The sequence below is a fragment of the Alosa sapidissima genome, chromosome 15 (assembly GCF_018492685.1).
Source record: "Alosa sapidissima isolate fAloSap1 chromosome 15, fAloSap1.pri, whole genome shotgun sequence".
Classification (NCBI taxonomy): Eukaryota; Metazoa; Chordata; class Actinopteri; order Clupeiformes; family Clupeidae; genus Alosa; species Alosa sapidissima.
Genome location: NC_055971.1, coordinates 6,297,792 through 6,440,944, shown reverse-complemented (window position 1 = coordinate 6,440,944; position 143,153 = coordinate 6,297,792). Strand labels below are relative to the sequence as shown.

Genomic DNA, 143,153 nt, shown 5'->3' with positions numbered 1-143,153 from the left:
TTTGTCTGGATTTCTTGCAGCAACTTGACCAGAGGTTTATGGTAGGCTTTTATCAGGTGATCTTTGGGATTTTAATCAGAAATGTTAAGCAAAAAAGATTATATAACCTATCCATCTCACATGCCACACATTGAGTAACATATAGTGCCATTGGAGAAAAGGTTTAGAATATGCATTATATAAATTATATGCAATTATTACATCTTAGTTATTAATTATTATAAATAGTCAAAAGGTTGGACATGTCTATTTTTTATATCTTTTACATTTCTTTTTTTAGTTTTGAAGGCCAAAATCATGAAATGACACACATGGGATTACGTAGTAAGCAAATAGTAAGCAAAAAGGTGAAAAAGCAATATGTGTAATATTAGGCCCATGAAATGGTTTTCCAACTGTCCTGAAGAAGTTCCCATACATGTTTAGCACTTGTTGGCTGCTTTTCTTTCCCTCATGTTAATTAAAAAGAATACTAGGTGACTCTCTAGCTTGTGAGGTCAAGGTTACATGGGGTCCTACAAGTACTGATTATGGTACGTGGGGTCAATAATCAAGGTCACATGGAGTCTTCTATGAAATACAGGGTTTGCGCAATATTGGCTGAATGGTTTGCCATATGTTCATCAAATCTTACATAGTTACTCCCTACAAAGTCTAAATGCATTGATTACACACTCAAGGTTGTGGGGTCAAAGGTCAATGTTATGTCATCAGATGTCAAGATTTAGTTTGCTGCAGTAAAGCAGGCGGCAGAGGCATACTCAAAAGTAACTAAAATACTTTGCTTTGAATTTGCTATGATTTAACATAAAGTTTTCTTTTATAATGTTTTCTAGAATGTTTACTGTACATTTTGATTTCTATGTGGTTTGATGTCCATGCTCTTTGCTGTCTTACCCTGTCTTTTGTGTAATTTGTGGATGCCTGTAATAAATCTCCCGCATTGTGGGACAATAAGATGAATACTGAATCTTAAATATTTTGCTGAGACACGTTCATATGGCTACTCTTCATTTACACAGTGAAAATTGAACTGTCAAATCTTCATCTCATGAGTGTGTGTGTGTGTGTGTGTGTGTGTGTGTGTGTGTGTGTGGTCATGTTGCCAGCATTACCTCAGCTCCTTCCAGCACTATCTTTTTACATTGAGTTTTCTATCACTTCACTTGAGCACTTACCACTTAATTAAGTGTGAAAAAGTCATGCCGAAACTGTAGATGTGACATTCCTTGAGCTGTTAATGCATGTTAATGCTCTGACCTGTTAACATGAATACTGAAATGAAAATGGACAGGCAATGCAGGTACCCTATATGTTAAGTAAGTATAAGTAAGTATATATACTCTTTTGATCCCGTGAGGGAAATTTGGCCTCTGAATTTATCCCAATCCGTGAATTAGTGAAACACACACAGCGAGGTGAAGCACACACTAATCCCGGGGCAGTGAGCTGCCCGCATCAACAGCGGCGCTCGGGGAGCAGTGAGGGGTTAGGTGCCTTGCTCAAGGGCATTTCAGCCGTGCCTACTGGTCGGGGTTCGAACCGGCAACCCTCCGGTTACAGGTCCGAAGTATTAACCAGTAGGCCACGGCTGCCCAAACTGTTGAAAACTGACAAAAAGGGGAATTCCTACATTGTTACTTTAAGCATTGAGCTATCCTATTGTTGTAAACTATATATGATACATATAAAGATTGAGATTAATTCAGCATCATTCCATTTTAACTCAGCAAAAAATAAACATTTTCCCCATTAACTGAGGAATTGCAGGGTAAGATCTAGACCTAGATCTACAGTTTGATATGTCCATTTCTTTAGTACCTGTGTCAAGCTGTGGACATGGACTATGAAAAGGATAATACATCTAATATAATGAAATCAAATGTTATTGAATTGAGTGTCCGCAAGCTATTCCACTTTGACACTAATACCATCACATTGTAATGACATCTAAAGCCCACTAGTGGGCAGGATTGTATTATCCAACTAGTATGGATCTCTAAGCGAGGAAAGCATCCGGTATCAAAAACTGAATATTTTTTTTGTAGATTACTGATGTACACATTTTGTGGGATGCAATATCAGTTTTGCTTGGCTAAAACAAAATACACTCTGTGCACCATAGGTTGTGTAACAAATAGTTAACTGGAAATCACGCCAAGCACATTAGGGCTTGGGAGGAGCGTGACCGACAAGCCCACTGCCTTATGACTGCATGTTAGCAAAAATCACATTAGCCGATTCTTCACGTTACACATGAATGACATTTCAAGGCCACTGGTCAGGGAGTTCAAGCAGAGCTGTGTAGAATGCTGGCCAGTGAAGGCAAACGACCAGGCCAATGTGTTCCCTCCTGGCTGTCCAGTCATAGGATGGCATATGCAAATAAATGTTAAAATAAAAACAATTTGAATTTGACTTTCAACAGAACTTCTTTATTAAAGCTTGGTTTTCATTATACAAATTTCAGTTTTAAAACTGCATGCGGTGGCTTGGTTTGAGGCACAATACTAAATAAAGGGGGAAAAAAGCATTGTTCATTAAAAAATAAATCCAAAACAAGGAATTGCATAAATTAAACTGAAATATTATTCCATATTGCAGTTCAACCCAACTACGTAACTGTCTATTCATTTTGTGTTTCTGTTTAAACATATTCTCTGTAAAATATACATGTAAAAAGGCGACACCAGATAACATTAAGAACAACTGTTTGCGATTTAAGACAATGGATAAAACTGATCTTGCATGGTTCTTTGCAATCATGAACGAAAAAGTTCGGATAAAAACTGAAAACATATAGACAATAAATACCTAGCATGTTATTTATATCACCACCACACTGCAACATGGATCTACAGCAGAGTTTCAGGTGCGGGGGGGTGGGGGTCTGTGGATCTATGACTGTCCATTAGCCGGCCAGTGCTACGGTCATGGTGGGAACATCTGTAGGGTACAAAGACTCCTACAGTCCCCCTCAAGAGTCCGAGCTGACCATAACTTAGAAATATTTCATTCACCCGTTCTGACCACAAGATGAAGGGAAATGTTCTGCTTCACAGAGGACAGCAGACACCATCTCTTTCAGTCTCCATGTCATCCGTTACTGGGTAATTGAAAACGCTATTTTTCTAAATGCAAAAAAAAGCACAAAGGCTCATGGGTACACAGATGATGCCATTAAAATGTGCAAAACGTTGCCAAGGCAGTGAAACCATTGGCTATGATTATGTTTAATGAAGACACACCAAAGAGTCCTTCGCTACTCTCCCATACTCAATATCTACACAGCTTTCTTCTCATCTTTTTTAAAAAAAAAACGCAGCATGAAAAATGTTAGTCCACTGGGGATGGCTTTAGTCCCCAAATGAATAAAGGAAAACAAAGAGGAAAAAAAAAGAGGAAAGAGGCACAATTTCTAGACGACCCTCATCAGAGCTGGGGGCTTCCGTCACTCATGTACACACACACACACACACTTCTGCTGTTCACAAGGTCAGAGTTGCCCTCTTAAGGACGAGCGTCCTCTGCCCCAGATGCAACAATGTCAACAAAATTTGGCAAAACAGTTAAATGAAGCTTATCAGCTTTTTTCTTTTAAAAAAGAAAAGTATAGTAAAAGTTGATTGGTCACGTCACCATGCCGGGACTCAGCTGTCTATAAGGGGTGTTATGGGTAACAAGGCCGGCTCAGGCCAGGCACGCAGAGCCATGAGAAGTGAGGGCCAAAGCGCCAAGAGCCTCTGAGTGACCGGACAATCATCTCATCTCACTGCCGTTTGGCCACAACTTCATGAAACAAGGCTTTTGTTAGGCGCCTAATGCTGCTAAGCTCCATGGTATGTAACGCTAAAACGACCCGGTGACATTCCGGGGCTGCTCTATCTGATGCACCAGTAGGAGACACATGACAATATAGGAGGCAATCAACCTTTCTGCATCTCAGCTCTCCCATCCACCAATATACACCAACATCACTTGCAGAACTCAAAAGGTAAAATGATAATGCATCGTTACATATGGAAAACTTAACAAAAATAAAAAAGTTATTATCATTATCGACAATAACAATAATAGCAATAATAACAATAAACCTTTTTATTCAACATTTCAACCGCCCCCCCTCAAAAAAAAAGGAGGAGGTGCATAAAGGTAGCGGTTTCTGGTGTGCGCTGATCACAGTACAGCCTGCCATCGTGGGAATGTTCCGATCGCTGCGGGTCACTGTCAGGACGGGGTGGGTCAGGGAGGGTGCGGGACAGGGAGGAGGTGCAGGAGGAGGAGAGGCGGAGGAAGGAGGGGTGGAGATGGACCTCTGGTCTACTCCCACTCAGTGGTTCCTGGGGGCTTGGAGGTCAGGTCAAACATTACCCTCGAGATGCCAGGGATCTTCTTGATCTCGTTGACCATCTTCATAACAACCTAAGGGAGAGACCAGATTGGTGGGAGTTAGTCAACGTCTAGACTTCTATTAGGTTCTTAAAAACTCAAAAGGAGCATGGTGCAGGAGGGTGTACCGAAACACATAAACCTAAAGCATGTATGTGGAATTTCACATGGGAATGTTAAAATGCCTCAAAGACCCCAGTGTTCATGTAACCCAAAATCCTGAGGGCAACATGGTAGCTTGAAATGGTTCTGAACATGGCAACTTAAAATCATAAGTCTCTTTCGGACCAAGTAGTTATAGGAACTTATTCCACCGCTTGGTTGAATTTCCCATTGTCCTACGTAATTTAGAACGACCATTAACCGTATGTTATTTGCACACCTATGAAGTAGATCCATTTTTTGGGCCGTATCACACTTGTATATTAATTCCCCCAAACTCCTTGTGAAGTTTAAATGAACCGTCACGTTGCATCCAAGCTGTAAAATGCAGACGTTCAGAACATGGCAACATTGTAGCATATGACGGAGGTGGCTTTTAGCTAGATGGATGACAGCAGGCTAAGTAAAATAGCGATGTTTCAAAGCTAAAGTTCATCAGAATCTTGGGATACGCCCGCTTGACAACGGGAGAGATAGAACTAACGACTGGCCTTTGGCCGTAGCAACCATCCATTTAGAACTAGTAACGGCAGTTTGTCCTGCAAGTTGAGAAATTAGTTGATATGTGTTGGAAGAAATTAGTTCTACAAACAAGACAGTTTTAGCGATTAAAACGTTAAAATTGTATCAGGAAATGAACACAACGCAAGAGTCAACAGTGGAATAAGCGGGATAATGGACTCCACGGTGGTCTGTTCACTCCGCTTCGGGGCCGTTTTACAACCTCGACCGTGCATTAACTTCTGTGAACAGACCACCGTGTCGTCCATTATCCCTTACTTAGTTATAGGAACAGTCCCTCTGCCCCAAGACCCGTTTTTCATTTGCATTCGCACTAGCAATACGATCCGGTACAAAGTCAAAAGTGACGTAAGTACGGCAAAGTTGTTTATAGCGTCGTCACTTGGTATGGGGTTTAAAATAGGCACCCACTCGCCTCGCCAAATGCGAGTAAAGTAGCGTACAATTTGCAAATATTTGAATGACCCTCACTGTCTACTGTCACTTCAAACAAATCCTGATGCTACAAATGTTTTGCTTGTTTTGCTGTGGAAATTAGCATGCTAGTTAAAAGTAACAGATTAACATAATGCCGTTTGGCAAAAAGGATTTATTCCTTAGAGCTCATCGATGTTTGATTTCATTGTCACCAAAATAATAAATAAACATCTGGTATTTAAGTGAAATTGATGCTGTGTTATACTAAGTTAAAGCTGCAGTTGGCAAGTCTGACAGATTGAGGGGACTAGGCCAATGGGGACCAAAAATTACAACTCATGCCCTTCCCCCACTACCACGACCACCCTCTCATCGAGTTTGAGCTCGTCAATGCGCACCAGACTGTGATTGACAGTCAGATCTCACACAGCCCTGCTCTGATTGGACCAGAAGAACCGGAAGCTGTGGATTTTAGGACGTTATGATTTGTATTGGCTACTTCAGTCAGCAGTAAGCGAGTGGAGGAAAAAAATACTGCACGTAAGAAACGAGACTAACTTAGAGTAGGGGAGAGCCGGGGCAGGTCAAACACTTTTTATTTTTTTATTTTTTTAAATCAAGCCTAATTAAAAAAAAAGATTGTACCACACTGAAAGCTAATATTTTAATCACTAGCAACCTACACCTGTCCTCTGCCAGCCGTCTCTGAACAAAACCGTTCACAAATTATTTTAGCAAAAAGTAGGACGTGCGTAAAGTTTCATTCATCCCGACCGCTGACTCTTGGTCGGGAAGAATGAAACGTACAACTTAAGCCATATAAACTTCCCACACTTTACAACATACAAGGGCGTAGGTTTGGTCTGAGCTTTGGTGGGGACACTACCCACTTATTTTTCTCACAAACTGTTTATCACAGCAAACAGTGGCTAGCTAGCACCGTTTAAAAGCTGAGAAAAGGCTCTTTCATGTGATACATGTGTGATGAGTAGCCTACTTCTCGAGGAGTTCAACAGAGAAGAATGGGTGAATTTGGACGCACTTCATGCTTGTAGTGAAGTAAAGCTGAAGCGCTGCATGCTGCAGCTCACTGGTGGTTATTATAGGTAACTTCAAATCAGCGCGATTTACCCTTATAGGCTACTGCACATTACAAGATCTGTATGAGATGATCCGCAGCACTGAAGTGAGAAATGATTTAACTCTGTGTAGAGCATGCGAGCGCTTCCCCCCCCCCCCCCCATTTCAACCTGAATATTGGTGGGGACATTTCAGTCGTAATTTGACATTGGTGTGAACACGTCCTTCGGTCCTCACGCAAATCTACGCCCCTGACAACATATCATGAATGGTAATTCCATTGTATTTTAAATAGACTGGTGCTGGGCTATGTCCTAGTGAATGTCCGATAACAACTCTTTACCATTAGCTCCAGACTAACTTTTTGCACTGGTGCGCCTAACTTTTTTTTCTTAGGTGCACCAGCAAAAAAGTTAGGTGCACCCAAATGTTCAACCACATCGCATTTAACACCGCAGCAGGTTCACTTTTTTTCCTTAATTACTGTCCTATATAGGTTGTCCTATGACTTACAATTCTACAAGAAAAGTAACTTAATGAATTGTTGGTGCTTTAAGTGCTTTACTGAGCTGAAATTTAAACTTAAAACATCTGAAGATGAATTAAATAAAAATAACTAATAAGTGAGTAAATTAACAGTGCACGTCTTTAAGGGCTTCAAACTGCACATCTCATGGCTCAATGTCTTACATACTATCCTTCATGATCTTTAGGCCTTGGCTAAACCAGCTCACCATGCTAGCATCTTCCATAGAAATGTATTTGAGCACAATTTAAAGAGATGTTCCAAGTAGCATGGGGGATTTTTATGTGATTTTGCAATGATTATTGTAATAATGACTTGACAGCCCCACAATGCAATTTACTTTTTAATGTTAGTATTTTTTAATGTTCAATAAGAACATCACTATGGTTAATGCAGTAACAAAATGGTAGGCCTATTATTATAGGCTATTGCAATGACTTGCCATGCTCGATCTAAATGTGTCCATGTAATTCACCGTACACAATGACCACAGTTATACATGCAGGGAATATTCAGGCTTTAAATGTAGCAGCGATATTCGGTTTGCGCCAAATACCAGATTAAATCGATTGATGCCATCAGAATGAGTTTACACAACTCGAATGCAAAACGAATATTGCTGTTGAAAACCGGGTTACTCCCTGTATGTAACTGCGGTCAATGACGCACTCCTTTTCGGCGATATCTGTATCTCTGTCGTTGGGGAAGGCCTTGTATGCATTGTTCGCGATTTTAAGACGTCTTTTCATCTGCAATGACTCCTATAAATTTGGCGCAAGTGGCATTCCTGTACGTCGGGTTTACGTTCAAACTATTTTTCTGATGAATAATTATTTCGGACTGAACTTGGTGAAGGGAAGTTTCACAAGGCCTATCGTAGGCAACGATAAACTTGATTATCATCTCGGGCTCGTCTGATCGGTTTGCTGCTGCCAGCCGCCGAAAGGCAGTGGGGAGAGGGGACATTTATCTCCGCCTATGTGACCACACTGTAATGCAACTACATCCACTCTGTTTATCTGATGGGGGGGGGGGGGGGGGTCTCTCTCTCTCTCAAATTTACACACAGGCACTGGGCCACGGCCAATTAGAGGGGAGGTCCCGCCCTTCACTATCTGTGATTTGTTTAAACCATGATATTGGCCAAATATGTGTCTGTTATTGAACCAAAGGTCGAGTTTCAATGCGGATTCCTCTCTCGAATGGCTGCTTTTTTTTTTATTGTAAGGATGCCATTTAGGGGCGTAAATCACAAGTTTCATCACGATTCGATACAATATCGATTCTTTAAGCCGATGCGTCACTAGGGTCTGTTGTCCATAGGAAATTATAGATTTTGGTTAATTTTCATGAATTCAAAAATGCCAAATCTTATAGGCTTAATTAAAAGGCCAAATCTTATAGGCTTAATTAGGCCAAATACTGAACATAGACTGTGGAATCAGGTAGGTTACACAGTTTGTTCTCTTTTCCTCCCCTAAAACCTCCTGTCACTAGCTAGATGCTTTTCAATTTAACATGGTTTAAACTCATATGTTGCAGTAGAAGTAGAAGTGAAAGGAAACTAGCCTATTTGGAATATTCTGTAGGCCTGCTGTTCCTTTTATGAGAACAATTTAATTGACTGAACAAGTTCTCATTAGGCTATTGAATGGTTTAAGGCGAGACACGGCAGGTGAAAACATTGTTTTTTCATGCACTGGTCAATTTCGAGATTTTGAGCTAGTATGTTACTTTAGCATGTATTCTATCACACTACTACAACAAAAAAAAGTCTGATTTACACATTTAGGTGTTTATTTCATTATATTGTGTCTACTCGCGCCTGTATATTTCTCCTAAATTCAGCAAAAGTTAGCATTCTAACCTTGCATGGACTCCTGCGACCGTGGTCCAAAACATATCATGTGTACTACCGTTGGAAAGCTCTGTTTTTCCTGTATCACGCTATGTGATCCATATATGGACACTTCCTTTGTATCAGCAACTAATCGCGAAAGTTCAAAGGCGAGTCTAGGCTGAGAACGGAATCTCATTGGCTGTCTTTCAAGGCTGTTTTCTCAAAATTAGTTTCCTCTCACACTCTGAGCTCAAAAACTCCACTTCAGAAGCACGTACATACACCAAACTTTCTAGACTTATGCCTAACTATATGTCGAAGATTTCTACAGAGGGGTTTGTTGATATATTATTCCTAGCCTGACTAACATGGCATTTTATGCCTAAAAACATGGAAAAAATCGATTTTTTAGGGCTAGTGACATCATTTTCTGATTTACAGGATAACAAAAGTAGATATTCATAAATCCCTCTGTAAATGTTTCCCCATCTAATTTCATTGAACACAATGAAAACATAATTTTGAACCTGGCTGTATCCAATGCTCAGGTTTCGTGCCTTAAAATGTATGCAAATTAGCGCATATTTAATTAGATAATGCCTAATTTGCATATGTAAACATTAAATTACAGCAAACTTGTAATACATTTTTTTCTCATATTAATGTAAGTAATCAACTGGGGAAGTTTCATAGTGATATCTGCTTGTTAAAAAAATTACCCTATTCACCTGTAGTGTCTCGCCTTAAATGTGAATGCTATATACTTAATTAACCATTAGCTACATTAGAGTGGTTCTATACACAGTTGTCATCTTAATGCAGTGTTTTGTAGGATATTCAAAGCATTTCCTGTTCATCACTCGTGGTGTAGGCCTATGTCTTGAGTGATCGCTGTCCATTTAAATGTATGGGACTTTAAATTACGTTTCAACTCCGTGCTGTTTTTGTTGATGGACGGCGCCGCCTTTGATTCAGTTTTCCTACCGTTTTAATTACGACACACGCAATTGCGTGGTTAAAGTAAGGAATCGTTTTCTTGCAATTCCCACATAATATTATATACTAGGCCTAGGTTACATTACATTTTTTGTCGGTTCTTGTCTAGTTCGAACTTCGTTACTGACAGGCGGAATAATTTTATTATTGTACGGTTCTGGATGATCAGTCAGATGGTGGCGCCAGCGTCAGCTGAACGAAAGCTTACACACTAGCTTACACACTGATCCATCACAGCCTCACCTCTTCAGGGATGTGGTTGTCAGGTGTGGCCGGGATGCCGGTCATAAAGTCACTGGTGATGAAGGTCCTGATGACCACGGAACGCCGGCATGAGGGCTGCTTCTGCAGGGGGTCCCGGTCAAAGTGCAGCGGCGTCAAGATCACAGGCATCTGACTGATCTTACGAGAGTAACCTGTATGGATATACAAGAGGAGGTCATGGACCTTGACCTAAGATTGCTTACTCACTATTCCTAGGGTGAAATCAGCTTGCCAAGCATATCAAACACAGTGCTCTCAATGGGGGAACAAGGCACCTAATGACACTTATTAGCACTACAACAAGGCACGCGTGAGCTAATTGAGTGAGTGATAATTATTTCAGCAGCACAGCAATGAACTCTCCTGTGACCTCCACTGAGAAGAATACCTAACAGGAGCTCATTTGTGAGATCTGAACATCAAAGCCACTCACTGACACCTAAGTGCTTTTGAGTGGAATTGATATGAATTGAGATGAATTTGTGTGCCTACAAAATGAATATAAAAGTTTGAATTAAATAACAACCACAACTCAGACATTCTGCTTTAAGTTCTTACCAGACTCCCTCAGGATGGAGTGGGCCACATAATCCGCCTGTCTGAGTGTGCTCAGTACGCCTGTGGTCAGGAAGGTGGGGGTGATGTCGGTGGGTGGCTCCTTCACTGGCGTCCCAAACACATACACCACTCTGGTATCGGCAAAAGGAAAAGAAAAACGATGCATCACTGTGAAGAGATGAAATCCTGTGGAATACTCAGAAGAAAATGCCACCTGTCTTGGTAGTGGAGAGACCGTGTGGCATTACCTGTTGATGGTGTGGCAGATGCGTGGGATGAGCCTGGACAGGAACATCAGAGACTCCCAGTGAGGGGGATCTTTACTGCACACACCACACACATAGCTATAAGACCGCGAGTCACCCTGCACACACAAATGAGAGAAAAAGGGAGAGACAGAGAAAGAGAGGGAAGGAGGGAAAGAGAGAGAGGGAGAGGGAGAGGGAGAGGGAGAGAGAGAGAGAGAGAGAGAGAGAGAGAGGAAAGGAGGGAGAGGGAGACGAGGGGAAGAGAAAGCACAAAGGTCCAGTCAGGCTTTCTGTTTAATGTGTCATACAGTCTAAACCTCAAATGACACTCGAGTCACGAGTGCTATTTTTACTTAACAACTTTCCAGACATATTTAACAACACTGCAGAGACCAGGCAATAACATTTCCAAGCTAGTTTTCCAGGCAAGTTCCAACTCCAAATACGTTGATTACTGAAGTGAGAGATTCACAGTCTCAGTAAAGAGGGGAGAGGAAGAGGCCCTTAACACTCTGCTGACCTGCCTGTATTAGCAGCAGCGGTCCTGCCAGAGTATATTTAGCCTTGTGGGGTGACTGAGCAGTGTGTCTGGCTCGGCTCAGAGAGCCAGTGCTGCATCAGTGCACTCCCCACACCGTGGTTGGTGTTTTCATACTGGGTGTGTATCCCCTCCCACTCACTGGTCAGCCACAACTCACTAACACAGGCCTCTAGACACAAACATCCTGAAGTCTCTCTTTCTCACACACACACACCTCTATGATGCACTCTTCAACATACGACCATTCTACAGCAGACTAATCTTTCACTGTCAACATGTTTACCTCTCCAACATTAGAAGTATATTTAAACCCCAAGACGCTCGAAGCTTACCAGGTCAAAAGAGGAAGAACATATAGAATAAAGCAGCCATTTTCAGAAAGCGCCAACTCATTCATTTATTACATGGACAAGGCTACAGCTATGATGATGTGTAGCTGACACAAAGCACAACGGTCTTAAAAAGACAGAAAATGGCAAGAATAGGGAATTAACGTTGTCCATAACCCCCACCACCCCACAAAAAAATAAACTTTTCCGTCCAAGTAAAGTTAACCACAGGGTGAGGCAACATGGCACAATCACAGAAACAGCGGTTCCAAAAATACTTAAGGCTCGAGACAACAACTAGAAAGACCACTTGTGTTCAGAATGCCTGGGCAATTACAAACTTAAACTAAATAATTAGGCATAGGCAAGTCTGTTCAGAGAAGTCTATTTTCTACAAGCAGTCCCCCCCCCTTCCACAATGCAGACATTGTCTGAACCCTCTATGGAAACAGCCATTTTCCCTTGGAGGAGAAGACTGTTCTACTTCCCTGGCTATACAGCAGCACAGCCTGAGTGATTTAGCACAGTTGGCTGAGCAAGTGAGATGGCAGTTACTACTGTTTACTCTGAGAAACCTGTACGATTAACATATTAACAGTAATAGCACACTAGTCTGTTCTATCCATCCTGTCTCAGATGTACCAAAGTGAGCACTTTGAGTGCGGAAGTGCAGCAAGGGGGCACATTTAATGGCAGTCCTAATATGTACACTTCAACAGATTTGTGCAATGGACTTTCCAGTGTCACGTTCACTTACATGAAAATATGGCCAGATTTTTTATTTATATATGGTACTAGCCCATTTACCATTTATATTGGGGACTGCATTTTTTAGGGCAAAATACAAACAAACAAAAAAGACTATCAAGAGCAATTTGCTTTTCAAAAGAGTGTGTATTTTAACCTTTGATATTTTTTGTACATTGCACACTTTTTGGTGCATTTCTTACTATGAAAAAAACCTCCAGACTTTTGAAATGATAAGTAATTTTTTTTTCAGCTTGAAATTACTTTGATTTCTGTGAGCATGGAAACCATATCCCCAGAATGTGGTTTACTCACACACACACACACACACACACACACTCTCACCTGGACGCCCACTGTTTTGATGGGCAAAAGGAAGGCATTGAGTGAATGAAGGCTGGTGATCTGCATCAGCTTCTCCTCCTCTTCATCTGATATGCATGACTTTACCCTCTGGAGGAGTGTATGAGGCTGCATAAAAGACAGGTACAATTGTATAAATCATCTGTAACAATCAGTTTGCTAGCTGTAGCTGTTAAAGGACCACTATAATAGTTTTCCTCCAGAAGTCCAGAGGCCAATACCTTTTTGACACTGGCAGAGAAGTCTGTGATGATTTTAAGGATGTTGTTGGTCTCGGCAAAGTCTTTGCAGACGTAAGGCTCATCTGCACATATAACTCGGATGGCCAAGCCAGGACCTGTTGGACAGAGGTATGTTAAAGTAAAAGTTTGATGACCCATATTGATAAAGACAGCATATCAGAACATGCAAGTGGACCACACTCACCAGGGAAAGGATGTCTGCAAACAATCTCCTCTGGGAGCCCAAGCTCCCTGCCTAGGGCTCGAACCTCATCTTTGTGGAAGTCCTTCAATGGTTCTATTACTTTTCCCTGAAAAAAAAGTGACAATCCATAGGAAACAAAGTTTGTTGTCAACTGTTCGAACTTGCTAAACAATCAATACCCTCCATTATTTACAATGGCTGAATTGAAACTACAGGGTCACACTGCCCAGTAGCCATGTTGTTGGAAGGTTCATACCTCATCCCGGAGCTTGCGGATGAGCTCGGTGTCATTGTGGTGTGTTTTGATGACCTCAGCCTTGCCGCTGGCAATGATGGAGGCACTCTCAATCAAGTCAGGCCTCAATGTGCCCTGGGCAAGGAACACCTCCTCAGGCTTCAGGTTCATCTCCCCGATCACCTCATTGGCTACCTGTAGAGATAGAACCATCAAAATGCACATTACTACTCACGCTGCAATAAAAGTACTGCTCAACACAAAGAGACAAGACTATTTAGGCATCCACATGCCCACGCGCACACACAGTTTTAACAGAAGGAATATCGACCAACACTAAGCACCTCATGATCAAACATCAAAGAGCCAATTTCTAACAATGTCATTTCATCAATAGCGGCTTTGGTTAAAAACAAAAACCCATGGATTTTCCTGAGAAAAAAAGGCCCCATTATAGGCCATGAGCATGCAGCGATGCTGATACACAAATGAGAGTTAGTGGCATACCTTGACAAATGTGTCTCCGATAATCTTTCTCTTTTCCTCGGGATTTGTGGTCATATTCAGTGTTTTGCTAATGCGTTTCCTGGGGGTCCGATCTTCCTCAGAGATTGGCAGGGTTGTTGTGCCGTTATAGAAAGTATGTGCTGCGTTCACCACTAGATGGAACATGGTATGGCAAATTAATTATTATTTTGTAATCAAAATTACCCATGACAAATGGCAATAATGAAAAAAAATTACTTCAACTAGTCCATCAAATCATTCAATCTTGGTGTACAGTTACACTTACTACTACACAGTAAATAGAAAACTACTGAGTGGGAATTACTATACAAATGGCTTATGGGTGTAATAGTGACAGTATGGGTGTGATTAGAGGAACGGCGCTACACTCTGTGGGCATGTCCGTGATCTATGTGAAAACTCGTGGATTTCTCCTTTAACATATGGGAACATACGGGGTCCTATGCAGGCCATGTGTTGACGGTGGTTGGTAAATCAGGGATCTTACCTTTTAAATTGATGCCCAACTTTGTCAGCGCCTCCTCCACACTCTGGCTTTCCCGTTTCCTCATGAATCCATTGTCAATGTGCACAGCGATCACTTGGTCTTGGTTCAATGCCTTGTTAAGAAGAGCAGTGCACACTGTAGAGTCGACACCCCCACTGAGAAGCACCTGAAAGAACACCACAGCATAGTCCCATTTGATTTCAACCAAACAACCATAACCATTCAACCTGTCAACATTGAGGGTCAAGTTTTACATGTCAAACTTAAGTGTCAGTTTGTGGCAAATCAGGTCAATCCATGAGAAGGGTCATTAATCATACAGGGACACTCATCCCAATGGGACTTTTTTTCTAGTACAAACTCTGAAAACGACAGTCATACATATAAAGAAAGACATAATCAATTGAATTCAATGAATCCCATGTGCCTAACAATTTCATTCTGAATTGTGACTCTGTGAATTGTGTTCTTAGACAGCCTTTCTTAATGAGTCAGCCTGTTCTGTTTGGCAAAGACCACGGGTTAATTAGAGAGTTTTTGGTGGAATCAGCTAAACACACAATTATCTCGATAATCACCAATCCGCAGCACTGGGCAGACACTGCTGGACTGAAGTGCATTGGATTCGCTCTACAGCGCAGACTATGCCAAGTGGGAGGGACTGAGTGAGGTTGAGTACATGATTTTCCAATCTAACCCATTTCATGTCCTCGGAGAGCAAGCCCACTTCACGGGAGCTCAGGGGAGCCAGGCAGTCACCTTCCTCCAGGAGAGAACGCAGATTAATAGGAACTCTTAATTACTTGGCACCAAATCCTGACCCCCCCCCCCCCCAGCACCCATATTCATGATCCAATCTGTAAAGTCTGAACACACATTACATCACAGTGTGTTGCTGCCACTGTGCCATCCAATGTGCCATCATGATTAAGTGGCTGAATGTTGTTTGAATAATCATTAAATCATTTCCTGGCGGTGATGGGGACCGAGAACACCACATTCCATCCCAGGCATTCAAACAGACTAAAGATAACCCGCCCCAGGTCAGTAGTAGTAAGAGAAACATCACAATGAGATGTGACACTTGAACTAAAGCTCCCGTCTCACCAGGACTTTGGACTTGTCCACCTTCTCCTGGATCTCCTGAATGCAGCCCAGCTGGCGGTTCTGCACTGTGAAGTTGCTGCTGCAGCCAGCGATCTCAAACAGGAAGTTCTTCAGCATATCCATGCCATTTTCTGTCAAGTCCACTTCGGGGTGAAACTGTGTTCCGTACAGTTTCTTCTGTTCATTGGCAATGCCTAGCAATGGAACACAAGGAGACCGTCACTTAGAGGCACACTGCACAGGCTTGCAATCAAGTTCCAGGGTGTGGTAGCATAGATGCACTGTCATACACTTCAAATCATGCATAAACACTGGCACCCCCATTCTGGTTGAGGAGCTTCCTTTTCCAATCCGTACCTGCAACAATGTTCCCAGACTGGGCGACCACTTTGAAGCCATCGGCGACTTTGTCAACACTGTCTCCATGAGTAAGCAGAACCAGTTCTTCCTTTTGAAGACCCCTACAGCGGAAAGAAATGTCTGTTTAAACCAAGTGGGTAAATCGGAGCTAGTCACAGAGAGTTCTCAAGCAATGTGTATGCGATAAGACTTCAGGCTTACCGGAAGAGAGAGCAGGAATTGTCAACGCCAATGCGAAACACACCATCCTCCCTGACACTCTTTCTGTGCACTGTGCCTCCAAAAACTTTATTCATCATCTATTAGGGGTAAACAGACATTAGAAATACATAGCTCAAGAGTGGCAAATAAATGAGTGTCGATTCCTAATTTAACAATATCCCTCAATGAATACTGGGATAAAAGACAATGTAAACACAATTATATGACTGTGGTTATTCTGAACCATCATCTCACCTGCATGCCATAGCAGATTCCCAAGACAGGCTTGCCAATCTTGAATATAGCTGAATCAAACCATGGAGCATCCTCAGCATAAACCGAGTTTGGACCACCAGATATAATAATAGCCCTGAAGACAACCACAAATTCAGTTAGAGCTAGCAGGTCAAATTTCAAGAAAATCAATACTCATGTACACACTACACCCTAGGCATCATTGGCAATCTAAAGCAAAGGGTCCAACAGCGTGTCCTAACAGGATCCGAGCGAGTGAGCGACTGTCGAGTGAGCGACTTGTAGCATTCAATGTTATCTGTCTACACTGAATCCGTTAAGTATGCCCTTCTTTGCATCACATGTCTCATTCAAAATAGCAGAGCAACGCGAGCAACAGAAAGAAAATAGAAACGAGGCTTCCAACAAAAGCTCTCGCTAAAAGTTTGCATCACGCTGCACAGCACTGCTTCGCGTTGTGCACCGTTAGGACATTCCAATTGATGTAATTATGTAATGTAATTAAACGGATTTATTCGCTTGCATCGGATCCTGTTAGGACACGCTGTAAAGTTGTTCCTTACTGGTCTTCATTTTTAATCATATACAACCTTACTACAGTACACATAGACAATATCAAACAAACTTTTGTCATGCTACCTCACCATTGCACCATTTTATAACGATGGTGTACAAGGAAATGACAAAATGATCAAGACAGAGAACACTCTGAGGAGTCATCACAGAAAGTCCTCTAACTATGATGTGATATTTCCAGAAAGGCCCAGGGAGGCTGGTATTCTCTCACTATAATTACTCTGGAAGTAGTCACATAACAACAACCTCAGGAGTGTGAAAGACGAAGGCAGCCTGCATTCTCTAGATCCACAGACATTTTAGAGGCTAAAAATGGAGCTGGTGGTTTCAGTACTGAGCAAGCAGGAGACTAAGGAGACTGCAGTGAAGAGCCCACTGGTAAAAGCGGGATGGGATGGCTGGATTGGAGTAGGTCTTATCCTAACCACGAAGAAAACATAGCACCTCACAGATGCTAGACAGATGAACATGCTTAGAACATAAAGGACTACCATTCCAAAGACAAACACATTTGACTTCACTCCTAATCTCTGAACTTTTGTCCTTTCAAGGTGGTTAATCCTATGGAACCTCTAGTTCCTTCCTAACACATCTCCACTGAACATCTATGTTAACACACAACAGCACAAGGGGTAATGTCAGCTGAAATACAGGGGGCTCATTTGGAAAAACATTGATATCTGTTGTTCTACTGAAAACTGAGGCTCATTTTTTAGTCAACTGAAACCACAAGATCAACATTGTATGTGCCTTTAGAGTACTCATGTAGCCATGTTAACTTTAGCAACATGGCTGCATATTCAAAAACTGATGACAGATGCTTTTTTAAAAAAAATAACAGGATACTATGGGATAGGCCCAAGGGTTGGGATGACGGGCAACGTGCTTTACTCCTACAAGCAGACAACTACTACAAAATAACTAAGGACTAATAATAGTCAACTATCTTCCTATTGCCTTTTCTGAAGCACTCATGCACCCAAGAGTTCAGCAATGACCTTAAATTTAAAGTTTAGCTGTGACTGCCCTGGTTTAGCCCTTAACCCACAGATCACTCATTAACATGATTAGTTGAGAGATAAGAAAACAGACAATGACAGACAAATAACTGGGACATTTCGAACCAAAAAATTACTACAAAACTCATAATGCTGAATCTAGCCATGTCCATAGTACCATATATAGAAAGCAAAAACAATTAGTTAGACATGGATATTTCAAGCTCAGGAGTTGGAAGAACATTATGGCATAGTTTTACTAATCAGTTAAGGTCATCAAAAAGAAATGTCAAATCATATTTTAGTGTTTTTTATATTGTGTATATCAAAGGTGCCTTAAGTATGGATATGTGTGTTAACTTTACAAGGTCTTACCGAAAGCCCTGCTCTTCGATGGCGAATGCTGGAGTCTCCAGGGGCAGGATCTCTGACTGCACGAAAAGCTCTCGCACACGTCGATCAATCACCTTTCCATACTGTGCTCCAGCATCTAGGATTACCACTGCACCATCGTACTGACACGAGCTGACTTTGGTCTCTCCACTGATGTCCAGCTGCAAATACATTTTTGAATTCCCATTACAAACAAAAAAAAAAAAAAGTTTACTTTTGACATGCCCCCCTCCAATTTCAGGATCAAAGTTAAATGGCAGCCATTATTTTCTTGTTTCTTGACGTAATTATGTAACATGTGAATGCATGAGAAGTCGAAACTGCGTGGATGGTATTAGTAGCACACAGATGCCTTCACAGATTCATGTGGACAGTCACATGAATCTCAGAAGTAGGTGCAACATGCCCCATCTCTATATGGATACAATCCAGTTACATAAGACCAGCTACTGCTGCCTACATGCAGGGGCTATTCCTGAGCTGAGGAATCATCACGTGTGTGGTATAACTATGGCTTTTAAACATCCTCTGGTTTTATACCATGACCATGATTAAATGCAGGCGTTTAGTTTTCACTGGTGCAAAATACATAGGGAATCCAGTGTTTCCCACAGAATTGAATTCCATTTGTGGTGGTTGGTTTGCAGAATTAACTTGAATACAACAGTTTTTAACAAATTATCAAAGTGTGGTTATGATGCTAACCAGATTTAAGCACAATTTAGTACAACCTGGAAAATCATTGTGTGGTGGTCAATGTTGATATTGTGGTGGGCCGCCACAAATAAGTCAATGTATGGGGAACACAGAATCACTAGTTATGGCTGGCATGCAACTGACCATCATAAAAATGCTAACGAATAAATTTTTCACACGAATGAGGAACAGCAAGTTGTGGAGGACACAATAACATGACAAAGAACATGATCACGTTCTTTGTCAGGGATCTTGCACACCAGCCTGCTGAAGAAAGAAGTACAGTGGAACTTTGACGTCATGAGAAGAGTAAGAATGTATCAGTTGTGATGACCAAAACCTGGAGAGAGGTACAGCTGGCCACTGTATTTCAATTTCAGTATGATTTCCTATGACAATTTACCGACGCCCTGAAACTGATCAGTTAGTGAGTAACTGATTATAAAACTTCCCTCGGGATGAATAAAGTATCTATCTTTTTATCTTATAGCCTATGTCTGACAGGTGAGATTTAACTTATGCTGCTTACTCAAATCGGCCAAGAGTAACAAAGCATAGTGAAAACACCACTATAGTCACGTTATCTGCCCTAATTAAGGACCACTCCCCCGTTAATTGCTTGCATTTATCAATCTACTAACTTCATCTAAGACTATCCAATGCATACATAATAGCTAGGGTTATCACTCATTACTGTGCTTCTCTTTGAAAACGATGGGTAGTAAACGCGTGGTAGTTCCCACGTGGTTTCTGCGACTCTTCCGTCAATGCAAAAACAACAAAAAAAGAAAAAAAACTTGCAGATGGTGGTACAATAAACACTAAAATACTATCATCTCTGCATCAAGGCTATCGACGTTGAAGTATTAGTGCAGGCGTGTGAAGTCATCAGTGTCGGCAATCCAGAAGTGGAATGAGAGAATCGAAAATTGGTGGCCTATCAAATATCAACACACTACCGCTAGCTAGCTAATAAGTAGACTAACATTAGCTATAGCTAGCTGGTTAGCAAGGTGAGACATTCAAAACAAGCTAGAAGTCGATGTCATTTTGAACCCAGCGTTGATGTAGGAAACACTACACTCCCAACAAAAGCACAACACACAAGTTAATGAATAGATTCATAAAAAGTTACTGGAGTAACATAAAGCATATTCTACAGTCCGCTTAAGGCTATAGTGGCTAGCACTGTAAGAGTTCAGTGGGCTTGCTGCTAGCTAGCTGGTTCATTCCACGCGGTTCAATAACAGGGTGCAGAGGGGGTAACGTTAACGCACTCTTCGCCGAACAACTCACTTTCAGGTAGAGCTGCATTGAGAATATATGATCGGTAGCACATGTGCTAATAGAACGTTTTTGAGCATATGTTTTTTTCATGAACCAAACCCATATGAGATCGCAACAGGCATATCGCCCTGTAGAAGCAAGCTGCAAGTTTCACCGAAACGACACAGGCCATAACCGGGGACTATCCCAAGGACCAAACCCCGCTCTAAAGGCATCCAGAATACCGCTGGGGGACTCCGGGCTCTCAACGCGAAAGAGACAGTGTTCATCCATCGGTTACAAGCAGTAGATGTGCCAGCCAGCATACTGACCTTGGATTCCCCGTTACACACAGCCATGAATGCCTGGAGTGTGGAAACAGAATCTCTCTTCCTGGCCCTTCGTTAATGTGTTTTAACCGAGGGACTCAGCACGGGTTTTTCTTTCGCGCCGACTACTGCCACTGATTACAGCCTGCTCAGCGTTTCCCACAATGCCGCGTCCGAGCGTGTGATCTTCCACTACCTCCGTCTGGCAGGACCCGACTGACTAGCCTACTAGACTAGAGTTATGTCAGAGTTAAACTCGGCGACTCTCAAAGGAGGAGTTTCAGTGAGTTTCACGTGAATGGGAGATTGAGGGCAGTTTGTTGTATTCAATGGAGAAAATGTTAGGGCCACGAGTCTACATGTGAATGCAATTTAAACCATGCAACTTTAATTTGATCCCCGTTTCGCGGGTTTGATTTTTTTGTGAAATCATAATTATTTTACTGTCACCACCTTTCTCAACTTTTTATATTTCTGTATCAGAAAGGAGCATTATTTATGTACTATAAGGCAGAGTATACATTAGGGCTGTCAAAATAACTGATTAATTTCGATTAATTAATCTGAGAAAAAATAACTGATTAATCACAGATTACGCAGATTAATCGATTCCGTATGACCTTTGACTCTGAAGTCAGTAACCATGTAAAATGAAGGAGAGAGAAGAAAATGTGCTGACTAGATCATTGATTGGAACATTTACTTTTAAACAACGGCCTGATGGTGTTGATAAAAATAAATTGTTGATTAAAATAAAGTCCTCTGCAATGTCTGCAGCAAGGAATTTGCATATCACCGGAGTTCATCAACTCTAAAGTCACACATCAATGCAAAGAAATAGTGTTGACATTGAGGGAAGTGTTAATTTATTTTCATTGTGTCCCCTAGGTTATATCTGTGGCCTATAATACCTTGTATGTGAAAAACAACTTCTTCCCGAAGCACTTTTGAATTTATTTCCTCAGCATATTAGGTCATATCATAGATTATTATGGCCATTATTAAAATAATAATAAAAGAGTTTTGTTTGTGAACTTTAATGTCACTAATGCTGATTATTCAATGATTTATTTGAATTTAAAAATTTAAAATACTTTCACAGCAAAAATTATATATGCGATTAATTTAGATTAATTAATCACAGAGTATGTAATTAATTAGATTATTTTTTAAATCGATTGACAGAATAAAAAATAATCAGTTATTTTTTTCTCAAATTAATTAATCGAAATTAATCAGTTATTTTGACAGCCCTATAGATATATTGTTTGACACAGTGATTTTGACACAGTGTAGACCTAATATTTACACTGTGACTCAGCAAAAATTTAACACCAACAGTAGATATTCTGAAAGTGGGCAATAGTTGCATGATAACTATTTGTGCAAGTCCAGCACAAATTATATATCTACAATTAAAACCTTTTTATGGTTGTTCAGAAGTATAGGCTACAATAGACAGTACTTTTTTTCCGACCTATTACCTTTAAAGACACAAAGAGTTGACCGACAGTGGGTAACAAGAGTGTCTCTCATGGCTAGTCTAGTCACATGCCATTGACCCATTACCAAGTTCACATGTCCTTGATTTCTCACTAGCAGTGCAACATACAGTCACTCATTACTGGAACAGAAAAGGAAATTGAACCTCCTGATTGAGAAGATGCCTTCAGTCATGCTCTAGTCAAAGTCAAAGTCTGCTTTATTGTCAATTTCTTCGCATGCCCAGACATACAAACAGATCGAAATAACTCTAACTAGGCGACTGTATCCCATTAATCTTGTCTGATTATGAAGTCAGGAATAGTGGATATTTAGTTGTTGATTTTGATGAGGCCTACCTGAAAAAAAAAAAACTCAGTGTTAAATGTAATTAGGTGTCAGAATGTTAAATTGTATCAATCCAATCAATTATGAAATATGTTAGAGCTGTGGCCATCAGCCTTTCTCCAATACATTTCTTTACACCAATTGTGTACTTTAAAAGACACCCTCTACTGTAATGAGTTGTTGTAAAGCTGAAAGCCAAAGAGAGTGTTACATGTTACCACCTATGTGATAGAACCCCCCCCCCCCCCCCCTTTTTTTTTTTTACAAATGTCACACCTCGTGCATAATACAACTCAGAGCAGGGAGTGCAGGTTTACTATTCAACTGCACCAGGTAAAATATATGTATAAATATTTTACATTTGTGTCAAGGCATGTTTAAATGCATCACAAGTTCAGCAATTGGTTCATGATTCACAGAGCTGACTGAAGTTCAGAACCAATGTACCTCCCAAGATGAAAGTAATAATGCAAGTGGTTGTTTTTACTCCTCACTGTGTTAAATTATGTGTAGCAACACAAAGTAGTAGCCTAGTAGTAAGGACTGAAATATGAATGATCAAAAAATACTTTAGTGTATGTAAATAATTGCTCAAGTAATTGAAAATAAATGTATCTAAACAGTGTGGTCATAAACAATTACAATTATTTTCTGCATTACATTTATTTATGTCTTTAATTAAAAAAGACTTCCTAACCTCCTAGTCACCTCTTGTAGATTTGCCAATGGTGTCAAACTTGAGGCAGCCATTGCATTATAATACATTTCATAGTGTATTTGGGGAATTATTTATTCACATAGGCCTACACACTAAAATAATTTTGAAATCAATTATTTTAAAAAATCAGTTGAATAACCGCAGCCTTTGAACAGCCATGGTTGGTTTGAATTTGCTTTGCTATTGCCACTATTCAACAATATCGCTAAACTCATGAAACACAATGCCTACAATGACACAATGATTAAGAACAATGTTATCATACAAATATATGCACATGTGCTGCGGGTGCGAACTGTATTAGGCCATTTTAGAGTAGAGCACCGGCGGAACAAAAATGTCGTGCTTAGTGACACGTCAGCTGAAGTATACGGAAGTGTTTGAGAGACGCACCACTTCCTCAGTCTGCCTCATAGCATCATTCAACGCCGGGTACTGATTTTCCTGAAATGCTGACTATTTCACCCAATTTATCTTTGCTTGAGAGATGCTGGACATTCACGGGTTATAATACAAATATATGATTGGTGTTTTCTGACGTTAATTCATCCTTTTAATTGCTCTCTCTTAAGTGGCATGTGTTTCATCGTTTCAGGTAGGCTACTGCGCGTCACAGCTGGCACGAGATCGTTTGTTTTCGTGTTATGTTTGTGGCAAGCATTGTATGTTTTTCCCTATTATATGTTGTCTATTCGTATGTATTTATATCATTCACTGGCATTGTACTTTTCTCTCTTTGTGGTCTGTCTCTGTTGTTTTGTCCTACCTGGAAACCTGATCCAAGCCAGATTAGCCAGGGCCTGTCATTCAAACAGCAGGCTATCAGGTGTTCATGACCGTGTTGTGTTTTGTTTTTACTTTCATAGCATACTTCAAATAATCAAACAGCTACACTTGAACTTAAGTTCGTCCTAGACTTACCTCTTGCTATGCTTTTCAGAGCTATTTCTCCTCTCCATTGGTGTTCAGTGTAGAATCTCAACTAAAGTCAATTGTCCTATTCCGTAGATCTTCCGTGGGCACAGCTGGATTGATGCCCCTCAAGTTACCATGGAGTTGCATGAATCAGTCACACACAAGAACGGGAGGCAGAGGAAGCCCGTTCTTCCTGCAGACAACATGAGACATCAGGAGGATAAGTCCTCAGACATGGACACTGAAGAGGAAGAGACATTGCTGTGGACTGAGGAAAACCACTCCAAGGTCCGCAAGGGCATCAAAGAGGAGCTGGGAAGCGTCTTGCTGCTCCTTTTCCTTTATGTCCTCCAGGGCATCCCGTTAGGCTTAGCAGGCAGCATCCCGCTCATCATGCAAAGCAAGAATGTCAGCTACAAGGATCAAGCTTATTTCAGCTTTGTCTTCTGGCCCTTTAGTCTTAAGCTGCTATGGGCTCCACTGGTTGATGCTATTTACTTCCAGCAGTTTGGACGTAGGAAGTCATGGATGGTTCCCACACAGTATCTGCTAGGCATCTTTATGCTGTACCTGTCTGTCACAGTGGACTCCTTACTTGAGAGTGATGAACACAAAGGACCTGATGTGATCACTCTCACTGCAGTCTTCTTCATGCTGGCCTTCTTAGCTGCCACCCAGGACATAGCAGTGGATGGCTGGGCACTAACTATGCTGTCACGGGAGAATGTGGGTTATGCATCCACCTGCAACTCAGTCGGCCAAACTGCGGGCTACTTCCTGGGTAATGTGCTCTTCCTGGCCCTGGAGTCTGCTGACTTCTGCAACAAGTACCTGAGGTTTGAGCCTCAGGAGAAGGGCATCGTAACTCTCTCAGGTGGGCATGTCAAACACAGTGCTAGTTGAAATGTTGAAACAAGTCAAAAGATTGACCAAAATTGCTTGCACTGGCTGGATTCCTACTTATTATCAGTGTTTCAGATTGTGTCAATGTGTCAGTTAGCATCTTTGTTGTTGTTGATGTTTTCTGATTTATCATAGTTTGTATTATTTATTTTGCAAAATGAGGTGTGGCAAATCTCCACTAATTAGTTTCTTGCAATATTGTTTTGCTCCCACCACTTGCTCACTTGTTTACTGTCTGTCAGTGCTTTTTTATCTCCTCAATGAATGGCATGGCATGCAGGCTACAGTAACGCAATACTGTGGGTATAATGGCACTGTTGTAACTTTCTTTGTATCTGTTTACAGACTTCCTGTTTTTCTGGGGGATTGTGTTTCTTGTGTCAACCACCCTTGTTGCCATCCTAAAGAAGGAGAATAACCAAAAGGACCTTAAGAAAAAAAAGAGGGAGGAAACACAGGGTGTCATGGAAACGTACAAACTGCTGTTCTCCATTGTGAAGATGCCCACGGTGTTCACCTTCTGTGGTCTACTATTGACTGCCAAGGTGTTGTATGAAGCTAAAACTACTAAAATTCACACATCCAACTGTAATGTAATACTTAATCAAGCCATTTGTAAATTCATGTTAATTCATGTATGTAGCTTGTAACCGTTGCTTATATATATCTCTCTCTGTGTGTGTGTGTGTGTGTGTGTGTGTGTGTGTGTGTGTGTGTGTGTGCACCATTGACTTGTGTGTTCCAGATTGGCTTTTCTGCAGCAGACGCAGTGACAGGGCTGAAGCTGGTGGAAGCAGGTGTTCCAAAAGCTCAGCTGGCCCTGCTGGCGGTACCAATGGTGCCCCTGCAAATTCTGTTGCCCCTCATCATCAGCAAGTACACAGCTGGTCCCAAGCCTCTCGACATCTTCTACAAGGCCTTCCCATTCAGGTACTCTCACAGCTTCACTTGAAATGTTTGGACTTGCAAGAATACAAACAATTCCTGTCTGTCCAGGTTTTGGATTTCAAAGAGGTTAATGTCCATAGGTCAGAGATTAATGACAGAATGCAGGGTGCATGTTTTAAGAGTTACTTTTCCATTTGTCTTAGGCTGCTGATTGGTTTAGGGTATGCACTGCTTGTATGGTGGACCCCGAGTGTGAAACAGGAGGAGGGATATCCTGTTTACTATTACGCTGTGGTGTTGCTAAGCTATGCTTTTCATCAGGTAAACTCTCCATGTACTTTGGCATCCTTATGGGTGTAGCCACAGTGGTTTTCCACTTTAATCCATTATCGTAAAAGTACCAATTTCTGCCCCTTCCGTTCGAAAATCTGAAAACAAAGATTTTTAATACCTAAAGGTTTTTAATACTTAAATAATATTTGACTGATAATAATAATAAGTATACTCTTTTGATCTCATGATAAGCCTTTGGAACCTGATGGAACCTTTTTTCAGTAGCCAAGTGTATAGATTTGTACAAAATCTTGTTTGGTTCTTAACGGGAGCTTTTACTGCCTAAAATATCCAATTTTGTTTACCGTGCTCAAACTTTGGTGCTGGGCTGGTGAGTGCCCAATTTCCGCCCACTCACTCGGCACAAAATCAAAATTCCACTGGAGCTCCACGTGGTTTTGTACACATAGCCTTACAACGCTGTTTACAGCTCTTCAAGTCACTGTACAATGTCATTTTTGGTACAGAGATAATTTAGATACCCTTATAGGAGGTGGGTGCTTGCATTTCTTTTTGGAATCCACTGTTTTGGTTCGAATAGAAATGAATATCAAGTGACACATAGATGTAAAAGGGCGAAAATAGGGAACAGGCGGAAATAAGTAACTTTTCGATGAACGTGTGTTGACAAGCGTAATGAATGTGTTTGTTTTTGCACGGTCATCCTGAGTAATCCTGTCCCGATGATATGGTCATCTGTTTCTATCTTTTCCAACAGGTGGCACTGTATAGCATGTATGTGGCCACCATGGCCTTCCACGCCAAGGTCAGTGATCCTGTAATTGGTGGCACTTACATGACCCTACTGAACACTGTGACTAATCTGGGGGGTAACTGGCCCTCCACCCTGGCCCTCTGGCTGGTGGACCCACTGACCTCAAAGGAGTGCCAGGGAGCAGCCAGCCAGACCTGTGGCTCTCCAGAGGAGGCAGGAGTGAGTGCAACACCCAGTGATGGGTCATCTAATATTTATTTTGCTATTTGTGGTAGAGATATAAGATTATGGCTTAATAAAGAAAGTAAAGAAACAAGAATAAACAAGTCCTGTGTAATTGAAGATTATAGTGTTTGATGAGGCTTGAAGCAGCCTTGGTAACCTGCTAATTTCCAAAATCTATTCTCACAATGTGGTGTTAATTGGCTAAGATTGTTGTACATTGCCTTAATCTCTCTCTCTCTCTCGCTCTCTCTCTCTCTCTCTCTCTCTAGCTTTGTGTGAAGGAGGGTGGGACATGTGTGACTGTACTAGACGGATACTATGTGGAGTCAGTGGTGTGTGTTGTGATTGGCCTCACCTGGTGGTTGTTATTGGGCAAGAGGCTGAGACGGTTACAAGAGGAAAGCCCACAGGCCTGGCACTGTAAATCATCCAAATGAAAAGCCACAGCAACACCCTGCATTATCCCAACGCTCTTAAGGGACTCACTCTCTTTACGCTCAGAGACCTCACAATGCCTTTTCTTTTATTTTAATTCACCCAACGCACACATCTGGCTACTGTTGAAATGTGGACCTTAAGAAGAAAAGTTCCCGTAATTAATCTACATGTCATGATTACTTCCCAAGACATAACATGAAGACTTGTTTAAAGATATATGACAGAGATATATGAAGATATATAAATAGAGATCTGCTCCACCGGTGACATTTTCTGAATTTTGAAAATGTTATTAATGTACTTTGTCACTTCAGTGTATGTGCCTTTTTCATTTTGAGGTTCATGTCAAGAAATTTCTGTGGGATTCCCCCACATGACACTCATCCGTAGTTAAACAGCATGGATTTGTTTAGGTTCAGAGCAGCTAACCTTCAATTGTCAATGTTTCCTGATGCTACTATCATACAGAGAAAAAGAACAGAATAAATGTGTGCAGTAAACTACAGTTGCTGCACATTGGATTCCTCACACACACATTGTATTACATTGCATCACATGTAACCAACGGAACAACCTATAGTTTTGTGCTGGAGTAATAATACAATGTGATCATGCAGAGCATTGTTTAGGTGCATATAAAATCATCTGCTAAATGGTGTACTAATCTCACAAGACTATTTGAATACTATGAAAGTGCTCACATGCACAATACACTCAGGCTGTCAAAGAAACATCAGCTTTATTTGACAGTAGTATACCCTTAAGACCAGCATTTTAAAAAGGAATCGGTTAGGTTTCAGTTACTTTGTCTTCATGATTGGCTTTCTTTTCTATTTGTTTGTTGGCTTTTTAAAATACTACTGTTCATATATTTATGCATTTTCTTTAATATTTTCTTTAAAGCGATAGCCAAAGCTTATACATGCCAGTGTATTTCAAGCTATTCCAAACTGAATGAGAAACACTTGACCTGTTGTCAGCTAAATCATATTTATGTGATTTACCAAATATGTCAAATCATGAGTAGTAGCCACATACTGTAATTTTAGTAGTCTGCAATTGTAAGACTTTGTGTTTGTTTTAGAAATGGTCATTCCTTCCACTGGTATTTTGATTTTATATCACTTCTCATCTTTCTATGGTCAGTGATGATTTTATTTGTAGAATCTTTGGCGGTTTATAGGGTCAGTGAGATTAATCAGGGCATGTGCATTAAAGTTAATGCATATCTGTGAGCAGTTTATAGTAAGTAACCAGAAGAATTTCAGTCATGCCTTACGCACACTAAAGTTGCCCTTCATTTACTTTATGTTTCTGTTCTTGACATAATGTTTTTGTTTCAGCCTATACACCATGCATGTCTGGTCAATATCCATGTAAACTACTCTTCCATGAGCTATGGAAAATTAATCACAAGAGACGACTATGTTTTGTGGCATTGTCCATCAATGCGGAAGAATTTTATACCAGCATTTTTTAAATGTAATGCAAAACAACTGATGTATATAATACATGTGCTGCAACACATTACTGTGCTACTGTTTTGTCTTCGTGAGCACCCGCGCGTTTTTAAAAATTGTGGCTCATTCGACGTGCCGTACTGCGTAGAGGGATCTCTGTTGTAGTACAGTGACAAATAAACAACATGCCGGATGAGCGACCTGACATTCTGAATGTACCAGATAAAGCAAAGACTAACCTTAACATTATAGCAATAGTATCAAAGGTTGCTGACGATAATTTGACGATTGTGCGGGTATGAAGGAAAATATCAGCATAAGATACCGGTCATGCTTATCCTCTGTGCAGTGTAGTCGCTTACAGGGGCAACTACGAAACTGCACACCACATCATAGGGTGTACATTAACTATGGAATGCTGTTTGTTTCCTGCAGAGTGTGAGCACTGGATTAGCTATCGTGGGCATTGTCATTTTAGGAAGGAGCATCAAACTGGTAAAGATGGTTTTAAGAGTTGTATTTGTCAGTCTGTGAAACCTGTAGCCTATGTGAAGCTAAAGTCCTGTGAATGCACGCCACCAACCAGCAATGGCACCCACCCACTATGTTAAATTGTTTGGCATCAACCAAAATTACTGTGAAATTACACAATGAAAATAGGGATTTGTATTTCTCCTTTAGAGTCCCCCAGAAATAAAGGTCGAGATCGACTGTTTTGGGGCATAAACTGTTTGTGGTCTATGCTTTGGAGAGACCTCTTTGAAATCACTAGGCCAATCTGTTGTGTCGTTTAAGCTATTCCTCATAGACTTGTTCGGATGCCTTTGTTTGCAGCTCACAAAGTTCAATGCTGCTTCAGAAATTCCCTCAAGGTTCATTAAGCGGAACGTTGGTCTTCGAGGGAGAGTATGCAGCATTACTGACAAGGGACTGGAAGTGGAGCACATCCCAATTTATGTCCCTGTCCTTTCCCCCCTGCTGATGAAATGTGAGTGCACTCACAAACACGTTTACCTCCAGCAGAACACAAAATCCTATCTGTTGTCTGCACTCTGCACATTCACAACAGCTGTTAGCTAGACAACCCAGTAGTCCTACACCAGACAGCTGTCACTAATTAGATTTTAATTAGTGATTGTGTGTCTGCTTAGTAAAAAAAAGTGTTTTTTTTAATGCATGCAAGCTAGTGGTATTTAGATTGTTATCCTTATTTGACCTGAAAAGTGCAGTTGGTTTATGTCATACATTGACCAGTATGATTATTCTTCTCTCAGTGTTCACATTGACCACACTCATCCAGTTACAACAGGCTTACGCCCTGACCTGCTGAATTAAAGATTAACCAAAACCTAAAACTGAACTGTTGTAAATTGTGTGCTTTGCTCTGTTCTCTCGTTATTGTTGACAAGAGTAGAAATTTGAACTTAGCGTAAATTAAGCTGTTTCATTTGGGAAAATGTACCCTTATTTAATTTAGCCTATTTTGATGGAATTACTTTTCCCATCAAGACCTTGTATTGAGACACTTTCAAATGTTTAATGGAACTTGTTGTAAAGCTCAATTCCTGTGGTGGTGCAGATCAGGCTGGGGCTCCTCTGCAGGTTCGTCTGGCCGGAGTGGAGTTGACCCCGGAGGGCTGGGACTGGCTGAGACGGCAGCTGAGACCTGCGGAGACGGTGTGGCTGAAGCTAATTAGGAAAGAGGGCGACAGCCTGGACTGCTTTGTCTCAAGAGGCCAGGTGAGGGGACACCTTTAAAATCATGGCTTATCTCTGGCATGCTTCACTAACAAACTTTAACTGCTTTAACATCGGTGGGACAAAAGGATAAAGATCTGATCTGAACAAAATGTCAACTCTTTTTGTCCATATTCTTTATTGAAAGCATTGCCACATCAGTTATGCTAACATGTTGGGTGTTTACTCAATGACCGTATAGCCGGCTCTTTAAGTATGACCTGTGCCCTTCCTCCTGTTTACTTGTTCTCTGTGTCCCTCAGGGCTTCCTCTTGGGCACTAGTCTAAATGAGCAGGTCTTGCAACAGGGCCTGGCCAGGTCCACACCGATCCTGGGATTGGACCACCACTCACAGGTGTACTGGAGACTCCACAAGAGACTGCTGAAGGCAGAGCTCAAGGCTGAGAGAAAGGGCCGAGGGCTGTGGAGGGAGGACGACCTCAGGGAGAGAGTCTCTGCGGTCGTCAGAGAGAACATTGTGGTCAAAGGCGTGAAAAGGCTTCTCTCACTTATTTCCGGGACCAAAGAACAGTGAGCACACATCCACACATTAATAATCATCAGTGCAAATATGTTGCTGAATTATTTGTGCATTTTGATTGATCAACTCCCACTCCATTTACCTAAATGTAGTAAATTGATATTTATTAACACCCTTTCTGACCCCAGACAAACACACATGGATACAGCTGTTACAATGTTACAACTAACATTTGGTAAAATTATGTATATTTTGTATTGCACATGTAAAATAATGTAAATAAAGCTTGAATACTCAAATTTACTGAACCTTACAACCGAAAGGGGCATGATAGAGGTTTTTTTCCTGAAACTAACATTGCAACTAGTATTACACTTGCCTAGCTTTGCTTTACTCAGACAGTATTTGTGGTTTCTTTGTCACATGTTTGAATTGCTAAACAGATTAATCAATTGTTATTTAGCGCTAGCTGCTGTAGGACCACATGGGTCAGCATAATCTGCTTTTTTCCCGTTCACTCTCATCTTAATTTCCAGCTCAGTCCCCCTGCTTCTTGTGCTTAGGATGAGCAGGTTGGGCATTGTGCTTAGCAGCAATCCATGGGGGTCTGCCTGATTACCCCACCCAGACAAAAGCAAAAGTACTGTTGCCATGGATTCAGCAAATCTGAAAGACAAAGAGTGTCAAAAGGTGATGAGCTCTTAGTGGCCCCAAACTGAGGGAACAGAAAGGGTGACTGTATCGGAGCAACGTGTCTTGACGTTTAAAACTTTCCAAAGAATCTAAAATGCATAAGTGTAAACTATTTAAGTCTCAGAATATTATCCAAAAGTACAGTTGAGACTAAAGGCAAAATCCCCCTATATATACACACACACACACACACACACTCAACAGCCTGTAGTGAAAGCAGCATGCTGGGGGTACACCAGGGCTAGGGTTTAGGGAGGGGACAGCAGCTTGCAGCTCACCCCCTCAATCTTTGTTGTGCAAATGTAACAAGCGGTGACTCCAGACTTCCCATTGGCTGTGCAGTTTGAACTGAAGGGGTAATGGAGAGCTGATTGCAGGCACTGAAAGACTTTGAGCTGGCACAGCACTCCCTGGGTAGAATGAGGGAGGGAGGGAAAAGAAGGAGAAAAGGGTCCGTGTTGCACGGACTGTTTGAGATATGTCAACAAGGCATATTTGGGTCAAATTTTCAGTTAGGCTTTTAAAATGATATCAGATTAGTAAACAGAATGTGCCTTTGCAACATTGGATGAATGGTTACTTATAATGGGCAATGTAGATATTGCATTAAAGATCAGCCATTTCTTTCTACAACAGTCGAGAATCCTTTTGCAATAATATAAGCACAAAATGTAATCTGAAAACTGCTGCCATGATTAAAAACAATGCAAATGTTCTCAGCTGGTATGCTGTCTATAATGGAGTGGAATGGAAATGTGTGTCTCCAAACTTTTGACTGGTAGTGTGTGTGTGTGTGTGTGTCTGTGTGTGTGTGTGTACACACGTCTATATATATATATAATGGAAATGTGTGTCTCCAAACTTTTGACTGGTAGTGTGTGTGTGTGTGTGTGTGTGCGCACACACACACACACACACTACCAGTCAAAAGTTTGGAGACACACATTTCCATTATATATATATATATAATAGCCATTTCAGCTTTATGGTGGTTGTGCACACAGGATTAATACTACCATATTTCATATGATTGTTCTTTAGCGTAACGTGGCTATACAGACTTACAATAGAGGATGCATGACATTCCTATATGAGGACATGCTTTGAGTTATTGGTTCCGCTCCGTGAATCCACTCCGGTTGTTCCCGTAGGCCTCTCCTCAAGTCAGTCACCCACCGGCCGTATCGTTTGAATGGGAGGTATGACATTGTGGCGGCAGCGTCTTACCCAAAGCTTGTGTGTGGGACAGTTGAACGGTAAACACTGTGTGTGAACTTAACTCTGGATAGACGGCTAAAGTATTGAATGCGTTTTTCGCTGGGGTAGACCACCTGAAAGGAATGCCTTACTGTCGAGGAGAATTACTTATGCCAAACCATCTTGTTTCAGAGGAATAAAGACACATCTGAAGTAAGTGATGATTAACGCTATTTGTTAACAAAGCAGGTGCCTCAAAACAAAATAGCTTTCCTGAAATAGGCTATATTAATGTATGAACACGTCTATATTTGGTCAAGTGATAGGACAGGAGTAGGCTAATCTAGTTTATAATAGGGAAAGTTAACGCGACATGTTGCCTAATTCAAAAGGGGGAAAAAATACAACCGGTCACCTATTATGACCCAATATGAGCACCCTATATTATTTCACCAATTCAATCACGAGCTTGCCATTCATGCAGCCTTTGTAATGAGATAGGCCTATATTTTAATGACCTGTCAAAAGCGTTATCTTCAAATAGCAGCTATACGTGATGTTAACCGCATTATAACAAACATTGCTTTAGAAAAAGGGGTGAATCACGGTTATTATGAACATTCTGTGAACTTTTGTTGTGGTACCCTATTCCCCTAGGCTACCAGCCTATTAAGAGTCTCAGAAGTTGGGTGATAATTTAAAAGGTCCAGTTCATTATATATTTTTGGCATAACAAAAAGGTTATATCAAACACAGCCGGTGGCAATCGAATAAAGAAGGGGACAGGTACCTCCCACTCTGCAGACTGCATCCTCTGGGATTTAAGAGTGGGTGGGGATATCGTGATTGATGGCAATTCCCAGACAAAGACACGAGGTGGTCCTCCTCTCTTGTCCATCCAATGTTATGGGGCCTCACTCACTTATCACTGCAAGCGAACTTTTTGTCTCATGGTGGGATTTTAATGATATGTGTAAATGAGTAGCTTATGTACTGTTGTTCTCTCTAAACATACAAGTTTTTTTCCCCCATATAGGCCTAGGCATAGTCAGAGTTTAACATCGCAGCGTATAGCTGTTGCACTTGTTCAAAAGATAAGATAGATAAAAGACAGCAATGTTGTGGCACTTTCATCTACTTTCCCTTTTCAGCATTAGACTTACTCACAACAAGTAGCCACAAAGTAAAATGATTCAGGACAGCTGTTAAAGTTAATAAGATCAAGCTGATTATTTAAGCTGTTTATCCTCTAAAGACACAGTAGAAGGAGATTGAGGCAAGGCAATGGTTTAGCTTAAGTATTCTCCCATTGCTTAAGAAGAGTTTTATACTGTCAAATGTCACCCTTTGGATCCATAAAAATTAACATCACCTATGTTATCCGGCTGGGTGAGGCAGGGAAAGAGAATAATCTCATGGCTGATGGCTTTCTAACAAACAAGCACTTGCTCTGCCACTGAGGGAATGACCCCACCCTTACAGGAATGTGAAACAATCTCATCCATGTCATGGTGATACCCACGCCATGCGTATATGGAACGTGAACAGGTAAAATGAGTCCAGTGTTTTTAAAGTCCTGGCCGTGTTAGTGTATCAGCTTGCTGGCCTGCTCAGGTAGGGTTGGAAACATGCCTCATTGTTACAGTGGAGCAATGAATTATTTAACCCCCATCCTCTGTGGGACAGAGGAATGGATGTTGTGGGGCGTGCTGAATTGAACCCTTTGTGGTCAGAACACAGAGCAGACTCTGAGGAGGTTCAGTGGGACTTGGAAAAAAGAGAAAAAATGAGTCAGAGCTTGTGAGGAATCTTACACTGTCCATAGAAGTTTATGGTAACAGTAGACCCACTTCTACCATGAGCTGAGGTCTATAGATTCGTTTTAATGTCGGTATAAGAGACCGCATCAAGTTTACCATGTATTGGTACAATGTATTGCATCTGATGTTGTTATTCCCAGTACTAAGAGTAAAAGTGTGTTTTATCAAATAAGTTGTTCTGTTCATGAAGCGGATCACAGTAAAGAAATCTGTTTCAATTGGGCCCTGTTATCCCCATGTTATCCCCTACTTGTAATGTCTGCAGATAGAATCAACAACAGCCCACACTTTTTATGAGCCAGTTATAAAAATAGGATGTGATGTTCAACCCTTTATGGACTGCTGTATTATTCATTGAGTAATATAGGAACATGGTCTGTTACCCTTTTACCCATTGATTTGAGTACAATATTATGGGTTCAGTATTATCAACCTTGTTGCAAATTCTGAAATTATGGTTCAGATGGACTCTGGTGTAGCCTCTGGACCAGAAAAGGACTTGAACTAGTTGAGGACCAGTGACAGTCATTGTTCATTGTTTAGAATGACTTGACCAAACAGATTTGGTAACTTGCACCCACCTTTCTATTGTCCTACTGCTTTCAGAGTGCATTGAAACAATCTTTACAAAGTTACAGTGTTACAGGGGGTTTCCCTGCTCCTATCACTTAGAAGCAAACCACCACCAGGAAACCTGTTTTCTCCACCTGCACTGCAACCAAGAATGCTATTTTCCCCACTACACATGAACGTGTTATTTTATGGCTTTTTCAGATAATCTCATTAACAGTCCCAGACCTACAGCAGGGACTGGGAGACAGTGATGGTTTTAGATATCTGACAGCAGCTGGTGTTTGATGTGAGCGAGTGTCTTTTTGCATTTGCCTGGTGTCTGTATCGTGGCCCCAAGGTCATGAGAGCTATCTATCTGAAAGCGAGAGATTATCTGGTGTGAGAGCCATGATTTTATTAGCTTCTGTGACTGGATGCGTTTGTGTGTGTGTGTGTGTTTGTGTGCGCTGTGTGTGTGTGTGTGTGTGTGTGTGTGTGTTGGGGCGGGGGGCTGCTGCATTGTACTCATCCCCATGTCTACTACATTTCTGTGATCATAACACCTATTTCAGCGCAAACACATTGCAGTTAGGTGTTTACTGTGTCACAGTTTGAGTGACAGTTTGGTGTTAAATGTTTCCAAAACCTCAGACGTGTCAAGCACCTGGGTGAATTCCACAAACAGATCCATTTGTGGGAAATGATTGAAATGATGATGTTGCGCTGTGCTGGCGTGAGGTAGATGCTCTCTTTGTGTTGGTTCACCAGACCAATTTAATTTGGAAGGTGAGGATTTGAGGCTGAAAAAATGCAATCGATCACCTTTGACTTATTGAATTATATCCGCAAATCCTATTGCTGGTGATGCAGTTAGTGCGGCAGCCAGCTGCGTCCCGTTATGTGTGTGTGTGCGTGTGTGCGTGTGTTTGGGTGAGTGAAGGAGACAGGGATGGTGTAATAACTTAAGGTATTATATTGTTTTAAATTTCATGGTGCACTTTTTGGCACCAGATCTTTTTTTGAGATCCCTTGGGTGAGAGACATCCATGCTTACCTCACTCTTGCCTGGCTGTATTTAAAGGAATAGTTTGCCTCAAAATGAAACTTGTTCCATTATCTATTTATATGTTCCTCTTGTCAGTGCAACGCAAGCCAAGTCACCCAGCAAAATTATGAACTGCTTTACCACTCAGGTCAAACAGTCACACAGCATATTTTTAAGTCATTTAGATCCCATCTCATGTTTACAGTAAGTGTTTTACAGCATGTTTGGCTGATGTCTGATTCAGCCTTAGCAGTCTCACACGATTCCTCCTCACCTCTCCTCACCTCTCTCCACACACATGTTGAACAGTCACTTATCTTCAGGCAAGCTCCAACGGAGTGTGCAAGAACATCCATTTTTCTTCCCAGACAAGAAGGGCTCTAGTCTGGTGGTGAGAGGTACATCAATGTCAAATGAAATTCTCACATTACCATGCTGTTCCAGTGTAATGGCCCCTGTAATAACTCTCATTCCCCCTCTCATCCATTAGATGAATGTGTGATCTCAAGAGGCCTGTCTCCTTTAGAGTGGAAAGGTCCTCCTTCAGGTCCAGTAGGCTTTCCTCTGACTCACCGTTTTACATTGAACTCACATGACACATGGCTCGATTTAACATTTGACTCGATTCGAACATTTATTGTTTCTTTTATTAGATCTTGGGTTTGAGGTGTCTCCTCGTTTATAGGCCTTATGAAATATTTTTAGCATGTCTGTCGTCTACAGGCGTATTAAGCCTATAAGCCTTTAAACTTAAATGATCCTTGCACTGAATAAAAATGTTGTAAGGGAGTCTCTCTGCCAGCTGGTAGTTCTGTTTAATCTGGAATCTGTTATTCTCCAGTCTTTGTGCTGTTCTTACTCCATTTACTCACTCTTTTACTGCGGAGTGTTGCCTCCCACGGTGAACCTTCCCTCCCTGTAGCCTATTATTACTTCTTTCCTTGTCTTCTCACCTTTGTCCATCTTGCTGGCTTCTTATTGCCTGTTAACCCCTTTGTTTTTGATCACCTCCTGCCTCTGGCTTCCTTTTCCCACATTTCACTCTCACTTCCCTGGGAATGTCAGCTCCCTTACGGCAGCACCTGTTGCTTGTCTCTCTCTCTGGGTGATCTATAGAGCAACTGTCAGAGAGAGTTCCGGAAGAGCAGGAGACAGCCCGGCGTCAGGCCTTAGTGTCTGGTTTCAGCCCACCTGAGGGGAAATGTCCAGTGGGAGGTGATGGGGTCAGACTCACAGTCACAGAGGATGGAATGTCACCCATTGAAGTCATGCACTTTGACTTTATTCACTGCCTTTCAGGGATGTGAGACGGGTTTGCTTATTTCACTGCTCTAGAAGTTCAGCTTTTAAATTGTAAACAAAACAAAGCATATTTGTATTTTTCATCAAACATCCACAGGTGTCGTCTCTCTGAGCCTCTGTTATGTTATGCACTGTCATGATTATTTTAATTAATCAACCAATCAAAAGGATACACATGAATTATGAATGAATAGTCCACTATTTGTAATATGTTTTAAAAAGGTCACAGTACTACAACAATTATGCCAACCTCTAATTATTCATGATTACAAATCATAAGAGAAAATGCAGTTTGTCAGCAATCAGCAGCAATTCCACTCCCACATCCATGATGGAAAAACAGGGATTTTGCATTTTTGACATTTTGGCCCTGTTAGTGCAGGGCGATATGTAGCCAAAAAAGGTGTTTGGAACATTTCATATCGATTTTTGCAAATTATGTTTTTTTACTTCTTCAGACCCTTTAGTTTGCAAAACTACCCGTTTCCAATTTTTTCCCGGACTGCACAGATCCAAAATCCAAGATGGCAGATATATCACCAAAAATTGCAAATAATCGCCTTTTTAACATTTTAAATGGATATATGTTAGGTATTATCATTATATACATACATTTTCTAATAAAATGTTATGACTTAGGTAAAAAATATGACCATGGGTGTAACCACCATTATGCTATTTATTGGCATACCCGGAAAAACACATTATTAAAAGTTTCCTTCACATAACCTAATAATCATTTGAATTAAAGTAATGTTCTGCACTCACCACAATAGATTAGATTAGATTAGATTAGATTAGATTAAACTTTATTGTCATTGCAGAGTACAAGTACGAAGACAACGAAATGTGGTTTGTGTCTAACCAGAAGTGCAAAAAAGGAGAAAAGTGCAATGTGATATACAAAGTATAGACAGGTTGTGCATAGACAGGTCAAGAAATATAGTGCCGTGTAGACAATAGTATACAGTTGATTTATATTAGGTAGAGAGGATTAGAGTATGTGCAGTGTATTAGCAGTTACCTTATAAGAGCAAAATAAATATGGCAATGTAATGTGAACAATGTATGAACAAAATACATTGGGGGGGGGGGGGGGGGGGTGTCTGCCTCCTTGTTGTCCCTGTCAAGGTTGCCATGATCGTGGGCACCTCAGGCATTGGGCGGGGGGGGGGGGGGGGGGGGGGGGCTTAGTTGGTTGTCACCAGGATGCAGAGCTAGAGTTCAGCTGCAGGAAAGAAGTTTCCTCTGAACCTGCTACCTTATGATGCAAGCATCGCTTGCCCTGGATGGCCTCAATGCAGGGGAGTGAGGAACCGATGATGCGTTGGGCAGTTTTCACCACCCTCTGCAGTGCTTTTCGGTCATGGGCAAAGCAGTTGCCATACCAAACTGTGACACAGTTGGTAAGGATACGCTTGATGGTGCAGGGGTAGAAGTTCACCAGGATCTGAGGAGGCGGTGGACCTTCTTTAGCCTCCTCAGATAGAAGAGATGCTGGTAAGCCTTCTTGATCAGGGTAGAGAAATCTGAAGCTGTTGATACACTCCACTTCAGTCCCATTGATGAGAATGGGGGTGTGTGTGCTAGCTTTAGACTTCCTGAAGTCCACAATGAGCTCTTTGGTCTTCAATAATTCTGTAACAGAACTTGCAGGAAATTGTTGGAACATATGTATTATTATTATTATTATTATATGTATGATTATATGCAAGCCTAATGCTGCCCACTACAGCTAAGCCTGCCTTCATCCATGAATTGTGACTGATTTCAGAAACAGCATCCTCTGAACAATCTACAGAGAGTAGCTCAGTGCTATTAACACACACATTGGATAGCATCTTAATAGATGGCATGGCTGTTGTGCAGGAGATGGTTGTCAGGAAAAGTGACATAAACTGTTGCCAAGATCTGGCAGAATGCTTCTTTGAAAATGTTGAAAGTAAGGCACGAGGCTACAATGACATATACTTATTAGCTATTTAACAATTATACCATCACAAACTCCATGAAAGACAGGACGAGACAGGTCCATACGATGGGAAAAGCACATGATAAGAGATACAAAATACAATACTCTACACCAATCAAAGACTTTAAAGCTTTCCTGGGATCGAAGGAAACCAAAGCCAACCTTGTCCTCTACCTTCCTCATAAAGCTGTTGAACTATGTAAACTGCCAGTCACAGTTCACACACACAAAGGTGGCAGTAGCAGTAAGTCATTTTGGCAAAACCCCACATATCTACACGTCACACAGATGTCTTGGTGCTTGCCCTTCACAGGGTACCAGACATCAACAAAGACAGTATCATTATTATGGGCACTGGAGATCGTCAACAAAAGATACATATCCGCCTTGAAATCTTGACGCACCCTAGCGGCAGCAAATGTCATTTGCAGCCTGGGTAGTCTAGCAACTCTCCTTTGGCTCGCGAGGTGGAATAACCAAACTTAGGTCAGGCCAATCACATCGTGTATAGAGTCGGTGGACCTATCGGGTATCCTATCGTATCCTATCCTATTAGGAAATTGAAAGACAACCATTTGTCCCGCCATTTACCGTTTATCCCGTGGGAAAGGAAAGGTTTCTGTTTCAAGTAAATCAAGTCATGATGATGTCATTAACACACTTTGTAGGCTTGTAGCAGGTCCTCATCCATCTCCAGACGTGTTAGCTGGATGTGAGAAATTTGTGTGTCAGCTACTCAAACCATGGTTTTCAAACTAGGGAAGTCCCATCCCTATGACTGCCCTACCACCGCCTATTGCTGTCCCCATGCTCGGATTCCTGCCCCCGCAGCCTAGCGACCCACTACTTGCCCGATGACAACTCCTAATCCCTATGGACAATTCATCCCCTACACTGGACTATTTGAACTTTCTGACACTAAATAGGATTCATGCATTATCATACTGGTTATGTAATCATCCAACCACTTTGTAACATATACCTCAGGTGGCTCTAAATACCATGTTCTATTCTCTGTATATAGACCTTACTGTCCTGTAACTGACCCCAGGCAAATGGGTCAGGCCCTTGAGTCGTGGATCTGCTTGAGGTTTCATCCTATATGTTTCTCCAATTCTAGGGAGTTTTTCCTCGCCCCTGTTACTCATGGGCTCTGTCTGAATGTTTAAGACTCTGTAAAGCGCCATGAGACATGGGTAATGTTTTGACGCTCTATAAGTGAAATTAAATTGAAATTGAAATTCTGAGAGCACACAGGCAAGCAAATGTTTGGGCATAAGATAGTGTCTGCTCCAAAGATTCTTGACTCACTGGGGAAAATGATTGATGGGCAATGGGCTCCTGTTCTGTCAAAACTTTCACCAGCACCAGAGGCTGTTGTGGAGCTTGTGAAGTGCTGTTGTCTTGCCAGCCAATGCAGTAGAAGGTGTTCTTACAACTTACCATTCACACAACTTTGCAGGTGTGAAGGCTCTGAGGAGATGTGCACCAATATTAAAAAGACAGTGACAGTGGTGAGGATAAATACTTGAGTGACAATGACAATGTTTTGTTGAACTCCTCAATAATGAAACAAGATGCAGATTTTATTTTATTTTTTTCATTTTTTCCAAATGTTCTCCAAATTTCTTGGCAAATGATGCAACACATTATTTTTCTGCATATATTGTCCGCCATCTTGAATTTTGGCACTGAAAATAAAGAAAAAAATTGGAAACAGGTTGTTTTGTATTCAATGGGGTCCTAGCAAGTAAAAAATCACCAGTTGCAAAAATCTATATGAACCGTTCCTAAAATTACATGATTCCCCTCACTATGTTATTATCATTCAGAGGAAATGTCACACAGTGTTACATCAGGCTTCCATCTGCTGTAAAAATACCCTTAGGTGCTTTCAGACTGAATGAATTACAGTGCCATTATACAATTTAATGCAGGATGTCCATTTGGCATCGCGCCAGGGGTTTGTGGTGGACATTGCTGTAGTATGTTACTTAGCTGAGCGTTAACAAAAAATCCTTTAATGTTTGCTCACTAGGATATGTGATGACATATTACGTGTGATTCACATTTAAGCTGTTTTTAAGCCATTTATCTGAAGTTTACATGGCTGTGACACAGCTAGGCTTTCTATGTCCTGCCCCTAATAGACTCCATTTTCTCTTCTCGCATACCATATCATGATTCATGCTGCACCGATGAGCTTTTAAGATTCCCTATTGATTAGAATCTTGTCATCACAATCAATGATTCATTAGTTGGCTTACACAAGTCTCATTCAGTGCTCTGCATTTCAGACTGACAAATGGAATGGTTTTGTCAAACTCATTTTGATCTACTGTTACAAATACCAGCTCAGTATGAGGCAAGACAGTCACAGATCATGGCATTGCAGCCCTTGGCTTCCTTGTATTTGTGCTTTCATGGAGAGCCCTGGGACCAGTGAAGGAATGACTGGGCTTTCTGGTAGTCTCCTAAAGGCTGTGGGACATCTGACATGGGAGCACAGGTCAGTGGTGCTGGGTTTGCTTTCCTCGTAGCCCTGAGGCTGAGATCAGTGTTGGATAACTAAAGGGATCACATGGTCTACTGGGCCCCCATCAGAGGCTAGCTTCTCAGGTGTCCAGTCAGGATCGTGTGTGTCTGTCTGCACTGAAGCCCTTGCTGCAATAGTTGGTGGGTGTGAGTTAATGTTCCATTGGCTTGGTGCTGGGAGACAAGGTTTAGACCAGTTGTTGTGACTCGGTTGACAGAGCTTGGTGCGACAGTGATTTGTGTGATGCCATTTCTATACTGCTTGAGTCTTTAAATGATTGAATGTGAATTCATATCCTGGAGATATAGTGACTGATCACCACTTTCTTTCTCCCTCTCTTCCATGTCCTTCATAGACAGCACACCCTCCCTTGATCCCTCACTTCAGCAGGCTGCCATAATGAGCTCCTGGGGGACTGAGAGCCAGGGTAGTCCCCGGTACTGCCGACACTTCCTCACTGACAACAGCATCTTCCATGGTGGGTACCCAGCTCTGTCATCATCATGTGCCTTTACTTTTACTTGTCAGAATGGCATAGACTGAAAGAGGTAGATTTCTAGACTTCGCAAGGACAATTGACGAAGCTAAAGATGTCCTTCAGAACTGAGGTTAGACATAGCTTAAATAAACTCTTTAGTTTGACTTGATTTTAGAGGACATAGCCTATTTTCTGCCTAATGCAAGTACTTTTTGGCCTTCTTGATTTCACATGCAGTTCAGCTTTAGTGCTTTTTATAAACACTTAAAGATATTGGTATTTATAATAATGCAAGTGGTAGAAGTAGTGAATTTTGATGGCTATGAGGTTTGTTATGCAATGTTACTTTAAATGCTGTATTTGTGTCAATGCTTTCCTATTAACAAAGAACCAGCAGGGGGCGATGTCATCCTCTCACCTCTTATGATGCATAACAGCATATCAGAGTAAAACTCCCAAGTGGATAGTTGCAAATTTCCATCATTAAAGCAACTGTGTAATTTCATTCATTCAAATGATAATATTGAGGCAGGTGAGGCAGCTCTCCTGGGAATCTTATTGTAATTGTTGTGACATCTCCCGACAGCTAGTGAGACAGTTGTGTATTCCTACTACGGTTTTACAATTGAAATGCAATTTAAAAAAGGCCACAGATGGTCATCAAGATGAAACAATAGTTAATATACTGTGATGTGAGTTTTTTTTTAATACAAACGCTTGCAGTTATTGGCCATGTTCTGTGATGGCCACTGGATTAAACACGATGAAATAATATAAATAAATAATTCACAAGAATATTAAAACCTCTTTATCTATATCACTGCCTTTAGGCGGTCTCTGATGACTGCTAGCTACCAGCTGTGATGGAGCCACTCTCTTTCTCTCCCTCTCTCTCTCTCTCTCTTCTATCTCTCTCTCTCACACACACACTCACACACACACTAGATCTTCAAAAATCAATTGGACCTCAAACCAAACAAACAAAGGATACTATCTTCATATATGAAGCACAATCAAGATGTATTAATCAGTTAGATAGCTATTGAATCCACTGAAAATTCAGAAGACAACGTTGCATTAAATTATCTTCTGAGGCTTCTGTTTTTTAATGTGGGGAGATACGTGACTGCTGCTAGTCCGTGGGTGGGTGGTTGGGTGGGTATGCTTGCCTGATAGTTAGTGTGATGCTCTGCCCTGCTCTCACTGCTGACTCTGCTGAGTGGAGCTGTTGTTTAGTCCCACACACCTTCACCACCCGGCGAGATCGGCCGGTGATAGATCAACCTCTTTGTGGTTAGAGAGACAGATGGAAGTGTGATGATCAAACATGGTGGAACCTGACGTGTTCTCCTTGTTCTTCTCCATGTCCTCTGACTCCCCCCTGTGCTCTCCCTGGAGCCCCCTCTTCCCCTTGATTGTGGCTGACAGAGCTGGTGACACTTTGGTTCCACCAGGAGGAAAGAAATCTTGACGATTACAGGCGTGGAAAATAGGGACCAAGCTAATCTGTCAGAGGTGTGGTGTCTAAATTAAAACTGCCAGTGTGTGGAGATTGTACTTTGTGTGTGTGTAGGGAACCTTAGAGAACACACACAAACACACACACACACACACACACACATACAGATAGAGAGAGAGAGAGAGAAAGACAGAAGGAATGTGAAGTCATTTGGGATCCTTTTTTGCTTATCAATTCAAAAAGAAGTATTGATTGTCTCACCTTTCACCCTAAATTGTGGGCAAGTCATCAAAAAGTACTTGTTTGATCAGACCTTTCTCCAGGAACCCATGAACTACTTAATCTAATGAATGCATTAGGGACACCACTAGGGTGGCAAAATTCCGGGAATTTTGGAAACTTTCCATGGGAATTAACAGGAATATATGGGAATTAACAGGAATAAACGGGAATTAATGGGAATAAACTGGGAATTTTAATATGGCAAGTTAGTCTATAACAGGGAACTTAAATGTAGTGGACAAAACCCCATCTTGCAGTCTAATATTAGTTAAAACAACCTGATTGAATACAATTTCAGTCGAATTTGTACCCTGCACATATGTCAATCACATGCACACAGCAATCGGCATAGGCTGCTAGACATATAGGGAAACCTATGGTGCGTTCATATGCATGGGGAAAAAATGTTCTAACCAATCGGATTTTGTTGTTGAGTGGTGTGGTGTATCTTGGGCAGTTCAGTGTTGCTAGTTTAGCACACTAGTAAACCATAGGCAAAGAATGGGATTCCCGCTAGCATGCTAGCTAGCTTTGTATGCTAAGCTAAGCGAAAATACCAACATACAATTCATATTGCTTATTACGAAACAAAATGTTAATGTTTGTATACGAAACAGTTTGTATGAATTACTCAAAATTCCAAGTTAATTCCCGTAAATTCCCATTAATTCCCATAATTTCCTTTAATTCCATGAAAGTTTCCAATTTGGAATATTTCCAAAATTCCCCAACTTAACTTCCCATGGTAAGTTTCCGGAAATTTACCGGAAATGTTCCGCCCCTTTGCAACCCTAGACAACACACTCTTGCTGTGACAGTTTTCTAGTGAGGTTTATAGATAATAAAGGGAGGAAACAGCTTCAACTTGCAGCGGGGATGTCAGCGAGGTAGAAAATACAATCCAGGGGGATTTGAATCTCACACACACACACACACACACACACACACACACACACACACTCTCTCTCTCTCTCTTACACACACACACACACACACACACACACACACACATACACACACACACACACACATATACACACACACACAGATAGAGAGAGAGAGAGAGAGAGAGAGAAAGACAGAAGGAATGTGAAGTCATTTGGGATCCTTTTTTGCTTATCAATTCAAAAAGTAGTATTGATTGTCTCACCTTTCACCCTAAATTGTTGGCAAGTCATCAAAAAGTACTTGTTTGATCAGACCTTTCTTCAGGAACCCATGAACTACTTAATCTAATGAATGCATTAGGGACACCACTAGGGTTGCAAAATTCTGGGAATTTTCAAAGTTGGAAACTTTCCATGGGAATTAACAGGAATATATGGGAATTAACAGGAATAAACGGGAATAAACTGGGAATTTTAATATGGCAAGTTAGTCTATAACAGGGAACTTAAATGTAGTGGACAAAACCCCATCTTGCAGTCTAATATTAGTTAAAACAACCTGATTGAATACAATTTCAGTCGAATTTGTACCCTGCACATATGTCAATCACATGCACACAGCAATCGGCATAGGCTGCTAGACATATAGGGAAACCTATGGTGCGTTCATATGCATGGGGAAAAAATGTTCCAACCAATCGGATTTTGTTGTTGAGTGGTGTGGTGTATCTTGGGCAGTTCAGTGTTGCTAGTTTAGCACGCTAGTAAACCATAGGAAAAGAATGGGATTCCCGCTAGCATGCTAGCTAGCTTTGTATGCTAAGCTAAGCGAAAATACCAACATACAATTCATATTGCTTATTACGAAACAAAATGTTAATGTTTGTATACGAAACCGTTTGTATGAATTACCCAAAATTCCCAGTTAATTCCCGTAAATTCCCATTCATTCCCATAATTTTCTTTAATTCCATGAAAGTTTCCAATTTGGAATATTTCTAAAATTCCCCAACTTAACTTCACACCACACTCTTGCTGTGACAGTTTTCTAGTGAGGTTTATAGATAATAAAGGGAGGAAACAGCTTCAACTTGCAGCGGGGACGTCAGCGAGGTAGAAAAGACAATCCAGGGGGATTTGAATCTTTCACATACACACACACACACACACACACACAGACACACACACACTCTCTCTCTTACACACATACACACACACGCAGAAGAAAATGTTATTTTTGTGATTTATGTGTGGAGAGTGTCTGTGGGGATGTCGGGGAAGACTCTCTCTCATATATCCAGGCTTTATTCCCTTTAAAGTCACTGAGCAGTTGATGGATACGCGTCTCACTCCACTTCACTGAGACTGCTGTCTAATCTGTCAGGGGGGGAACAACAGAGGAATCACTCAGAGGCAGCGCTGTAAACTGGATTTGCACTATAGGGGGAGACCCAGCAGGATGATGGAGCCATCAGATTAAGAGCTTGCATAGTAGCCAGCCCACAAGCCCCTGTTCAGCCTTGCATTCCGTTGGGAATTAGGCTGTTCGGTCCACTCAGTCAGTCCACTCTGGATTTTGGAGATATAATTTACCTCATTGCAAGCTGCATTATAGTGCAAAAGTGCCTTCACCTCCATTTTAAATGAGCTCAGCCGAGTCATGTCTGTTAAATCACAGTGCCCAATGCACTCCAGCTGCTAATGTGTGCTGGACAGAGGAGGAGGAGGGGGGGTGTCATGATGGAGACTCAGTGGGAGCCAGTGAAATACTGAAACAAAACAGCACACCGAGAAAGAAACGGGAGGATTCTGGCTGATTGTTGCAAGGGGAGTTGTATGGTTGATCTGTAGAGCTGATCATCGATTCCCATATGCCACGGCTGGGGATGTTATTGTCTTCAGGGGCACTGAGGTGTAATGACCCATGATCTGGCTAACTCCTCTGGGCCATACATTGCTGCAATTTTCCAGCTCATTACATAATCAATGTGCCCAATGACATCTGCTTTGTTCACAGTTTCCATGGGATGACATGAAAAATGGCAAATCTCTCAGATGAATACAGATTTCCTTGCAACATTGTTTAGGTGTGTTTGAAGTGGGTTTAGGCCAAATCTACCTGGCTTCTTCCCAGAGAGGCCCTGTGGCATGTGTGAAAACACAATAGGCTTAAGTATAAGGCCTATATGAAATGTTCACAATCCTACAAATGTCTTTAAGGATAATGTCCAGATAAGAACACTGTCTGCTTGTTGTGCGTTTTAGGCCTAATACTTTTTCACACGCTCTCGGCCTACTTTTTCACACACTCTTCTTTAGTAGGCTACATTTGGTGTGAAGGTTTCAATCCACAATTTCTCTCAAAACATTTATTTGATTAAAATGAAGAATTTACCTTGGACTGCTTCACTAAGGTGACGTGAATGCTGTTTTGTAGGCCTTTTTTGTTTGTATATCCACTCACAACCTATCAAACGTTTTAGCTGCCTTAGTGGATCTTTATATCGTCTTATTCCGAACTCAGGTGCGAGATTGTTAAGCAATCTTTTAGTAAATAAAACAGTTTTACCCAGCGTGCATTTCAACACAATGATTGCCTGTTTGCTGCTCAACAGCTGAACTTAATACACGTGTCGATTCTCACAGTCTGGCTCATTGTAAGAGACAGCCATTACGAGGGAACCCGTTTATTAGAAGCGGGGAAATTGGATGGGATTGATTTCACGGTGTTTGCACTGGCGAACAGTTTTGTCAAATGTGGAAACCTGTTTTGCATACTAAAACATATTTTGTTTGTTGGTTGAAAACGCGCACCGGCTCCATTCTTCGCCCTCTATTTACAGTCATGCCCCAGAGCTCTTTTTGATCTGATGCTCGCCGTAGCACGTTCAGGATATTAAATGTCCCCAAATTCGTTAGAGTCGTCGTTTCATATCCTCGGACTTTGCGTGGGTCTATATTACACACATAGTTCAATAAAGCCGTTTAAAACACACAAGATTATGCCAACATCGCCTGTAAAATGCATGATGTGGTGTTAACCTGTAGACTTATCCGCAACAATTACACTCCTCCCTTTCCCCCCCTCAAACCTCTAAACGGTTTCTCACAAATGTTTTGTGTCAGATGGGTATATAGAAATCTCGGACAGTCTGTGAGGGAACCTAACAGAGAAGGGAACTGGGAGAGGGTGACTGAAGAGCAGAGTCAGCGCAGACCAAGCCCAAGAAGACACATCTGCACGGAGGGGTTTACAGTTAGTCCGGTTTGGATGTATCGGAATTCGAAATAGAATGGATGAATGTTAGATTTTTTCTGTTTTGTTTGGAGCTGCATACTTATCTTTCATTTTTGTTGAAAAAAAACACGTTTTTTCCCGAAAATTATGTCAAAAATAAATGGAGCAACGCGTTGACTCAGATTTTCTAGACACCATCCCTTTTTACTCCACATTCCAGAAAGGGATTCTTTGGTTGAAGTCATGCGCGTCCATGATATACTGTAATGGCAGAACTCGAAGTTTTCAGAAATCTCAGTCTAGAAAAAGGTGAGTTCTCTTGACAAACACGTAATCGCGTTTATTGTATTCTTTAGTCCATATCTGACTTACGCTGTGTTATGTTATAGTGTTTAACATTCTTTTAAAATCAATAATTCCAGCATGCCTTCAGCGGCATGATCCTCCTGCGTGTGTCAAGCATTTGTCTTTAAGAGCAGTAACTTGACGCACCTTTTGAAATGTTGTTCATTTTCATACAGTGAACTTCCTGCTATGTATCTTAAGCAACCTCCACTTAGACATATCATTTCCAACTGTTAGCCTATTGTTTGGGGAAGAATGGTCCCTTTTGGAATAAACACTTCTGGAAAACAACGTCCATCCACACATCTGAGATGTCTACATGAAGTGGCGCGGACAAGTGGAACTCTCCATGGTCCTGTAATAGGGCGTCTGTCAACTCGTAGGATAAAGTGCAAACGATATACGGTTTACCATAGTAGTCCTTGCATGACTAACGATGGAAAGATACAATTTCAATACAATACAATACCGTTTGTGAACATGTCTTTGTGCTTACACAGTTATGCCATCTTGAGGCAGCGTTACTTGATGCGCACGTGATCTAATTGGTGGTTTTGCGCAGGAAAGTCCAGCCATCCTTCTAGCCTAGTATTAAGGAGCAATCTTATTCGATACATTTCAGCTAAGTCGGCTTTGTACAGTTGTAGTCTCAGCACATATTGATATTTGTGTTTGTGATATTGTGCTTTTAAACTCCTTCAGACAAACCCCAAACATTTTCTGTTCTCTCTCCCTGTCTTTCTTTCTCTCTCTCTTCTTTCTTTCTTTGTCAGTCAGCTTTCCTATGTGTGATTGTGTATTTCTCTGTCTGCACGAGTGTATGTATGTACTAGTATCAGTTTGTGCCATTTCAGTTAGCACTTGATGCTAGATACCACTAGATGATCTGCTCAGGTTAATGCCCTTGTTCTGCTGATACTCCAACAGCTCCTTCTCAGCATATCATACCATCCATGGTCGTGGTGGTTGGGAACGTGTGGTCATACAGGAATATATAAGAAACCTGCAAGTAACTAGTCAAGTTATTTAGTTTGGTCAAGGAATTTTGAATTTTGATGCCTGTGTCTTCATGAAAGTGTCCCACCCCCTGTAACTGCTCCCCACATGGAGAAAATGTGTTTTCTATGTAAAATGTGGATAATGATGAATCTCTGCAAGACTTTTTGCTCGCAGGCACCAAATCAGTGAGAGATTCCTTCATTTTGATTTTGAAAGGCAAGAATAGCCTTTACATGCAAATGATAGTTATTACCTGATTTGAATAGGAATTGTCGAATGAAATTCTTGTGACACATGACCATCAGTATGTATGGCAGACTTGGTATATTGCTCTACTGTTCCTTCAGAAGTTGCCCGGTGGTGGAGCTGTGGGAATAAATTGTGGCGTGTGTGAATTTGTGGAGATTAGGGAGATCACACAGGTCCCTGTGCCTGCCCGGAGAGATATCCGCATCAGCACAGCCTCATCATGGCTTTGGGTGGGGAAAATGACAGGGGATATAGGAATCCCCCCTCCCCCATCAACACTGCCCTCTCTTTCCACTTTCTACCTCCAAACACCAGACAACCAGGCTTTGATGGGGAAGCCGGGGTGCCCACGGTGGGAGTGACACACACACACACACACACACACACACACTGCAGTGGCAGCAGCAGTCATGAATACATTACAGCACTGTTATTTCTTACAGTGGTTGGATGGAGCACCCAGAGGGTCTCCTCAGAATAGATGTACGGTGTGGTGGCAGCTCCAGCATCCTCATTGTCTCTAATTAGCAGGCAGAGCTGGGGAGGAGTGCTCTCCCAGGCACTGGGCTTCCCTCTGCAAGGGTTGACATTGTGGGTGTTTGTTTTCTCACAGCTCTTTTGCACACACATACAGAGAAAGAGTGTATGTCTCCCCGAGTTTTTATCTGAAATATGAATGACCATGAATAATTACATAGACATGTGGTTGGAGGAGGATGCACCTTCTCTACTGGTATATTTCCTGCATTCCTGATTCTTATTTAGGTTCAGGGTGTTCTTTAAAGGTGGCATGAAATATTAAAGAGATAACATTATTGGTTGGACTTCTGCCCACTAAATTGGTCCAACAGGAATCCTTCCCAGGCAGCATTGGAATAGTAGTCAAAGCCCATAGGTTGTGCAGCAGAGCAATTGACTGATTTAATTTCATAACTGGATAGGTTTCATCTCCTCAGAATCTGTCATTTCAGCATGGAAGAGAGATAGGTAGATGGAGAGACATGGGCCAAAAATGGAATGGAAAACAGTAAGATTTGCTTTGTGCTGATGTGAGATGATGGTGATGATGATAGGAAACATGCATTACATGCATTGCAACAGGCGTAAAAAACATGACAATACAAAATGCACAATTTGCACGATTTGATCATTATTGTACTACTATGCATGATACAATAATAACAAAAAGATGATCTTACCTTGGTGTACAGGGAACAGTTTAACATGATACAGGACCATATTTAGGCATTGTAATGTTTCAATTGTTTTTGAAGCACTGTGTTTGACAAGATGGAGTGCTTTGAGGGGATTGTGCAGACGGGTGTGTGTGTGTGTGTGTGTTTGTGTCTCTCTCTGTGTGTGTGCTGTGTGGCACCATGCCTTTGTCTGTACAGTTTAAAGGAGTTATTTCTCAGTAAAACTTCCATCAAGTGAAAAGGCCTCAGCCCCGCAAAAGGGCCTCTAAAAGATCAATGCCCATTGATCTCCTGTAGCCTCCTCCTCACTCTCTCAACACTTGGCCTTCCTGGCTGTAATCTCTTGCCCTGTCTGAAAAGAACATCTACACACAGTTGCCTGATAGGATCTCCTGGAGGAGTCACTCACTTTTACGCATGTATTATGTCATCGCACACAGATTATCGTTCCGTCCACATCTGTTCACTTCAGATGGGGGTGGGGGAAAGTGGGGTTGTCCTACGCACGCGTCCACAACAATGCATTATACGAGATCTCGTGGAATAAATCCGTGGTTGGTCAAACACAAATCTCCAAAAGTTCAAAGTGCTCCTTGTACAACAGCTGGATGGAGCTGGAGCTGGCAGATGACCAGTGGGAGGGTATTTGGGTGCTGGAGGGGCAGGACAGATGACTGGAGGGTTTGCGCCCACAGATGGACAGAGCGTGGCCAGTGTGTCTGAGACGTGCGTGACGGTGCCATGGAGCTGCTGTCTGAGTCTGTGGAGCGGTCAGCCGTGGCCTCGGTCGCGTCACTGCTCGCCAGGAGAATCTTCCTCATTGGGTGCAGCGTGGCCGTACCACATAAGTGTCGCCTAGCTTACTCAGGTAAACAGACAACTGTGTGGATGAGCTCATGTGGGTGCCTACATGTACAGAGTGTTGCACAGACAGTAATGTGATCTGTGTTTGTTTGGGCTTTATGGTTATCATTTCATTTCATAGTTAGGTGATTTGGTTAAGCATTTCTGCTTTGAACGGAGTGCTAAAAAGAGATGTATATTCTACAATAATAATAGGTATTTTATTACTAAAGAAGCTTCAGTCAACCACGAATACTGTAAATCTGAAGGACTTATAATACGAGTGTCTATTTTTGTCAGCTGATTTGGGAAGTTGAGTGGCAGGGTATTTCCCATTATCCCTCAATTCCCTGTTTGGGTGTATGGAGGTCTGTTTACTGTGATACAGGTTTGTTCCTTTGACTCGCATCCTTGCCGACTGATCAAATCCATTTAAAAACCGTAGCTACATGGAACAGATGGCAGTGAAAGCTATATGCAAACAGCATCGGCACAAGCTCCAGAGCTATTTATAGGATTGAGTTCTTGTTTATGATGCTGAACTGTTCATCCTTTTGGAGAACTATCATCTCATGAAGTGTAAGTGTAGCATGGAGTACACTAAAAGCCCTCTTAGCACCGACACGTGTGTATGTGCATGTGTGTGGACGTCCGCCTCTCTCAGTGCGTGACTGAGGGTTATTTTATCATCCTTGTACTGAGGAGGACTCCCGGTGTAGTTCCTGTTGTGTCATAATTGATCGGGCACCTTTATCTGAGTTGGTCCTGTGGGGAGGGGAGCTGAATAGCGAGGCTGAGAGTGGAAATCAGACAGTATTATCGGATGATGTTATATGAAATGAGAGCTTCATTGATGAGTGATAGTGAAATTATCATCCGCTTTTCATAGCCCTCACTTCATTTGCACCAGACAGTCTCTCTTTTTCCACCTGCCTGGCAGTGTAAATGTACTGTGAAAGGATGGGCATTACAATTTCAAAAATCTGATTGTGATACTTTGTTCTCCCTATAATTCCCTGACATGTGAAAATGACACGGCTCCAGTCTGTGGTGATGGAGCCCAAGGATGGCTTTGGTGCACTGATAACATCATTTTTTCAACAATCTGATGTGACATGGTTTGTTATAAATTTAGCATGAGGAGCGAAGGCTAAAGTTGAAACAGGTGTCTCCTTGCACACTCACATTATAAGCATGCCTTCATTTTCTGTCTGTGTCTCATCTTCTAAATGGAGGCTTTTGTATTGCTCATCATAATAAAACGGTGTGGCTTTTTGGAAAGTATATGTCTTTATTACCAAAATAGGTCAAATGGTCATCTTGTCCATCCTCTTTGGTTTCTCACTCTACACTACACACACTGGCCCTCTCTCTCTCTCTCACTCTCTCTCTCTCTCTCTCTCCCTCTCTCTCTCTCTCTCTCTCTCTCTCTCTCTCTCTCTCCCCTACTGTGGCTCCCTCTCTTCCTCTCCTCTTTGCTGTGTGCCGAGCCTCTGTGGTTGTGTGGGGGTGGGCAGTGCGCTGTTTGAGGACGTGAGCATCAGAGGCTGAGGCTTTATGACCCAATTACCCTGCATTTGATTTCCTTTGTGCCCCTGCTCTACACCGCTGCTTTGATCTCCTCTGTCTGCTGCCGCCAGGAGCGGTGGGGACGTTTAATTCACCCTATGCCCCCTCCCCAACGCCTCAATGTTGTATGTCTTTTTGTATGTGTGTGTGTGTGTGTGTGTGTATGTGTGTGTATGTCATGTGGACAGTAAATGACACTTGTCCTGACATGCTCTAGCCACGTGTAGAGAATTATCCCTGTTAAAGAGAACACACTGTATTCTTCCGGTGACTCTGGTTCCATGTATTCTAGTGGTTGTTGTGACCCAGGTGAGAGAAGGGCCACTGAGGCTCTGCCTCCACAGGGTCCTCTACTCCCATCTGTGGAACCTAATGAGCTCTCTCCACCCCTACTGGCCTGGCAGTGGAGGTTTGATGGAGATTTGTAGAGTGTTAATCAGCCGTGAAGGTTTACTCTCCTCACTCAATTGGGTTTAAATGAGCTGAAGAGAGAGGCTAATGACATGACTCTGTTAGAGAGAATAGACTGAAGTCACGCAGAGAGGAGAATGTGAGGACAAGGTGTGGGTGAGGAGGGAAGGATGGTGTAGGGACCAAAATGTGAACTTGTTTTAGGTTGTTTGTTTTGGTTGTGTGTGTAGTTATTTAGTTGATGTACACAGTATATCTGAAGGGACAAACAGTGTAGACCAGTGATGAGCCAGTTGAATCAGGAATTCTATTTTGCCTCACAGTAAATCCAGGCACTTCTACCTCATCTCATCAAGAGAAAATCCTCCCTAATATGTAGTGAGTGTAATGACTGGCCCCAAGGTCAATGACAACTTGACTCACTCACACTCAAGACCTGTTACAGCCTCAAAAATCCCTTACTACCCCACCTAACATTAATTGCATTTCTGAGTGCTCTGTAACAGGTCTTCCACACATTACGCTACGTTTTTGATTAAGCTAAATGTTCTGTAGTGTTTTAAACGGCAGTCGACCACAGGAGATGTATGTGTGTGTGTCTAATGAAAAGGGCTACTGTTTACTACCTACTATTATTTGGTGGACATTTGTTCAATGGCTGCACTAAAAAATACCACACCTGGTCAACTACCTGTGTTTCCTTCAAAGCCTTGGCAATGGAACATGTCTGAAAAAAGTAATCACACTTATACATCTGTAGTAAAAAGCTTGCATATACATTCATAAGCAAATATCATAAAGCCCTTCAACATAAAAGGTAGGTCATAGAAAATCTGTATCTAAAAGGTACCATCCTTATGTGTGTTAACACACTGTTATCATACAGTACAGAAATGAATATCTATGTATTTTACAGGCATTTTCCATATGGTGAATATTCACCCATGGTGAATATGTTGAATATATTGTACACATATCAATAAGATCATGAAAAGGAAACATAAAATGGTCACCTATCAATAAAAGAGGCAAGACATGGTATTTGTGGTGCTTTAGGCTAAACAAAACAAACAGGCCAAAAAGGTTAAAGTTGGTTACAAGAGGACAGACCAAGGCCAGGTGCAATAATGAACCAGTTTTGCAAACAAATCTGAATTACAGATCAGTTTGGTTTAATCAAACATTCATGGATATTTATGATGAGGATATGTCTATGTGGCCTTACATCTTAGTGAACTCATCACACCACTAGGGGTTTGTTTCTACTTGTGCCTAATCAGTTTTGCAAGGAAGAAAAATATGCATGGGCATCACGTCAGCCTCAGTACCTTGAGTACTCTGAGCTGCCATAGCTCTCAGTGGAGCCACTACCTTGAGTACTCTGAGCAGCCATAGCTCTCTGTGGAGCCACTAGCTTGAGTACTCTGAGCTGCCATAGCTCTCAGTGGAGCCACTAGCTTGAGTACTCTGAGCTGCCATACTGTAGCTTTCAGGCTCGTTTGTGGTTCCAGTGTTTTGCAAGCTGATATGGAGAAACATGACCTGGAGAGTTCTAAAGCCTGACAGAAGCGGTCCTGTAGCTGAAGTGACTGGGCCCAGCCTAATGGATGTAGGAGTGGAGAGGTGTACTGAAGTGGTTGAGAGGAGTGGGTGGATGAGGCAGGGAAGGGTGCGGTGGCAAGAACATGCGTCAGCGCTGAAGAAAAAAAGATGGGAGTTTTCCTGTACAGAAAACTGAGGAACCATATTTATTTTGAATTAATTCAGCATGAAAAAGACCAAGAATAGTCACAGATAATGCATGAAAAAACTCAAATAGTTCCCAAATAGTCAAAGGATTGAAAGTCAAAAGGAATAGCTCAAGAAATCCAATTAGGAGAGAGAAGTAGTATGTGGTTTTTTTTTTTGAAGATCAGAAGTGTTTGATTCAGCTGCAGTCAGTCAGCTCGCCGGGTGAGAGCGGGCTGCCCTGAATCTTTCATAAAGCCAATGCTTCATTTATAATGAACAAGAGATGAGGTATATTTAAATACATGGAAATCAAGTCCCACAGAGTATCCAGGGGAGCTTTTAACCCTTGTGTTCCCCATTCACTAGTACACTAGTACACTTCATTAGAACTCTCCTGTCTGTTCCTTTCTTGATATTTATTCACGCTTCCTCAGTTCTGCCCTTCATAATACATCCAGTTACATTCACCACAAGCACTAAGCGATGCTGCACCTCTATTGCTGTCATTCAGTTCAAATGTAATAATTATATAATTATATTATTACTGATACAGATCTGATTGGGTGAATGTAAAGCTGCCTCTGTGCCAAGCCATTTCCCCTGATGAGTCAGTGAGTGTGTGTGGAATGGCTTTAGCTTGAGTTGGCATGTGAGTGACACAGCTACATTCATAGTTGTGGATAGTGTAATACAGTCTGAAGATGAAGATGCCCTACTTTTGTCTTGATGCACTTTAGTGTGTGTGTGTGTGTGTGTGTGCGTGTGCGTGTGCGTGTGCGTGTGTGTGTGTGTGTGTTGGATCTATATAGAGACCAGGGGACTGAGGGGGTGGTGGAGAACTTGTCTTTCATGCACATGGCAGTGGATAATTGGATTGAGGATTGTAGCCCAATCTGTGGAAAGCTGATAGGGTAGATGGGGATGGCTCAGCTAGTCGGGAAGAGGTTGTAAGGAGAGCACTGGTACGCAGGACACCCTCCACTAATGTTATGATGTTGTTTGTTCTGTCAGTCCTCCATGTTAAAGTGTGCCTCCCAAAACAAGGCAACGGGTGTCATTGTTTTGGCTGTGAGCTAATCCGTTGCTTGTGCCTCCCCAAATAAAGCAACTTAGCTCTGCAGCCACCCTCGCTACCTCCAGGCCTTGGAACCTGAAATCTGGGCTCAGTGAATTGGAGCGCACAGTCAGTCACACACTTCCCTCTCTGTCTCAGCACCTCCCTCCCTACCACACTGCCATGTTTGAAGAGAAAAGCTGGGGTTGGAGAGAAGACATATGTTTGCATCCAGTGAATTCTTTTCTGCACGCGTCAGAACAAAACACACAAAAGGAGCAAAGCAAAGGCACGTCGCTTTGATTTAGTCGGATAAAGATCTCCTGGAATGGAGGCAGAAGCGGTGTATGGAAGTTTGAAGTGTGTGTGTGTGTGTGTGTGTGTGCGTGTGTGTGTGTGTGTCTGTGTCTGTGTCTGTGTGTGTGTGTGTGTGTCTGTGTGTGTGTGTGTGTGTGTCTGTGTCTGTGTGTGTCTGTGTCTGTGTCTGTGTGTGTGTGTGTGTGTGTGTGTGTGTGTGCATGTGCACATGCACATCACTTTGCTTGTGAGTATATCTGCTGTGTGTGTGTGTGTGTGTGTGTGTGTGTGTGTGTGTGTGTGTGTGTGTGTGTGTGCATGTGTGTGTGTGTGTCTGTGTCTGTGTGTGTGTGTGTGTGTGTGTGTGTGTGCATGTGCACATGCACATCACTTTGCTTGTGAGTATGTCTGCTGTGTGTGTGTGTGTGTGTGTGTGTGTGTGTGTATGTGTGTGTGTGTGAGCGTTTGTGTGTGCGTGTGTGTGTGTGTAAGAGAGAGTTTGTGTCTCTGTGTGTGTGTGTGTGTGTGTGCGTGAGCGTTTGTGTGTGCATGTATGTGAGAGATTCAAATCCCCCTGGATTGTCTTTTCTACCTCCGCTGACGTCCCCGCTGCAAGTTGAAGCTGTTTCCTCCCTTTATTGGCACTCTTGCCACAGTATCAAAGCTCGCGGTTTCAGAGCATCTGCTCAGTCATCCGTGTCAGCGGCATAGTAACGGGTTGATTGAGGGTGAAGGTGTCAGGCGCGGAGAAATCGGGCTCTTTATCATGCACACTGTGGAGGGGGTTGGAGGGGTGGAGTGGGGTGGAGAGGGGGGGGGGTGGAGAGTGATGGGGAAGGGGAACGTTGGGTCTCTGCTGGAGCCAGGAGTGGATGGGCTTCAGCTGCAGCGTAATTACGCCAGCACACCTGGCTCAGAGCACCTGAGCTCTACAGCAATACTCCACAGGCATGTGGGAGAATGCTTTCAATTGTGTGTATGGGTGTATGTGTGTGTGTTTGTTTGTGCGTATGTGGGTGTGTACTTGGGTGGGTGTGTGTTTGTGTGTGCTGTGGCTCCAAGGGACAGATTCTGGCTCAGATTAGATCTTATCTTTCAAAATAGCTTGATTATTTCAGTTTTTGAAACAGATGCTTCATATGAGTAGGAGAATGAAGCGATATTGGTATTGTGTAAATCTCTTTCAGTCTTTCCAGTGCTACACCATGGTTATATTCTATTGGACTTTGAAGTTCGTAAATATATTAGTGCGTGTCTTAGTGGTCCCTGTAGATTTCTTTCCAACACAATGGAGAGGCAGGCAGAGGACTGCATAAACATTCAGAAAGATCTACCTGATGGTGAACTCCCTAACAGCACATAGCAACAGTCCCTGTTGCAGACAGAATTCCCTGGATTTGTATTTCTACGACCATGCCCATCTGTTCTGGCTCTTACATTTTCATTTGTGATGGCCAATGTGTTCAACTTTAGTATGAAGAGCTGGAACCACAATCATAATCCATATTATGGGGCTTAATGTCATTTTGAGACAGCTACAAATGGCACATGACTTACTAAAGTGTAGTTAGAAGAATCATAGCACAGTGCACATATGTTTCATAATGAATACTCTCACCTATGATAACATCTTCAATTTTTCTCCCCTCCTTCAGTCGAGCGATGCATGAGTGCCATGCAGTCCGGGACTCAGATGGTCAAGCTGAAGAATGGTTCTAAAGGCTTGGTCCGTCTATTCTACCTGGACGAGCATCGCTCCTGCATCAGATGGAGGCCCTCCAGGAAAAGCGAGAAGGCTAAAAGTAAGTTTCCGAATATGCTCAGTCCACACACTGAATGTCCCTCTGCTTTAATGGAGCATATCTTACATATTTAAAGCCAAAGATGGAAATACATTTTTATTTAATACTCTCCCAGACCAAATTACAGCATTAATAATCACCATTAAAGCCCATTATGGTCCACTGTGGCATACTGCTGTGAAACATGATGGGGACAAATTGAAACAGAAAGCAATACTGCTTGGGGCATGATTATGGATTGCTCATAACTGTATGTGGAGGTTCAAATCAAATCTGGGCAAATCTTACAAGGATGAAATAACAGTGTCGGCTGTTATCGAGTGCAGGTGTCAATCCAGTCAGCCTTGTGTGCTCCACAACTCGGCTGGTCTCGAGCCAAGCCATATATCATCTGCATGTATGGTCGTCCGGAACATTCTGCCTGAGTGTTCCTGACCCAGTATAGCCCAGATGGAGGATTAGGTCTCCACACTGGGATGCTCAGAAGCCATTGTTCTTTCTCTGTTTGTCTCACTCTGCTGTTGTGATTGGGACACTCGTGTGTAAGCCTCTTAGTCTGTCGCCATTTGCATAATTACAAAATGGTGAAAAATCACAAATAGTTGCTCATATTGTCTGTGCTGAGAGCTGCTTGGACTGGTAGTGCAGAGCCTGTTTACTGTGATGAGCAGTGAAGACTGTGATCCATAAGAGCCATTTAATACGGATTGCCTTCTAAAATGTGTACATTTTCTTAGAGCAGAAATGCCTTTGAGTGTTCAGTGAATTCAGTGTGGCGGTCAGATCCTAATGCCCTCATTCCCAGAGACGGTGTGCCCATAGCAATGTAATCAGAGAACACTGAAAGTGGAAACTAGGGTCACTGGCAAGCCTGTGGAAAGAATGGGAGAGAGGGTGGTGAAGCACACAAAGCAATGTCATATCCATGTCTATTCCATCTCCTTAACATGTACTCTGCTACCTTATTCATACAGACATATCAGGAATTGTAATAGTTACTGTCTTATTGTGTTTTTCTCCAAATACTGTATATCCATGATGTGTATTTGTTCTCATTTTCTTTCTGTCACAATGAATTGCTGCTGTTTAGCATTTTGTTCGCTTCACTTCCTCCTCTGATTTCTCTTGAGTGATCGTTTTCCCCTCCTCTCATCACCTCTCTGCCCTCCAGTCACCATCGACTCACTCTACAAGGTCACAGAGGGGCACCAGTCCGATATCTTCCACCGGCATGCCGAGGGAAGCTTCGATCCTGCTTGTTGCTTCACCATTTACCATGGAAACCATATGGAATCAGTCGACCTGGTTACCTCCAATGCCGAGGAGGCCCGCACCTGGGTGACCGGCCTAAGGTATCTGATGGCAGGCATCAGCGACGAGGACTCGCTGGCGAAGAGACAACGCACCCATGACCAATATCCTTTTCTTCTCCCTGATACAGATACATGTAAACGAGTGTTTGCAAATCAACATGTGGTTGATTTAGAAAATAGATAAGGAAACATAATGAGAGCTATGGTCTGTGGCGTGTGAAATTTGCAAATAATTGGACTGCTGGGGGAAAATGATTATCTGTGACATGGTATTTTTGCTCTCTTATTTCTCAACATCTTCTATGGGAATGGAAATTAGACACCAAGCACTGTGTCTGCATTTTCAAGCAGATCTGTTTTCAGACTAGGCGGAAGGTGTTGTGGAGCATGTTACTGTTTTGCATCCTTAGTGCTTAAAGAGTGTTCAGGCGATTGCATTTACATACAGTATACCTCTCCACTCTAGTGAGTGGCCTGTTGGTGTGCTAGTACATTCTTGGCAGTAATACAGGTTGCACTCTAGAAAGCAATATATGCATCTTTAACTGTCATATTTATGGTAGACATAAAATACAAATGAAATCAGTATTGCTTGTCATAAGGCAGTGCCTTTTCAAGCCTTTGCTTATTATATAGTGTGCCAGTCATAGCCAGCCACTGGTCCTCTGGGGCATCTGGATGACTTTCAAACTCACAGACCACCTCATCAGTTCCCTCCTCCCCCTCACTTGGCTCTGCTCCCCCCTCCACAAGTGTCACCAGCTTTATCAGCTGCACGAGATTTTCAGCAATTGCTGAAATAATCCGCTGAATTTAAACTGCCCACAGCTTTTCAGAATTTTACATGGTCTGGAGATGTTTCAGATGTTGCCATAAATCAACATAAGGTTGAGACATTTTTCTAACATTTTCTTGTATGAGAAGTTGTATGCGTACACTCCAAACATTGGTTTGCACATCAAAAAGTGTAGTGTGTTTTGCAAGCTTGATGGCAGAAAAACTATCCTAGACCCCCTAATTTTATAAGCTTCCTACATGTTGTTCTTTCCTTCTTATTTAGCTCGGCCATAAACACTGTATTTGGCCATAAATAGGATAACTTCTTCATTGGTGCTGTCTTCAGTCCATCACACCCCATTACTTCATTTTGGTATGAAATAACACATTTCAGCATTTTTGACTTTGGCTTGTGAGATGCACATACATATGACGGATGATGTTGTAGTTTTCTCCTTAACCCATGTGAACATGGATGAAGCAAACATTTGAGGAAGCCGATAAGAATGGTGATGGCCTTCTGAACATCGATGAGATGTACCAGCTCCTACACAAAATGAATGTGAACCTGCCTCGTAGGAAAGTCAAGCAGATGTTTCAGGTGAGGGCAAAATTGAAAGACTAGATTAGTGTTAATAACCATTTGGAACAGAGGTGTCAACCTGTACAGAAGATAGTTCCATTTCAGTGCATCCCAAGAAGAAACACTGATTGTACTTCTTTACATATTTCAATGAAATGCTCAATTTTCAATACAGATTCTCAGAATTGGAGCTTCAAGTCTGTATGTCTCTATATCATTTCCTTTCTGTCCCTTGACTCTCTAGGAAGCAGACACAGATGACCAACAAGGCACCCTCTCATTTGAGGAGTTCAGTGTCTTTTATAGGATGATGTCCCTACGCCGTGACCTCTACCTGCTGCTCATGTGCTTCAGTGAGAAGAAAGACCACCTCACAGTAGAGGAGCTGGGCAACTTCCTATGTGTGGAGCAAAAGGTTGCTACTCCAGTGCTGTTACATGACAAAACCATCTTTTGTAACCTTCAAAACCACTGCCTTTCTTGTAGTGATGACTGTTCCTTTTCAGTATGTGTCTACGCAGTGCATGTAATGTAAGGACCCCTGGATTTTTGGAAATGTTTGATTAATTGTCAGGAGGTAATAAGCTGATTTCATAAAAACCCTTGCACATTTACTCTGTATGGTCCACTGACCCTAATCTTTATCTTTGAGGAATGTCCTACCGATATATTTTTGGTTTTGGCTTAGTTCCTCCTTCCTATAATTTCAATAGAGTGATCTCACAGTCAGCTTCATGCCAGACTTGGAGTATTATAGTTGGGATTATCTTAAACCTCCCCCAGTGTCTGCCTTTTAACAAAGCCTTCTTTCCCATGTTTTCTACCTCCTTCCCCTTTTGTGCTCTTATCATCTGGCCTTATGCATGAATGCTCTTTGAGGCCCTCTTTGAGTTGAGTTCCCCCTCCCCTCCTCAACATGCGCTGCTCTGCTCTTTCGGCTGAATACACTCACAATTTTGAACTGGCCCTGAAATAAAAAAATAATTTAAAAAAAATAGATAGAATCACTACTGTCCAGCCAGGGGGCTCAACAGGACAATGCACTCGTCCAGCTACCAGTCCTGCTTGGACATCTGTGCATTTCAAGGATGTGGATAGAGAAGGCAGAGGACACGGGGGAAAGGCCCAAGCAGCCAGTGTGAAAGAGACAAAGAGAGAAACAGATAAAAAGATTGCACATGAGGCCGAGAGAAGACCTCTGAAGCGTTTTGACAGGAGCTCAATAAATAATGTCTGCATTGTCACTCTCCTCCGTCCTACAGATGCCAAATGTGACAGGGGACTACTGCCTGGACATCATTGATAAATTTGAAACCTTAGAGGAGAATAAGCAGAAAGGAATTTTGGGCATTGAAGGTGAGATCTGCCTGACTAAGTCTACCCTTTTTTTAACATGGCACCCTTTTTAAATGTGGGACCACTTGAGTTCCCCTAATTAGACAGTACCATTAAAACAAAGCAAAAGTTTAGTGTGTGTGTGTGTGTGTGTGTGTACGTGCATGCTGATCATACCACTAAGTGAGAATAAACCCTAGTCAGCTCATTTACGGTAATTCCACTGCACTTAAATCTTAAAATAGATTTCAGTAGGCCCTCCCTCTGACTTCCAATCAGTTGTATAGCCCTGAGTGGTGCTCTAATGGATTTTATAGAACTTAATTGTATTATTGGATGATAGCTATCTTAATAACTGTATACATTTTTTATGATCTAGAGTATTAGAGTCCTGGTGTCAAGTTGGACTAGTGCCTTAATGCCCCCCCTCTCCCCCTCCCTTCTCTGCCTCTCTCTCTTTGCTTTATTCTGCAGGGTTCACCAACTTCATGCGTAGTCCAACATGTGACATTTTTAATCCCACACATCTGGAGGTGAACCAGGATATGGATCAGCCCCTGTGTAACTACTTCATCGCATCGTCCCACAACACCTACCTGACCGGAGACCAGCTCCTCTCCCACTCCAAGACGGACATGTACGCCTGGGTGTTGCAGGCCGGCTGCCGCTGTGTTGAGGGTAGGAGCACTGCTGCACATCGGCCCACTGGATCCAGTCACATTTTAGTCATCTTAACTGGCATAACTGTGTTCCAGTATTGCTAAAGCTATGGGGTGGATTTACAATAACACAAAATGTAAAAAATAAATATACAAATATTTGTGTATTGTGTAATATGAAATAGTGTACGTTGGTAAGAACAGAATAATCAACACACATGAGTAATCTATACACATACACATAATATTTATTAAAAAATAAGCTAATAATAACAAAATAAAAGTTATTAATACATAAATAAAAGTAAAATGAAATACCAATTTTAGCCAATCCATGCACCCATCTGTGAGTATGAGTCAGTCTGTCCACCCCCCACCCCCCTCTCTGCAGTGGACTGCTGGGATGGCCCAGATGGAGAGCCTATGGTGCAGCACGGCTATACGCTCACCTCTAAGATCACCTTCAAGTCTGTTGTAGAAACTATCAACAAGCATGCCTTCATCAACAATGAGTAAGTGTAGTTCTATTTTCCGCTTTATCTGTTTTTCTGCCAGTGTTGTAATGTAGTATTATTCTTTTGAAATGAATGCAACCAGGATGCCTGTACACACAAGGTCTGAATTTATGAATCATTAAAAATTCTTTGCGCTAATATTGCTCTGCAGATTTTGTTGATCTATTTTTGGTGAAATTGAAGTCTCTCTCGTGATAAATTGATGCATTTTTGGATACTGACTAGACAGTGTCCCAATACTAATAATTTGTCTAAATTAAATCACTAAAATGTGAGCCTAATTCACTAATGAGACTGTACAGCATACAGATGCCCAGTAATTTCAAACATTTGATGGATGCCAACATTCTTCCTTTTTCGCATCACATTTTATCTCTTCACAGCCACCTGTTCTCACTAATAGCAGCTCATAATAGAGGAAAGGAGAGTGTAAATCACATGCAAATGACATAATTTGCCTTGGCTCTAGAGGGTGTGTGTGTGTGTGTGCGTGTGTGCGTGTGCGTGTGTGCCTGTGTGCGTGTGTGCACGCATACATACATGTGTATATGTATGTATGTGTCTGTATGTGGTGTGTGTGTGATGTGTGTGTGTGTGCGTGTGTGCACGCATACATACATGTGTATATGCATGTATGTGTCTGTATGTGGTGTGTGTGATGTGTGTGTGTGTGTGTCTGAGATTAGTGAGGGTTAAGGTGTCCTTCACCATGTACAGCGGTAAGCCCTGAGGGGCAGCCCCATCTTTTGGACAGGCTTGACATTTAGACTCTGTCGCTGTCTAGATGCCATTTCATTTCAGCATTCCTGTAAGGGACCAAAATATGTCATTTCATTTCTGAGCTCACACTGATGTGTCTCCCCAATAGGCATGTAGGTAAAAGGTAATGTAAAAAAATGTGTTTCTTTTTAAATGTTTCATATAAAAGCCAGACAATATCAGGGTACTCTACAAAACTTTGAAATGTTTTTACTTAGTTGGCACGGTAAAGGAATTTAGTTTAATATCCTAATGTTGGGCCCAATCAGTATTACAAAACCTCAATGACTCTCTCTGATTACCATCCCATACCATGGAGACAAGTTCTCTTATGGTGTAAATCAGTAGTGAATAGTTTGTTGGATAAGTCTGATTGTAAAGTGCTAGCAGCAGAATTATATTGTGTGTTTATAAGTTCTATGTTCCCTGTCTCTATTGGATGTGTGCAGAAAAACTTGGTTTGACAAGATGGTGTTGATCGGTGACATATTTCTCCTTTGATGTGCAGACTGGCTCACTTTGAATATATGTAAATGACATAACTCTGAAAGGCTGATGCAAGCATATCTGCTGCATAACATTGTGTCACAATATGTCTAAAAAGTGGAATAGCTATGATATGTATATCCACACTGAGCAAACATGACCCTGTTGGCAGGTACCCGGTCATCCTGTCCATTGAGAACCACTGCAGTATCCAGCAGCAGAAGAAGATTGCCCAGCACCTGAGGGACATTTTTGGGGACAAGCTGGACGTGGAGGCGGCTCTGAGTAAAGACCCAAAGCAGTTGCCCAGCCCCAACAGCCTGAGGGGCAAGATCCTCATTAAGGTCCAGCGCCGCTTGGCACTTTATGGCTCTCTTCATCCCTTCGTCGATCGGTCGCCCGTCTTCCTTTATCTCTCGACAGTTTCAGTGCTCACACTCTCGATTTTTATCCTTATCTAATCTCCCTTTATACTTAATCTCTGCTTTCCTTGGCCCCTCCTCAGTTCTTTCCTCTGGGATCATGTCTTATCCCTTCTGTCTCTAGAGGTCAAATAATTTGCATCCAAGATATTCATCCCCTGAATCGTCAGAACAACACAGATACTTTGTCAAGTGTCATTCTTAAGTCTTTTGTAAGGAGCTGCAATTATTCCCATGTTTATTTTCTTGGAGTAGTGGGACTAAACAATGGAGAGCCCCTTTTTCACAAGTGAAGAGACACAAAAGAGAAATAGGAAATGTAGGTCTCTGTGTTAGTCATGGAAGACTGCAAGTGCGAATCATAATTGGGTATGAGGACATGATGATAGCTTCTTGGCCAGTTGCCATTATACAGTATACTACACACACACACACACACACACACACACACACACACACATAATGTGTGCAAGCAAATAGGCACACACGATTCTGAATGCACACAGATGGGCAGAAAAAAAACATAACAACATAAACAACAACAACATTCCTCAAGGCTTTTTTTCCTTCTCTGGCACAATAAGTAACACACTCTATTATATTCAATATGCACTCCCCCCACTGTCTGTTGCTTTAAAAAATAAGTAGCCGTCTTGTCTATGAATAGACATGGAGAGTAGACAGGCCACACAAGGAAGAGATGGTCCTCTAAAGAACAGGCAAGTGGGTGGCTCTGCCACTGCAGAGGGAGGTAAGGACAGATGGTGCCAGCAGTCTGCCACTCCATGGGACTCTCTCCTAATGAGTGCATCTCAACCTCAGATGGAGCTGTCCCCAGACAACACACCATCACACGATGGGCTCCGATGGTGAGCGGTTGCAGATGGTTAAACTTGGCCTTCAGAGCAAAGTTTGTAGAAATGCAAAACCAGTCTTCTACTCCTCAAAAAGTTGGTCTCATAGCTATAGCTGACATAATAGTCATAATGATGATAAGTAGGCATCAGCTAGAGAAGACTATAGCTCACAGCCATCAGGCCTCTGAGGCTGATTGTGTTTGGGCCTGGCCATGCAGTACAGCCCCGATGTGCAGCATTCTACCAAGACTAGGCAGTAGAGTGCCCTCAACCTGTTGTCCAAAGAGGTCTTGATGCCTCAATATAGTGTTGGGAGTACTGCAAGGTAACTGGGTGCCATCCCCTAGTAAGATGTGAAACTGAAGTCCAAATTCTTTATGATTTTAAAAGACTCCAAGAGCTAGAGTACGGTAATGATGGGGGCTATGATAATGATGGTAGAGTTGGGAGCAGCAGTACAATAATGACGGTATCTGACTTAAACGGGCTTCCCTATCATAGTCATTTAAATGATCCCCTAGTTTTCAAATTCTCTGTCTTTATATTTCACTGTCAGACAGTCTGTTCATTAGTACACAATGGCAGCTGTTGCATCTATGTCCCATTTATACTGTATTAGGTAGCCTCCTAAATTAGGCTCATCAGACTCCCATCATAGGTACTGTAATGGCTTTTGTTAACTTGGTTTATGGCAGAGTCATTGATGGAAATTAAAGCATCAGGTGCTTCAGGAACGTTTTTTAATTGTTCCCAATAAGAAAGGGGAAAAAAGGTTGAAAAGACATCAAAGGGAGTTGGAAAATTGCAATATTTCACACCTACAAAAAGACCATGAATTTCCTCCTACACATGTAATGGATTATAATGCTGCTTTATGGAATTAGGCAATGGATGGGCAACATGCATGTCTCTTACAGCGCCCTTGATCTTTTGCATGCATTTTGCAAAGTGGGAGAAGGACAAAGAGCAGAATGTCGAGGTTAATTCCTAAGACTCACCAGAATGCTCCCACAGATCATTGGTTTAAAATATAACACCTCCTAAGGGTAACGGATTCCTGACAGCAAATATGTATGCCTCCCTCAAAATAACAGGTTGTCTTGTTAAATGTTCTGTGAGGATCAAGGGGCATTCATGGTGGATCTTGTGGCTGTTGTGTTCTCTGCAGGGTAAGCGTCTGCCCACACACCTGTCAGAGGATGCGGAAGAGGGGGAGGTGTCAGATGAAGACAGCGCCGATGAGATTGAAGATGACTTCAAACTGAGAAACAGCACCGTAAGTGCTAAATCTGAACACTTCCACACACACACACACACACACACACACACACACACACACACACACACACACACACACACATAGGTGACCATCGTCACACAGACGTGGGAAATGTCAGGATTGGTCAGATGAGAATAATTCTCCATCAAAAGTTTTGTTTCTCCTCGTTAGCCTCATACTCTCTGTAAGGCCTGACTCATTGTATTCATTTCTCTGTTTGTCCTCTCCCTCTCACTCTGACTTTTCTCAGGTTATTTTCACCTCTACTCTGCCTCTTGTCTCTCACATGCTATTTTCTAACCCCCCCCCCAATCACACTTTTCACCATTTTCTCTGATGGTACCAAGCAGACCAGCTGTGGCAAACTAAGGGCAAACCGAGTTGACTGACGAGTGCCCAGCATGCCTTGCTGCTGTACAGAAATAGCCCATAATAGTTTAAATTGGCTGTCTCCCTACAAACAGTAGATGTTTGCACATTAGCTACAGGCCTTTATGATAATGGGAATCAACATGGGTAGATGAGATATCCATGGGCGGATTGGAAGAATGCTCTGGAAACCACTGTTCTTTCTTTGTGTTGTGGATTATATAATTATATGGAAGTGGATTATATAAACCAACAGGTTACTCAGTATTGAATTTGATTTAGTCCATTACAGTGTTCATTCCAACTCTACTTTTCCCCCCAGCGGGGTGCTTATGTGTTGGCACTGTGTGAAAGCAGCCTATCTACACATATCCGCTCCTGCTCCTGCTGCATGTCCTTGCTTGGTGTGAAACTATGTTCAGAATTAGCATCCTCCAGCCTCATTTGCTGTGCTATCGTTATGATTGTTATGCTAATTGATCTTATTAAATGATACCTCGGCACATTGGGTCCTCCTACGATGCATCACTGGCTATTTACTTTTAGTGATGGCCACCGCAGTCTTAAAATGATTCTGTTTCAGGTCTGATTACGAAACGCTCTAGAGTTAGTAGTATTACAAAGCAGGCATTGGTGACTGTAACACACAAACACTTTATCACAAACATTCATTACACCTCATTAAAAAACATTCATTACACCTCATTACAAACATTCATTTGGGTTACAAATGTGTGCTTGATATGATGTTAAGTTCATGGAATAAGAATGGTATTCTTTTGCTTTGTTAAAGGTAATTAAGGTGTGAAGAATGACAATGTTTGTGGGGAAAAATAATTATATGGTTCAGTTTATACATTCATTTAAATGAAAAGATTTTAGTTTTTAGTTTTAGTTACAGTATGTTTGAAAACTAATTTATTAGCACATTATATTGTTTTACTATCTTTTTGTTTTGCTATAATTGCTATCTTTTTGTTTTACTATAATATATTATTATACAATACTATACTTTGCAAACATTGAATTTAGATTAATATTTGTCTTGTTAATCTTTAAAATGTTGTTCTTTCGCTGTGTCTTAAAATAATGAAATTAACATAGTGCCTCACTATACTTAGCAATGCAACACTAAGAACAATAGGGTTGTTATCAGATAACTAATATATCCTACACTAGATAACAGTTTACTGATTGCCATTACAATACATCTTAGGATGCCTACTCTCCATTATTTCAGCAAAAAGGAAAAAATTATTTCACGCTTGATGGATCCATTGTGAGAACCACCTCAGAGGTAGTCACTGACAGACCCCCGTGGCTAGAGAAGCTACTATGGCCCCAGCACTGTTCACATCAGTAATTTAATAAGGCTAGCAGGGAAAGTGAAGACGCATCTGGACTGTTGCCAGCCCTGCAATTGAAGCTCTGCTTTCCCAACTCATTGGCCTGAGGATAGATATTGTCCTGGTTTACAGTATTTCAAGTGTAACGAAATGGTACTAATCCGTGCCTTCCTCACTCTCATACCAGAGCAACAACCTAAGTCAACACCAGGTGGAATCCCACATCAGGAAGAAACTGGATTCTCTTCTGAAGGAGGCAAAGATCGGCGACAAGGAGGACACAGACAGCTTCTCCATCCGCGCCCTTCTGCGTGCCACTCACAAGGGACTCCACAGGAACCTCGGAAAGGTTAAGAGCTGCAACAGCAACACACTAGGCACACACAGGCTGTGTCATACACACACACTAGGCACACACAGGGTGTGTTATACACACACACTAGGCACACACAGGCTGTGTCATACACACACACTAGGCACACACAGGCTGTGTCATACACACACACTAGGTACACACAGGCTGTGTCATACACACACACTAGGCACACACAGGCTGTGTCATACACACACACTAGGCACACACATACACAGCCTATTTTATAACCACGCAGTAGAAACTAGACTCTACCACCAACATTTTTGCAAGCACAATTTTGTTGCTTCAGCTCTGCCATGAAAAATGTTTCCTAGACAATGTAGTGCAATAAAGGACCAATGCCCATCTCTTCTCAGATTTAGTTGGACAAATGTCCTGTCCAATGTGTCATGTTTGTTAGATCCATTGAATAGAACTGAACTTGCATGGGCGGCCAGAAGGAAGCTCTACTGTGAGCTCCACAAATGCTCTGGAAAATGTAGCTTCTGCAAAAGCTACTGCACTACATGGTTAAAAAAACAGCTTAACTATTGAAAAGCTATCTGCTTCAGAAAATAGCTACACTATCACCAAGCTACTGAAAAATGTAGTTAAGCTAGTAGCTTCGCTACAAGTAGTAAGCTACTGCCCATCACTGAAGGAGCTGACAATAAGGAAATACAGGAATCAGCATGGAGCATGCCCCCAACATATTTCCAAATGGAATTGCAGTATACATGTATGTACCTCAGTGAAGAGCATAATTCTCTTCTAATAAAGTCAATCATTACATTAGAACCATACACAATATGACAAGGAATATGAGACAAAAAGGTTGTTGTCTATACATACAATTATATCACAGCCTATTTCCCTCTACTTTCTGTGACTACTTTCTTATTGAAGACTGTCTGGATGCCTCTTTGAACTCCTGATTGTAGTCAAACACATCTAGAGCAGCATCTATTAATGTTTAATTTATTCTGCCTGTGTTGTACAAGCCCTATTGTTCATGTCTTCAGCTTCAAAGTTTCTTTAATGTTATGTGTGTTACACACCGAAGGTTCCGGTACTCACTCATACTCACACTGAAAGGCATCAAACAGAGAAAGAGAGAGAGAGAGAGAGAGAGAGAGAGAGAGAGAGAGAGGCAGACAGAGTGAAAAGGCCAGTGAGAAAGCCGGAGACAAAGTGGTGGACACATGTGGACTCCCCTGGGCTGGTTGGCATAGAAAAGTGAAAGCAGTGTGTTAGTGGCCTGTGGGATATCCAGGCTTTTACTCCCCAGCCTGTCCTCTGATTCCAGTGGCTGAGGGGACAAGTCCCTGCAGCTTCCTCTGTCAGAATGAAGAGGGACATCTCCTTTTGTCCCCTTCTGTCCACCCTATTCATGTAGACTACACTGAGTTATCCTCATATTCCTGCCACTCTAGTGTGGTCATTCAGTCCTCATGAAATTGCTTTGGATACCAAACTTCGGGGATAATAGCAGAGAATATTGTGTGGAGAAAATGAATTACACTGTAGTAAATTGTAATAATCTGCCTAGATTACAAATGTGTGATCTTTTGTTTATCCTCGCACTAATACTTTTAATCCAGAACTCCAAAGAAGGCCTGAAGAAATCCCATAGTCGGTCTTTCATCAGCGGCATCAAACCCAAGGTAAGCAAATGTATTGCTCTCTGCAGCAAAAAATAAAACATAAAACCCTTTTATTGTTTATGTTTTCCCCAGGCTGCGTTATAATCAATTATGCATAATGTGTGTGTACATAAAACACACAGGATGTCCTTTGCAAGTGTTGCTACAGTCATAGCTGTGTTATTTTGTGACATAAGCCTTGATTTTTATTCCTCAGAGGAATTCCAGGTCCAGACTGAAGTGTCAGAGTGTGGACACGGATGACGAAGGGAATCAGGACGTCTATGGGAGGGAGTTAGTGGGAATGCCCAACAGGTGATGAGAGTGATGACACAATCACAACAGAACAGCCAGTGGCACTTTACTGGAATATATTTTACAGTTGAACCCAAAATGATCACTTTTAAGTTTTGTCAAGCATATGAGGTCCGGAGAAACCAAACGTGAAACAGGCCAAATGACCACACTAATTCCCGAGCCACTGCCACCCCATCTGGTAAATACTGTAGTTTGACACGATGTGACATGACATCATGTGACTTTGGGGTTGGTCAGATCCAGTTAGACAGAGGGAACTCAAAAGCCGTATGTCCCTTTGTGTTAAAGAAGCAATGTAGATGAAGCTGAACGCATGAAGGGAAAGGACATGGCACACAGATGGACAATACTGTCTGTGATATGACCATCACTAATGGACTGCTTGGGTCCTATGGGATGCCATTAGAGTCAATGAGTCATTTTTATGTATTGAAAGTGTCAAGTGCAAGCTGTGCATGGTGAGTTTGTGTAATAAAATAACTACCAGAGTCCAGATCTGAGTCTTAGTAAATCAATTTCATTATTCCTCTGTGTTTTATCTGACCCCAATACTCTACCTGTTCAGTGAATCAAATAACTGACTATATGAAAGCACCCACTTATACTTGAACTATGAACTACCAGGTTCAATACTGTTATCAAAGAAACCAATGTATTAATGAATGAAACATTTTGCCTAGTGGGAGTATATTTCTCTATGACCATGGAGTATGTGCTCATCTGATTTATTACTGCCCATGTGCATTCATGTATGACTCTGTGTGTGCGTGTCTGTGTGTGTGTGTGTGCGTGTGTGTGTGTGTGTGTGTGTGTGTGTGTGTGTGTGTGTGTGTGCGTGTGTGTTTCCTAATGTAGAGCTGGCCGGCGGCGGAAGACCATAAAGTTGAGCAGAGATCTGTCTAGTCTGGTGTTGCTCACCAACTCTCTGGCCGAACATGAAGATCTAGAAGAGGGTAGGACTCTAGAATACTGTAGAGTACTCCTGTTTACTCAAATGAATCTGTTGTCATTCAGATTGCAGTACAATTAATTATTACTATGTAAAGAACAACAAAACAAAGTCAAATGCAATTTTATTGAATTTTTTGTGAACTGCCAGTCTTTTATTTTACTTATTTTTTATGTCTGGTGCTGTGTGTGTCAGGTGGCACAGGGAATGTACTGTCCTTCAGTGAGACGAGGGCACAGCAGCTTGTCCACCACAGGGCAGGAGAGTTCCTCCGCTTCAACCAGCTGCAGCTCTCTCGCATCTACCCCTCGGCCTACCGCATCGACTCCAGCAACTTTAATCCACAGACCTACTGGAACGTGGGCTCCCAGCTAGGTGAGAGACTGACAGGTGGACACTGACAGAGGCAGACTTACACACACACACACACATACACACACACTTGTCAAGTTACAGCATACATGTACACATACACAACGTGTAATTATCCTCCATTCATTTATTTATTTTGCTGCAAATGCTTAAATTGCACAAATGGGGTCTAGTCAACTTTCCATTATCATACTAACTGTAGACTGATGAATGTGGGTTCTCAATGACAGCTGCTGACCTACTGACCTTATCATAGTGTATCAATATGGGGTCCCCTCTGCATGGCCATATGCTCCCCCAGACACCATCTGGACTGTACTGTACCACCCTATACGCACACGCACAGCATCACCCAACCACACCACACGCACATCAACTCCTATTGCAGTCACACTAATGAATGTGGCAAATGAAGACTGGTATGTAGTATGCACACACACATGCAGCTACTGTAGATAGACACACACACACCCACACAGACACACACACACACACACACACACACACACAGACACAGACACACACAGACACACACACACACACACACACACAGACACACACACACACACACCCACACAGACACACACACACACACACACACACACTGTGTGAAAGAGATAAATGGACAGAGCTAGAGAACAGGCTGGTGATGTCCCATGAGGAGGAGGGGCTTATCTCTGTTTTCTTCTCTGCCATTCTGCCATGCCATTGTTTCTTGAGCTTAGTACCCAGTGTGTTTCATTAGACACAAAGTCTACTGTTTGGCTTGGAAATAAAAATGTTTAAGTCCTTGCAAAGTTATGTGTCATGTATACGGAATATCTACATACATCAGTAAACCAGTAATGACATCCACATGGTGCATTTCTCTCCCTGTGGGCTTCAGTGGCTCTGAACTACCAGACAGAGGGTCGAATGATGCAGCTGAACCGCGCCAAGTTCATGGTGAACGGCGGTAGTGGCTATGTGCTGAAGCCTGAACCAATGTGCAAAGGTGAGTTTTCCACCAAATAAGATGTTTAGGAAAATATTATTATATTATATTAATGCTGTTAGTCACATTGCATGAAGTCTGATAAATGATGTATGCACTATGAAGAAACACAATTCCATAATAGTTACTCATTACTCATTAGATGTTTTGAAGGAATCACTTAAGGGGAAACTCCACCACCTCCAGCTGTTCTATTTTTCATCATCTAATTGTAGATGTTTTAGATTCAAACTTTCACTGGGGGGACAAAAACTATGAAAATGCTGTATTGAGCTACTAAAAGAAATGGTAGAAAATAATGTAGTGAACAGTGTATTTGTGGAAATCTACTAAATAGGATTGAAATGAAGTTTGAAATAGACATCTGTGTCTCTCTTTCATTGTCCCAGGATCCTTCAATCCATTTTCTGATGACCCACTCCCAGCGTATCCCAAAAAGCAACTGCTACTTAAGGTCATTAGTGGACAACAGCTCCCCAAGCCACCTGACTCCATGCTGGGGGACCGGGGAGAGGTCAGTCTCCTTCAGCACCTTATCTTACATAGCCCTTCACTACCTCACAATGAGAACTACACCACACACAGAATAGAGCACATTATGCCACATGAGCATCTTTTGTCTCTGACTCCCTTTCCATCGATGCTCTTAGTTGACCTTTAGGATGTTCCTGCTATCATTCTGTCTGTCCTCTCAGATCATTGACCCTTTTGTGGAGGTGGAGATCATTGGTCTTCCAGTGGACTGCTGCAAAGAGCAGACACGTGTGGTGGATGATAATGGTAGGAGTGTGTGGAACCTTGTGTGTGTCTGTGGGTGCAGTAGATGCTGTTTCTGCCAGAGGGCATATGTGCTCTGACAGCTTTCATTATATACCAACATAAATTATATGTTTATGTAAATGCATGAAAGAACACAATTCATAAATCATTACATGAGATGATATTTGTATTGTGTAGATTATTATTGTTGTTGGTGTTGTATCCTGTTGTGCGCGTCACCGGATCAGTGAGTAACCATTGGTTGTTTTGAAGGGTTTAACCCAGTGTGGGAGGAGACCCTGTCCTTTACTCTGCACATGCCAGAAATGGCACTGGTACGGTTTCTTGTTTGGGACCACGACCCAATTGGACGAGACTTTGTCGGTCAGAGAACCGTAGCATTCAGCAGCCTTATGCCAGGTAATTGGTCAGTTAAATTAGTCAGCTATATCATTGCTAGCAATAAAAAAAATCATTCATTTATTCATGTTTTATTTTAGAACACAATCTGTCCTTCTGATTTTGGTTTTGTTCTGGTAGGTTACAGACATGTTTACCTGGAGGGCCTTACAGAGGCATCCATCTTTGTTCACGTCACAGTGCATGATGTCTATGGAAAGGTAAGAGTGACCTCAGGACTCAAACTCTTGTTTTACCAGCTAGCTAAGTTGTTACGTTATCCTTTTTGTTTCTGAGTAAATAATGACACTGTACACTTCCAATGAATAGCCAGGACTTCTTTCAAATGGTCTAAAGATATGTAAATGGTTAAGTATCATCCTGTTTACTTTCCAGTGGAGTCCCCTAGTCCTCAACCCCAGCTATACAATAATGCACTTTCTAGGAGCTAATAAGGTATTCTGGGTGTTCAGTGTATTGCATGACACCGCATGATCTGTTGTATGTACTGGACATTGCTATGTTGTGCATGTGTACAGTTTACATGTGTTGTGAGCATAGCCTGTTGGGAGTGTTTTATCTAATTCTACGGTCTTCAGTACATTTAAATATATCCACATTGAAGGTGTAACAGGTGTAATTGTCTGTAAATTATTCATATTTTTTTGTATCTGTGAAAAATACCTTTTGCAGTCCGATACAGGCCAAAAAGACTACTCAGATTATGAATGATCTTTCACTGTATTTGAATTTGACAACCATAGCATCTAGTTAATTTACAGATACCTAATAGATAACTGTCTGGACTGGTTTGTTTAAATTAACAAAATTAAACTAATTTTAATGTAATATTACTGATTTAAATATAAATATCTACATCCAAACTACCACAAAACATGTCACAATAATGTAAATATCACCTTCCCACTCCTCCCACTTCCATCTCTTGGCTGGCATTTAAAGCTAAAAAACAAATCTCTCTTAGGTCACAGAATTTTATTTCCTTAATGTATTTCCTTTATATATTTACACTTCTCAATATCCAACCCAAAAAGAGAGTTGCATAATTCTACAGTATTTCTACACTGATGTTTGTTAACACTGTGTATGTGTGAGCATTGTGATGTAAATGTTGATATGAGGCAGCATTTCCAGGCTGATCCAGTTTACACTGTACTGTAGCCTTACAAGTTGATGGTGCTGCCATCTCTTGGCAGTTTGTGATATGGCACAGGTTCCAAGATGAGATGAATCAGACTCATCACTTAGGAATGTCTAGCTGTTTGCACTGGTTGTTTGTACAGCAATTTACTAAATCACTGTTTAGTCATTGCTGTACCAGATCTTGTGATTTATGTTAGGCATGCTCATTCTGTGTGGATTATCTGTTATGCTTTTTTTATATCTTGACTGGTTATTGTTATCAGTATGCAGTGGTCATTTGAAGATGCCCATTTCTTGTCCAGCCCTTTTACATAATTATGATTTAATTTAATTTGATTTTATCTGTACTTCTGTGTGTAATTCCTGCAGAATCGTCAGCTGAAAGGTATCAGAGGCCTGTTTAATAGGGGTACAACAAAGACATTGGTGGACACCGGACTGCCCGTGCGAAAACGCTCCCTTAGCGATCACCTCCTGCGGCGCACAGCAAGTGCCCCTGCCAAGGGCCGAAGGAAGACCAAAATGACTCTGTCTGAAGTGACAGAGGAAAGGAAGTACAGCACCGGCGAAGCCTTGCAAGCACAGGAAGTGGCAGTGGGCCGTCGGAGCAGTCCTCGCGCTGCTCTACAGCACAGGCCGGTCTCCATGCCCCTAGAGAGGCTACTGCAGGGCCAGCTAAATCTGACATCAGACCAGGAGAGGCCTGATCCAATCACAGACACCCTCATTGGTGAGTCACACTCCATACACACATTCTGCCCAGACACCATAGAAGATAAAAAACCGAGTGTGTCTGGCTTTATTTGGTCATTTATGGTTCCCTGAAGCAACTTTGCAAAGAATGGTGTTATCTTATCGGAGACTTAATGGTAGTGAGTTCAGTCCAGTATGACAGTTGGCTGAGATGCCTATTCATATCAGGGAATCTTTTGCCAATTAAGGATCAACACGTTTACACACAAAATAACTCATGCTGAAAAGCTTTAGTTTAGCTTTTGGATGAGTTTGAGTGTGCATTTAAGATATTCAAAAGTATTCTGATTATTTTTCATCTCTTCTCCTATTTTAGTCACAGTATGTATGTGTTACCCTCCCCTGTGAGAGAGACACTGATAGGTTTACAATTTTCTTTCTTAACACCTTAACTTGCTTTTGTCTTGTTCTGTCTCTACTGTTGTGCTTCTCTGTAGTAGAAAACTGACTAGGATACCCTGGCAGGTAAACCAAAAGCCTTACTAAGGTTGTCTCATCCAAAACATTCCAATATTACATCATTCCACGGATGTAATTTTTATTTCTAAAAAGAAATACAAAACATATTTTCTTTCTCTCCAAAGATGCCATCTGGTCACATCTTTCAAAATCTGTGTTTTATGAATTCGATGTTCTTTCTGCACCTACAAAATTTCATTCTCAAATCCCTCCACTCACAGTCTGACTTGGTGGTACATCACATCTGTCTTTGTGTTGGGGTTGGCTTGTGTCAGCGTTGGTGTTCCATCCCTCATGAGATTCTGTTGCCATCGCTGACATTATCCTTTTCTCTGCAATGTCTTCCACAGATTTGGTGCACTTTGAACGCCCCAGATCCAACTCAGTTGATCTCCTCATTGAAACCACACCATCACACAACTCTGATGACCATTCCACTGCAGTTGGCAAGATCCTAGGACCAGACGAAATGAGCAATACTGCATATCTGGTCATTGGAGATGGACAGAGAAATGTAGATGATCCCAAGACAGACCCTTCAGTGGACTGTGTCACTCATCAGACCAATGCCGAGGAAGTGCCAATTCCATGTGGCTCTTCACCTGTCCCAGGAAGCAGCTCAGCCTCCCAAATAGAACCAGACTGCCCAGAAAATGTGTCTTTTAGCCCAGTGAATCACAAACCTTCTCTTTCTTCGCCTTCACCTTTTGCAGTGGACCAGTATGACCAGCAAAGTCAGCTTTCTTTTCAGGACAGTACCATCTCAAGGCTTATTGATGCTGTTTCCTTAGGCAATGAGTATGACACTTGTGGATCTATATCAGCCTTGATTGGTCAGTTTGAACTCACAATGGAACATGGGACCCCTAAGACAGAATCAGGACAATCAATCTATTGCCCCCCTCTCTTCAATGAAACCCCAAATATACAGAAAATATCCCACAACCATAATAAAGGCAACACTCTCGAAAGCACAGACACTTTACGTAGCCCTCTCAAAGCTATCCCAAGCTCACAAAAACATGCTTCCCCTAAGAAAGTCAGCCAGGACACTATTAGTCCATATAAAGTTCCATTCTATTCAGAACCTTTACTTCTCTCAAGTCCAGAGACCACAGAACCTGCAGTATACACTATTATTGATGAAGAGGTGCTGACTCCTGTTTCTGTAAGTAACCAGTTCATTGGTGTTGAGAAGACCTTCCAAGAGAACTTACATGATAGAATAGATTCTTTCCCTACTAAACAGAAAGTCAATGGAGATCTCGAGGACAGTGAATCCTGGGTGCAAGACAGAGAGGATGGCCAAAGAGGCCTGTACCCCACCCTCAGATCAGTCCATACCTGGAAAGCAAATGGCTACACCACCTCTGCCACTGCCAGTCCAAACTCTGACCACTTCCTTTTATGTCAGGACTCCGCAAGTAGTAGTTTAATGGAGGTAGAACTCAATGTAGATGAAGATCCTCCAGAAACTACACATTTATTCCCAAGACGTGGTTATAATTGGAATGGCCACAGCCTTACTAATACCATTTCTGCTGATGTACACAGTGCCCATTATGCTTCCCCCCTGCATGACAGACCCTCAAATGGGCCCTCAACTCTTTACAAACCCACCCTCCAGCCCCTTCCCTTACACAGATCTTCTGGTCAGCCCTCCCAGTTCACCCAACCACAAGGTTCTTCTGCTCTTTGCCAAGATCGCTACCCAATCAGCAGCGCAAGGACTGACTCCAACTACCACATTACCACTGATAGGACTTTCTCTAGAGGGTATCAGCAGGCCTCTTATGGGGGATACACGACTAATGGGAGACATGGAATGTCACAGGAAAGAGATGATGAGAGCTCCAGTCCCTTTCATAATAGAAATTCAGATGATCTGCCTGAGCCCCAGAGACACAACTCCACCATGGGCAGGGATTTGTATTCACCTATCTCAGACTGTGATATTCCTTACAATTACACAGACAATGACTTTGCTTCAACCAAATATTCTCAGCACACCCAGGACCGAGCCCCCCTCCGCACAGAGCCCAGTTTAGCTCCACCACGGGTCACTAAAGCCCCAAGCCCTTGCAAGTCCAAGAGTCTGGGAGACCTGACATCTGAGGATATCTCCTGCAACTTCCAAAGCAAGTACAAAGTCATCAGCCGCAGCTTTCTCACGCCGTCCCAAAACAGCAGGAGGATGGGCGGCCTGAACCAGCGGCCTCAATCTGCGGACCCCTTGACGGAGCAACTACGCAAGCTGGTGACCTTGGAGCAAGAAGAGCGCCACCAGCCATCACTCCCCTATCCGATCGCGCCCAAGCCCTTGCCAACATCCTTGCCCACTCTTCACCCTTGCCCTGCCAGCTCAGCAGAGTCTGCGGACGATCTGGAGGATCCACCACCTCTTCTCAACCGCCGGCTCTCCTCTCGAAGTCAGAGCCGAGTGCGGCACATCGCCAGCCGCGCCCGCGAGAAGCAGGAGGCGCTGAAGTCCCGGCCGGCTGCCAACAGCAACCAAGTAGTGCTGCGACACAAGTCACCCGGCGCACAAAATCCAGGGCCTAACAGGCACTCCACTGGCTCCTATATTGCGGGATATCTGGAGCAACTGGAGGACCGAGGTCTGCCTGAGGGGGCCTGTACCACTCTCCGGTACAGTTACGGTGATCACTTCTACACAGATAACTCGGCACTGACCACTGATTCCTGTCTTCCCTCAGAACCCGAGGTCTACTTCCTGCTCAGACTATGATTTTCCTCATATGTGATTTTAAGTATATGCCCACTCAACCTCCTGCTCATGCTCTCAACGAGGGTTGTCAGCTGTTCATTAAGACAGCATGGTGTAAATATACCTGTTTTTATGTGTGAAAAGTCCTGTCCTTTTGGCCTACAAGTTGTTTGTTGTGACCTTACTCAGATTAACTGCTTTGATTTTGAGTCAAAGGTGATATGATGAGCAGTATGGTCCTTGTCCTTTGATCTTTCTCGTTGTGCTCTGAAAATGTGTATGTGCATAATTATAAATTTGGCTCCTATTTTAATAGAGCTGTACAGTCTTCCTATGTCTTTTGTTCTGTTTGTATATACAAATGTTGAGTTTTTATTTAAAGCACCATGAAGTCTTCTTTGTTTTAATTACAATGTTGACTATGTTAGTAACGCATGTTATCAGTGAACTTGTCAAGCATGACTATGCACCGACTTTTAGATGTTTTCATGCTTTTGCACAGATTAAATTTTTTAACATACTGGATGCAATACATACTGTAGACATGCTTGCTCTCTTTTAGTCATGAGTTCAATAATGGCAACAAAGGAATACAACATATTCTTAAACTAATTTAAACTTTTATTTTTCTAATTGCTTTGATACCAAAAGCAAAAACCAACCTTGTGTGACTTGTATTTGTTACTTTTAAAAAGAAAACATTGGTTTCAAGCTAGACTAACATATTTTTGGTGTAGAAGTACTGGTATCGGAATCTAATGTTTGTATTCGCACCTAATGGGAAACTGAGCATTTTCCTACCAATGCAATAAAATCCTGAAAAATTTATGAAATGATGGGAATTATTGTCATTCATATTGGATCATGTGTTCCCTCCTCCATCCTCTTCTATACTACTTAATTACTGTGACAGGCAGAAATGTTGATTTCTCTTTCAGAATTGTCTCGGTCAGCACATCAGTTATTCTAGCTTCTTTGCTCACCTCTTCCTCTTATTGTTTCAAAGGCCTCTGTAAGCAGATGCGAACACCAAATGTGTTTACTTCAGTCATTAACTGCCCAATCTATGTAATCAAATCATTACCTGTCCCCAGGCAGCATCAGTCAACTGTACATTCATCACTAATTGTTGGGCAATTATTGCTAACAGTTTGTCTCTTGAGAGAAAAACTCTTTGCTCTGCAATCCTTGTTTTTCTCATGTCCTCTAAGGACTGTGTGGTCTGAACAAATACCCATGCTTCCAGTGCTCTCACACACTGAAGGGGAGGCTGGCAGTGAGTCAGGTCAGGAGAGCTTCACCCATGCCCAGCTCTTCTTCAGCCCTTTTGCTGCAGGCGTCTGCCACACTGCTGCTTCTGTGGTGGCAGTGGCCAGAGCCAGTGATGGCTGAGGTGGCAGAGAAGGAGCAGAGCTGTTTGCGTTGGAATCAACCGGAAGGAATTGACGACCGTGGCCTCTCTCAGAATGGAGATGTGGTCATTGGAGGGCTTTTTGTTGTGCATAACCAACCACCTACTCCAGACCTAAGCTTTATCAGGACACCTAGTCTCAAACCTTGCTTCGGGTGAGTGTCACACTCTTAAAAACACAAATTTTCTTAATCCATGTTTTTCCTCCCCTCGTTGAGAAGATATGCATATTGCATCAGATTTGCCTCAGGCTGTGAAGGGTAAACAACCCTTAAAATCAATTTAAAAATGTGTGATGAAACTACTTGATGTTTGATGTTTGAACATCAAGTAGTTTCACTATAACCTTATGTTGTGTTTACCCCTCTTTTCCAGACATCACAGGGCTGCACCCTGTTACTGAACCTGTAATTATGTGTGTAATGTAAAGTGATGTAAGTTTATGGCCTCTGTAAATGCTCTCTTGTTTTACTCATGGGTTGAGTATGTTTATGGTACTTATAAAATACTCAGCTGCTCTCTGTCCCCCATATTAAATAAGTTGTCTTACTGCTTTTCAAGGGAAGATATCAGAAATGTTTATAAGAGAACCATCCTGGTATTTTGCCATCTTGTCTTGATAATCTTGATACCACATCTGATGAAGGGAGAGGGCAGTCACTCCTGGCCTGGCCTCAAAATCTAAATGCCACATCCTGACCTGTAGTCAGTCACATACTGTTAGTTTTTGCAATCTGAATTCTAAAAAAAAAATTTGAATTCTTATTTAATTTTAAATTGTGCTTGTTGAATGATATATTATTCAGTAAAGTAGTTATTATGAATTAATCTTAACTTAAGTCTTAAGTCTTTAATGTCAGTGTCACAATATATTCACATTTGTAACAAACCCAACAATAGCTAATTGTAAACAACAGAACATCCGGGTCTGTGTTTATTAATCAAAAGTGAATTAAGTTGATGTTTACATTGTGGAATAATATTTTTTGTACATTTATTGTAGGATATCCCAGTATATTTAATTAGGAAATCCACAAAACCTCTAGGAAAGGGTTTAACTGATTTAAGGGTTTAACTGATTTTGTGATGTGGGCATAAGTAACTAGTTTGGACTGTGAAGCAGCATACATGTGGCAACCTTTAAAAAGGTCCTAACTATTGTGTCTAATATATCAGTTTCCAGAAGGAACCTTACCGTTGGGCCCATGCTTTGGTATTTGCTGTTGAGGAGATAAACAGGAACCCCTACCTCCTCCCAGGAGTGCGGCTGGGCTATCAAATCTTAGATAACTGTAGCCGTTACCCCTGGACATTAAGAGCAGCAATGTCTTTGATCAGCGGAGGGAATCATTCATGTAAGTCTACTGGACCTGTGCGTGTTATTATAGGGGATGCATCTTCTACTCAAACTATCATGCTGTCCAGAACCCTCAGCCCTCTGCAGGTGCCACTGGTGAGTCTCATATAGAACTCATATAGAATAGTCTCATATAGAATATTCATAGGGTTAAAAAAACTTTTATGACCTTTTATTGAAGTCATGCAATCAAAATAATATGCTGTGAATGGAACATGATCTATGATTTATAATATTTTATTTATGATGCTGATGTTTATGATTGGCTATTTACAATCTTTCACACTCCAAACTCATTAACTTCTGATGTTTGATTCACTCATTTTACTTGATTTAAAACCTTTACTTCACAGATCAGCTATCAAGCCAGCTGTGCCTGTCTGAGTAATAGACGAGAGTTCCCCAATGTTTTCCGCACAATTCCCAGTGATGTTTATCAGGCTCGCACCATGGCCTACATTGCTGAGCATTATGGGTGGACTTGGGTGGGAGCTGTGGTTGTGAATAACGACTATGGACTACTGGCAGTGCAAGCCTTCCAAGAGAGGGCACAGGGCACTGGGACATGCCTGGCTTTTTTTGAGACGTTAAACCGCGAGACCTTGGCCCTGGACGTGGATCGGGCAGCAACTACTGTGCAGATGTCTTCAGCACGGGTGGTGCTGGTGTTTGCCCGGTACACAGATGTGGAAGCGCTGCTGCTGGAGCTTGCCCGCAGGAACGTGACCGGTAGACAGTTCCTGGCCAGTGAGGCCTGGAGCACCAGCTCATACCTACACAATAACCCTGCCCTGAGAACTATTGGGAATGGAGTCCTGGGAGTGGCCATTAGGAGTGCACCCATCCCAGGACTAGAGGCACACTTGCGTAAGCTTCATCCCTCCCAACACCCTGGAGACGCCCTTCTGAGAGACCTTTGGAGGGAGGAGTTTGGTTGTGACCCTGACAGTGAGTCTGGTCCTGACTCCTTACCACCCTGTAGTGGGACAGAGAGTCTGGAAGGGGTGCAAAGCACCTTCACAGATACAACTTATCTTCGGGTGACTTATAATGTATATCTGGCTGTGTATGCTGCTGCACATGCCTTCCACTCTCTACTGTCGTGCAGTCCAATACACACAGAGATGAACACTAGCCAGCAGTGCTCCAACGACTACAATATCAGTGCGGCTGAGGTGAATATTGATTCTCTCTGAAAGTGACACCCTATGATATTATTCATGTAGTTATCAAAGCTAGAGCTATATGTAAAACAGTATTTTTTACAGTTATTGTTGGAGGTGTGGACAGGCCTTTACAGTCAGCATGTGCTTTTTTAAGGTTTTGCAACACCTCAGTCAAGTGAATTTCACCACTCAGCTCGGGGAGAATTTTGTCTTCCATGGTGGGGACATCCCAGCTGTCTATGACCTTGTGAACTGGCAGGAGGCCCCCAACGGAGTGCTGAAGTACATCACAGTTGGACGTGTGGAGGGATCCAAGCTGCATCTGGAAGAGTCAGCCATCTGGTGGGCAACTGGATCCCAAGTAATAACATTTTAAGCTATGCCTTACTTTATACTGTTATGCATAATAAACTCATTTATATAACTACATTTCAGTCATTTCATACTCTACTGTTTTGACAAGGTGCCAGTATCTGTATGCAGCGAGTCCTGTCCTTCAGGAACTCGAAAAGCGAGACGGAAGGGAGAGCCAATCTGCTGCTTTGACTGCCTTCCCTGTGCAGACGGAGAGATCAGCAACACAACTGGTGAGGACTTTTGTACCTGTTGAGTGTTGACACACCGTAGAGTAATATGCCTATAATGTTGTCAATAGAAACACTGAAACACTTCCACCTGCTTGTTTATTGGATTTGTTGGATTGAAAGTAAGATGAATAATTAGATTTGTGCAGTGATATAAGCAGTTCAAGGATGACAGAGCTTTTTTGCCAAACAGATATAAATCATTTGTAGTGTGATGACTGGCATGATTATTTGGAATTGTCAATATATTACCATGAAAAAGTAACGCATTGTCTTGTTTGCATCCTTAAGATTCTCTGACTTGTGATCGATGCCCTCTGGAGTTCTGGTCCAACGATCAGAAGAACATGTGTGTTCCTCTCACTGTGGAGTTTCTCTCTTTCACTGACGCCATGGGCATCACTCTCACAACTGTTGCTGTGTCAGGTGCTGTGATGACAGCAGCTGTAGCTGTTGTGTTTCTGTACAACAGACACACACCCATTGTGAAGGCCAACAACTCTGAGCTCAGCTTCATGCTCCTGATGTCACTCAAGCTGTGCTTCCTGTGTTCTTTGTTGTTCATGGGTCAGCCAACAGACTGGTCATGTCGCATTCAACAAGCAGCTTTTGGGATCAGTTTTGTCTTGTGCATCTCCTGCATCTTGGTAAAGACTATAGTGGTCCTGGCTGTCTTTCGGTCAGCAAGACCTGGGTCTGATTCTGTGATGAAATGGTATGGACCAGGTCAACAAAGAGGCAGTGTTTTTCTCTTTACCTGGGTGCAAGTGGTTATATGTGCTGCATGGCTATCTTTGAAACCTCCTCAGCCTCACCGTAATATTGGGCTAAATGGATCAAAGATCATTCTAGAATGTACTCTGGGATCGGTGGAAGGCTTTGCGACATTACTTGGCTACATTGGTCTGCTGGCTGCCATTTGCTTGTTGTTGGCGTTTTTTGCTAGGAGGCTTCCAGATAATTTTAATGAGGCCAAGTTCATCACCTTCAGCATGCTCATTTTTTGTGCTGCGTGGGTGGCATTTTTCCCAGCCTATGTGAGCTCACCAGGAAAGTATGCCATCGCCGTGGAGATCTTTGCTATTTTATCATCTAGTTATGGCCTCCTTCTTTGCATATTTGCTCCAAAATGTTTCATTATATTAATAAAACCCCAAAAAAACACCAAGAAATTTCTTATGGGAAAAAAATGAAAACAAAATGAATACATTGTTTGATAGAGGAAATTTTCATCAAGAATGTTGATGTAAATCCCATTCATGCACAAAAGAATGCACTTTTAATGAATAACTCAATGCTCCATGATTCAATAGCCCCAGTAATACATATGTCCTATGTAAAAACATGTAATGTGCTTACTTTATTATTTTAGCCACCTGATATTACTTCATCTTATTATTAAAGAAATGACTTATTATAAAATTGACCAAACGTGAAGTTATTTCAGAAATTGCCAGGAAACAAGTTGAAATGGTAACAATTTTGTTTGCAAGTATTGACATAATGTATCTAATTCTTAAATGGTGGACCCCTTGCTCTAGTCTATTCTAATCGAGAGAGAAATGGCCTTGCCTTTCTAGTGTTTGACTGCCACCCTCAGGATATTATGGAAGGGAACATCTCTGGTCAGTTATTTGCTGAAAAACATATGTATATGAACCATTTATATATAAATATTTACTCCTTTCTTTTTTGAGTGATGCCTTTGTAATTTGTGATTGTGGACAATACAACTATACCAAAAATACCAATACAGAGTTATTATATATAGTCACTATCTGTCCACAGTGAGGGCTGAACGCTAATACCGTACACACAAATGCACACAGTAGGCCTACTGTAGATGTATTCAACCTTTCCAAATCCTCCCAAAAATGTACTGAATGAAACCTCCCCTCTCACACACATGGTCAGCCTGCTTAATTTGATTTATCCGATATCAGATGACACAATGAAAAGGCACTACCCTCTCTATAAAACAATCGAGAACAGAGAGAGGGAGGCAGACAGAGAGCAGACATGCAGGTCTCTCTGGGTCTCCTTCTGCTGGCCTGGACAGTGGCAGCAGCCACTCTGCTCTCTCCCACCCTCACCTCCAGCTCTGATACATCTGACCTCTGCCAGCTACGGGAGCAGTTCAATCTGCTTGGGATGCACCAGGATGGAGATGTGATCATAGGGGGACTGTTTGAGATTCATATGTTTGCAGGGTTGGGTCAGATTACTTTGAAATGTAATCCATTACTGACTACAAATTACATGGCAATTTTTGTAATCAGTAACGTAATCAGTTGGATTACCAAAAACATGTAACGTAATCTGATTACTTTAGGATTACTTTTAGATTACTTAAATAAATATGTCCCTTAAGTAAAAGACACCACCACTGAATTGATGAAAGAATTCTCATTCTATTTTTCTCTTTATTATTTCATTACATCTAAGAAATCTCTTTGCATTTTGAGTAAAGCATTACTGTGTGAATTAACTAATCTTTTTCTCCAAAAATCTTAATGTAGCCCCTTGTTTTAGTGTTACTATTTACTTTGAGGTCACCAGGGTCACCAGGTCCCATTGTCTGAAAAACACCCAAAACTAATACATTTCTATAGCTATTCTCCACTTAGGGGATGGTGTTTTGGTGGTTGAAATTTTCACCCCATCCCAAAATTGATCACTTAGTCATTATGGATCATATTGTCCAAACATGCACAACTCAGCTTAACCTTTATAAGGGCACACCTGGACAATGAATTTAGCTTTCGCTGAATTTTTTTGACCCAGGAACATGGCCTGAGATTGAATGACACCATGTCCATTTTAATTGTTGGGGTGAGAAAATTATTCCTTTGGGATGTTTTTCAACCAGGGGGACCTGGTGACTTTCTCAAAGTAAACGGTAACACTAAAACTAGAGGCTACATTAAGATTAGGAGGAAAAGATCAGGCAGTGTGCCGAGAGACCTGCCCCAATAGTAAATAAGTTAGTAAGTAAGTATAGATACTCTTTTGATCCCGTGAGGGAAATTTGGTCTCCCAATCCGTGAATTAGTGAAGCACACAGAGCACACAGTGAACACAGAGTGAGGTGAAGCACACAGTGAGCACACAGTGAGGTGAAGAACACACCAACCCAGAGCAGTGAGCTGTCTGCTACAGCGGCGCTCAGGGATCAGTGAGGGGTTAGGTGCCTTACTCAAGGGCACTTCAGCCCGTGGATGTGGGCATGGGAGAGCAGTGCTCAACCACTTACCCCGCCCACATTTTTTCTACTGGTCGGTGATCGAACCGGCAAGCCCGAAGCTTGTCAAATTAAAAGATAGCTAGGCTATCATAAAAAAGTTGCATTGTTTGCATGATAAAATGTAATCAGGTAATCCCCAACAATGTAACTGTAATCTGATTACACATTTTTTTTATTGTAATCTGGGCTGAAAGTTTTTAGTTTCTATTGAGTCACTCAAATAGTCACACAAAGTGTCTCATGCATGAAGCTACTGGGAGGCATGTGGAAGCATTGAGCCACTTTATCAGTGTTTGTGCTTATAGTGCTTATAGGATCTTGCTAATTGTGTTAAATTTTACCTCATTATTAAATATTTTTTCGTTAGACTTTAATATAATAATTATATATAATATAAATATAATAAATTAGTGCCTTTCATGTTATTTACTGTAATTTTCAAGTAGCCCAACTAATGCGTACTTTATGATTTTAATATCTATTTTAATTTTCAGGTTTAACTTGGATGGTTTCAAAAGTGCAATGACAATGTTTTTTGCTGTGCAAGAGATCAACAGAAACCCAAACCTGCTCCCTTATATAAAGTTAGGCTATCAAATGTATGACAATTGTATGAGGATGGATGTTGCATTCCGAGCTGCCACAGCTCTTTTCAGTGGAACTGAAAAGTCTTTTTCCATGCAGAATTGCACTGGGCCACCTCCTATGGTATGTAACAACAAGGAATTAAACTGGAGTACAGGCATATTCTCAGCCATCTCTATTAGCTTCCATGACAAAATAAAGATTTCTGTTTTCTAAGCTTCATAGCATATAAGCATATTCAGACTTGCAATGCAAAGAACTTAATGTTTTTCACTGTCTTTTAGGTCAGCTACTTTGCCACCTGTTCCTGCTTAAGTGATAGACCGCGCTACCCCTCTTTTTTCAGGACGATTCCCAGTGACGCCTTCCAAGTGAGAGCTATGATTCAGATATTACAGCACTTCAGGTGGACTTGGGTGGGTCTTATCTATAGTGATGATGACTATGGCCGACATGCTGCTCAGTTTTTCCATGAAGATGTCACTGCATTTGGTGGCTGTGTAGCATTCTCAGAAGTGCTGCCCAAAGACAATGATATTGTGGAGATCAGAAAAATAATGCAGGTTATTAAGACATCCACTTCTCGAGTGATTGTGGTTTTTTCAACTGGGTCATACCTACTGCCCCTCATGGATGAAGTAGTTCGTCAGAATGTAACATGGCAGTGGATTGCCAGTGAGGCATGGTCCACTTCTAGTACATTTCTTATCCCGCGCCTGCTTCCTTTATTCAGAGGCACTCTGGGCATTGCCATCCGGCGTGGTGAGATTGAAGGACTGAAAGAGTTCCTATTGAGTGTCCACCCTGACAGCAATACATACAGTATGGTGAGAAGATTCTGGCAGGAGATGTTCAGTTGCAGGTTTGAGCCAGAAGAGTCCTTGGCCGTATCTGAGGGAAGAGTGTGTACAGGAGAGGAGGACCTGAGCAAAGCTGATTTGGCCTACAGCGATGTGTCTGATCTCAGACCCTCCTACAATGTCTATAAAGCAGTCTATGCCCTGGCACATTCTCTCCACAACCTGATGAGCTGTGTCCCTGGGGAAGGGCCCTTTAAAGGGAATAACTGTGCCAGTCTACATGACATGCAACCCTGGCAGGTACTGAAAAATGTGTAAATATTTTCTTCAATGAACTGCAGGGCAAGTGTTTAATTTCCCTATTGTTTCTCCCATTCTGTGTGTATCAGTTGCTTCACTATCTACAGTCAGTGAACTTTACAACAAGCTTTGGGGATCACGTGTCTTTTGATGAGAATGGCGATGCCTTGGCCATCTATGACATCTTGAACTGGCATGGGATGCCAGATGGGACAATGAAGGCCAGAACAGTGGGTGTTGTTGATTAACTGCAACCAACCGGGAAAGTGCTCAGTCTAGATAAGGAAAAATCTTCTGGAACTTTCAATCAAAAAAGGTAATTTATCCTCTTTTAAGTTGAAAGACAACTATTACTTTTTAGTTTCTTTTGGGGATTACATTAGAAAAAAACCCAAAAACATTTGTTGCATTGAATGCATCATGTAGGGAGATGCTGTCTTCTTTAGCAACAATAATGTCACAGATATTTAGGAGGGCAACTAGTTGGAATATCATACATGAAGAAACTTGTAAATGGTATATGTTGCTTTCATCCACAGCCTCCTAGGTCAGTGTGCAGTGAGTCCTGCCACCCTGGAACAAGAAAAGCCAGAAGGAAAGGACTACCTGTCTGCTGCTTTGATTGTCTCCCTTGTGCAGATGGAGAGATCAGTAACACTACAGGTAAAAATCCTTTGTTGAATATAAGATGATAAGGATGTACAGGTTGAAGTGTAGAGTGACATGCGACACTGGAGTTGAAATGGAGTGTCTGCTGTGTTTTGCTAGAAACTTCAAGGGGAAAGCCCTCAAAATTGCTACAATATTAATATAAATATAATACAACATTGTATTTATGTGTTTGTGAGAATTATTCTGTTCTGTTAATCTCTTTATTACAGTGCATGAAAATGCACTGTACTGTTCTTCCTAGGCTTCATCTTCTTCTTCCTCTTATTCAGCTTACCGTTTTTTCCTTACGTAATTCCTCTTGAACCGTTTAACTTAGAAGCTTTGTTCAAACTTTGTAACGTAGGTCTTCAAATGGACCAGGTTGCTATGACTTTTTAACTTTGTAACTTTTATACTTTTTAAACTATTAATTAAAAACTACTCAAAATGTCCCCATTCACCATATTCACACGGCAGCCATGTTTTGACGTCATGCTCAGGGTGGGAAGTTCGAGTTCTGAAAAAACAGTTACGGTTGTGTGTATCAGTCGCGAATATGTCTTACTGCTGTGTGCCTCGGTGTAATTCCTACAAAAGACGGGAAAAAGACAAACAACTTGCGTTCCACCGGTTCCCGACAGACACCAAACTGAAGAGAGAATGGATATCAAAAATTAGGAGAGACATCAGCAATTTGTAACGTTATCGCTACTTGTTAGATCAGCCGCAAACATGATGTGGTTTTATTTATGTATGGTAGACTGGATGTTATGAACACCCTCGATAGAAATGCCACGTCTCAAGCAGTAGGGCCTAAGCTTGTTTTACTGACTTCAGGGAAAGCCCTGGTCACTGTATGTAGGCTAACTGCAGCTAACAGGCAGGCTGTTGTGTGTTGTTCGTGCAGATTACGTCCAACACAAAAGTTTGTGCCAAACATTTCGCTGAGGAGTCTTTTGTGCACCACGATGAGTCTGGTAAAACGTGCCTGCTGCCAGGAAGTGTCCCTCAGCTGTTTGCTTGGACAAAAACATCTCATAAAAGACAAATGAGAGTTATAGAGGTATAGTAGAGAGGTCAGTTAATGAAGTTTGTTTCATACGTCTCCTAACGTCATGTAGCCTTGTCCTATTGGTTGGTCTAAGTTACAAAGTGTTGATTCATTGTAGTTTTTCTCATGTTTTATGATACAGCAATGAACCTGCTGGAGAGACAGAGCATGCCAGTGTAGGCCTGGCTGGAGTTGACACTGGGTAAGTAAGACACTTAGAAAGTATTGCCTATGTCCATCTTGCAAAATATCACACAGCTGCTACATAAGAAATAGGCTACATGTAGCAGCAGGGTATAACATGTAATCTACATTAATGAAACACATTCACTGTAGTAGCTTACATGGTATACTATACAACTTATGTGATAACACATGAAATTGGAACTGAACTTTTTTGGATTTGTCATTGTCTCCTATAGTGCTGGCCAAGTTGTTAAGCCAGCACCCCACCCTGACCATGATTATGCTGAACCCTCTCGGTCACTAGGACCCCGTTTACACGAGCATGTGTATTTTTATAAACGAAGACATTTCCCTACGTTTGAGCCTTTCATTTAGACGCAAACGGAGTCCCCCCCCTCCTTAAAACGGTTATCCAAAAAAACTCCGGCCAAAGTGATTTTTTTGGAAAACTTCGTTTATGCGTTTGGTTGTAAACTATGGTAAACGTAGTTTTGGGCAGCCAACGTCACAGTATGCGACAGAAGTATGCGACCAAATGTGTGACCAATGTTTACATTTACATGTTCTCACATGCGACTTTTCAGGGTTCTGATTGGTTAATGTGAGCTTGAGCTTATCGTTAGACTGCCACTGTGGTTTGGCGTGCTCATGACAGCATGTATGTACACGGGTTTGTGTAAACACATTAAAAAAAAACGGTCTCGTGTAAATGCAGTTTTATTTGCAAACGTAGATGGCCAGATATTCGTTTAGGAAAATACCCTGTAATTGTAAACGTAGTCTAGAAGATCAGCTAGAAGCAGCACGGCAGGAGATCACCCGCCTTACACAGGCGAATAACATCCTCAAGGCATCCCATTTCAGCTTGAAGCGTTTTGAAAATGATTCAAAGTTGTTGACCTTCTACACTGGATTTCGGGTGAATAATAATCAAACATGCACTCTTTTTATAGTGTTGTTACTACAGTACTTTCTACAGTATTAGCAATACTTTGGACACAAAAAACTCATACAGTAATTTATTTTCCTTGTGCATTAACATTGTGCTGATCTCTGTATTGTTCAGTAAAAATAAAAGGTGTCGATTTTCTATTTTCTGTTTTCTTCTATTCTATACTTTTTTTTATAGGATTACGAGACACTGAGAGCATTGTTCTTGTCCCTTCAGCCAACTGCAGAGGGCATGCTTAGGTGGAATCAGGCACAGAAAATGGTCAAACAGGATAAGACTCGTCAGGAAGTGGGCTTCAGGGCAGAGAGCTTATGTTTATTTGATCAGTTTTTTCTCTTTCTGTGCCGTGTAAGAGAGGGAGCATTACAAGAATCACTGGCAGATCGATTTCATGTGTCCCAATCCACAGTTAGAAGGATAATAATATGGTCAAATTACTTATTCTTTATGCTTGGTTCATTGCCCGTATGGCTACACAAATCAGCGGTGAATGCAATTATGCCACAGTGTTTTAAGGACACATTTCCAAGAACAAGGGTCATTTTGGACTAATTAGCTTACAACATGGACATCAATAAGGTGAATAGGTACAGATGAAGAAATACATTTCAATATACATTTTCTTGTAATACAAGTATATACATAACAATGGGGCTGTGGTCACTTAATGGCCGAGAGTTGGCAAGACATATTAAAAAAAGAATTGATCTAGTTTGGCTTTCATGTCCTCCCACCAAAATCACACCATTTTGCTCCTGTAAGAGCCATCTGTCCCATGATTTGTAAGTGATATTAATGCCCATGCTTGAGGGAGAAGGTTCCATCCTCTGTTCTTCTCAGGTATGAGCAGTTTGTATGACACTCTTGGTTTGGGCATTTTATTTCAAGTAGGCCATGGCAAGGATCCGCATTCAGATCAGTAACTCTACGGTCAGGTGTGCAGCCTAGATGGGGGGCATTAATATTGATCACAAATCCACAGGGGAAAATTTCATTACCAGTGACCTCAGAATATAATTTGGCAGCCACTGGCTCTAACTCAATTCCTCTCTTCATGAGTTTAGTTTGGCTAGTTTTCTTCTGTAACACAGACAAGACACTCAAAATCTGCACGCCGGGAACAGATGCGTTTGAAATTTGAGGCAGTTAGCCGTTCATGCCATACTGTGCTATTGTTTTGGAGCCTTGTTTCTTCTAATTGTACAGCTTCATCACTTTTTTGAAATTTTGAAAGTATCATATAATTCAGATAAAACTTTGGGCAAAACATAAGAGTAATTGCATGGCTGTGCAGGAAATGTAAAAGTGGGTAAGTTGTTAGAGAGATCAGGGGTGGTTAGGGTCTGATAGGTGAGAGGTGATCCAAATGGGGGATTCCCAAATTCGGTGGGGATGTATGTAACATTGTGCATTGTTCTCTAGAAGTCTGGACATCTGACAGTCGCCTCCAATTGACCTTAAGTTGTCTAACAGTGAACTGGCAAATGATTCACAGGTAAGGGGTAAAGGGACGGGAGAGTACAGTTTTGGGCCAATACCGTAATTTTTATTTACCGAACTGTGATCAGTCTTGTTGGATTTTACCTTGTTAATTTTCAAGTGTGACAGGTTTGGGCTCTAGGCCTAATTCTCGAGAAGGGATGTGCCAGGTTTGGGGTAAGGAGGTTTTACTTTTGGTTAGGGGGACTGATTTGTATCCTAATTTTGAGTAATGAGCAAGAGTATACAGGAAGCCAATAAGGTGTGAGCAGTGCCCGAGACCTGCTTTACAGGCACAGCTGGTATGCTGAATCCGCTGATCAGTACTGGACAATTCAACCTGGATAAAAGATAGATAGATAGATAGATGGATAGATACTTTATTGATCCCCAAGGGGAAATTCAAAGGTCTCAGCAGCATACAGACATTACACACAACATGCACTTACAGCAGAAATGGTAAATATAAGTATAAACATATAACCAAACTCCACTGTACTATAGAGACAGTAAAAGATAAGAAAAACTAACAAAACTAAATACTAAATATACTATATAAATTAAATAAAAAAAATCCACAGTGTGCTTGAGGGTGATCAAGCATGAGAAGCTTGCAGGGACTGGCCTGTAGTTCTGTGTACATGGTGAGGTGCTCAAGAGAGAGAAAAAAGATAATATTAAAACTTGTTCGTGGCTTAAGTCTTTGTGCAAAGCCTGTTGATGCTCAGACCACACACGTCTAGGGAAAAAATATATAGAATGCTAGTTTGACATCATTAGCCTACCTGTACCCTGTAAGATGGCTCATTTTTACGCATACTGGGGTATGCCTTCGCCCTGACCCTGACAGTATTGGCATTAGTCCTATCCTCCTCAACCCTGACTGAAAGCAGAACATAACTTTCATTAATAGACAACCTCGCCTATTGTTAAATCTCCACGAAAATAAGCCAATAAAATGAAAGGATAAACAAGGAGATAAATTAAGCTATGACGTGGGATGCACAAACAAAATTATAGCCTAGTAGGCTAGCCTATGTAAGACAGCCTGATCGGCCAACAGAGTAGCCTGATAGAAGAAGTTTAGCCTACATCTACTGTTACTGTTGACAGTTTAAGGCTAACGTTAACACTGATGTAGGCTACATAAGTTAAAATTTTTGGCTAACGTTAACACTGACGTAGGCTACGTAAGTTAACATTTTTCTTCAAAATTCAATAGGCCATATCAACGTATGAAACGGTCTCACTGGCTATAAATGCAAGCCTGAGTCTTGTTATGGACAGAAATTATAAACAAGGCCATACCTTAATACAGGTTTATCAGTGCAACCCAGTTAGCCTACATAAACGTTATTAAGTTAGCAGTTAGGTTATCGTCTTACCTTCAACATCGTGGATATAACCTTCTATCCAGTTGCTGTATCCCTTTTTTTGAATTCTTTTAGGGATGCCGACCTGTTCATCTGCCCATGTATCGATCGATCTCTTGGAATGTCAAGGCTGGTAGATGGGTTAAGTTTTTGTACCATCTTGCCATAACTGGGCTAATAATAACAGACACCGAACAGCTGACAGTTTTGACAGTTATTTGTTTGGACTTCTCCAGAGGATTCCCACCCTGAGCATGACGTCATAGAAAGATGGCCGCCGTGTGAATATGGTGAATTGACTTAACATTGCCAATTGTGATATCACAATCCGGCCATTAAGCAATTAGAATCCTGTGCCAGGTGGCCAGGCCACCTGCAGCAACTGCCAGTCTCAGGCTTTAAGCATACAATCTGGCTCTCTTAAGACTACATATCCTGTTCAACTGTTTCCTCTGCCCAAAAGTCCTCACTACAATAATTCCCAATTAAATAATTTAACCACACATAAATCTTACCGATGTCGGGCCGATGAATGCCGTTACAGTCTAGAAGACATCGCATAGGAAGCGTTTGCTCATTGGCAAGACATCGCCGGGATGTCGGCAAATCATCGAAAACGACAATGAGCCAATGTTTCAACGACTTATCGTTTGCTCATTGGCAAGACATCGCCGGGATGTCGGCAAATCATCGAAAACGACAATGAGCCAATGTTTCAACGACTCATCAAAGCTCTGCCCACCCTCGGCTTATCCGACCTTTATTTATTTAGGTCGGAACTTGAGATTGCACATTTTAGGCTATAAATGATTAGATCTATAAAGACACAAGAAAGATGCCAGAAATATTTTCAATTCATTTTATTGAATGTTTAAAAAAGTCTGAATGATGAAAAAATGCTGTTAGAAAATGTTCCCCCAAAAATCAGGTTCTTCTCCTGCAAGAGACAAAAACAACAATTAATTCACCGCAACACTTTCATCTTTAAAGTCTACCCTTACCGATTGCTGTTAATGAATTTTCATAGATGCAGAAAACCACTACCGAGCTCGGAGAAATAGATTTCAAACCCATTAGAATTACCTCAGCTGATATTTCAATCAAGCAGAGCTAATGCATATTGCTGTCCTTGTACCGGTAATCATGGATAGTGTTAACATTTCGCCATAGCCGCTAGCTAGGTTTAACATATTTACCAGTGTTAGCTCAACTAGCTAACGTGAATTAGTTCACAACGAAGTTGTAATTACCCCAAAACAGGTCTTTATAAAGTAATTTACACCAAGTTATGGCTTAGCCTAGCAGGCAAATATATAAACAGTCATACAATTGACACAATGCCTATTTTCTGACAATTTACATGAGTGAATTTACCAACCTGAAAATCGCTGCTCCAGGAGGCTGATCTGACGTGCCTGGCACGCAAAAAAAGAACAGATAGAGCGGGATCTGCGTTAGGTAGTAGGAACGATCAAAAGCCAACATACATGGAAGCTGGGGTAAAAAAAAAACAGATAGCTGGATCTGCTTTGGGTAGTAGGAACGTTCAAAAGCCAACATACATGGAAGCTGGGGTTAAAAAAACAGATAGCGGGATCTGCTTTGGATAGTAGGAACGATCAAAAGCCAACATACATGGAAGCGACTTCAGGCCGATACCCCTGCGACATTATTATATGGGAGGATTCCATGCTGATCTGAAACCGACATCGGGCAGATGTATGTGTGCTGTCTGGGTATGACTCCCACCAACTGTAGCTAGCTAGCATAGTTAACATAGTTTATATTGTTAGCATTGTTACTAGAAAACATTAGCTAAGTTAGCTAAGTAACATAGTTAGCGTTAACATTATTAGCATTTTTATCAAAACTGCTAGAAAACATTAGCTAAGTAGCATGGTTAGCATAGTTAACATTAACATAGCATAGCGTAGCATAACTACTAGAAAACAGCAGAGCCATTCCAACTTTCAGTTATCATCAACTATCTAACTATCTACACAGCCATTACACCATTTGAATATCAATGCATTAAACTACCAGTCTATCAACAACTTTTAAACTATCTACATTCAACCTTTAAATGGTCTACTTTTAATCTACTTTTATCAAGCTATGCATATCAACATCCATTAAACTATCTATTAAACTATCTGTCAATCATCAACTTCTAAACTATCTACATTCAATTTTAAAATGGTCTACTTTTAAACTATCAAATTTTATTAAGCTATGCAACCACCATGTCTATCCAAGCATCACCGTAGTAACTATCTCTGTATTATCTATTTTAACTATACATGATATTTTACATCACAACTTTTGCATTTCCATGCACTGGTAATTCCTTGGAATTGAATCTAGTTCCCTTTGCTGTTCACTTTGTTTCATTTCTAGATTCCCATTTTTTTGTATTTCAGATTCTCTTGAATGCTTCAGATGTCCAAAGGAGTTCTGGTCAAGCCTGCAGAAAGACTGATGTGTCCCCAAGGAGGTTGAGTTTCTTTCCTATGAAGAGGCTTTGGGCATCTCCTTAACAACAGTGTCCCTCCTTGGGGTGTGCATTGCTGCTGTGGTCCTTGCAATATTTGTTCACCACCATCATACTCCTGTAGTACGAGCCAACAACTCCGAGCTGAGCTTCCTGATTCTGCTTTCACTAAAACTCTGTTTCCTGTGTGCACTGCTGTTCATTGGCCAGCCCAGGCTATGGACCTGTCAGCTCCGCCATGCAGCATTTGGTATCAGTTTTGTACTCTGTGTCTCTAGCATTCTGGTCAAAACAATGGTTGTGATTGCAGTTTTTAAGGCCTCAAGACCTGAAGGAAAAGGGGCCATGAAGTGGTTTGGGGCAGCCCAGCAAAGAGGCACTGTCATTATCCTAACCTCTCTCCAAGTGGCCATCTGTGTGATCTGGCTCTCCACTGCTTCTCCTACACCTCACAAAAACACTCACTATCAGAGTTCCAAGATTGTGTTTGAATGTGCAGTGGGCTCAGTAGCAGGTTTTGCTACATTGTTGGGCTACATAGGCCTTCTAGCAGCCATTAGTTTTTGTTAGCTTTCTTAGCAAGAAACCTCCCAGATAATTTCAATGAGGCCAAGTTCATTACCTTCAGCATGCTCATCTTCTGTATGGATTGCTTTTGTTCCTGCCTATGTCAGTTCACCTGGTAAGTATGCAGATGTGGTGGAGATCTTTGCAATCCTGGTCTCCATTTTTGCTCCAAAGTGCTACATAATTCTCCTACGTCCAGAGAGAAACAACAAAAAGGCACTTACTGTATGGGTCGGACCTCAAAATGATACACCAGTCTGATGTAGCATGAGATGATTCTTTTAATTTACTTTACAGCAATTTTAAATCAACATTCAAGTTAATGTTGTATGTAATTAATGACTAATGTTAATGATGTTTGTAATTAATCTGTGTTTTACTGCAGTTCAAGGCGTAAAATAAACACATTTTTATTAAGTCTGAAGTAGTCGCCTACCAGGAGACTATCTAGAATTTACGTTACACTGAACATTGTGTTGGTTGCCACAGTAACATTGGTACTGACTTTGGAAAAGCATGCGGTTCCTTCTTCCTGTTCTTATGTTGAGTTGTATTATATTAAGCGCTGTATTATATTAAGCGCTATTAAGTTCTAACATGGACAAATCTTTCAACATGAGTAGACGTTTTCATCTCCTCTTCCACCAGCCTAGATGCAGAACCTAGCGGCAGCCAATGTAATTTGCAGCCAGGGTAGTCTAGCAACTCTCCATTGGCTTGCGAGCTAGAGAAATGAAACTTCGATCAGGCCAACATAGCCGTATATTCACCCCTTGCAAGTGACGTCACGTTTTGTTCGCGCCACAGCAAAATAGCCTAGTGGACGGCAAGAACACGAATCAAATCAATGGGTTGTAATGGGACATATCGCACAGCTAGGAGATTATAGTGAGATTTAACCGTAGTAATGCCCTTCCACGACTGTTGGCTTATTGTTTGGAATACAACAACATCCCATGTTCTTGCATAGATATATTTTGGTTTGTTTTCTTTGTGTTTCGGGAGTATTTCAACCACAATTGCATGCTTATCTCCTCAGTGTATGAAGCACAGCAGCGGTTGCTATAGCAACCATAGACTCTGAACAGGACGGCAGATAGCACTTAGGCAAAGTCTTTGGCAAGATCTGAATGTAAACAGATAATACCGTTCAAGTTTTTTTAAAATTTCCTATTTCTTTCAATTCTTTAACTTAAGATGTAAGAAGTAAGTTTATTCGCTGGGCAACGTACAAACTGACGAGTTACATTAGCCCTAGCACTATGAGCTACGATAAACGTTAGCTAGAATAGCTAGCTTCTAAGTGTGGCAGCTAGTTATTATTTCATGTTCTGATATGACATTCTTAACGTTTTGACTATGTTACAACTGATAAAAGCAAGACAAATAAAGTAACCAAATCGCTTTGCAATATTTTAGTCCAGAAATACTTATGGGTGTTCATTTACCATAATGTTAATTACAGTAGCCTAACGTAACGTTATCTCCCCTTGCTGTTACCACCAGTTTTAATAACTTTACATTTGCGATCATGACCCATTTCATCTAACAACACCACTGGCATCTTCTTTGACTATCAGACCCCAAACAGCAATACATTGAACTACAAAGATGTTATAGTAATGGTGTTCAGTTTATCATAATCTTTATGACATAATGTAATTTGCCGTCCGTCTCCCATCTTTTTGCTATCCAGCATGGAGCCGTCACGTGACTTAAGTCACGTGTCTGCAAGGGGTGAATATCCGTTGGGCGGGCTTAACATAATGATGGCAGAGTTGAGACGGTTCCCTGTGAATTCCTTGCTACTACAAAGAAGATGAATGCTGCTGCTGGCGAACAGCGCGACACAAGTTAAGCTTTTTTTAAGTTGGCAAAAGTTTGATCAACTAGCCAACAAGCTCTGCTGGTGGGAAAACGCATGAGACTCATGAGTTGTAGCGCTATCCTATTGCGTGCAGACGGAATTTGAAAGACAACCGTTTATCCCGTCCCTCGGATTGAGCACTGCGAATGGTGTGTGGAACTGCTGACTCATCACTGCATTTCTCTGGTCTGTAACCACAGCAACACAGTCACAACAGAGCTGTCCAGTACCCTTGCACCTTGATTTTTCACGCCAGCTGATGGAATTTGCAGGCCTGACAATTATCAGCCACCATTACATTACGTTAAATATCAACCACTGATCCACCTGTTTACACATGTGCCCAGCATCTAGACCATAACAAATTGGCCATTGCTACGGAATAATTTTACTTCATGGAATGGCATTAAAGGGGAACTTGGCAACTATTTCAACTTAATAAACCCGTTTAGAAATCATTTGGATGGTTAAATGACCTGTTCCGGTGAAAATGGTGACTTTCCCCGCTGCGCCTAGCGTCCCCAGGCGGAAAACCAACCTTGCAACATTGAGACTACCGTCCCGGAAAGAGAAGTGAGAAACAAGAAACTCGTTTTAAATCGTGTTTCTTACCTTGTAACATCCACATAGTTCTGCCAAACTTATGCTAACAGTTCGCTAGCTTGTAAACAAATCCATGTGCTTTATCGTTACCTTTTCACACAGTTTGAAATAGCATAATGTGCAATTTCTCCAGCAGAGGGGGAAATCCTGCCAAGTTTCCCTTTAAATGGTGACTGCTGACCATGCAGCGACTACAGAAACCTGAATTATGTGACAACCATAGACCGCTACCCCATTCCACATATTCAGATATGTACTACACAACCCAAAATCCTGAAGTGTAAAGCAACGTCTTGGTGGATATCAAAGTTGCCATGGAAATGTTTTTGATTTCAAAAACAACTCAACCCATGCCCATGCTTGTTTGTTCGAAGATGGTGGCCGATATAAAAGTATCTTATCAAATAGTCGTATTGGTTTGCCTTTTGAATCAAATGTTTTGTGGTCATGATGCACCTTGTAGCTGGTTGGCCTGAGTCTCCTCAGCCCCACCATCCTAAGAATGTCTCAATGCACTGCAGAGCTCAGCAGCGACTATTTAAATGTGTGTAGTGTCATTATTCTCTACTTATTCATAAGTCTGCTTTATAAATGCCTCTAGTGACTGATGAGATGATGAGTTGGAGCATTTGTTTGTGCATTCATCTTCATAATCTTACAGTGAAAGACTGTAACATTGTTTTGGTAGTAGATTTGTAATATAATTAATAGTAATGTAATATCATGCAAAAGTATATACTGTACACTTTTTTACAACAGGCAACTAATAATGTTTAAATACAAATTATGATATATCCTATCCTATATCCTTTACCAACATGATCGTACTATTGGTACAGACTATTATGAAAATGCAATTGACAATTCTCAATAGTGATAATAGTGCATAAACATATAACCATAAACATGCCAACCAATAGTGAAAGCGTTCCCTCAGCAATTACATCCAGCCACACACAGCCAAGTGCCACTGCCAAGGATTGAAAGAAGACCAAAAGGGCCCTCTCTGAGACTGTAGGACAGGAAGAATAGCAAAGCCTTGCTAGCACAAGACATGGCAGTTGACTGTTGCATTTGTCTAACAAATTAGATTCTGTCCTATGTAAAACACGTTTTATTATTTTATATTCTTTACGTCATTTGTTATTACTAAAGAAAATACTAACTACAAAATTACCAAACATTTTGTCATTTTAGAGATTTTCACAAGTCAGGAAACCATTTTGGTAATATACAGGTAATGGCAATGTACCGGTAACACCAGAGTCAAGAATGGGAAAAATTGTGACATTGCCCTATCTTTTCACATAATGATTCTTAAATGGTGTACAGTAGGTTTAAATGCTTCCTCCTTCTGATCAAGAGAGAAACCAGTCTTTGACTGCCACCCTCAGGACATTCTGAAAGAGCCAATGATTTGCTATAAAGCCTGATGTGCATAACAACTATCTAAAATGCATTGTAACTTATATATATATAAACCTTTCATTTTTTGGGTGATGCCTTTATGAAGTGAGAATATATAACCAAAATATCCCAATACAATAAAATGTATACAGTAGGCCTATAGGTTTGTTCAACCTCTCTAAATTCCCCCAAAATGAATGAAACCTCCCTTCTCACACAAATGGCCCATTTGATCAATCTGATCTATCCCGTATGAGATGACACAATGAAAAGGCACACCCCTTTCTATAAAACAGTTGAGAACAGAGAGAGGGAGGCAGACAGAGAGCAGACATGCAGGTCTCTCTGAGTCTCCTTCTGCTGGCCTGGACAGTGGCAGCAGCCACTCTGCTCTCTCCCACCCTCACCTCCAGCTCTGATACATCTGACCTCTGCCAGCTACGGGAGCATTTCAATCTGACTGGGATGCACCAGGATGGAGATGTGATCATAGGGGGACTGTTTGAGGTCCATATGTTTGCTAATTTTCCAGAAATGTCTTTTAGGACTAAACCAGAGCAGCTCCGGTGTCATGAGTGAGTTGAGAAGCTTCAGGCCAAGTAGTAGGAAAAAAAGTTGATCAACTGAAGATATCTTTAATTCAAGTTATGTTTGTGTTTATGCATATGTACAAATCTGTTGTATTGTTCCATACAAATACTAAAAATGTAATGTAATAATGACTGCTACTGTATACATATAAAAAGGGCTTTATTTGACAACCTATTTTCATATGTTGTAAAAGTAAGCCTGTTAAGTAGCCTAATCATTATGTACTTAATTATCTTAATGGCGATTTTTTTTTTTGTCAGGTTTAACATGGACGGTTTCAAAACAGCACTGACAATGGTTTTTGCTGTGCAAGAAATAAACAGAAACCCAAACCTGCTCCCTTACATAAAGTTAGGCTATCAAATATCTGACAATTGCATGAGGCTGGACGTGGCATTCCGAGCTGCCACTGCTCTTGTCAGCGAAACTGAAAAGTATTTTTCCATGCGGAATTGCACTGGGTCATCTCCCATGTTAGGCATTGTGGGAGATCCTGTGTCCTCTCACTCAATTGCCATATCCAGTGTACTGGGACTGTTCCGTGTTCCAATGGTATGTAACAGCAAGGAATTTAACTGGAGTGCTAACATTTTCTCAGCATGCGATGCTGATCAATGGTGATGTTGATGTGTGGCTACCATGTCAATACCAAAGAAGATACAGCTGAAAAATTAGCTATAGATCAGATGTCTCTTTTCTCTGTTATCTCCAGAATATGTTTGCAAGGATTCAAATCTCTTGGGAACTATGTTCATGTTGATGAAATGAAAATAGATAGCTATCATACTGTATGTCACAGCCATGACAGAAACATGGCACTAGAATGTTTTATTCATCCATGGCCTCTCAATATAAAAATAAGATTCAGTCATCATACAATGCTGTTTGAATAATGTAAGGCTGTTATGACTGTTTCAAAAAGAATCCTGCAAAGATCTTCTTTTGGTATAACTATTGATAATATAGATAATTATTTTTAGCGCTCTCCTTTGTGTAATGCCACCACTAACTAAAAATGGTAGTTTACATCTGTATAAGTTAATATTAACTTATGAACCATTAAAGAAAAGGATGTTCATCTTTAGTTACACTAAACTGTTTTATCAGCTTTATAAAGTAATCAGACTTGTCATGTAATTTAATACAAGAACTTAATGCTTAAAGAACTTCATGCTTTCCATTGTCTTTTAGGTAAGTTTTTTCGCCACCTGTTCCTGCTTAAGTGATAGAAGGCGCTACCCCTCTTTTTTCAGGACTATTCCCAGTGACGCCTTCCAAGTGAGAGCTATGATTCAGATATTGAAACACTTTAGGTGGACATGGGTGGGCCTCGTCTATGATGATGATGACTATGGCCGACATGCTGCTAAGTCTTTTCATGAAGATGTCTCTGCATTTGGTGGTTGTGTGGCATTCTCAAAAATACTGCCCAAAGACAATGATATTGTGGGGATCAGAAAGATCATGCAGACAATTAAAGCATCCACCTCTCGAGTGATTGTGGTCTTTTCAACCGGGTCAAATCTACAGCCCCTAATGGATGAAGTAGTTCGTCAGAATGTAACACGGCAGTGGATTGCCAGTGAGGCATGGTCCACTTCTAATGCCTTTCTTATTCCGCGCCTGCTCACTACACTCAGAGGCACTCTAGGCATTGCCATCCGGCGTGGTGAGATTGAAGGACTGAAAGAGTTCCTATTAAGTGTCCGCCCTGACAGCAATACATACAGTATGGTGAGTAGATTCTGGCAGGAGATGTTCAGTTGCAGGTTTGAGCCAGAAGAGGCCTTGGCCGTATCTGAGGGAAGAGTGTGTACAGGAGAGGAGGACCTGAGCAAAGCTGATTTGGCGTACAGCGATGTGTCTGATCTCAGACCCTCCTATAATGTCTATAAAGCAGTCTATGCCCTGGCACATTCTCTCCACAACCTGATGAGCTGTGTCCCTGGGCAAGGGCCCTTTAAAGGGAACAGCTGTGCCAGTCTACATGACATGCAACCCTGGCAGGTATAAATAAATGTTTGAATGTTTTTTTTTTACTTGAAATGCAGAGCTTTTACCAAAGTATTTGTGTTGTGGTCTGATATTTTCCAAGTAATTAATTTCCATTGTTATTCCTCCATCTTGTTTGTATCAGTTGCTTCACTACCTACAGTCAGTGAACTTTACAACAAGCTTTGGGGATCACGTGTCTTTTGATGAGAATGGCGATGCTTTGGCCATCTATGACATCTTGAACTGGCATGGGATGCCAGATGGGACAATGAAGACCAGAACCGTGGGTGTTGTTGATGAATCGCAACCAACCGGGAAAGTCCTCAGTATAGATGAGGACAAGATCTTCTGGAATTTTGAATCAAAAGAAGTAATTTAACCTCCTTTTAAGTTGAACATAAACATATGCTAAGAAGGGCCATGTGTAGGACGTTTATTTAAATTGTTAAAAAATTATCCAGAAAAAGCAATAGAATGTGAGTAATGACATGTGATGTCAATAACTATATAAATAAATAAGCACATCAAAATGCTTTCCCATCTACAATATTAAAATCATTCCACTAGGACTATGAATGCAAACAAATTTAGTCTAATGCCTAAGAAAATTCAGGTTTCAGAAATTCAAATGACTTAGAAAAACACTAGTTAAACTTACTAGTTTCAAGTAACTAACTTACATAGCAACTCATATCATATTTATATAGGGGAGCAACAAGTTGTTATACAGTATATCATAATTGCAACATGTTTCTTTCAACCTCAGCCTCCTAGGTCAATGTGTAGTGAGTCCTGCACCCCAGGAACTAGAAAAGCCATAAAGGAAGGACTACCTGTCTGCTGCTTTGATTGTATCCCTTGTGCTGATGGGGAAATCAGTAACACTACAGGTAAAATGACAACAAATGTGCTAATCCTTAGTTCAATACGTAAACATTTAAAAGAAAAAGGCTTAATGCCAATGTTTACTGTTTTACCCAGCACACCATTATGTTCCGAGAGTACTTCCTCTCCATATTAAGTCCATATTAAGAATGCAAAGCAATTCTTACCAGTGTATCTTCATTGGGAATCAAATGAAAGCAAAGAAAGTTACAATGCAGCAGGCTTGAGGCAACACAATGTATTCTTCAGAAATATAGCTGATATAAACTGAAATAAATGCTACACCAGAAGTGCATGCACAAAATGTACACACATTATAAAGGACATAACAAACAAAAAAATATGCCATATAGCCTATTCATTATCTTTGAGTTCAGTTGAAAATAAGGAACTTTTCATATTCAGAAATATGCACAAATGCAAGTGCAAAATGTAGCCTAGGCCTACGGCACATTTCAATGAAGTGCATAACAAACAGAAATAGCCTAGTCCATATCTCCGTTAACTATGTTTAGTTCACCTGTAACTGTGTAGGAGTGTAGCCTAAACAATGTTTAGCTCGTAGATTATAGCTTAAACTTGAAGTGCTTCGGTTATATTTTAATTCCATGTCGACTGAGCCGACACCGGCACTGACATGAGTGCACCGTCACTTGCCACACACATCAGCACTCAAAGTTTTTAACTGGCAAACAATGGATTTTATGTAGCGGCGGCGACAAAATAGAGCTGAAACCTAAGTTAAAGGATAATTCCGGTGTGATTTTGACCTAAAGTGTGTTGAAACATGATACCGAGTGTGAACATATGTCTCATAGCTCACCTCGGCTTGTCCCCTGCACTCAGAAATCTGGCGCTAGTTAGCCAATGCTACCAACACAGTGTTTCGTTGTGGTGCCTCGGGCATCGGCCTAGCCATGCAAAAAAATCACTGTTTTACACCATTTACGATGCTCAAAGTAGCTCCATACTTCATTGGTAGACTTCCAATTTAAAACGAGACATAGAGAACTTTGAAAAGGCACTGGTAGTTTATTTACAAGACGATTTATACAGACAGTACCTTAAGGAATTTTACCGTTCAACGCCATCTTGAATTTAGTCACGATAAGTCGAACGACGAGTACGAACAAACAGGTATGATAAGGGTATTGATCAGATTTCAAAAATAATTCCGTAAAAATGCATGGATTCCAGTTGCTGCTACTGGAAGCAACTGAATCCATGCATTTCCACTGAATTATTTTTGGAATCATACCTGTTCGTTCGTACTCGTCGCTCGACTTATTGTGACTGAATTCAAGATGGCGTCGAACGGTAAAATTCCTTAAGGTACTGTCTGTATAAATCGTCTTGTAAATAAACTACCAGTGCTTTTTCAAAGTTCTCCATGTCTCGTTTTAAATGTCAAGGCCCTCGGAAGTCTACCAATGAAGTATGGAGCTACTTTGAGCCTCGTAAATGGTGTAAAACAGTGATTTATTTGCATGGCTAGGCCGATGCCCGAGGCACCACAACGAAACCATGTGTTGGTAGCATTGGCTAACTAGCGCCAGATTTCTGAGTGCAGGGGACAAGCAGAGGTGAGCTATGAGACATATGTTCACACTCGGTATCATGTTTCAACACACTTTAGGTCAATATCACACCGGAATTCTCCTTTAAGGAGGGTTCACATTGTACGCGTAAGTGGCAGCGCTGTGCTATGAAATCCGTTATTGTCAATGGCTTACGTACGCAAGAACTGGCCTGACGCTGCACTTTGTGCTGAACCATGTTGAACTTTGACCGCAGCGCGCTTTAAATCATAGGTAATCAATCACATTACCTCAACCAAGAGCAAGCGGTGAGGGCAGTGCATGCCGCGTACAATGTAAAAGCCGGCAGCGGCAAGTGCGATGCTGGTGTGTGGAGTTGTATTGAGAACAACGGAATCTAATGTAATTGAATGCCGAAAGCGGGTTGCGTCTCACTCATGTCAGCGCCAGTGTGTGTCCACAGTGTTTAAACCGCCATTCAGCCGATCGGGAGTTCAGAACTGCCTTGGTGTTTATTATCTCCACGACTACAGGAGGAAGACTTGGAGGAAGCCTTGAGGACAAGAAACGGGGCATCAAAGGGTCAAAATAATAGCAGCCAAAGATGATTGTTGCTAACAGAACAAGTGACTGTATAAAATGTATGCTCGGTACTTAATCGCAATCGCATTTCCTCTTCATTTCAATTCACTTCTGATTTTCTGTCTTTCAGATTCTCTTGAATGCTTCCGATGTCCAAAGGAGTTCTGGTCAAGCCTGCAGAAAGACCGATGTGTCCCCAAGGAGATTGAGTTTCTCTCCTATGAAGAGGCTTTGGGCATTTCCTTGACAACAGTGTCCCTCCTTGGTGCGTGCATTGCTGCTGTGGTCCTTGCAATATTTGTTCACCACCGTCATACTCCTGTAGTACGAGCCAACAACTCCGAACTGAGCTTCCTGATTCTGCTTTCACTAAAACTCTGTTTCCTGTGTGCACTGCTATTTATTGGCCAGCCCAGGCTATGGACCTGTCAGCTCCGCCATGCAGCATTTGGTATCAGTTTTGTACTCTGTGTCTCTAGCATTCTGGTCAAGACAATGGTTGTGATTGCAGTTTTTAAGGCCTCAAGACCTGAAGGAAAAGGGGCCATGAAGTGGTTTGGGGCAACCCAGCAAAGAGGCACTGTCATCGTCCTAACCTCTCTCCAAGTGGCCATCTGTGTGATCTGGCTCTCCACTGCCTCTCCTACCCCTCACAAAAACACTCACTACCAGAGCTCCAAGATTGTGTTTGAATGTGCAGTGGGCTCAGTGGCAGGTTTTGCTACATTGTTGGGCTACATAGGCCTTCTAGCAGCCATTAGCTTTTTGTTAGCTTTCTTAGCAAGAAACCTCCCAGATAATTTCAATGAGGCCAAGTTCATTACCTTCAGCATGCTCATCTTTTGTGCTGTGTGGATTGCTTTTGTTCCTGCCTATGTCAGTTCTCCTGGTAAATATGCAGATGCGGTGGAGATCTTTGCAATCCTGGCCTCCAGCTTTGGCCTACTCATGGCCATTTTTGCTCCAAAGTGCTACATAATTCTCCTGCACCCAGAGAGAAACACCAAAAAGGCACTCATGGGCCGAGCCTCTACATGATATGCTTGCAGGGTGTTGCCTATTCCACTTCCAGTCATGAGTTCATTTTAAATTTAGTACATTCCATACAGTTGCCACACTCTTCTCAATCCTGCATTATATGGCAAGACAATGCTTTGTAATCACTGAAGTAATGTTTCCACTGTAATCATTCATGTTTACATGCCTTGCCTATCATTGAAGTTTAATGCATGAAATAAAACACCTTTTCATTCATTACATTGTTTGTTTCATGTGACTGATAATGGCTAATGAGCTTGAAAATGAAAATACATTTGGACTCTACATTAGCAAATAGTAAGGGCACTACTGAACTAGATTTTAATGTAATTAGGAATATGATATTAGCCTAAATAAATGATGAATCTGAAAGTATATTGAATTTCAAATTACACCTATCTCACTCCCTCACGTCACAGTTATACGTTGTATGGACTCCGCCCTTCAACAGCTCCGCAGGTACCAATCCCTTGCTGCACTGCAGCCTTCATGAAAAATGTGCATACCCTGCTGGAGGGGGCTACCCTATATACAGTGGGGAGAATAAGTATTTGAACCCATGCTAAAGTTGACTAAAAAGAGGAATATAAAATTATCTGTTAGAAATTGAAATAGAAATCTTAATGCCTTAATTAAAAAAATGAGTAAAAATTCAACCTTTAAGGATACCAACTTTCTTAGTGAATGAAGAATGTATCGTAAATAAATAAATGTTCTTCCTTAAATTACAGGGGCAATAAGTATTTGACCCCTATGTTAAATTCCCATAGAGGATTTTTTAATTTTAAAGGCCACTTATTTCATGGATCCAGGATACTATGCATCCTGATAATGTTTCCCCTGGATTTGGAATTAAAATAGCTCCACATCATCACATACCCTTCACCATACCTAAAGATTGCCATGGTGTGTTTTTCAGTTAGCCTATTAGCTGGTTTGATTTGCATTGAACTCAAAGAGCATCAAACCAGTTAATATAATTGAAAAACACACCATGCCAATCTCTAGGTATGGTGAAGGGTATGTGATGATGTGGGGCTATTTTAAATCATTGTGTTCAGAAACAAGCTGAACCTCATCTGATTTAAACTAATGTATAAAGTGTTACTGCTACAGATATCGCGAATTGCTTTGCTTGTAAATGAAGTTAGGCCTACTTTCCTTGTGATTGTTGAATGAAGTTGTAGGCCTACTTTCCAATGTGATTGTTGAATGATGCTGGCCAGAAAAGAATATAGGTGAAAGTTTCTGTGTCATGTCATAGGCCTTCCTCTCGTCTCATTGCTACTCGGGCAGTCTCAGCAGGGAGATGCAGCAGCTAGCAGGACGTTATTGCGTTAAAGCTCCTCTATGCAGCTTAAGCGATTTCTTTGCTGTTTTCTTGCTTTTTGCTCTCAGGTTTCTCTGCAGTGCTCCCACTGCAGCTTCAGAGTATATATTTTACCACACTCCTCAATCGGCCAGTCTACAGTTTCCTCTTCCCTGTTCTTCCGGTTTACTCGCTTTCTTCTTCTTTTCGCTGGCTCTGCCATGACAATGTCTGAGTTCTGCATTAAAACACATCAAATGAGCCGTGGAGACAGTATTTTTCGTTGATCAACCACTACAGAGCTTGCCCCGGTATACCCTATAGCCCCAAATCGCAAACAGTGGATTAGCTAAGGGCAGTGAGCCAAATGCTTCCCAAATAGCATTTTCTAACCAGTATTGTTCAAAACAGCACCAAACCTCGCCAGTAGCTTGCTCAGGGTCCCTACACATAAAACAAAGCACCAACAACATAGTTAGCGAACCCAGAGTTTATTACAGAAGACTGTTAAGAACACCAGCTCCTCCAACCCAGTATCGCAAGGATTCGTTGTACTGTCACGTTTGGTTAGGCTAATCTATTATTTGTGATTCCTGATTAATATGTAAATGGGAACATTCCCTAGCTTAACACTTTGCTGCAGATACAAATATCTTATTCTGGATATACTGTAGCCATAACCCGAATATGGATGTTACTTCAGTGTGGAGTAGATGTGTTAACATATCAATCGTGATTTGCATACAAATGCCTTGCAATACATGACCCAAAATTAGTCACTACTTAGAGATGACCTTGCCATCTATTTATCTACAGTATCTACCTATCAACCAGCATAGCATCCACTTTATTTAGCATAGCATAGTTAATGGTTGAAGTTAATGGTTGAATAATTGTTTTGGTTGTTTGTTTATTCATTTCAGGATGTCACCCAGGCAGATTTAATAGAATTGTCAAAAAAGCAATTCATTTTTGTGCAGTTGATGGCCTTGTGTCCCACAAAAATAGGGCTTTGGCGTTCCCAAATAATACGGTTATTCCCCAACAGATTAACATCTATCTTAGCTCATCTTCACTGATCCCGACTAAATCGGCTCGCAACTTGAGTGTCACAATTCATGACAGACTAAATATGTCTGAGCAAGTCTGCAACAACAGTCATAGTCAATGTACACTACATCTGTGCACAATAGTGGGATCCTAATTTGAAGGGGATGGGGAAGATGGCTCCATTGTTGAACTCTCTGGGTCTTCCTGACCACACCTCTCGTATCCCCAAAGGGATGCCCAGAGAGGCTGCTGTGCCTGCAAGCAGCTGCCTTTTTCTTCGACATGCTGGAAAAATCCTCCCACTTCTTTCATACATCAGGGTTGAGCACCTGTCAGGGCTGTAATTTTTTGGCAATGTTTGCCCACAGCTTTTTGTCTCTGTTGATTGGTGTAGGTGCCCTTAAATCTACTGAATAATACAGAGTTGTTAGCTTAGCTCCCCTAGGAGCACTTGTAATTCTTCAGACCTGAACCTTTGATTTCTGTTTCTCTCCATTTCCAAAACATTTTTCTAGGTTTATTGTTGGCCTTATAAAGACAGTACAACTTTATACAAACAAGGCCACTTAGTGAGTGGCCTTTCCTTCCCCGCACATCTCATAGCAGTGCTGGGTGACGAGACATTTACATAACCTGGACTACTTTCATGGTGCACTACACATCTACACATTTTTTTATTTGCTGTCTTACTTCCTGCATCACACCAATTAAGTACTTGAGTTCCGGTGCTTTTGGGATTTCATGAACTTTATTTGGGTTTACAATGCATTCTGGAAAGCCAATCTAGGCTTGTTTACTCTACAAGCCTTATGTCAATCTCAAATCTGGTCATTTCTAAATTATTCTGAGAAACCAGCTTGATTTGATTTGTGTTTCATTTTGATAGATAAATCAAAGTTTGTAATTAAATAGATCAATATTTTAATTGCTTGACCCCACCCATTATTTTGTCTTACATGTTATAACATACATGAACATTTACAGGACAATAATTAATTTGAAGACGCTGATGATGGCTTAGTGTCAAAAAACGCCTTTGTCTTTCAACATGCTCTCAATAATGTTCAGGAAAGATTATACACTTGAGTGTGTTTTTTCGTTCTTATTAAACCATAAAAACCAACCTACACATTCACCATGCTCACTTAAAAAGAGATAAAACATTTTGAACCGTGTGATGTCTGTGGCACACTATAACCAAACTATCCTAATCCTGAGCTATTGGTAAACACTAATGCAATCTTTAAAATGCACACTGGCCTACGGCAGGCCTACTCTAGCTTTTTTCTCCCTTTCTAAGTCCCACTAATATGAACTAAATTAACCATCCTCTCTCAAACGAATGGTCAACTTGCCCAATTTGACATATCTAATGTCAGACGACACAATGAAAAGGCACACCCCTCTCTATAAAACAATTGAGAACAAAGAGAGGGAGGCAGACAGAGAGCAGACATGCAGGTCTCTCTGGGTCTCCTGCTGGCCTGGACAGTGGCAGCAGCCACTCTGCTCTCTCCCACCCTCACCTCCAGCTCTGATACATCTGACCTCTGCCAGCTACGGGAGCAGTTCAATCTCACTGGGATGCACCAGGATGGAGATGTGATCATAGGGGGACTGTTTGAAGTTCATTTGCTTGCTTTATATCCAGAGATGACTTTCAGGACAAAACCAGAGCAGCTCCGGTGTCATCAGTGAGTTGAGAAGCTTCAGGCCATGTAGTAGGAAAACATGTAAACCAGCTGAACATATTTAATGTTAAACTATAATGTGTGTATCTGTCATATGTATTGTAACAAAAATACCAAAAGCAATGTAATGTAGTAAAGACATATATATTATATTACATTGATAACAAAACCAAAGCCGCTCTGGTGTCACAATTAAGTTGAGAAGCTGCAGGCCAAGTATTAGGGGGAAAAAAATGTAAACTAGCTGCTGATATCTTTAACTCTAATTATGTGTATATGCATATGTGTGTATCTGTCATATTTACTGTTAAACAAACCCACCAAAAGCAATGTAATGTAGTTAATGTAAAGAGTTTTTATCTTACAAGACCCTTTCATATATTATTAACAAGCAACAACTTAGGAGCATAACTAATACCAAATGTATGGCAATGATGACAATAAGTACTGGTATAATTGTATTAATATTTATTGGTGTTGTCAGGTTTAATCTCCATGGATTCAAACAAGCAATGACAATGGCTTTTGCTGTGCAAGAGATCAACAGAAACCCAAACCTGCTCCCTTATATAAAGTTAGGCTATCAAATGTATGACAATTGTGTGAGGCTGGACGTGGCGTTCCGAGCTGCCACAGCTTTTGTCAGTGGAACTGAAAAGTCTTTTTTAATGCGGAATTGCACTGGGTCACCTCCTGTGTTAGGCATTGTGGGGGATCCTTTCTCCTCTCACTCAATTGCCATTTCCAGTGTACTGGGACTGTTCCGTGTTCCAATGGTATGTAACAGCAAGAAATGCATGGAGTTGTGGCTATAAGGTCAACATCAAAGCAAATATAGCATAAAGTGTAGTAAAATTAGTCAGATCAAATTTCTCTTTCCTCATATCTCCAAAATATGTTCCCCTAGATAGGATTCAAGGATGTCTGTCTGCTTCAGAATAGACACTGATAAAAATACACTGTTTGTAAATGTCCACAGTATACACTGAATCATTAAAGAGAAGGGGTGACATAGTCTTTCATTAGCCTATACTGTTTTACCATAAAGTAATGTATATAATTAAGCTTGGATGTAATTTCATACATGGTTAAAAAAAAAGCTAAAAAGGTTTTTCCATGTCTTTTAGGTCAGCTTCTTTGCCACCTGTTCCTGCTTAAGTGATAGACGGCGCTACCCCTCTTTTTTCAGGACTATTCCCAGTGACGCCTTCCAAGTGAGAGCTATGATTCAGATATTACAGCACTTCAGGTGGACATGGGTGGGTCTTATCTATAGCGATGATGACTATGGCCGACATGCTGCTCAGTCTTTCCATGAAGATGTCACTGCATTTGGTGGCTGTGTAGCATTCTCAGAAATACTGCCCAAAGACAATGATATTGTGGAGATAAGAAGGATTATGCAGGTCATTCAGCTATCCACCTCACAAGTGATTGTGGTCTTTTCAGCAGAGGCATACCTAATGCCCTTCATGGATGAAGCAGTTCATCAGAATATAACACGTCAGTGGATTGCCAGTGAGGCATGGTCCACTTCTAATTCCTTTATTGTACCGCGCATGCTTCCCTTTCTCAGAGGCACTCTGGGCATTGCCATCCGGCGTGGTGAGATTGAAGGACTGAAAGAGTTCCTATTGAGTGTCCGCCCCGACAACAACACTGACAGTATGGTGAGAAGATTCTGGCAGGAGATGTTCAGTTGCAGGTTTGAGCCAGAAGAGGCCTTGGCCGTATCTGAGGGAAGAGTCTGTACAGGAGAGGAGGACCTGAGCAAAGCTGACTTGGCGTACAGTGATGTGTCTGACCTCAGACCCTCCTATAATGTCTATAAAGCAGTCTATGCCCTGGCACATTCTCTCCACAACCTGATGAGCTGTGTCCCTGGGCAAGGGCCCTTTAAAGGGAACAGCTGTGCCAGTCTACATGACATGCAACCCTGGCAGGTACTGAAAAATGACATGTTTATGAGCAGGGCACAATTTTCAAAGTAGTAAAGATAAACGTGTAAATATGTTTTAAAGTTACTTATGAAATCCAGAGCACTGTACAGAAAATGAGCAGTGCCTGATATACACCAGTCACCAAGTATTTAATTTCCCACTTGTCACTTCCATCCTGTATCTATTAGTTGGTTCACTACCTACAATCAGTGAACTTTACAACAGGTTTTGGGGATCATGTGTCTTTCGACAAGAATGGCGATGTCTTGGCAATCTATGACATCTTGAACTGGCATGGGATGCCAGATGGAACGATCAAGGCCAGAATAGTAGGTGTTGTTGATGAATCACAACCAACCGGGAAAATGCTCAGTCTTCATGAGGACAAAATCTTCTGGAACTTTGAATCAAACAAAGTATGAGCTATGTGTATTTATGGATTTGTATTTGTGGATTTATTTTGATAAATTCAAAAATGACCTAGAAATAGCAACAGAATGTGAATAATGTTAATGTACTGTATCAACAATCAATAAAAATGTGAGATATGATGGTAAAAGAAAAATGACCCACCAAAACACTCCAGTAACTAGTTTCTGGTTTACACCGTAATTCATGTTACATATAAATAGGAAGTCAACCAGTTTGTATCATACATAATATTTTTGTTTATTGTAGTTTCAAGAAACTACAAAGAGTTATATGTTGCATTCAACCTCAGCCTCCTAGGTCAGTATGTAGTGAGTCCTGTCCCCCTGGAACTAGAAAAGCCAGAAGGAAAGGACTACCTGACTGCTGCTTTGATTGTCTCCCTTGTGCAGATGGAGAGATCAGTAACACTACAGGTAAAATGATAGAAAAACACTGTGCAAAAAAGTCCTTTGTTTAATACAAAAAACATGCTTGCTTCTGTTTTGCTAGAAGCCTAAAGAGAAAAGCACTCGGAATTGTGTGTAAACCATGTATTATCTTACCCAGCCCATGTGTGTTTTGAATGCATACATATTTATACGGACGCAATGCTTCACTCAAGTAGCAGTTCAATCCCTCATTGCAATGCTTGAAACAGTTAAAAAAGCACCAGTATCAGTAAATCATTCTCTTTGTACCAGTATCACTCTCTATTTTCCATTGCACTTAATTCCCTCTTTTTGGCTTTCAGATTCTCTTGAATGCTTCCGATGTCCAAAGGAGTTCTGGTCAAGCCGGCAGAAAGACCGATGTGTCCCCAAGGAGGTTGAGTTTCTCTCCTATGAAGAGGCTTTGGGCATCTCCTTGACAACAGTGTCCCTCCTTGGTGCGTGCATTGCTGCTGTGGTCCTTGCAATATTTGTTCACCACCGTCATACTCCGGTAGTGCGAGCCAACAACTCCGAGCTGAGCTTCCTGATTCTGCTTTCACTAAAACTCTGTTTCCTGTGTGCACTGCTATTCATTGGCCAGCCCAGGTTATGGACCTGTCAGCTCCGCCATGCAGCATTTGGTATCAGCTTTGTACTCTGTGTCTCTAGCATTCTGGTCAAGACAATGGTTGTGATTGCAGTTTTTAAGGCCTCAAGACCTGAAGGTCAGGGGGCCCTGAAGTGGTTTGGGGCAGCCCAGCAAAGATGCACTGTCCTCATCCTAACCTCTCTCCAAGTGGCCATCTGTGTGATCTGGCTCTCCACTGCCTCTCCTACCCCTCACAAAAACACTCACTACCAGAGCTCCAAGATTGTATTTGAATGTGCAGTGGGCTCAGTGGCAGGATTTGCTGCATTGTTGGGCTACATAGGCCTTCTAGCAGCCATTAGCTTTTTGTTAGCTTTCTTAGCGAGAAATCTCCCAGATCATTTCAATGAGGCCAAGTTCATTACGTTCAGCATGCTCATCTTCTGTGCTGTGTGGATTGCTTTTGTTCCTGCCTATGTCAGTTCACCTGGTAAGTATGCAGATGCTGTGGAGATCTTTGCAATCCTGGCCTCCAGCTTTGGCCTACTCATGGCCATTTTTGCTCCAAAGTGCTACATAATTCTCCTGCACCCAGAGAGAAACACCAAAAAGGCACTCATGGGCCGAGCCTCTAAATGATATGCTTGCAGGATGTAGCCTGATACTCTTTTAACATTCCAGGCATGAGCTATTTTTTTCATTCAGTACACAACTCTATGGTCCCTCCGCACAATTTACACAATCATCTGATTCCAGCTAAACATTAGCAAATATAGTGTCAAGTGTCATTGATGTTCAATGCAATAAAACAGCTTTTAATAAAGTCTGCTTTATTATTGGTTCATGTGACTGATATTTAATATGAGTTTTAACATGTACATACATTGGACTCGATTTGTATTAAAAAAAATAAATGATGGCGGCTGCACATGGTAGTACCATTAGGTCTCCATGTGCCCTCTTCAAATGTGGTACCGACATCTGAGGCTGAGTCCTGAAAGTGCGGCTAGCAAAGGTCAGAATTTCTTCTTTCCTGGGTCTTGTTTGCTGTGCCAATCTAGCTCCTAAACCAACAACACTAGTATCACAGTAATGGGTCGACTGAGATTGGGATGCCCAAGGATAGGTGTGGAGACCAGATGTTCTCTTAAGGCATCAAAGGATGCTTGACACTGTCCAGCAAAACTTCACCTCTTTCCAATAAATAGTGGTACCAGCCAGCAATGTCAAGGAGCCTCTGAAGTTCTCTTATAGTCTTGGGGACTGGGAATTCTTGGACAGCCTGCATCTTGTAAGGAGCTTCTGCAATCTCTGCTGATGACACCACATGGCCAAGAAAATGTGAAAAAGTGGGTTTTCTTTATATTGACCTTAAAGTGGAAATGAAGCAGTGAGAACTGTTACCATTTTTTGGTTGCTTTTTCATTTTTGAAAATACATGGATTATTTCATTAAACCCGAAATTCAAGTAGTTTCACTGGAAAATGACATGTCAATAACGACTTTTGCCACTAGGGCTCGGCCATTTTTTAAAAATGCAGGCGCTACGTCATCAGAATGGTTAGCGTTTGTTCGTGGATGTTTTATCCATTAGTGGACGTTCACTTTATTTCAATATGCCTACGCAAATTATGTTGATGTTTGTTTTTGTGTTTGTACAAGAACAAGGGCCGCTGTAATGTAGCCTGTAGGCCTATCAGGCCTATCCTAGAGGATGCACCTTTCTGTGTCTCTGAGGTCGATGTGAGCAATGCCTTTAGGAGGGTTAATTGTAGAAAAGCTACTGGACCGGATGGAATTTCTAACAGGGTTTTGAAATCCTGCGCTGCTCAGTTAGCTCCTGTGTTCACTTATATCTTTAACACATCATTGGCTCAAGAGACAGTTCCTACTTGCCTCAAACAGTCTGTTATTGTTCCAGTACTGAAAAACAAAAGTCCATCATGTCTGAATGACTACCGCCCAGTAGCCCTGACGTCTACAGTGATGAAGTGTTTTGAGAAGCTTGTGAAAAACATTATCTGCTCATCCCTCCCTGCCTCCTTCGACCCCCTCCAATTTGCTTACAGAGCCAACAGATCTACAGAGGATGCCATCTCAAACCTTATGCACACCACCTTAACTCACCTGGAGGAGGGGAATGGGAATTATGTGAGGATGCTGTTCATTGACTTTAGTTCAGCATTCAACACGATAGTACCTCTCACCTTGGTCACAAAGATGAAGGCCTTAGGACTGAACACCACCCTGTGTCACTGGATATTTGACTTCCTCACCAACCGTTCACAAGTGGTTAGAGTGGGGGGTCTGACATCTGACTCATTAACCATCAGCACTGGTGCTCCCCAAGGCTGTGTTTTGAGTCCACTGCTGTACAACATATACACACATGACTGCAAAGCCAACAGTAGTCATACCTCCATCATCAAGTTTGCAGATGACACAGTGATCTTGGGCCTGATTAGTAACAACAATGAACAGCTGTACTTGGATCAGGTTGATGAGGTGGCACAGTGGTGTCAATCTAACAGCTTGACACTGAATATCAATAAAACCAAGGAAATGGTAGTGGATTACAGAAGGCAGCAGCAGAACTACAGTTACACCCCACTAATGATCAGCGGGCAACCTGTAGAGAGAGTCACAAGTTTTAAATACCTTGGTGTCCACATTACTGAAGACTTAACATGGACTGTTAACACTCAATATGTTCTGAAAAAGTCCAGACAACGACTCTACTTCCTTCGTCAGCTAAGGAAATTCAAAGTTTCTACATCCATCATGAAGGCCTTCTACACTTCAGCGGTTGAGAGTGTTCTAACTGGTAGCATCATCACCTGGTATGGGAACTCCACAGTTAGAGATTGTATTACTCTGCAGAGAGTAGTGCGCTCAGCTGAACGTACTATAAGAACTCAACTCCCTGCTCTACAAGATATCTATTCCAGAAGAGTACTCCTAAGAGCCCAAAAGATTCTGAAGGACTCTTCTCATCCTAACAATGGATTATTCCTACCGCTGAAATCAAGAAGACGCCTATGTAGTCACAAAGCCAGAACTGAGAGACTCAGGAGAAGTTTTTATCCCCAGGCCATCCGAACTCTGAACTCACACTATACTGACTTTGCACACATTCACTCCTCAGCACTCAGCACCCCCCCCCCCCACACACACACACCTACAAGACTTTTAGCACTTTTACATCCCTCTCCCTATGCTACAGACCTTTTATTTATTTTCTTATTTCATCACACGTCAAAACACACACACACACACACATATGACTTTCTCCAACTTTTGCACATCTCCATAGAACTTTTTATTTATTATTTTTGATTTCTCCTCCATCTACCCATGTCCTTGATTGCCTAGCCTTTCTGCCCCCCCCTACCCCCCACCCCACCCCCAGTTGGGTTAGCCCCTTGAGCCGTGGAAGCCGTTTCTTCCTTGGTAAGGGAGTTTTTCCTTGCCCCTGTTGCTCTTGGGTGCTCCTTGTTGGTGCCCCCCACCCAATCCCAATCCTCCCCCACCTTTTTTATGCAGCCCTTGCCACTTAATCTACTAAACCCCTCTTCTACTGCACTTTTTACCCCCCCCCCCCATTAATGCATTCAAAAACAATGGTGTCTGCACACCAGACATAATTTCACTGCATTTCTTACTTCCAGTAACTATATGCATGTGACAATAAACTTCCTTGTATCCTTGTATCCTTGTATCAGACACAGTACTTAATTAGATTTAACTTCAGTTGCAAAACGCTGCTCTTTTGTTTGCACCCAAGTTGTGTTGGTCGATTTTACATGTTCCTATGTTTGCATTCCACACGGGAGAAGAACTGTACAATGGACGCTCCCGTCCAGCGTTATGTCTGTTAAAGTGGCCTTGAACGCCCTGCGGGTTCAATGTCAATAGAAGCTGTAATTGCGCACTGAATGCCTGTTTCTAATTGTAAATGGACATTAACCAGAAGTCATGCCAACGTGCGAGAAGACATTAGGCATTGCTGTATGAGAATTTGTTCTTCCAATTGTGTATTTTGTGTTAGGATTAGTGGCTCATTCAGTGATCTTTCTCTCTTGCGAGACAGGAGATGCAGGCCAACTGGGGTGGCGGGCTATCTCAAGGTGGTGGCGTCCCTTCACTTTTCCTGCTGTGATGCATCTGAGCATTTGGTTTGACATGTTCACGTGTGGTGTGTCTTAGACCCTCTCTTCTGATATACTCCCCAGCCCCGGGTAAGCTTCAGTCCTGTCCCTGGCTTTCCCCATCTTTCTTCAGCCATTAATCTGATGAGCACATTCTGGTCTGTGTGTGTGTGGGTGTGTATGACTGTGTGTGTGTGTATACATGTGTGTCCAGGCCTTTTAGGCCACTTGTGTCCGTGCTTTGGTGGCAAAGGAGTTTACTTATTGTCTGGAGCAAACATTGAGCGTGAGACACATAGCCTGACGAGCCAGACCCACATTAAAATGTAGGGTCTGGGCACTCACCGTTCGCAGTGCTCAGTCCGAGGGGCGGGATAATCAGTTGTCTTTCAAATTCCCTCTGCACGCAATAGGACAGTGGCAGCGCTATGAGTCCCATGCGTTTCCCACCAGTGGAGCTAGTTGGCTAGTTCAAACGTTTGCCAACTTAATAAAAGCTTAACTCGTGTCACACTGTTCGCCAACAGCAACATCCATCTTATTTGTTTTCAAGTAGCAGGGAATTCAAGCCAAACCGTTGCAACTCAATATCAATGTTAAGCCCACCTAACGACTCTATACACGATTTCATTGGCCTGATTAAGTTTAGATTTCTGGAGCTCACAAGCCAACGGAGAGTTGCTAGACTAGCCCTAACGCTAGGGGCGCGTCTAGATTTCTAGGCTATGAGACACATGCATTTCAATGACTCACACGCCACACGTGCCATTTCTCACTCCGAGAAATTATTAACTTGCCCGCACAGAAATTTCTAAGGGCTATATTTTACAAACGTGTTCAGCTCAGAGAGCTGCTGTTCAGTTACTAACCTATCGGCAAATCAGAAAATAGGATTTCTCAACCAATCAGGAAATAGTTTTGTTTTGATGTGGGTCTGCAACGTGGAGACTGCTGGTCCGCGGAGTCGTGGAGTGAAATTAGGCCCGGTGATAATTTGTCTGATAATTTGCTGCGCAGTTGATCAAGATACCGCGGACCGACAAAAAAAGAAAACAAACGTTTCTGCTATTGATGTCATTAAACATGGAGCCATACAATAAAGTGGTGGTATGAGCGTTCATTCAATGCAGGCGTCTGCGCGAGAGAAACTGAAACTAATCGATAACGTTGGTATCAAAGCTCCGCTTCAACCTGTTGAATGCTATTTAATTGTTTTACGACACTTAATAGAACAACGTTGATTTTTGGAACTTCCATAGAAACAGAGCAGAGACTGTATAATACACTGTATAGCACTGAGTGTATTGTATAGTCAAATTTGAATATAACGTGGCCAAAAGCTATTGTAGCCTTCTTTCTATCTGTTAAAGATAAACAGATCAGTGATTTACGCCTATCTGCTCGCTAAAAAAGCTGGTATTGTGTTTCCTGAATCCTTACATTCAGGCATTCAAATTAAACTTAATTAAAAAACATGTATTTTTTTCTCTCCATTTCCTACCAATGTATGATGCTTGCATGAGGGAAACATCCCAAAACAATAGCACCCATATAATTGTTGCTGTTTTGAGAAGCTGTTTTATATTCTTCTTCTTACGGGCCAGGAATCCAGGTAGGGGGACAGTAATACAGCAGTCAAGGATGGGACTTCAGGTGGGATGGGATGGGTAAGAGGAGGGCCAGGCACACGGATGGTTGATGACTGGTGATGATATACCTCACAAGTGAGGTACAGTAAGGGAGAAGAAAGAGAAATATAGAATGGGTTAATATTACTTGAAATCAATGTGGTTAATGTCAAGAAGTGATCAGTAGTGCTATATATTGTTACAGTAAATCATAGTGAGAATGGGCAAGAGAGGGAGAGTTGAGAGAAAGAGGGTAGGAGAGAGAGGAGAGGGGAGGGGGTTGTACGGCATGGCACATGACAGCACTATGCTATAGCAGCATAACTAAGGCATGGTGAGGGGTAGTCAACACCAGTGCAGGTATGGTCAGTGACCACCATCTCACGCGCGACTGGGGTGCCAGTCACACGAGGACTCAGCAGGGTGGTCCATTCCAAAATCCCCGAGATGGGTGAAGTTCCACACCGCACCATACCTAACTATGGGAGGCAGTAAAGAGGTATGTTTTAAGTCTAGACTTAAAAATAGGGAGGGTGTCTGCTAATCGAATTGAGGAGGGTAGATTATTCCAGAGGAGGGGTGCGCGATAGCTAAAAGCTCTGCCACCTACTGTCGTTTTTGAGATTCTTGGAATTACAAGAAGGCCAGTATTCTGTGATCGTAACGGTCTGGGTGGGTTATATGAGAGGAGATCTTTAATATATTCTGGTGCCTGGCCATTAATGGCTTTGTACGTTAGAAGTAATACTTTGAAGTCAATGCGACTTTTAACAGGCAGCCAATGTAGAGATGCCAGGATAGGGGAAATATGTTCATATTTTTTAATTCTAGTGAGTGTGCGAGCAGCTGCATTTTGTATAAGCTGTAAGCTCTTTAGACAGGTGTTATTGCAGCCAGCATACAAAGCGTTGCAATAATCAATCCTTGAGGTTACAAAAGCATGGATTAATTTTTCAGCGTCTGGTAAGGATAAGGACTTCCTTATCTTTGAAATGTTCCTTAAGTGATAGAAGTTTTAGTAATCTGTTTTATGTGATTACTTAGTGATAGGTCTTGGTCCATTGTAACTCCTACATTTTTAACACTTGTGGATAAGGATAGTCGAAGATCAGTAAATGTAGCCTGTGATGAGGATAGGATGTCCCTCATCTTTTTAGGACCTACAACCATGACTTCTGTTTTATCGGAGTTCAAAAGCAGGAAATTATTTGTCATCCATGTCTTTATATCTCTTATACATGTGTCAAGTTTGGCTAACGGAGTTAATTCGTCAGGTTTTACGGAGAGGTATAGTTGTGTATCGTCTGCATAAGAATGAAATTTAATGCCATGTTTCCTAATTTCAGAGCCTAGGGGAAGCATATAGAGAGAAAATAACAGGGGCCCTAGTACTGAGCCTTGAGGCACCCCATATTTTACTATAGTCTGGATAGACGGTTTATTGTGGACTTGTACAAATTGTCTGCGGTTAGAAAGGTATGATCTAAACCAAGCGAGTGCTGAGTCTTTAATGCCTATCAAATGTTCAAGCCTGTGAAGTAGTATGTCATGGTCTATGGTGTCGAAGGCAGCACTGAGGTCCAGGAGGACTAAAATTGATATACTGTATGTCCATTATCGGCAGCAATGAGGAGGTCATTAAAAACTTTAACTAAGGCTGATTCAGTACTGTGGTGAGCTCTGAAACCAGACTGATATAATTCTTCGATTTTATTCATATGTAAAAAGGCACTAATTTGTTTGCACACTATTTTTTCTAGTATTTTCGACAGAAAAGGGAGATTAGATATAGGCCTATAGTTGGCCAGGCCGTTAGGGTCAAGGGTAGGTTTTTTGAGGGATGGCTTAATAACAGATAACTTAAACGACTGTGGTACATGCCCTGACAGCAGTGAGTTATTTATGATCTGGAGCAAAGCATTGTCCAAGAAAGGGAGAGCAGATTTCAGAAGATGAGTAGGGATAGGATCTAGTAGACTAGTTGTAGATTTTGATGAGGAAATTGTGGAAGTGAGGTCTAATATGTCGATCGGTGTAAATGAATTCAAAGTTGTTCGTCTCATCTGTGATTCAATTATGTTTTTGCTACCGTTCAGCAATGGAGTACGAATATCTGGTGAGACTGATTGGTTATTAATCTTACTGAAGTACTGAAACTCAGTACTTAAGTAAAAGTACAAATAAGCAAAGAAATATTTACTTTAGTAAAAGTGAAAGTACCACAATGACAACCATACTTAAGTAAAAGTAAAAAGTACCTGCTTTTAAATGTACTAAGTATTAAAAGTAAAAGTATTTGCATAATGATTTATTCTCTTAATATCTATATTATAATAAAAAAAATATAATTATGGGCTGTGACATGAATTAAGCTAGTTTTAGGTTATACTAGGCTAGATAGTTTTAAGTTAATGTAATTGTGCTTACCATCTGTGGCCCAGTTTACATTCTGACTTAGGCCTACAATTCTGGAGAATGTAATTCTGGTTATCTACTAGGGTGATCTGCTGAGTTAATTTAATATCATTCAGCAAAACAAGATAGCCTTAAGTTTAACGGGGTAGACAAGGGAAACGTCCGATGGATCCTAATGACAATTCTGCTGGTCCAGACTGAACAGAAAAGTTGTTGAGAAAGGTGTCTTTATGATAAGGTTCAGTTTCACTTGCGCAGACGCGCATATACATTGAACGAGCGTGCATACTACCCCCCAATTTTAGGCTATGCCTCTTTATTTGATTAAACACAATTACGAAATATTTCCTAATCTGCAAAATATTTAGGTTTTTTTTCGGCCAGCGATTCTATAATAGTCTACCATTCAGCGATTCTATAATAGTCTACCATTCATATGTGCCGCAAATGATCAGATGTGTGACAGACGCATGACCATATAACTTTGCTGCTTTGCGGATAGCAATCTCATCGGGGAGGAGGCCCTAACGCTGCAGATATTGTAATAGACAGAGAAAGGCAAGCATAGCTCGGGGCACAGAACACATTTACATGTGGGTCTGGTGAATATAGCCTACCGAATGCAGATGGCTACAAGCTCACGCTTTGCCTGGTCTAGACTAGAAGCCTATGTTTCAAAGCTTTAGAAGCGGGGCACCTAGCGCTCTAGAATCTCAACCCAGCCCCCTGGTAAAACAAACGTGTTTGTCAGAGACAAAAAAAAAAAACTGATCATAAAATGTAGCTTAACGTAAAAAGGAAAGATGGTGTTGTAGAAATGTAAAAGTACAGATAATTGCTGCAAAATGTAACGAAGTAAAAGTCAAAAGTATGCACTATAGATTCTGCTTAAGTAAAGTACAAATACGTGGAAAATTTACTTAAGTACAGTAACGAAGTATTCGTACTTTGTTACATTCCACCACTGGTAAAAAGCGCAGCTCAATGAAAGGATTTTATCTTATCTTTAATTTAAATAGTACAACAAGGAACATCAATGTGTGGTGGCCGGTTTTGATTTTGTGCACAGATTTGTCAACGTATGGGAAACACTGAAGGAGTAAAATAAAAAGTATTTAGCGGCACATGCATAGACACACACGTTACGCTTGACGAATCGACACGCATATTTTGCGTCAACGTATTTTTGGTGTCGACGTCATCGATTGCATCGACGCAACAGCACTTTCCTCTTGACAGTACAAGTTAGTGCAACACTGTCCCCTTGGGTTGCGCATGATGTAACCTGGAACCGATTTTGGAATAGCAGGGGTGGGAAAGGGAAAAATATACCACTTGATCTGCACCTCGAGCACCTGACCAACTTCCTTAAATTGTTTTTGAGGAACAAAGGCATTAACCTTACAGAGCAAACAGCTGACAGGTTCAGCAGATCTGCTGGTGTATTAAAAACCCAGATGGACACAGCAGACAGAGAGCTGCAGCTATCCCGACCTAGTGGCATCCACCATGCAGCTGATCTCAAAAGCAACATTTTAACTTTACTTGAGGTATTTAGGAAGACAGAAGTTTTCAAAGACCAACCGGGAAGACACTTCTCTGCATTCCCTAACTTTGACAGAAACATTCCGTCCAAGCTAAATTATGAGGAGTTATGGAAATGGATGCATTCCAGGCTGAAAGAGGGCTGTAGCACTTTAAACAGTTACTTGCCTTGTTTGTAATGGTCCAGCTTTGAAGCTCTGTCATAGAAAGCCTACTTGGAATGTTGGTGTAAACATTGTGTAAATAGTTCATTGTGTTATGTACAGATGAGTAAATATTTAAATAACGTCTACACTAATTGTCCTTGTATATAATGATGTTTGTACTTTTATGTTAAAGAATTTGTTATGAATATTCTTACTCCATTTGCAGAGGTATAGTAAAACATCTTTTCACAGTATGTCTTACCACTTATTTTATACCTTAATTATGGTCTTACAAGTATGTGTTTTGCACACTTTTATTTAGGTCATGTACAGTTTTGTAGAACAGCACAAATTACAACCAAACACACATTTACAACAATATGTACAACTGGCACACCAGCCACTGCACTGTTTTCAGTTAGGGAAAAATATTGTCCCCTACCCCCGGCAATGTATTGAGAAATGAGAGCTTTGTTAGCAAAAATGTTGGAAAAGGGAGTTATTCAGCAAAGTTCCAGTCCCTGGGTGGCGCCCATTGTTATAGTCCATTAAAAAGATGGTAGATGGGGATGGCCACTTGGTTTACCACACTAGACATTGCCAGTGGATACTGGCAGGTCGAGGTCAAACCCCGAGACAGATCCAAGACCGCCTTTACAACACTGCTAGGCTTATACAAGTTTCAACAGATGCTATTTCGGTTCTGCAATGTACCAGCTACTTTTCAATGGCTGATGCAGCAGTGCCTTAACTGCCAAATTGCAGAGTCTGTGCTTGTTTATTTAGACAACATTATCGTCTATTCCCCAGACTTTTATACACATCTTAGTTAAGTGTCTTTGAGCAACTGCACAGCCATGGGCTCAAGTTGAGGGTGGACAAGTGCCAGCTGTTACAGTGGGAAGTAAGTCACAGTCGGGAAGACAATCTGGGACATGCACTAAAATATCTAATTGCATAGAATCACGGCTCAGTATGTTTAAACAAGTTACAAACAATACCACACACTGAGGCCAGCCAGGAGAGTCTCTAAAATAGCCTACAGTTCATTAGTGAATTATTTTCAGGTGTTAAAAATTTCGGTGAGCCCGATCGGCTCAGGAAGGGGCGTGGTCACTGCTACTGCTCTCCCTCTGGCAGCAGCAGCAGAGGGCGCAGCTCCAATGTTACATTAACAAACAAAAGTTTTGACCTTGTAATTTCTTAAACATTATGAATTAATCTCCAATTCACACTTGATGTGATGGAAAGAAAAAAATAGTGTGTGATTGCCACCTTCAGGATATTGTGAAAAAGCACATCTCCACATTCTCTGTTAACCCTGTAATGTATAAAAGGTAATATCTAATATCTAATATCTAATACTAACTAAAGTTAGATATTAATATCTAATATCTAATATCTAATACTAACTAAAACTAATATCTAGGCTACCTTATTTTCAAATTTGAACCTTTAGCCAGTGTAATGTGTTCGACTTTACAAAATGAGTTATGGGTAAACCCTTAAACAGAACATTACAACTATGATTGCAGTGAGGGTTGAATGTGAATGTTGTCTTGGACACATTATACAGTGGGCATCGCTTTCAAATGGCCACTTCAGTCGCGCATTACGAGGCGTGAAGCTGCATGAAGCTTTAGTACCACTTTCAGCCACTGTGCGTAGCTCTGCCACTGTACATCGCTCTGCCTGCCGCCCCTTCTGAAAAAGCTCGATTTAGGCTACTTGGGTATGGCTTAAGGCTTGACTACACAGTGGTAACGGAAATCGAAATTTGCTGTCTATATTATTGTCAGTGTTGGGTTAACGCAACTACGCAAATCAAAACAGTGGTGTGATAATTGAGCCAGTAGAGAAATAACTGTTCAGAATTTATCTGTAGCCTTGGGTAGGCTTCTGCAACGTTTTTAACAGGCTACGCTATAGAGGCTTAGACAACTATGACCCACGTTTTGGTTTCGTAAATTAATTTGCCCTACTTCTTGACTGCAATGTAGTCAATTGACTGCTTGACATGTCATTTTTATTTTTCTGTACAATAAACAAATACATCTGCTTTATGCCGCAGAATTACGCACTTGGCCAGCCTATAGAACGGGCACATTTTGGAGAGAATAGAGAATGTATGCACGCAAGAATCTGTAGGCTATTTGTGGCTGGTTACCAGCAAGCAATGTTTAATGCATTAACTCAAGACGTCAAACATTTTCTAAACAATACAAACAGAAAGGATGCAGCAGGCAGCAAATGTAGAAGAGGCATTTCCAGTGGAAGAACAAAATGCTGAATGAAGGCATATCTGGCAAGTTGTTTTTTTTTGAAGATGTAAATGGTTGGACTATAGGCCTAGTTTGCAAGAAGGATACATAAAGCGTGAGCATGCCACACTATCCACAGCTGTGGTAGCGGGGGTAGGAGGATTACTGTACTGTTAGCGCAGGATTTATATAAAATTCTTCAACAGAAGGCCTGCCTCGAATGCAGGCTTGCCCAAAAAAAGGCCTGTGGTTTGCGCAGCCTACAGTAAGTAGGTCTTAGTGAGTTAGGAGTCCTCTAGACTTCTTTTCAGCTGTCTCAAAGGTGGAAAGTTGCGTTCGTTGGGGGCAGGGCCGGATTAACAATTCATAGACCCTTGGGAACAAATGTCTGATGCCCCGTGTGAAATAGCACCATTGAGTAGCCTATGCGAAATAGCTTTAAAATCGTTCCGGTGTTGTGTGCCTTCTGGTTTCTCCACCTACTGGTTTCCTTGCGCGTGCTGCAGCAGTTGTCAGACATTCACAAACAAGTTGTTTTAGGCGGTTTGAAGTCGCTTTTCATACGCCATGAGCGCTCGGCTACATGTAAAAAATATGTTTTAAAACTAGCATTAAACTGGATTCGATCCCGCAAAAGCAACACACACGTGACTCTCTCCATCCTGATTCCCTACTCTTTGAGCCAACTAATATGTTACGCTAATCAATTAACTATTGTAGGCTACCATTCATTAACGTAGGCAACACCCAGGTAACATGTTGTCCAGGCTATCTGAAACAAGGGGTTGCCTCTCATTTACAACAACTGGTTACCTTGGGCTGCTACAGTCGTCAGTGCACTGTGCACAGTAGGCCTATGCTACTCTTTGTGGTTGATCAACTAAAAATAAAAGATGTATTTAGTGATTACGTTATTGTAGGCCTAGTAGACCTAAATTCTACATAGCGCACCAGACCGCGGTGTCGTCAAGGGTTGAATGAAGGGAGTTTGCAAAAATCAGTGTATTTTTCAAGTCAATAAACATTCTTAATTTTCGAATGTCTTTGTCAGGGAACATCTGACTTTTAAAAACCATAGGCCTGGTAGTCGCTCAGACAAGCAGTTATAAAGGCAATACCATTTGTGTCACCTAATGCAGTTCAGTGAATTAGCAAGATACCATCAGAAGGCAACAATCATAAAGCACAGTGCGCGCGCTCTCTCTCCCCTGCGCATAAAGCTGTCTGCGTGTTGTAGGATGTGCGTGAGTTCTTTCTATCTGCTTTACTTTTGTGAGTTGCGACCACCTAGGCTATGTTATAGACGTTCTATGAGGTACCAGTGTTTAGCTGTGTCACAAAACAATAAGCTTTGTCAGACTACTTTTAAAATGACATTCAGGGCTATATACATTTTAAACATTCGGGGCTGAAGACCCGACAAAGCCTTGCGTTAATTCTTCAGGTGGGAAGTGTCAGGAATTTTCATACGAGAGACGCTCTCATTGGTGGTTAGTATATGAAGTAGGGAATTGACAGCAACATATCCAATCACATTATGAGAGATGCTGAATTTAACATAAACTGTGATGTTTGATTTTAAATGAATGTAAATTTAGCCGGGACTGTAAGCTGGCACACGTGGGTGCTCGATGTTTTCAGTGGGTGCCCGAGAGACGGAGCACCCACGGTATCGGCGCCTATAACAAGCGTATCTTGCGGTTGCATCCATTACAAACAAACATGCAATGTGAACGTCTGGGATTGGGGAGAGCACTAAATGCTCTTCTGAATAAGCACGAAGTCAAGCCTTTAAATGAAAAACACTCTTTAATAATCAAAGAAATAAACGCTAATGAAGTAAACTTGTGACCATCAAAAATAGTTTATCGCCTGTAACTCCGTGATAACAGGACGTAACAGGAAGGCATTTGGCTGAGCAACGGAGGTTAATACTCTATATTTTGTCCAAATGATGTCTGTCTATCATCGTTGCACTCGGAGAAAACCAGAATGTTTAATTTGTCCTGCGTTTCTTCTACGGCTGCAAACGGGATTCACTCGCTGTTAACCAAATATTTCTTTATTAGGGCAGGGCAGGCATATTTCTGGCTATTAAATTATTTCTAAACCAGTCTGCTAAAGTCTGTAGTGAAGTCTGGGTTTTCCAGCTCCATTTCTTTTTACGAGACACCCTGCTCACTTGAGACCTCTGCCGGTTGTTGCAGCGTCACTGGAAAAATAAAAATTAAAGTCGCGTGATGCCGCGTGATCCCGCGCGCGGACCGCGAGGGAAGCTGGCCAAGTCGAAGCACTGCCCACTGTAGGCCTACTGTAGCTCTGTTCTCCCTTTAAGTTCCACAAATTTCAACTAAATGAACGTCCCGTCTCAAAAGAATGGCCAACTTACTCAGTTTGACATATCTAATGTCAGACGACACAATGAAAAGGCACACCCCTCTCTATAAAACAATTGAGAACAAAGAGAGGGAGGCAGACAGAGAGCAGACATGCAGGTCTCTCTGAGTCTCCTTCTGCTGGCCTGGACAGTGGCAGCAGCCACTCTGCTCTCTCCAACCCTCACCTCCAGCTCTGATACATCTGACCTCTGCCAGCTACGGGAGCAGTTCAATCTCACTGGGATGCACCAGGATGGAGATGTGATCATAGGGGGACTGTTTGAAGTTCATTTGCTTGCTTTATATCCAGAGATGACTTTCAGGACAAAACCAGAGCAGCTCCGGTGTCATCAGTGAGTTGAGAAGCTTCAGGCCAAGTAGTAGGAAAACATGTAAACCAGCTGAACATATTTAATGTTAAACTATAATGTGTGTATCTGTCATATGTATTGTAACAAAAATACCAAAAGCAATGTAATGTAGTAAAGACATATATATTATATTACATTGATAACAACTTTTCATATATTACTGTTAACTTAAATAGTTTAGTAGCCAAATGTAAAACGTAATGTACGGTTATGAGTGAGTAAGCACTGGTATAATTATGTTAATATCTTGTTGTTGGCAGGTTTAACTTCCATGGATTCAAACAAGCAATGGCGATGGTTTTTGCTGTACAAGAGATCAACAGAAACCCAAACCTGCTTCCATATATAAAGTTAGGCTATCAAATGTATGACAATTGTGTGAGGCTGGATGTGGCAATCCGAGCTGCCACAGCTCTTGTCAGTGGAACTGAAAAGTATTTTGCCATGCGGAATTGCACTGGGCTACCTCCTGTGTTAGGGATTGTGGGAGATCCTGTGTCCTCTCACTCAATTGCCATATCCAGTGTACTAGGACTGTTCCGTGTCCCTATGGTATGTAGCAGCAAGAAAAGAAATCATATTCTCAAAAATCTCTCCTGATTTTCAGACTTATTGGTTAAGATGTGTTTACACAGTGAATATCAAAGCAGATACAGCTGAGAGTGTAGAAAGCAAACTAAATGACATAGAATGGTTGTGTCTATATTATATTATTATATATTTAGGATATTTATAATTAGGGGCGGTGGTAGTGTAGTGGTTAAGGAGCTGGGCTAGCGTGCAGTAGCCTGAAAGTTGTCGGTTCAATTCCCGGCTTCCACCGTTGTGCCCTTGAGCAAGGCACTTAACCCTGAGTTGCTCCGGGGACAATGTGATCCCTTGTAATATAGCTGACATATGTAAGTCACTTTGGTCAAGAAGTGTCTGCTAAATGTAATAATGTAATATTTCCTAAATATGTTTGCAAGGATTCAAATGTAACTATAATAATATTGATTAAATGAAAATAGACAGAAACATGACACTACAATGCTATTTATTTATTTTTAATCATGGCCTCTCAAAGTAAAACTGTATAAAGTCAACATGCAAGGACAGTGCTGTTTACATACAATGGCAATTATATTGTAAGATATGCTATTATCTTATATAATGCATCATCAGATATGAGAATCAGTATCAGCATCTATGGCACATATTGAAATACCTCTTGCACTCTCTTTCTCTATCTCTGTCTATTTGTGAGTGTCTCAATAGCAACTGTTTTATTCATAGAACACTGATCAAATTGACAGTTTTTAAGAGTCCACAGTAAATTATGAACCATTAAAGAAAATGAGTGTCTTAATCTTTAGTTTGTTTTATATCAGCTTTTTAATCAGCTTTATAAAGTAACATTGTAATGTAGGCTTGTAATGTAATTTCAAAGATGATTTGAACTTAAAAATGCTTTTCACTGTCTTTTAGGTAAGCTTCTTTGCCACCTGTTCCTGCTTAAGTGATAGAAGGCGCTACCCCTCTTTTTTCAGGACTATTCCCAGTGACGCCTTCCAAGTGAGAGCTATGATTCAGATATTACAGCACTTCAGGTGGACTTGGGTGGGTCTTATCTATAGTGATGATGACTATGGCCAACATGCTGCTAAGTCTTTCCATGAGGATATCACTGCATCTGGTGGTTGTGTGGCATTCTCAGAAGTGCTGCCCAAAGACAATAATATTGTGGAGATCAGAAAGATTATGCAGGTCATTCAGACATCCACCTCACAAGTGATTGTAGCCTTTTCTGCGAAATCATACCTATTGCCCCTCATGGATGAAGTAGTTCGTCAGAATGTAACAAGACAGTGGATTGCCAGTGAGGCATGGGCTACTTCTACTGTCTTTCTTATCCCAGACTTGCTTCCATTCCTCAGAGGCACTCTGGGCATTGCCATCCGGCGTGGAGAGATTGAAGGAATGAAGGAGTTTCTATTGAGTATTCGCCCTGACAATGACCCAAAGAACGGTATGGTGAAAAAGTTTTGGCAGGAGATGTTTAGCTGTAGGTTTGACCCAGAAGAGGCCTTGGCCGTAGCAGAGGGAAGCATCTGTACAGGAGAGGAGGGCCTGGGCAAAGCTGACTTAACATTCAGCGATGTGTCTGACCTCAGACCCTCCTATAATGTCTATAAAGCAGTCTATGCCCTGGCACATTCTCTCCACAACCTGATGAGCTGTGTCCCTGGGCAAGGGCCCTTTAAAGGGAATAGCTGTGCTAGTCATCATGACATTCAACCCTGGCAGGTAAAGTTAAACATATAAATATTTTCTAAAACAGCTTAATCAACTTTAACTTTAGCTTATGAAATGCAGTGCATGTGTGTTAGGATGGCCTGGTATTCACCGTTCCCTGATTGTTTAATGTCGCTCTTGTTTCTCCCATCCTGTTTGCATCAGTTATTTCACTACCTACAGTCAGTGAACTACACAACAGGTTTTGGTGATCAAGTGTCTTTTGATGAGAATGGTGATGCCTTGGCCATCTATGACATTTTGAACTGGCAAGTGTCGTCAGATGGTACAATGAAAACTAAAACAGTGGGTGCTGTTGATGAATCGCAACCAACCGGGAAAGTGCTGAGTCTAGATGAGGACAAAATCTTCTGGAACTTTGAATCAAAAAAAGTAATTTAACCTTTTATGTTGAAATTGAACACAAATGAATGCTTAAAGATTAAATAAGAGTTTTGATGTCAATACATAAATAACTCTATAAACAAACTAACAAATAAAAAAAACAAACAAATAAAACATATTTTTATTTCAGCTTGAATACATTTGAGGAAACTTGACAATAGCTCAAGCTGTTGTGCTTTCATCCACAGCCTCCTAGGTCAGTATGTAGTGAGTCCTGTCCCCCTGGAACTAGAAAAGCCAGAAGGAAAGGACTACCTGACTGCTGCTTTGATTGTCTCCCTTGTGCAGGTGGAGAGATCAGTAACACTACAGGTAACAGACAAAAAATTACAACCAATGTGCTAAAAAAAAACCTTTGCCGATTGTGTAAATTAAAGATGTGCACACTGAGAAATCCTAAATGTCTGTAGTGTTTTTCGAAAGGCCTCAAAGGGAAAGAATGTGCAATACCGCTATGAAAACATCTGTGTACATGTGTTTGTGTGGCACTCAATGTTTGTCTACTTATGCAAAGCTTCACTCAACTAGCAGGGTTTCAATCACTCATGCAATGTTTGAAATGGTTAAAAAGCATCAGCATTGTTCAGTGCATTATTATGACCGCCGCGCAGCAAAGCAGCGGTCATATAGGTTTAGTCAGATTTGTTTTTTTTTCTTTTTCGCATGCCCAATTTTCCGTCAAGGATTCCCGGGACACTGAAAGACCGGGGTGCACGAAACTTGGTGGGCATGTAGCCCCACAAGGATAGCATGGAACCATTGTTTTTTGTTTTGATCTGTAGCCCCCCCCCCCCCACTGGTCTGGACCCCCCGAAAGGAGGGTAGGGCGGACACAGTTTTCTGTGAATATCTCGAGAACCGTAGGGTTTAGGAGGACCACCTTTTTTTTGTATGTTGATCTTAAGGGGCCATGTCAACCCATTCCATAACCACTCATTTCATGTATAGCGCCACCTAGTTAAAAAACGAGTAAGTAAAAATGAGGTGTTGTAATCGCAGGTATCTGTGACCTAACATGGTCAAAACTGCACGAAATTGAAAGTGTAGGATCATTATGACACCCTCTGAATGCATGCCAAGCTTCGTGGAATTCCGTTAATGGGGGGCCATATAATAAATTAATTTATGTTACTGTACACCAACTGGCCTGTAGGTGGCTGGACACAGTTTTCTGTGAATATCTCGAGAACCGTGTGTATGTTGTGTATGTTGGTCGTAAGGGGCCATGTCAACCCATCCCATTACCACTCAATTCATGTATAGCGCCACCTACAGTAGTTAAAAATTAAAAAGCAAAAAAGTAGGTGTTGTAATCACAATATCTCTGGCTGACATGGTCAAAACTGCACGAAAGTGCAGGATCATTATGACACTCTCTGAATGCATGCCAAGTTTCGTGGACTTTCGTTTATGGGGGGCCATACAATAAATAAATTTATGTGTACATTTAGTGACCGTACACCAACAGAGTTTTCTGTGAATATCTTGAGATTCGTAGGGCCTAGGATGACCAATTTTTTGCATATGTTTGCCTCCAGGGGTCATGTTAACAAATTCTATATGCACACATGTGCATAAACAGATATTCACACACACACAGATACATTTACAGTAATCATACGTATGACACATACACACACAGTAGATATATGTATGCATGCATGCACATGCACACACACAGGCACACCCACAAGCACATGTACGCTCGCACGCACACACACACACACACAAACACGTACACATGCACACAATTCAACAGGCAAGATGGGGGTGGGGTTGTATAAAATGTATTTTACATGTGAAATCTATGAACTAATCATGTTTTGGTACTTGTTGTCTAGCAGATACCAGTGAGAATTGAGTGTGCATAATGCAATTCAGTGAGACAGTTAGAATCATATATGCCTTTCACCTTTTTAGCTTTTAGTTTTTAGCCAGCAGCCAGACCAGCAGATACCCTGACTTTGCTGAATTACTGAAGCTAAACAGGAACAAAGTAGGAAATGAACTCAATTTGACAAGCGTGACTTATTTTTGTGGAAAAAATGTGCCGGACATGGGCGGCGGTCATATTTTGTACCGCTCTGCGGTACATCTAGTTCAGTCTCTATCTGTGTTATCTGAATTCCATTTCAACCTTCCCATTATTTGCCTTTTAGATTCTCTTGAATGCTTCCGATGTCCAAAGGAGTTCTGGTCAAGCCTACAGAAAGACCGATGTGTCCCCAAGGAGGTTGAGTTTCTCTCCTATGAAGAGGCTTTGGGCATCTCCTTGACAACAGTGTCCCTCCTTGGTGCGTGTATTGCTGCTGTGGTTCTTGCTATATTTGTTCACCACCGTCATACTCCGGTAGTGCGAGCTAACAACTCCGAACTGAGCTTCCTGATTCTGCTTTCACTAAAACTCTGTTTCCTGTGTGCATTGCTGTTCATTGGCCAGCCCAGGCTATGGACCTGTCAGCTCCGCCATGCAGCATTTGGTATCAGTTTTGTACTCTGTGTCTCTAGCATTCTGGTCAAGACAATGGTTGTGATTGCAGTTTTTAAGGCCACAAGACCTGAAGGAAAAGGGGCCATGAAGTGGTTTGGGGCAGCCCAGCAAAGAGCCACTGTCATCGTCCTAACCTCTCTCCAAGTGGCCATCTGTGTGATCTGGCTCTCCACTGCTTCTCCTACCCCTCACAAAAACACTCACTACCAGACCTCCAAGATTGTGTTTGAATGTGCAGTGGGCTCAGTGGCAGGTTTTGCTACATTGTTGGGCTACATAGGCCTTCTAGCAGCCATTAGCTTTTTGTTAGCTTTCTTAGCAAGAAACCTCCCAGATAATTTCAATGAGGCCAAGTTCATTACCTTCAGCATGCTCATCTTTTGTGCTGTGTGGATTGCTTTTGTTCCTGCCTATGTCAGTTCACCTGGTAAGTATGCAGATACTGTGGAGATCTTTGCAATCCTGGCCTCCAGCTTTGGCCTACTCATGGCCATTTTTGCTCCAAAGTGCTACATAATTCTCCTGCACCCAGAGAGAAACACCAAAAAGGCACTCCTGGGTCGAGCCTCTAAATGATATACCTACCTGCCTCATACTCTTTTGTGCTTCTTGGTATGAGATAATTTTGTAATTTTACGGTTCCCCATCACAATTTCCACAAACATCTCAATCCTTTCTAAAAATCATGTTTTGAAATGAATAGGTCCTGCAGTGTAAAGGCACAGATACATGCCTTTCCATGTACTATTGAAGTTCAAGGCCTGAAATAAAACACATTTTCATGAATTAAATCTTTTGTATGAATGCTTCAAGTTACTGATGTACTAATATAAGTTTGAACATATTTGGACTTTGTAATCAAACAGTAACACAACTGTGGAACTTAAACTGAAAAATCTTATTAGCAATTATCATGGCAACATAGAGTATATTATGCTGTTTTGAAGCTGGAATTTGTAAAAGACAATAGCGTAAAGATAGAAACATCCTAAACACCAGGCTGGGACATACTGTATCTGCTTGCTAAATAGGGATTTCTGCTGTTGACTCGCTCAAAGTCCTTGGTGGCCCTGTCAGTGCTTTGTAAAATGTTGCATTAAGACCACAAAAAGTCTACACAAAATAAATGTGAGCATCTGAGCTAATGTTCATTCCCAAACACCCACTAGGCTACTCCCTATTTTAGTCTTCAATTTCTTGCATTTTAACAAAGATGTTTCAAGTAAAGAAGAGCATTGTTTAGGCTACAAAGGCTAAAAGTAAAGTGTGTAACTGATCACACTTGTAAAATCACAAACAAAAATCACGCTCGGCCAATATATTGGCTGTCAATTTTTGAAAAGCTGAAATATCGAAATCGGTATCGGCCTTCAAAATCCTATATCGGTCAGGCACTTTAGGAGATGGAGACAAATTGACATACACTCACATGCATGCACACACACGCATCCACACACACAGACACACACACACACACACACACACACACACAGACACAAGCATGCACACACACACAGGCATGCACATACAAGCATACACAAAAGTTGCAAGAGTAGGGTATGGAATAGGAGATGGAGACAAATTGACAAGCATGATTTATTTTCGTGGAAAGGATGTACAGGACTGAGTGGCGGTCATATTTTGTACCGCTATGCGGTACACCTAGTTAAGGTTTTGGACCTTAGTGCAGCCTTCAACACTGTTGATCACAGCATATTACTACACAGACTAGAGCACTGGGTTGGACTTTAAGGTATAGTCATCAATTGGGTCAAATCATATCTACAAGAAAGGAATTTGTTTGTTGCCATTGGCAACTGTACCTCAATGCCAACATCCTTGACCTGTGGTGTACCCCAGGGTTCGATCTTGTGGCCACTATTATTCACCTCTATATGCTCTTGGACAAACTATTACAAACAATTTGATTTCCTATCATAGCTATGTCGATGACAACCAACTTTACTTAGTTTTATCGCCTAATGACTGGTCCCCTTGATTCTCTTTGTCAGTGTATTGACAAGATCAACAACTGGATGTCTCAAAATGTTCTTCAGTTGAACAAAGAAATAACTTAAAGGAACACGCCACCCAATGTCAGTAGTAATATATGTTCTTACCTTAACTTTCACGAGTTGAGTCATACCTCTCCCGTGTCGGTATGTGTACTCAAACGCTCTGATGCGCGGCGCGAATGTGTTAGCATATTGCTATGCTAGCGGGCTCAGACGTAGCCACAGAGGAAGGAAGATAGCAGTAATCAAAAACATAGCACTACAGTACAGCCTCCTCTACAGACGTAGCCACAGAGGAAGGAAGATAGCAGTAATCAAAAACATAGCACTACAGTACAGCCTCCTCTACATACTTGCTGCACACTGCCCCCCCCCCCCCCTCCCTACATAAACAGCACATTGTCTTCTGGATCTTCTCCAACACACATCCTCTACATACTTACAGCACACTGCCCCCACCTACCCACACACACACTACACACACACACACAGTCACTGCTCCACTCCCCTCCCGCCCACACGCACATCTTCACTGTCATCACTCACATACATCATACATACAGTACTCTGCTTGCAATAGTAAGTCCCTTCACCATACTTGCAGTACACTGCCCCCCCTCTCCCCTACATACACAGCACATTATTTCATCAGGAAGCTTCTCCAACACACATATTGCACACTGTCCTCTCCCCACATACACAGCACACTATCCCATCTCCCTTGTCATCCCCCCAACACACACACCAAGACCCCTGGCAGTTGGGTTAGCCCTTGAGCCGTGGATCTGCCCAAGGTTTCTTCCTTTAGTAAGGGAGTTTTTCTTTGCCCCTGTTGCTCTTGGGTGCTCCTTGTTGGTGCCCCCCCCCCCAATCCCAATCCCCCCCCACCTTTCTTATGCAGCCCTTGCCGCTTAATCTACTAAACCCCTCTTCTACTGCATCCCCCCCCCCCCCCCCCATAAATGCACAAATAGGCTGACACCAGACATAATTTCACTGCATTTCTTACTTCCAGTAACTATATGCATGTGACAATAAACTTCCTTGTATCCTTGTATCATGTTGCTCTACACTTGAGCCAGGTGGTCCTGACAATAACACAGTGTCTCATGAGTAAATTGATGGCGAGACAGACACATATTTTTAAGTCCCCAATGCCAATCTTGGCCCAGTTAGTTGTGAGAAGCTGACAGCACATTACAGGACACAGAGGAGCCTGTAATATTTCGATTTCAATTTAATTTCACTTACGACAAAACAGTACACATGTCTCATGGCGCTTTACAGAATGTTAGACAATCAGAGAAAAGAAAAGAAAGCCCATGAGTAACAGGGGCGAGGAAAAACTCCCTAGAATTGGAGATACATAGGAAGAAACCTCAAGCATGGGGCAGATTATGAACTTTCGGGCCCCTGGGCCCAGATGTATTAAGGGCCCCCCACTAATTGTCGTGGGGGGGGGGGGGGGGGGGGGTCAATCAAATTAATTTAATCAAATTAATTTTGAATTTGTTTGATGTAATTTCCTGTATTTTGGTGCATTTTGGGGATGGCCAATACTAAATTCAATCAGATTCATAGCCTACATCCTGATTTGTTGATATTGAGGCAATAATTTCATTCAGGGCCCCCTGACCCCTTGGGCCTGGGCCCGGTAGGCCCGTGCAGTAATCCATCCCTGACCTCAAGCAGATCCACGACCCAAGGGCCTGCCTCGGGTCAGTTACAGAACAGTAAGCTCTGTATAAATGATAAATGCATAAGTTAGTTAGATGTAGAGAATAGAACATGGTGTTTAAAGTCACTAGGTCTAGGCCTAGGTGGGTTGTATGGGACTAGGACAGTGTTTCTCAAAGTGTGGTCCGGGGACCACTGGTGGTCCGCAAGCTTTCCCAAGTGGTCCGAGAGCAGACGTGGTAAAATATAATATCGATGAGTTGTTTGCAATATTGAACCAACTTGTATGTATCCAAACAGTTCTGCAACACTGTCTATGTAAGATATGCCAGTTTAACTCATATGAATCCTCTGACACAATAAGCAAAGTGCAAACACAATAAGCAAGGTGGTTCAGTGAGTAGGCCTATTGTGTAGGCTAATATACTGTTGAAGTAGGTCTTATCTTTTTTTTTTTATCCTAGGTGGTCCATGCGTTTATTTTTTATTGGTTAAGTGGCCCTTCGTCTGAAAAAGTTTGAGAAACACTGGACTAGGAGATCTTTAATATATTCAGGATAGCTTTGTATGTTAGAAGCAATATTTTGAAGTCAATGCGACTTTTAACAGGTAGCTAGTGTAGAGATGCTAGGATGGGGAAATATGTTCATATTTTTTAGTCCTAGTGAGTGTGCGAGCATCTGCATTTTGTATAAGCTGTAAGCTCTTTAGACACCCAGGTAAAAAAGTAGTATACTTTAGTGTGTTAGAAATATGATTAAAGTATATGAAGTATAAAGCAAGTATGCTTACACTTTTTGTACTTTATGTAAAGTATGTTTAATGTGTACTTTTAGAAAGTATACTTCAAAGTAGATGTTATTAAGTTCAACTTCAGTGTACTAAAATTAAATATACTTATTGTGCAATATTCAAAGTGTTTTTGTAATGTACTTTTAAAAGTGTACTTTGTTGTTAGTGTATTTTAAATGGTAAAGAAGTTTATTTAGTTTAAGTGTATTAAATTGCTAATACTTAAGAGTTGTAATATGATGAATGTGGCATTTTGTTAAATTTATAGGCAACACAGTTAAATGTATAGGCAGTCCAGTTGACCAATAACATGGCTGTTTGAATTTGAAATGAAGTGGGCGGATCTGTGCACCTTTTGAGCAAAACGTGGTGTGAGCAAACATTAACTTTATTTGCAAGACAGATGGACTGTAGAGACCAGAAAATGCATACGTTTACGGTCCGTATAAGGTTACAGGTTTGTCCAAATTAAAGATACCATAAATTCTAGTCATGCCAGAGACGTTGGTCCTACAGAGCCAGAAGGGCTCTTCATATGAGATAACAAGGGCTGAAGCCAGTTGGATCTAAAGTGCCAAGTTATTCGTTATCAGGTGAGTCCCAAAGCATATTGTTAAATTATTCTGATGTAGCTTACTCTTTATGACCTTCGGTAGTCTTTGGAGAAGTTAAATTGATGGCTTAGCAATCTTTCAAGAGTTTGTTTTTATCCTTGCTAGTACAAGCTAGCAATGCCAGATCACGTTAGCTAATTTAGCTAACGTTATCATACTCGTCGACCCAGATCCCTATCAAGAAGAAAACTACATTAGCCTGCTTTGTGTTTGTGGGATTATTGACAAGCGTTGGCTAGCACTAATTAAGCAATATAGCATGAGTGAGAGTGGGGTTGGTCATGGATATTCCCACGGGTGTTGTTCGGCCGTAGTCACGAGGCTGGAGGCCGAGTGGCGCAGGCAACAACAGCCGTGGGAATATCCATGGAAATGGAAATGGAAAATCTCTACAGCAAAAGGCCAGTCTACCGCTACATGCATTTGGTTTGTTTCGGCCATTTATTAGTAATGATTTACACAGTTTGTTCACTACTTACTATTTACCTGAGCATTCAGTATTGTGCAATATAGCATACAGAAGGTGAGGGACATTTTGGGGGGAAAGAAGTGGTGCATTTTATCATTCAAACATGTGACTTTTCATGAAAATTCTATAATCCAAGATGGCCGCCACCATATGACGTCATAATATGCAAATTAGATATAAACATTTAATCTCTACATAAACTTTGGGTCATCCTTAATATTTCTCTAATATACTCCTTTAAGGGTTAATATTATGTGTGGTGTAGGCTACCTCCCAGAAAGGAGGATGGTGCTAGGCTAGTCACACTTCACATTCATTAGGCATGCTAATGACATTGTAGCTGTTTTTTTCTTTAATCGTGGAGACA

At 41.6% G+C, this 143,153-nt stretch overlaps 8 protein-coding genes, 2 long non-coding RNA genes and 1 pseudogene across 16 annotated transcripts in view; 9 read left to right on the top strand and 2 right to left on the bottom strand.

Moving 5' to 3' along the window:
- Positions 1-2,413: 2,413 nt before the first annotated feature.
- gmps (guanine monophosphate synthase) lies at positions 2,414-21,094 on the bottom strand. Its single transcript, XM_042062892.1, has 16 exons — positions 20,843-21,094; positions 18,531-18,709; positions 16,582-16,696; positions 16,327-16,424; positions 16,123-16,226; positions 15,766-15,959; positions 14,659-14,824; positions 14,151-14,302; positions 13,665-13,838; positions 13,409-13,514; positions 13,204-13,319; positions 12,965-13,090; positions 11,003-11,118; positions 10,755-10,885; positions 10,176-10,348; positions 2,414-4,422 (listed from the first exon to the last, which is right to left on the bottom strand). The coding sequence occupies exons 1-16, from the start codon at positions 20,867-20,869 to the stop codon at positions 4,321-4,323; spliced, it is 2,079 nt and encodes a 692-aa protein (XP_041918826.1). The 5' UTR covers positions 20,870-21,094; the 3' UTR covers positions 2,414-4,320.
- A 2,643-nt stretch (positions 21,095-23,737) lies between these two features.
- On the top strand, positions 23,738-29,331 carry slc33a1 (solute carrier family 33 member 1). 4 transcript variants are annotated; one of them, XM_042062894.1, is made up of 8 exons: positions 23,767-23,982; positions 24,176-24,213; positions 24,396-25,176; positions 25,551-25,750; positions 25,951-26,135; positions 26,297-26,414; positions 27,145-27,360; positions 27,636-29,331. In XM_042062894.1, exons 3-8 carry the CDS (start codon positions 24,438-24,440, stop codon positions 27,801-27,803), a joined length of 1,626 nt encoding a protein of 541 aa, XP_041918828.1. In that variant the 5' UTR covers positions 23,767-23,982; positions 24,176-24,213; positions 24,396-24,437; the 3' UTR covers positions 27,804-29,331. The 4 variants fall into 4 exon arrangements, with proteins under 4 accessions (XP_041918830.1, XP_041918828.1, XP_041918829.1 ...); XM_042062895.1 differs by having other exon boundaries at positions 24,172-24,213; XM_042062896.1 differs by lacking the exon at positions 24,176-24,213 and having other exon boundaries at positions 23,738-23,819.
- Positions 29,332-29,362: 31 nt separating this feature from the next.
- c18h3orf33 (c18h3orf33 homolog (H. sapiens)) lies at positions 29,363-31,805 on the top strand. The gene is made up of 5 exons (XM_042062897.1): positions 29,363-29,560; positions 29,700-29,759; positions 30,099-30,252; positions 30,844-31,004; positions 31,265-31,805. Exons 1-5 carry the CDS (start codon positions 29,450-29,452, stop codon positions 31,535-31,537), a joined length of 759 nt encoding a protein of 252 aa, XP_041918831.1. The 5' UTR covers positions 29,363-29,449; the 3' UTR covers positions 31,538-31,805.
- A 1,599-nt stretch (positions 31,806-33,404) lies between these two features.
- plch1 (phospholipase C, eta 1) lies at positions 33,405-81,825 on the top strand. Of its 3 annotated transcripts, XM_042062891.1 has the most exons (25): positions 33,405-33,586; positions 42,956-43,078; positions 59,294-59,440; positions 60,612-60,855; positions 62,002-62,131; positions 62,358-62,528; positions 63,376-63,469; positions 63,923-64,126; positions 64,499-64,619; positions 66,040-66,211; positions 68,315-68,422; positions 70,328-70,489; positions 72,097-72,159; positions 72,356-72,453; positions 73,312-73,409; positions 73,601-73,780; positions 74,664-74,771; positions 75,161-75,285; positions 75,467-75,551; positions 75,804-75,950; positions 76,071-76,150; positions 76,326-76,385; positions 77,463-77,823; positions 78,284-78,311; positions 78,656-78,736. In XM_042062891.1, exons 2-24 carry the CDS (start codon positions 43,000-43,002, stop codon positions 78,292-78,294), a joined length of 3,048 nt encoding a protein of 1,015 aa, XP_041918825.1. In that variant the 5' UTR covers positions 33,405-33,586; positions 42,956-42,999; the 3' UTR covers positions 78,295-78,311; positions 78,656-78,736. The 3 variants fall into 3 exon arrangements, with proteins under 3 accessions (XP_041918825.1, XP_041918823.1, XP_041918824.1); XM_042062889.1 differs by lacking the exon at positions 78,284-78,311 and having other exon boundaries at positions 78,656-81,825; XM_042062890.1 differs by lacking the exons at positions 76,326-76,385; positions 78,284-78,311 and having other exon boundaries at positions 78,656-81,825.
- A 484-nt stretch (positions 81,826-82,309) lies between these two features.
- Positions 82,310-86,983, top strand: LOC121683853 (extracellular calcium-sensing receptor). Of its 2 annotated transcripts, none has more exons than XM_042063696.1 (6): positions 82,310-82,599; positions 83,621-83,897; positions 84,155-84,976; positions 85,122-85,328; positions 85,431-85,554; positions 85,843-86,983. In XM_042063696.1, exons 1-6 carry the CDS (start codon positions 82,337-82,339, stop codon positions 86,742-86,744), a joined length of 2,595 nt encoding a protein of 864 aa, XP_041919630.1. In that variant the 5' UTR covers positions 82,310-82,336; the 3' UTR covers positions 86,745-86,983. The 2 variants fall into 2 exon arrangements, with proteins under 2 accessions (XP_041919630.1, XP_041919631.1); XM_042063697.1 differs by having other exon boundaries at positions 85,122-85,309; positions 85,843-85,960.
- Positions 86,984-87,570: 587 nt separating this feature from the next.
- LOC121684554 lies at positions 87,571-99,514 on the top strand (annotated as a pseudogene).
- LOC121684374 lies at positions 97,018-97,905 on the bottom strand. The gene is made up of 2 exons (XR_006023119.1): positions 97,808-97,905; positions 97,018-97,109 (listed from the first exon to the last, which is right to left on the bottom strand). It is a non-coding gene; the product is annotated as an uncharacterized LOC121684374 (long non-coding RNA).
- A 4,043-nt stretch (positions 99,515-103,557) lies between the features above and the next one.
- LOC121684373 (extracellular calcium-sensing receptor-like) lies at positions 103,558-109,736 on the top strand. Its single transcript, XM_042064381.1, has 6 exons — positions 103,558-103,682; positions 103,959-104,250; positions 104,890-105,705; positions 105,836-106,063; positions 106,460-106,583; positions 108,829-109,736. The coding sequence occupies exons 1-6, from the start codon at positions 103,573-103,575 to the stop codon at positions 109,734-109,736; spliced, it is 2,478 nt and encodes an 825-aa protein (XP_041920315.1). The 5' UTR covers positions 103,558-103,572.
- A 3,928-nt stretch (positions 109,737-113,664) lies between these two features.
- Positions 113,665-117,796, top strand: LOC121684372 (extracellular calcium-sensing receptor-like). Its single transcript, XM_042064380.1, has 6 exons — positions 113,665-113,789; positions 114,271-114,562; positions 114,914-115,729; positions 115,915-116,142; positions 116,448-116,571; positions 116,889-117,796. Exons 1-6 carry the CDS (start codon positions 113,680-113,682, stop codon positions 117,794-117,796), a joined length of 2,478 nt encoding a protein of 825 aa, XP_041920314.1. The 5' UTR covers positions 113,665-113,679.
- Positions 117,797-131,906: 14,110 nt separating this feature from the next.
- LOC121683856 (extracellular calcium-sensing receptor-like) lies at positions 131,907-137,795 on the top strand. The gene is made up of 6 exons (XM_042063699.1): positions 131,907-132,031; positions 132,310-132,601; positions 133,517-134,335; positions 134,489-134,716; positions 134,917-135,040; positions 136,888-137,795. Exons 1-6 carry the CDS (start codon positions 131,922-131,924, stop codon positions 137,793-137,795), a joined length of 2,481 nt encoding a protein of 826 aa, XP_041919633.1. The 5' UTR covers positions 131,907-131,921.
- A 4,272-nt stretch (positions 137,796-142,067) lies between these two features.
- LOC121684338 overlaps positions 142,068-143,153 on the top strand; it is a 2,301-nt gene continuing 1,215 nt past the window's right edge. The window contains exon 1 of the long non-coding RNA XR_006023111.1: positions 142,068-142,296. This is a non-coding gene — a long non-coding RNA (uncharacterized LOC121684338). The remainder of the gene's footprint in view (positions 142,297-143,153) is intronic.

Coding starts and splice junctions, on each gene's coding strand:
- gmps (XM_042062892.1), bottom strand. CDS start 20,869: ATGGCTGTGTGTAACGGGGAATCCAAG. Junction 14,303..14,658: donor GTTGGGCATCAATTTAAAAG/GTAAGATCCCTG, acceptor TGTTCCATCTAG/TGGTGAACGCAGCACATACT. Junction 10,886..11,002: donor ATCTGCCACACCATCAACAG/GTAATGCCACAC, acceptor TGCCGATACCAG/AGTGGTGTATGTGTTTGGGA.
- slc33a1 (XM_042062896.1), top strand. CDS start 24,438: ATGGAGTTGCATGAATCAGTCACACACAAGAACGGGAGGCAGAGGAAG. Junction 26,415..27,144: donor TAAGCTATGCTTTTCATCAG/GTAAACTCTCCA, acceptor CTTTTCCAACAG/GTGGCACTGTATAGCATGTA. Junction 27,361..27,635: donor GCTCTCCAGAGGAGGCAGGA/GTGAGTGCAACA, acceptor CTCTCTCTCTAG/CTTTGTGTGAAGGAGGGTGG.
- c18h3orf33 (XM_042062897.1), top strand. CDS start 29,450: ATGCCGGATGAGCGACCTGACATTCTGAATGTACCAGATAAAGCAAAG. Junction 29,760..30,098: donor TAGGAAGGAGCATCAAACTG/GTAAAGATGGTT, acceptor CTTTGTTTGCAG/CTCACAAAGTTCAATGCTGC. Junction 31,005..31,264: donor GCTTTGTCTCAAGAGGCCAG/GTGAGGGGACAC, acceptor TGTGTCCCTCAG/GGCTTCCTCTTGGGCACTAG.
- plch1 (XM_042062889.1), top strand. CDS start 43,000: ATGAGCTCCTGGGGGACTGAGAGCCAGGGTAGTCCCCGGTACTGCCGA. Junction 62,132..62,357: donor AAGTCAAGCAGATGTTTCAG/GTGAGGGCAAAA, acceptor TTGACTCTCTAG/GAAGCAGACACAGATGACCA. Junction 73,781..74,663: donor GAACGTGGGCTCCCAGCTAG/GTGAGAGACTGA, acceptor TGTGGGCTTCAG/TGGCTCTGAACTACCAGACA.
- LOC121683853 (XM_042063696.1), top strand. CDS start 82,337: ATGCCCAGCTCTTCTTCAGCCCTTTTGCTGCAGGCGTCTGCCACACTG. Junction 85,329..85,430: donor GGTGGGCAACTGGATCCCAA/GTAATAACATTT, acceptor TGTTTTGACAAG/GTGCCAGTATCTGTATGCAG. Junction 85,555..85,842: donor AGAGATCAGCAACACAACTG/GTGAGGACTTTT, acceptor TGCATCCTTAAG/ATTCTCTGACTTGTGATCGA.
- LOC121684373 (XM_042064381.1), top strand. CDS start 103,573: ATGCACCAGGATGGAGATGTGATCATAGGGGGACTGTTTGAGGTCCAT. Junction 105,706..105,835: donor ATGACATGCAACCCTGGCAG/GTATAAATAAAT, acceptor TGTTTGTATCAG/TTGCTTCACTACCTACAGTC. Junction 106,584..108,828: donor GGAAATCAGTAACACTACAG/GTAAAATGACAA, acceptor TCTGTCTTTCAG/ATTCTCTTGAATGCTTCCGA.
- LOC121684372 (XM_042064380.1), top strand. CDS start 113,680: ATGCACCAGGATGGAGATGTGATCATAGGGGGACTGTTTGAAGTTCAT. Junction 113,790..114,270: donor GAGCAGCTCCGGTGTCATCA/GTGAGTTGAGAA, acceptor TGGTGTTGTCAG/GTTTAATCTCCATGGATTCA. Junction 116,143..116,447: donor GGAACTTTGAATCAAACAAA/GTATGAGCTATG, acceptor ATTCAACCTCAG/CCTCCTAGGTCAGTATGTAG.
- LOC121683856 (XM_042063699.1), top strand. CDS start 131,922: ATGCACCAGGATGGAGATGTGATCATAGGGGGACTGTTTGAAGTTCAT. Junction 132,032..132,309: donor GAGCAGCTCCGGTGTCATCA/GTGAGTTGAGAA, acceptor TGTTGTTGGCAG/GTTTAACTTCCATGGATTCA. Junction 135,041..136,887: donor AGAGATCAGTAACACTACAG/GTAACAGACAAA, acceptor TTTGCCTTTTAG/ATTCTCTTGAATGCTTCCGA.